This window comes from Panthera pardus, unplaced genomic scaffold, assembly GCF_024362965.1.
Source record: "Panthera pardus isolate Hobbes unplaced genomic scaffold, ASM2436296v1 HiC_scaffold_6, whole genome shotgun sequence".
NCBI lineage: Eukaryota > Metazoa > Chordata > Mammalia > Carnivora > Felidae > Panthera > Panthera pardus.
The window spans coordinates 76,012,638-76,156,816 of record NW_026526991.1 but is presented as its reverse complement, the minus strand read 5'-3'; the positions used below and the strand labels follow the sequence as shown (position 1 = coordinate 76,156,816).

Sequence of the window (144,179 nt, the reverse complement as noted above, 5' to 3'; positions counted from 1 at the left end):
TACCAGTTAACCATTTGTTTTCTTTCCTTTCCTTTGTTCTTGGGCAGCCTGAGGAATATCACACATATCCCTCCTGGGGGGCAGGCAGTACTAGCTTGTGCATTGTCCTCAGTCCACCCCATGCTCCCTCATCAAAATTATTATTATTATTATTATTATTATTACTATTATTTTACTTGTTTTCTTATCAAGAGTCTAGACTGGATATCAGATTGGGAGTTTCTTAAGGAAAGAAACTATATTTCATTTTGAAGAAATAGCAGAATAGTCTATTCTGTTTATTCTACATACATCTATTTGGCAGGAATAAAGGAGAAATATAATTGTTTTTAAGTCTTTCCATTTCCTTTTTACGTCTGTCTCCTCCTCAAATTCCTTCTCCTCTGTGCCCCAGGTTTCTAAGGAGGGAGAATGCCTTTTATCTTGGTCATCTACAAGTCTCTGTCATGCCTACAGAACCTAAAATTGCTGGGTGTAGGAGTAGGCGCTGGAGGAAATTGATAGGGTCTGATGATCACTGATACAGGAAATGGCAGAAAGAAATTTAGAGAAGAGCTTGGCCAAATAGGGAAAGGAGAAGTAGGAAGAATATCAAAGGCTTTGTTAAATTTTGCAAATAGGAATGATTTAAGAGATTTGAGTAACTGCTATTTAAAAGTGAAACTGAGGGGGAGTTTGGAAGGTTTTACTGTTTAATGTGGAAAGTAATTCCAATCCATTTCCAAGTGAACTGCAATAAAGCCTGGCAATGTCCTCAATGTTTTATGGAGCTGGACTTCTATGTCTTGTGAATGTAATAAGATACCCTAGTTTTATGTGTCCTATACCTATTAAGCACATACCAAATAGCAGGCATTCTACTTGGAGAGGTAATGTTGAATAAGGCATATGTAACAGAGGATGCTTGTTGAGTGAATGAACAATGAATGGGTGAGTAAATGTCTACATTTGGAAAACCAGAGGGTTTTTCTCTGAGCAATTTACAGGCAAGTTGTATGTGTTGTAGCCCTTTACTCCTAAATATTTTAATGTATATTCTGTTAAAATAGAAAATCTCAATGTTTTATTTACTCTCTTGATTGTGTGGGTTTTTAGAGAGGGTGTGGGAAGATGCAGAATCAGGCAGTTGCTATTGTTTCCCTGAGAGCTATTTATTAATCATGTCTTTTCTCCCACTGATATGCCCCCTGGTTATTATTCCAGGATGATACACTGAGCACACATCTGTGAGCCCCCTCCTTCCTGCTGCTACAATCCCCATGTGCAAGAGTGTACACCCTCATGTTCATCGTATTCTTTCAGATATGCTACTTGCAAGAGTGGACTTTGAAAATCGTTCACAAAACATTTTTCTAGTACAACATCAACAGTAACAATGGTTCCCTTCAAGTCTCAAGTCCTTCTAGCAGACATATAGTCTCATTTAGGTATTTGCAACAGTGATTACCACAGTATTCACTTCCTCACACCTACCGCTCCCTCCCGTTGGCACCCCTAGTGTATTCTCATGGGCCTGCTTTTCAGTTTCACGTGTAAGATCATTGTGTCAATGGGAATTCTCCTTCCACTTCCTTCTCCCTCTCCTACATGGGTCAGTGTGTTCTATCCTCCCTATCTTTCTCATGAATTAATTTCAGTAATATCTTTCTTTCTTCATATTATAATTATAGTGTTACATTTGATTGATTTCTGCTTCCCATGGTCTTGTTGCTTATTCCCCTCACATTATTTTTCATTTCAGTTCTAACTTTTATAAGCTTTTCTATGCTTATTTATTTTTTGAGAGAGGCAGAGCATGAGTAGGGGAGGGGCAGAGAGAGAGAGAGAGAAGGAGGGAGGGAATCCTAAGCAGGCTCCACACTGTCAGCACAAAGCCCAACCTGGGGCTCGATCTCACACCAAGAGATCATGACCTGAGCTGAAATCGAGTTGGATGCTTAACTGACTGAGCCACCCAGGCACCCCTCAGTTCTAATTTTGAGTTTCTTTCATTCTCTTTTATTTTTCCTTTTTTTAATGTTTATTTTGAGAGGAAGAGTGAGAGAAGAGAGGGGCAGAGAGGGAGAGAAGGAGAGAATCCCAAGCAGGCTCTGAACGATCAGCACGGAGCCTGATGCAGGGCTTGAACCCACTATCTGTGAGATCATGACCTGAACTAAAGTCAGATGCTTCACCAACTGAGCCACCTACATGCCTCTATTTTTCCTTTTTTTATGTTTACTGTAGTCTTCAAGAAAAATGCTTAATATTAACATTCCTGGGTTCACCAATATGTGTTTGCTGGATCTTCTGAGAAGTTTGTCTGAATTTTAGTAGACTCTGTTGGTGGTTCAGGAAACAGTAGGAGGTCTGGACAGATTTAAATTGGTGTGAGCTTCCAAAGGACCTAAAGGGAGAAATTGCAAACTCACTCCTGACAGGTCAGATATAAGTGGCAAGACTGCAATTTCCTTTTTCTTTTTAAATTTGTTCCATATAATGATTTAAACAATTTTTAATGAGTTATCAGAATTTTACAAAGAAATTTTGGCCTCTCTTTAAAATAAGGACAATTCTCTTTAAAATATGGATTTATAAGGCAATGGTCCATTGTAGCTGAGTAGCTGCTGACCTCGTTAGATGCAGTTTATGATTTGGACTTTACCAAGTGCCCACTGTACTCATTTCAATCCTTTATATTTCCTGCCTGACTGCTATAAGCGTTTGGGTTTCTGGCATCTATATGAAAGGCTTGGAAGCAGCCTGTTTCGGGAGGTGGAGAACAGGGCTGTGTCAAGGTGATAATTGCCCTCAAAGGACACATAGAACCCAGAGTGTTTCCACTGTGGCTCTTATACTTCGTTCCCTGCTGTGTGGTGATATTTTGCTGAAAAATGACTGATTGACTGACTGAATTTCTCAAGAATCATTGTGACACCTTAATTTTATAAACCTCTGAAAAGTCAGCAGTGCTAGTGTGAAATTTGCAATCCTTTCAGCCCTAGGGAGCAATGGCTGTGGCAGAGGAGGCAATTCTGTCACTTAGGCACAGTTCACACAAGAGGCTAGGGTCAAGGGCAGACTTTGGACCTTACAGTGTTTACTCAACTGGCAATGCTTCCATCTTCTCACTGCTATTGGATTGGTCATTTCCAAAGAACAGGACCATAGAGGCAAGGAAGAAACACAGAGTCCATTGTGACTCAAAAATATAAATGGCTTCCTGTCATGACCATTCTTTGGGTTCCTATTGAGTAATATCTAAACTCCTTCCTTATTAGGTGTTCTCACTTGCCCTTGCCCTTGCCCTCCCTCACTGTAGCTCCAGTATAATCTTCTATTTATCATGTTCACTTCGCTTCTGGCACACCCTATGCGCCTCCTTCAGGTTTTGGACATCCATATGAAAGGCTTGGAATATTAAAGGCAGCCCATTTCAGACCATTTCAAGGTAATAGTTTGCCCTGAGAGGACATAGAGCCCAGATCATGCCCTCAGGTTCCTCCTGCATATCCTCTTTGTTGCCCAGGGGATTGGCATTTGCTGGATGTCTGCTTTGTCTTGGCTCTTCTCTTGACTTGTTCTTTTCTCATCTTTTAGGTTTCAGCTTAAATGTGCCACCTTCTACAAGGTCTTCTTTGATTATCTGTGAGTAGGTTCACTCATGTACTCTTCATTATGTTACCAATAAGGTTTTTATGTTAACATTTATTACAGTCTAGCAGTATCTTTTTATTCATTTATTTTTATTGCCCATCTCTCTACCTTAGATATGTGTCTGAACTCTACCACCACAACAACGCTGTGTGTCTTTTTACTGATACATTCCTAGCACCCAAGCAGTGTCTGGCTCAAAGATAATAGAATAAATAATAAATGTGTACCATATGTTAATTCTCTTTTGTTAGTTATTTCTGCCTCCAGTGTCTGGAATCAAATTATATTATTGAAACACATTATATTAATTATTTTATACACACACAAACACACACACACACACACTAAGCTGAGAGTACCAAAGTTTGAAGAAAGAGTACAATTCACTCTAATTAAATATTTATTTAATTTTCTTAAAATATAAAGCATCAGTGATATACACTCCTATTTCTAATAGGAGTCTTCTTCTGTGGTTCCTTTTGAAGATGATAAGTTTGATAACCTGAGGGTAAACTTTGTGGATAAGATTGTGTCAAGGCAATTTAATTTGAAGCATATTTATTTGAGAAGGGTGATTACTGTCTTACTGAACAATATGATTATCAAATGGTTTTAACATACAACTTATTTTAACTTTGAGATTATACTGGTATTTTTTATTCTACAATTCTCAAGCATCAAATTTATTTTGTTAAAAAACCTAGCCAACTTGACTTTCAGATGATTTAATAGCTCTTGGAACTCTCACCTTTACATTTCTCTAAGCACTGAATCTGAGACTATTTAACCTTCTCTGTGAATGTAGGCATATTCCATATGGAAGTGTAGTCAGAGCCGAAGGCAAAAGAAACTTAGGAATCTATGCCAGCTGTGTATCCACTCAGTATTGAGTCAAGTGAGATCTCCAACTGTAATAGCGAGATTTGCTGCCCTAAGGTCATGGAACCCAACAAACACAGGCAGGCAGGCCCCTTCTTGGCTCTGTCTTTTTAGACCCTTCATCAATTGTGTTCCTCATCACTGTTCTAGATCTTTGTTTTTACTTTAATTTGTATCCCTGTTTGGACATGCAGCCAGGTATATAAGAAAGACTGGTTTTCTATATTGGTCCACTTTTATTGTGATTCACATGTTTTAAGTCACTATATCATGTGTTGAATTTCTCTTACAAATAACTCCAGATGAGAAATACTAGATGTCATTATGTTTATATAATTCACTTTGAATTTTGAGTCTCATTTAGAAATCAAGCATTGAAGTTTTCAAGTATCCTTATTTTGATAATGGTTCTTTTGGTGATTTATACTATAGTTATCTCACCTCCTATTAACTTAGCCCTCTTGGTTCTAATTTTCTTAGGTCCACAGAAATGTCAGTACTATACTTATTTATACTCACAGTATTGTACAATACAAGTTCCATAGGGGATCTCATCTAAAATCAGACCAAACACCAGTGGTGTCTTATATCAAACTACCTACTTTCACTTCATTACTGGTTACTTTTGATTTCTAGTTTTAGCAAATCTGTATTCCCTATGAAAGTGCTGACATCAAGCTGAGAGGGTTATTTCTGTGATTAAAATTTCATGGTTTCTTACATCTAAATTTTTTGCTAGAGAGAACATTGAATATTCTCTGGAGGAAAAAAAATAAACAGCATAACATTTTTTGTTGTTGCTGAAATTTACCATTATAAATTCAAGGGAATGTCCTTTCATTAGCTCTCTCCAGGAGAAATAGAGTAATGGTAGTAAGCTACAGAGCAAGAATCCAGTTTGACAATTCATATTTATAATAATAAAATTAATATCTTGGATACATACAGGATGATATTTTTGTCTGGATTTTTATTTTCAAGACTAAATAGAAAATACAACGATTCAGACAGTTAAAAGAAGAATAAATTATATGGTGTATTGATTGTGCTAATACGATCATGTTCCTCTGCATGTTTTTTTTTAAATTTTTTAATAAGCCAAGGATTGTTTGTGTAATTAAGAAATCAGAGGGGTATTCTTAATTGAATTACAAATTGACCATACCAAATCAAAGCGAAAAGCATTTCTTAAGATCCTGTTATGTGCCTAGTTCTATGTTATGCACTGTAAAGGAATACATGGCTTTTGTTGCTACAAATTTTATAATTTTGATGAGGAAAGAAGTAGAAGGAGAAATGCAATAGTTATGTTAATCAATTTCTAGTTTTATAGCATGAAAGCTGAGAGGCTAAAAAAAAATCTGCATGTTGGGATCTTAAGAAGATACTAATTGAAGGGTGTGGAATTTTGATTGCTGTTAAACAGAGTGTAAGAATTAAATTCATGGATGGGTGCGGAGGAAAGAGGTCAGTTTCCATCAAAGGATGTGTAATCTTGCTGCAGGGCACTAAATTTTTGTCTAACCTCAAATTTCATTCGACTAAGTGTCTGTAGTATGTGCAGTGTTTTCTTTAGGACTGCAGGATTTCCAGATTTCTAGCTGTTCACAGAGATGGATGGGCTTGTTGAAGTAGTTTACACCAAGTGAATTAGAACAAGTTCAGTGTTGTTCAGTTTTGCCACATGTGTTTAGAGACAGCCATTGCTCTGAAAATTATTTAGATTTTATTTTAATAACAAGAGGTTAACTGATAAGGTCACTTTGTGATTCAGAAGAGAAAGACAAAATGTTCTGAACCAGATAATAAAATACAGTTGGACATGTGACCAAGATTGTTCTCAGTTACTGGAATCTGGAACATATTTTTATGTTGGAGAAAAACAACAAAATAATTTGATGAAAGATGTCACAGACAATAATTAACATGTGTTACTGATGTTATCTGCATATGACAGGCATCAGACTTCAAGTAGCTGCAAAGAGGAGGAGATCCTTAATATTGAGTGGAAATATTAAAAATTCAGTAACTTCAAGGCAGTTAGGAAAACTGATTTCAGACTTTATGCAACTTGGAATTTGTTCTCTTTTTACCAAAATTCAGGAGATATAGATCCTTTCCAGGGTTAGAGTGCAGATGTGAAATAAATGGAAAAACAGAAATGGAGAAGTACAAAGAGAATACTGCGATAGAGAGAGACAGAGACAGAGAAACCGAGAGATAATAAGGCCAAAAGACAAGGACTAGATAATGAATAGAACATGGGTTATCAGCTCCCTCCTTTAACCTAATATTCAGTGTTATAAACTGAACCGAGTCCCTCCAAAATTCTTATGTTGAAGCCCTAATTCTCAGTATACCTGTATTTGGAGATAGGGCCTTTATGGAGGTAATTAAGGTTAAGTGAGGTCATAGCAAGGGACCCTAATCCAAGAGGACTGGTGTCCTTATAAGGAAGAGACACCAGAAATCTCTCTTTCTCTGTCTCAGTGCCTGCACAAAGGCTGTGTTGGGATACCCTGAGAAAGTGGTCTTCCATCTTCAAACCAGGAAGAGATCCTAACCGGAAACCAACCCCGCTGGCATCTTAATCTTAGACTTCCAGCCTCCAGAACTATGAGAAAATAAATGTTTACTGTTTAAACATTTTATTATGGTATTTTATTATGGTAGCCTGAGCAGACTAATACACTCAGTATGCCAATAGAGAAGCAGTGTGCTAAGTAGAACTGGAAGCAGTGTCCATAATGAGAAACAATACCTATGAGGGGCACAAAGGGGACAGACATTAGTTAGGAGGAGAGGATGGGGGCATAGCCTGGAGATTGGCAGCTGTACCCCTTTTTTGTTCTCTATATAATTCTCAGCAGGTACACCTCAGAATTTCAGTCTGGGGAGCAAAACCCAGAAACAGCTGGAGGTGTCTCCTCTATTACATGTGTATACTTTTGCTTCTGTCGCTGGATGAACATAAAAATTTGAATATAAAACATGACCAATTGCCTCTCTTCTCAAAAGAAAACCCCCAAACCAAAAACTCTGCATGAACATGCACACATAATTTTGAATCCCAGGTTACCTGGGTCTACCCTGTCTGAGTCATGGGGCTGGACAACCCAGAGAATAATTTACTAATCTGAGATCTGGACAGCATCAGCATCTAGCTGGGGTGGGGCACTAGGCAGCATTGGGCCAGCAGCCAGACTTGCTAACTTCCAACTGTTGATATATCCTATAAAAATCTTGTTTGTTTTCCTTAAAAAATTTTTTTTTTAATGTTTATTTAGTTTTGAGACAGAGAGACAGAGTGCAAATGGGGGAGGGGCAGAGAGAGAGGGAGACACAGAATCTGAAGTAGGCTCCAGGCTCCCAGCTGTCAGCACAGAGCCTGGGTGGGGCTCGAACTCACCAACCGTAAGATCATGACCTGAGCCAAAGTTGGACACCTAACTGACCGAGCCACCCAGTCACCCCTTGTTTGTTTTCCTTAATGTGATACTATCATTGCATCAGACAGATCAGTATGACTGAGACTTAGAAGAATTTTAAAATCTCAAACATATTATTAGTAAAAAGTTACCCCAATATATATTAATTCCAATCTTCTGTTACACCCATGTAATCCAGTTGCCCAATGTAATGCTTATGGGGTTGGTTTCAGGATCTCTTTATGTGGTTATCCGCAGTGGCTCACTCATCATATGTCCCATGTGTTCTGACATGGAGTCTTTGAGGACCCAGAGAGGCACCCATACTGATGTGTCCAGGGTGGGTCTCTAATGGCAAAGTTACATCAAAACAAGTTCCATGTGGCGCAGGACTTCTAATCTTGTGCTTTTTTTCGAATGTCAAAAAAATTCTTAAAGATGAAGACTAGGAAACAGGAGGGGCAGGGAGAGTGAAGGAGAGTGAAGGGGAGTGAAGGGCAATCTGGACCAAGTGGGACAAACAGCACTCTCTGCCCATAACCAGTCTGTTGTCCTTTAATTTTTTTTTAACATTTATTTATTTTTGAGAGACAGAGAGAGACAGAGCACAAGTGGGGGGGGGGCAGAGATAGAAGGAAACACAGAATCTGATGCAGGCTTCAGGCTCCAAGCTGTCAGCACAGAGCCTGATGCAGGGCTTGAACTCACCAACTGCGAGATCATGACCTGAGCCAAAGTCGGAGGCTGAACCGATTGAGCCACCCAGGCGCTCCACCAGTCTGTTGTCCTTTAAAAGACAGTGGACCAGTGGTCAATTTTGTACAGGCTTCCACATTCAGGGAGGTCTCCACAAAGTACCCACAGCTATAGAAATAAGCTGACTCATCTGCTGTCAATATTGATGTGCTTCCTGAGCCAAACTAAATAATAAATACAAAATTAAAACAAAAACCCAATTAGTACTTCTTCCCATTCATACCCCTTTCCTTCTCATACCAAATGAACAAACGAAGAAACAAACAAACTTTTGTCCTTGAATAGCCACACCATCTCTCTGCTATAAAGAGAAACGAGGTGACATCTTTGTTTTTATCTGAGTTTGAGGTGATGCCGCACTTGAGTTGGCTCCAGTTCTGCTAGCATAATGGATATGTATTAGGCCATACATCAGCTCAGGAAGATCTTGAGCTGCAACCCCACCCGAAAACAATTACAGTGACTTTTCCTAAATCCAATTCTACAACAAATCAAATTTCTACCCCTTCTTCCATACTGAGACATTGCCAACAGATCCAAGTGAGTCAGTGGTAGTTGGAATTTATCAGAAAGTGTCCAAAGCATTATCGCATAGGTAGACATCACCCCCTGCTAGGTGGCATTCAGATTGGAGGGGACTGTGCTCCAAGGGAAGGCCCTCACCGGTAGGAAGCTTAACCACTGGGTATGCGTGATGAGCAGTACTCCCTCCAGTGGAACTGAGCAAGGTCAGCTTTCCCCCAGACACCAGGTCCTTGAATTAAATGCTACCTCAGAGTGATCCTTTGCTTTAAAATCCTTCATTCCTGTCCCTGTGATTCGCTCAGGTTGGGCCTTCTCATCCTGGCTCAGCTTCCCACCACCCAGTCCGTAGAAACTTGTTCTAGTCTCATAAGAGTTGAAGTGGAGGAAAACTCTGCCTCAGTGTGACTAAGTCTTCTCCATGCTCCAATGAGGCTTTTGACACAAAAAAGCCAGGAAGAAACTCTTTTTCCCCCCTTTATCATATTTCTCCCCTGAGAAGGACTGTGGAAAGCAGAAGAAAGATGTGGAAAGAAGCTCCAAGGAGGAAAAAATAAAAAGTAACAACAGTGGTAAATACCTAAAGATATTATCCTGCTGTGCTTGTTATGCTCTATGCACATATGCATATAAACTGCTGTGAGTCCCTCACTCCCTAGGGCCTTAAGAAGGAATTCAGGGAATCAATGACCAATAGGAATGAGTTGAGAAATGTCACAGAGACTAATACCATGGAGAAAGAAAGAATATTATTAGATCAGTTGTTTTCAATAGGATTGACACTGCTCCCAGGGAGGTGTTTTTGGGTGTCACCATTCTGTCTCATTTAATGAGGCTGGAAGTCCTGTGATATTCAGGACAGCCTTCCAAAAGAAAGAATTGTCTAGCATCTTACGTGACTTTTTATTGGTCTGCACAGAACATCCAGGTAGATGAAAATCTACCCATAATTATCTGAACCTAAACTTACCTCTGTTTTACATGCAAACAGACAGTATTTTTTGCATAGTGTTGAAATATATTTAATCTTCCAGGAATAGTGCTATTGAGGGAATGTTATATTTTGGGAATTTACCAAGAGTTTTTAACCATTTGGAAAAATTGTGCCTCCAAAGATACATGCTGCCAGTTGGTTTTAGACCTAAGTTCAAGCATCCGACATTGCATATTATAGTCATGTGCAAACAATTTCATATTTAAATACCTATTGTTTTATTGCAAATAATTTTCCTTCCATGTATTCTTTTATATTACAGTAACTGTATGCATAGGGCAGCACTGGAAGTGATCAGGTATAAGCTCTCTGTTGTCTTCTCCCGGGGAGTCATGTGGACAATGCTTCATTCTCCCAGCAACGATATGTGACAGCATGTATAAAGTATTGCCAACTAGGAAAGTTTACTTAGGCCATGTTGTCAGGGTTTTAATTAGGGGGGAAGTCATGTAACTGTGGAGTGCCTACATGGCTGACCTTACTCTGTCTCTAGTTCCTCTGAAATCAGATTGATACTTTTTGGCCCAAAGCCCCGACCATAAGTTACTTTATTAGCATAAACTACTTGTTGTGGCCCCAAACCCCAGGTACACAAAGGCACTCTTTTCAGGCAAGGTATTTTAAAAGCTTAGAGATTACCTTCCAGAAGCTGGTCAAGGGCCAAATTTTTGAATAAACAGGGTTTGGACAACCCAAGCCAATTCAGTTAATTCTTCATTTCATGCTATGAATTTTATTCCAGAACATGAAGGAAGTATTACAAAACTTTTGTTAAAAAAGAAACATTGGATCTGCTAGGGTTTAGAATCACTGTATTGAACATAGAGATTGAGAGGTGACAGAATAAACTCTTAACACTCTGGATGGAAAGGTAGCTGACTGCCCTTTCCATCTACCCCCCTCTCAGCCTCATTAAGGTGGAAGAGTACAATTTTTGAGATAAAAGTCTTTGAGTTAAGCTTCTTGAATAAAAACCTGGCCCTATTACTTACAAATTGTGTGGTTCAGGGGAGGCTATTGAAAGTTTCCATGACTCTGTTTCTTCATTTGTCAGTAAAGTAGAGCTGTGGGGCACCTGGCTGGCTCAGTTGGTTAAGCACCAGACTTCAGCTCAGGTCATGATCTCATGGTTCGTGGGTTTGAGCCCCACGTTGGGCTCTGTGCTGACAGCTCAGAGCCTGGAGTCTGCTTTGGATTCTGTTGTCTCCCTCTCTCTCTGCCCCTTTTCAGCTTATGCTCTGTGTCTCTCTCTCAAAAATAAACATAAAAAAAAAATTAGAGTTGTAATTGTACCTACCAAGAACATAACCAGTTACTGATAAATGGTTCTGAGTAAACACTCAATGTCTTTTAGAATTATTAATAATAGGGGCACCTGGGTGGGTCAGTCAGTTAAGCATCCAACTTTGGCCTAGGTCATGTTCTTGTGATTTGTGAGTTCGAGCCCCGCGTCAGGCTCTGTGCTGACAACTCGGAGCCTGGAGCCTGCTTCGGATTCTGTGTCTCCCTCCCTCTCTGCCCCTCCCCTGCTCATGCTCTGTCCCTCAAAAATAAATAAATGTTAAAAAAATAAGAAAAAAAGGAATCCCTAAATTAATAGCTTTCCTAAGAACAGAAATGGGACTACCAAATTCAGAGAGCAAAGGAAGATTCATGGTCATTTGAAATTTTAGACGTGGTACCTTTTGGTGGGCTCTTGCTCTCAGTCTTTCTCTCAATGAAGGGAATACTTGCTATTTGAGAAGAGTTGAAGTCTAGGGAATCAGAAACAATGATAGAGAAGTATCATTTATCTCTGTTACTTTTGATTTAAAACAAGACAGCTTAAAGCAAACCTCTTTTTTATTCCTAAATTGTCCTTAACTACTCACTAAGGTACTAATGAGGCAGAGATTCAAGATAGCAGCCTAAATGATAAACATTTGATTGAAACTTTCTTTTGGTGCTGCTTCCCTTGAGTAGCTCGGCATAGAGCCTATGTAGGGCACCCTCCACACACATGGCAGTTAGTGAGCAGCCTGAACTCATAAAACTTTTCTTACCCAGAGAGAACAAATCACATTATGTAAAGAGATTTTGAAGTGCTTTAGTCATTGCTTTCATGATATAGATGCAATTTATAAGAGTACGCGAATGATTCATTTAGCCAAAATGGGTTGCGTAAGTTGACTTTTGTCAAAAACAACTTAGAATAAGAGAATCAGCTAATTGAAGACTGTGATACCTCAGCTGCAGAGTCTCCATTTATGGTAGAAATACAGACCACTTCATCCAAAGCCAGGTGCCATCAAACAGCAGAAGATGAGAATACATACTTTACATTAGAGAGCTTGCTTTCTAGATCAGCCCACAGGGCATGGGGGTGGTCCTTGGGGACTGAGTGACTCATACTCCCAACCTAAAAGCTATTAATCTTTCTTCTTTTTGGGAAAACTGTTAACTTTTTCAGAAAATTAAAATAAATTTGAGCTATTGAATAATGCAATTTAGTAAAAGAAACATTCTCTAGGAGCTGTTACCCAAAGAGATCAAGAGAGCTTGCTCTCCACCCCATCACAAGACAAGGGGCATCTTTTCCAGATTTCAGCAGCCCTGGGAAACAGAGCATCCAGCATTCTCCGGGGACTGCTGAAGTGAAATCTGCTGTTTGGCATTCCTGCTGCCCTCAGACACTCTGATCATCCCACTACTCCCAAGTTCAAATTCTCCTAATGCTTCTGAGGTCCCTCTCCATTGATCTGGTCTCTCATCTCTTTAGATTCCTCTATGCCTTCTAACTGCACCATTTGCCATTCCTGATCCATGATGTGCAAACTCTTAGATATCTCAGTGTCTTTCACATGTTTGCCTTAACCTAACTTCCTCCTGCAGCATTTCTCAAGCAGCAGTTGTTCATGTGCTCACACCCCACTCATCTCTGGGTCAGACCATCTGACTATTAATACCTTGTCCACCTGCCTGATATGATGTTTTCCCAACCTTCTGAGATTCTATGTGTGCATCCTGTACCTCTGGCTACCCCAAACTGCCCCACTTACAGTCACCAATTCAGACATCCCACTCTAAGGCCACAACCTCTTATACCCTTGTCAGTTTATATAACCTTTGGCTTAACTGAGGTTATTTCCTGCTTAATTAAGATATAAATGACATACAACATTGTGTAAATTTAAGGTGTACAATGTGATGATTTGATATATGTATATATTGCAAAATGGTTATCACAATAAGGTTAGTTAACACATCATTTACCTCACTTAATTATCATTTTGTTGTTATGTTGAGAACACTGAAGCTCTACTCTTTTTTAGTTTATTAATTTTATTTATTTATTTTGAGAGAGAGAGAGTATGAGCTTGCACCAGGGAGGGGGAGAGAGAAGCGGAGAGAAAGAATCCTAAGCAGGCTCCGCATTGTCAACATGGAGCCTGATGTGGGGCTCAAACTCACGAACTGTGAGATTATGACCTGAGCCGAAATCAATAGTTGGACACTTAACTGACTGAGCCACCCAGGCACCCCTAAAGCTCTACTCTTATAGCAAATTTCAAGTATACAGTATAGTACTATTAACTCTAGTCACCATGCTGCACATTAGATCCCTGGAAATTAGTCATCTTATCACTGGAAATTTGTACATTTTGACCTACATCTCCCCATCTTCCCCAGCCCTCTGCCCCTGGCAACCACCAATCTACTATCTGTTCTGTGAGTTCATTGTTTTTACATCCTACATATAAGTGAGATCATACAGTATTTGTCTTTCTCTGTCTGATTTATTTCACTTAGCATAATGCCCTCAAGGTATTTTGTGGCATAATTGTTTTATTTTGATGCTTCAGCCCTTCAGCATCAACATTAACTCATGTAGCTTTCTCTTGCTGTTCAGTAACTCTTTCAGAATTTTCCTCTCTATCCTTAAAGACCTTGCTTCCTTCTTACCCTCAGCAAATGATTGGGATTACTTGACATAGACATTTAGACATTTCAGTCGCCTCAAGTTCAGTGTGTGGAAAAATATTTTTGAATCCTCCTACTCCATCAGAAATGCCCTGCCTTCAGTGTTCTTTATCTTTATTTCACTCTTGCACACCTCCAATTTATTCTTTCAATATTAAAAAGAAACGTAAACCCGAAACTTTACTATCTATGGGCAACCATTCCACTATTAGAAAGTTCAGATGAATAGTAGTCATACTACTGCATGGGCTGGCTCCTACCTAGTGTCTCCTTGTACTGCTCCTCACTCTGCCAGTATGTGTTCCACCCATAATCAGCATCTTTCATTTCTTCTAATGTATTAAGGATCTTGGCATAGGCAGTTTTCTCTGTTTTCCATCACACTCACAACTGTCCATTCTTCATGTCACCACTGAAGTATCCCTTCTTCCGGTGAAGTTTCCATCAACCACAAGTTCTCTAATAGACTAGGCTAGGTCTTCTTGCTACACAGTATATAAGAGTTGCTTGTCTTAATTAGAATTATTGATTAATACATCTTTCCTACCCTCAAATTAAGCTCCATTAAGGTAGGGGCTTGGTCCATTTTGTTCACTCATAGAGATTCTCAGTAACAGCCCTGCAAAAATGTGAATAAATGACTTTAAATCAATCTATTTACTATATTTTTAGTAAGTATTTGTTGTGACTTACAGTGGTAAGATTTTCTTTCCTTATAGGAGACAAATAACTACACAGTTCCATGCACTCTTTTCTTGTATCACTATCTTCTATCTTTCCAGCTCATTCTCTCAATTATTCCTATTCCACCAAAAATTTTTGCCTATATCCCTGAAACTTAACATGACTGGAAAAAAACGTGTGACTACATTGACCACTCCTACCTCAAATTCAGGGCCATGAACCTGAAAGTAGACCCTTAATTCTGCTCTGCAATCATAGTACATTTCCCTGGGCTGCTTTCCCTCTGCTCTCCTATAAGATTTTCTTTCCTCTTCCTCTCTCAGACTTTGAGTATATGTCCCCACCCTTTCAGCGGACACCCTTGCTTCCTTCTCCAAGAGAGCCCTGAAGTATTCACAGGAAAACTTCCTTAGATCCTTGCATCACATTGACCAACCTACCAACACCAGCAGCTAAAAGCTCTGGCAGCAATTGATACTTGAACTGCCTGTGCACCTGATTTAAGCCAATCCTTTCATGGCTGCATTGGACCTCAGCTCTTCTCACAGAAAGAAATTGCTCCAGAGATTCTGCTTCCCTCTCTTGTGTTATTATGTTTTCCTTGTTTATATCACTATTCCTAACAGTATACAAGCATGATATTATTTCTCCATCTTAAAAAAAATAAAACTTTTCTTGACCCTATTGTCTCCACCAAATACAGTCCGATTCTTCTGTTTCTCTTTGCAGCCGTCCTGTTCACTATTTCAAATTCTTCTCTTCCAGTTGTGTCTTAACCCCTTGCTCTCCTTCTCCCAGCCAGACTCTGGCCTCATTCTTCCATTGGAACAGTGTGTATTAAGGTCCTAAGTCACACGTCTATTGGCCCCTTCTCAGCCCTCATCGTACTTGATCTTTTTGAAACATTTGACTCAGTTGATTACATCCTTCTCTTTAATACACTTTCTTTGCCTGACTTGCAGAAATCTGCACACTCCTGACTTTCCTCCAACACCTCTGCTGTGCCTTCTTAGTCTACTTTACTGCTTCCTATACTGGATCCATGCCTCCGTGTGGGAATCAATGCCCTGGGGCTCAGTCCTTTTGTTTCTTTTATGCCTATATTCACTCTTGATGACACTGTGGCTTTAAATTCCAAGTATATACAGTTTACTTTCAAATTCATGTCATCAGTCTGGACTTCTCTCATACATACAACTGCCCACTCCCTGGCTACACAGTTTCAAACCTAAACTTCTCCAAAATGAAGCTTCTGTTCTGCTTCCAAATCTACTCTTTCTCTATGTGTTTCCATTTCACTTGAGGGAAGCTTAGTCCTTCTAGCTGTTTATGCCAACAGACTTTTAGTCATTTTTTAATCTGCCAGGAAATCTTGATTCAAACATTAAAAATATTAAAAACGAATCAATTCTCTCCATTTTTAACTATGATTACGCTGCTGAGTGGCCATTTATATTTCACCTAGATTGTTGCTGTAGTGTTTTCATTGGTCTCTCTGCCTCCCAATAATACAGTTAGAACCTACCTGACATACTAGCTAGGCTGATTTTTGGTGAAACAATTGGATTTTGTCACTCATCCTCTGAAATCCCTGTAATGGCTTCCTAAGTTAGAAGAAAGCCAAATTCCTTACAATAGCCCCCAAAGTCCTACATGTTCTACATGCACTTATACTCTGACTTATTCATCTCTGACTATTCTGTTCCTCACTTCCTGCATTGCTGCCTAGTGGCCAGCTTGCTTTTCTTTGAATTTCTAAGGATTGTCTATTTTAGGGTCTTTCACTGGCTATTCCCTTTGCCTGGGACATTCTTCTTTCCAGAGAGCTTTATGTTTAATGCTTTCCTTGCTTCAAGTCTTTGCTTAAAGGAAAGACCTCCCAAAGGCTTACCCTATTTATTTATTTTATTCTACCACCCTGTTTAAAATGACAACCTACCCTTCCTAGCACCAGTGATTCCTCTTAATCTGTTCTCTTTATTTAATACCATTATCCAATTCTGCCATACATATATCATCAATTTACTATGTATACTTTATGGTCTGACTCTCTGAGTGGAATTTAATCACCATCAGATCATGGAATTAGATTATTTTGTATTTTTGATCACTGATGAATTTTAAGTCTCCAGAAGAATGGCTGACATAGAATAGCTGCGCAATAGATACTGACTGAATGAACTGTAATGTCGAAAGGATTCTTTTCAATGTTAGAAAATCATTGGCATTTATAGTAAAATGTGTTCCCTTTATTTGAAATATATTACAATATATATAAGGGAAAAAAAACAATCACAGCAAAATGCATTGTCCTGAAACAGTCACAGTTTTATTTACTTTTTAAAAAAATGTTTAATTTTTAAGAGAGAGCACACACGTGCGAGTGAGGGAGGGGCAGAGATGAGGAGACAGAGGATCCAGAGGGTGCTCCACACTGATAGCAGAGAGCCCGATGCAGAGCTCAAACCCATGAACTGTGAGATCATGACCTGAGCCAAAGTCAGAGGACCAATAGACTGAGCCCCCCAGGAGCCCCTGTTTTATTCTTTCTGTGCATCCAGATGTAACTGAGATGGCAGCCAGGAGCACACTACCCCTGCTCCCCTGGGCTGCTATGTGCTTTCTTTCTCCTCGTTCTCACATCGCTCTGGCACGCAACTCAGCACCTGTACAAACCCACTCAAACATCTGCTCACACAGATGTCAGTGTGAACAATGAGGGCTTTACAGATGGAGTAATGTTAAGGGGGTCATAGCAGAACCTTAAAATCTCGTTAGACATGTCTGTTCTCTGATGCTCCTTCTAGGCCTTGCTATCACCAGAAGTTTCTCTATGACACTTTCCTATAGTTCCCAGTCTTGTTGGCTCCAATCTATCACTTGCCTCTGGTTAAATTCAAATTCTTCTTTCCTTAATCTTGTGAAAACAGTTTAGCTCTGTCTCATTCTTTATGTTGAAATTAATGTATCAAAATCGAGGAAAAGATTAGCAAAAGACACTTTCATTAAAATGAAAAAACAATCATAGCAAAAAACAGTGTCCTGAAAGAGTCACAACTCATCTACTTTTTCTATTTTTTGGTTTTTTTAAATGTTTATTTTTAAGAGAGAGAGAGAGAGAGAGAGTGCAAGCGGAGGAGGCAGAGAGAGAGTGAGACACAGAATCCAAAGCAGGCTCCAGGCTCTGAGCTGTTGGCACAGAGCCCAATGCGGGGCTCAAATCTATAGGCCACAAGATCATGACCTGAGCCAAAGATCGCCATTTAACCGAATGAGCCACCCAGGCACCCCACAATTGATCTACTTTTAAACTTCTTTCTATGCATCCAATGTAACAGATGGTGGCTAAGAGTACCTCCCAGCCATCTTCTCCTGTACTGCTATGTGTTATTCTCTTCAGAAGCCACTGGTTTTGTGTATGAAATCTTTTGCTTGCAATTTCTCTTTAAAATTTATAAAAATAATTTTCTGATATCAAGTATTCTTCTGAAGTGTGATTTTTTGTAAGAAAGTTATTTTTTTAAGTTCATTTATTTTGAGAGAGCACGAGAGAGCAGGGGAGGGGCAGAGAGAGGGAGAGACAGAATCCCAAACAGGCTCCATGTTGTCAGCGAGGAGCCCGAATGGGGCTCAAACCATGAACCTTGAGATCATGACCTAAGCCAAGACCAAGAGCCTGATGCTTAAATGAGCCACCCACGCACCCCTGGAGTGTGATATTTCTTTTTTTCTTTTTTTTTTTTTTTAAATTTTTTTTTCAACGTTTTTTATTTATTTTTGGGACAGAAAGAGACAGAGCATGAACGGGGGACGGGCAGAGAGAGAGGGAGACACAGAATCGGAAACAGGCTCCAGGCTCCGAGCCATCAGCCCAGAGCCTGATGCGGGGCTCGAACTCACGGACCGCGAGATCATGACCTGGCTGAAGTCGGACGCTTAACCGACTGCGCCACCCAGGCGCCCCTAGAGTGTGATATTTCTTAATGCAGTATGTGATAGAATTTATTTTGCCGAAGTCCTATTGTTGCGACATATATACTATTTACTTAATCTGACAGTGTTTGATACAAATAGGTGAGGTTTCCTATTGGCTTTATCTCAACTAATATTTGACCTTATGTTATCTTGTCATAAAATTTATTGTTTTTAATGGTTTCTGATTGTTTTCCTTCTTCTTTTGCTATATTGACTACTCTGTTTTCTTCTCTCAATATGAAGGCATATACTTTGTTTTTATTTTGGGAACATCTGTTTTTAGATACTATAATATAATGGTTATTTTCCTTGAATATTTGCATCTAAGCATGTATTAAAAACCTCCATATATTATAATAAATTCAACTTGGCTTTCTTCTTCCATCCTTTCCTCATTCTAACTTTTGTTCATTAAACTGAATTTTAAGTCTGCCATTAATTCATATTTTTTATATCATGTCTTCTTTTTCAAGACATTTTTATAGTATATTAAGTTTTATAATGATTTAATATTATGTTTTATTTACATAGTTTTACTTCTTACAGACAATTCCTTTATACTGTGATTTCTCTGTTCTTAAGATTTTTGTTCTTTTCTCATTTTGTTGGATTCTTCAAATATTTTGTATTAAGGATGTGTGTATACTATACTTTCTGGTTGCTAGAACATCTAGAAATGCCTTTTCTTGTCCTTGTAATTGAATGCAAATTTCATCTTGTACAGATGATGTTATCACTTTTTTTCTCTGCAAAACTCAGAGAATATTGATCTACTTTCTGATCTCAAGAATAAGTTCAATGATATTTGGGAATACATATGTCCTGTATCACACCCACAATTTAAAGGGGAAGAATGTGCCACTGTTAAAATGTGGTAAAATGTTCAAAAGTGTAGGTAAAAGGTAACGTAGAAGATAAATCATGTTTCTGTCTGCTGTGTGCCAAAGTGAACACTGGAGTATTTTCAGACAGAAAGCAAATGGAAATAACACAACTGATTGTGGTATTTCTATCTCACCATCTCTGTCCTGCTTATGTCCTGCCTACATGCCTGTTTAAGTATACTTGCTTGTTTTTGAAGATACTGTGCAATGTTTTCATGTATGACACATAAAATTCTCTAAATCTCGGCTGTGGTTGGGTAAAATTCTTTCTTGATACCTTTTAAGGACTTTTAAACAATGCAAAAGCCTATACTAACATTTTCATAACAATTTCTATGCACTCAGGTACTAAGTTAAGATGTGAAGCGAATATTATAAAGAAGTTTCCATATGGTGCCAATATAATGAGAATAGATTGAGGTTCTAATATAAGGTTGAAAACAAAGGAGAAATAGTATCAACCAAGTTATCATTAAAGCAGGGAAAGTTTAAATCAAGATTTGAAATCTTAAAACATCTTGGTTCAGATTTTTCTCACCATTTTATATATAGGAGATTGAATTCCCTTGAATGTGTCATTTGTTTTAACAATAAAAATGGACCCATGAAAAATAGCTATTTATGATACAAAAGATTCTAATTTAACAACACAAGGACAATGACAACAATGAAAAACAGCATTGAAAAATTTCAGAAAATAATGCAGTAGAGGACTGCCAATTTCATGGTAAAACTGTTGCTGAGAATTATAATTATGTAATTATAATTAAATTACCTAATCACTCCCAACAGGTTAAACAACTAGAGTGCACAACTAGCTAGTATATTTACTTGGACAACTATGCCTATATTTAAGAAAGATAGTCTATTTCATTGTGGATATAATCTATAGAAGGAGAATTATTCTAATGTTGTAGTTCATAAGATAATATTCCTACAAAATTGTGCAAATTTAAAATAGAATCATAAGGACTGGAAAGCTGTATGACATTGGTAGCTAGATTCTTTTGGGCTTAGTCATTTCTGATGGAAATATTGATATACAAATAAATGACAGCTGTCAGTTCATGTAAGATAGCTGGCTTCAATATAAAAATTTGTTTAAAAAGAGATTATTATTGAAGAGACAGCTGGAAAAACTGGAAGATGTTATTTTAATGAATGTTAAATAAGTCAAAGTTAATTTAAATAAGATCAGTGCTAATATTTTTTTTATCTGTTAACAATCACTTTTTTTATTAATATATGAAATTTATTGTCAAATTGGTTTCCATACAACACCCAGTGCTCATCCCAAAAGGTGCCCTCCTCAATACCTATCACCCACCCTCCCCTCCCTTCCACCCCCCATCAACCCTCAGTTTGTTCTCAGTTTTTAACAGTCTCTTATGCTTTGGCAGTGCTAATATTTATAGTATCTACATAAATTTGAATTTCAGTGATGTAGAAAATTTTACCTTTTAGATTGAACAATGATGAGGCTTTGTATAGAATAAAAGAATTCCAAAGTGCTCTGAATTAACAAAAACATTCATATGACACTATGTATCTCAAATATGCAACATTTCATATTCATATGAAATATGAAATTTCCAAAAATTTGTATGAAGAATGCAAAGGGGTAGCATGTAATAAATGATATTGTTTGTTGAGAACACACTGAATTGTATCTCATCATGGGTTACATGAAACAATAATTCAAAAATGTAACTTGGCTAATAATTGGAGGGATTTGCTGAAACTGGCTGCCAGATTCACATTTTTAAAAAAATTTTTTTTAACATTTATTTATTTTTGAGACAGAGAGAGACAGAGCATGAATGGGGGAGGGGCAAAGAGAGAGAGAGAGGGAGACACAGAATCGGAAGCAGGCTACAGGCTCTGAACCATCAGCCCAGAGCCCGACGCGGGGCTCGAACTCGTGGACCGGGAGATCGTGACCCGAGCTGAAGTCGGACGCTTAACTGACTGAGCCACCCAGGTGCCCCCAGATTCACATTTGATGTTTTCCTCTAACCTGTCTCACATGTTTAGAGCTGGGGCTTTTGCTCTAAGGGTGCCAAGTAAGAGAACAGCTATTCCCAGCTTCCTTTTCAAAAGCAGAAGCATTAAAGAGAAACATAACCCTGGAGGAGGCTAATAAAGAATTATGCAAAAGCAAAAATCCCCAAATCAAGCAAACAAAAAAGCAAACATCAAAATTGGTATTTCACAGTTGTGAATAAGAAGACACGCATTTTTAGATTGCACATGTTTTGAGACTACTTAGAAACCACATTTTATACTGTAAGAGCACTCTGCTCCAGCCCTACTACATTGTCAGTTTCATATGTCGGCCCTTCTACCAACACTGCTACTATCTATACTCTTGCTTTCACTTCTTTGTAGTCTGTAAAATGACTGAGACTGTGGTGGTAAATAGAATGAAACAAATTTATTCCAAAGGGAGTATCAGCATGAGGGAAATGGGGACCATGGGGGAATGAACAGATGTTAATTATTGATCCTGGTAGAAGAGAGATTGAAAGAGATCAGTGCCTGTTCATTCTGGCATTTATTATGTTAGGTTATAAAATTACATTTTTATCTCTGTGTAACAGATTCAAGCAATCACATTTGATCCACTAATCCAGTTTTCTGAACTGGGGATATGATTTATAGAATATAGCAGGATAAATGTTAATAAATTAATTTTTAAATGGACCTTAGTTGCACAGAATGCTGTTAATCATAGTGCTTCGTTTGTAGACAAATTATCTTCATTGGTCCATGCAAAGCCGTCTTTTATTTTATGGTTGTAGGTATGGTGCATATGTGTATTATTCACATAAAGAGCATCCATGAACTCTCAATCAAGACTTAGACTCTTTCTAGTTATTTATACCTATACATTTATTTGTCCTTAATCTATTCCTCTAGCTCCCACTTCCAAATAAACACTATCCTGGATTTTTTTTTGTCATTCACTCTCCCTTTCTTTCTTTTTATAGCAACAGCTCTATTGGGATATAATTCATATACCAAATCCATCATTTAAAGTGTATAATTCATTTTTTTAGTGTATTCACCTAGTGGCGCGTTCATCAGTACAATCAATTTTAGAACATTTTCATCTTCCTCAAAGTAACCCTGCTCCCTTTTGCCGTCTTCCCTGCCTCCACATCCACTGCAGCCTCAGGCATCCATTAATCTAATTTCTGCCTCTGTGTATTTGCCTATGCTAGACATTTCATTTAAATGGAATCATCGTACCGATTGGTATCTTTCGTGACTGGCTTCTTTCGCTTAGCATAACGTTCCAAGGTTCACTATGTTGTAGTGTGTACTGGTGTTTCATTCTTATTTATTGCCAAATAATATTCCATGAGGTGGATACACCACATTTTATCTTTCTGTTCATCAGTTGGTGGGCATCTGGATTGTTTCCTCTTTTTTGTGCTAATATGAGTGATATTGCTCTGAACATCCAGGTGCAGGTTTTTTTTTGCAGACATATGTTTTTATATTTCTTAGAGATATATTTAGGAGTAGAATTTCTGGGTCACGTGATAACTTTTTGTGTACAAGTTTGAGGAACTGCCAGACAGTTTTCCAAAGTGGCTGCACCATTTTGTATTTCTATTAATCATCAGTTAGGGTTCCATTTAATTTTTTATAATTTTTGCAATACTTGTTAGTATTTATCCTGTTTTTAATTTTTTAATGTTTTTCTATTTATTTTTCAGAGAGAGAGAGCGCGTGAGCATGCGCGAGTGGGGGGAGGGGCAGAGAGAGAGGGAGACACAGAATCTGAAGCAGGCTCCAGGCTCTGAGCTGTCAGCACAGAGCCTGATGTGGGGCCTGAAATTACGAACCGTGAGATCATGACCTGAGCTGAAGTCGGATGCTCAACTGACTGAGCCACCCAGGTGCCCCAGTTATTGTCTGTCTTTTAAATTATAGGCATTTTAGGGGCACCTGGGTGGTTCAGTTGGTTAAGTGTTCGACTTTTGATTTTGACTCAGGTCAGGATCTCACAGTTTATGAGATTCTCTCTCTCCCTCTCTCTCTGCCCCTCCTCCTACTCGCGCATGCTCTCTCTCTCTCTCTCTGTTCACACTCTTTTTCTCTCAAAATAAATAAATAAACTTTAAGCTAGAGACATTTTAATGGGTGTGCAGTGGTCTCTCATTGTGGTTTTGATTTCCATTTCCCTGATAACTGATGATGCTGAACCTCTTTTTCAGTGCTTATTAGCCATATGTATATCTTTTTGGAGAAATTCTTTTAAGGTCCCTTGCCCATTTTAAAATTGAGTTCTTTATCTTTTTATTATTGAGTTATAAGAGTTCTTTATATATCTAGACACAAGGCTTTTATAAGATATATAAGTTGCATATATTTTCTCCCATTCAGTAGTCTGTCTTTTCACTTTCTTGATGGTATCCTTTGAAGCATAAAAGTTTTTAATCTTGATGAAGTTCAATTTACTTATTTCTTTAATTGCTAGTGCTTTTGTTTTCACACTTGAGAAACTGTTGCTAATTCCAAGGTCATAGAAATTTATGTCTATGTTTTCTTTTAAGAATTTTATCATTTTTGCTCTTACATGTAGGTATTTGGTCCACTTTGAGTTAGTTTTTGTATATTGCATGAGGGAGGGGCCCAACTTTGTTTGGATGTGGATATCAAATTGTCCCAGCACTATTTGTTAAGAAAACTGTTGTTTTCTCTTTGAATTATTTTGGCAAAATTGTCAAAAATTGGCTGATCATAAATATGAGGGCTCATTTCTAAACTCTAAATTCTATGCCATTGGTATATAGTATATTCTTATTCAATTATCAGTTTTTATTCTATTGCTCTAAGTTTGTGCATAGTTTCTGTTTGTAATGATACAATATACTTTAGAGATTAAAAATATATATAATATTGTATATGTAAATTCTTCAGAGGCTTAGTGTTTTTAGTCAGTGTTTTATTACTAAAATGTATCCATGTTGTAGGTAGAAATAATTCAGTTATTTCACTGGTATGTCATAATTTGTTGTTGAATATGCCATACTTTCTTTATCTAGCACCCTTTCTATAGGCATGTGGGTCATTTCCTGCTTTTATGACCCCTGTTTTGTACAGTGTTTCTATAAAGATTCTTGTCCTATTTACTAAATGCACATGAAGGAAGGTTTCTCTGGGTGTATACTCAAGGGTGGGATTGCTCCATCCTTGGTAGGTAGGTGTTTCATAGATATTTCCAAACAGTTTTCTTACTATTAGTCTCCTATCAGAAATATATTAGGAATCCCATTAGTCACCACCTCTTCACAGTTGGTGTTGTTAGACTTTGTGAGTTTGTCAATTAATACTATATATCACTATCTCATTACAGGATTGATTTGTATTTCCTTGACTAATAAGGTGGAGGATCTTTTTATATGTTCATTGCCCATATGCATTTATTCCTCATTAAAACACCTTTCATGGTTTTCATGTTTCTGCCCAGTTTAAATTAGATTATTTAAGCTCTTATTGATTTAAGATTTTTTTTTTATAAACATTTTTTTTTTAACGTTTATTTATTTTTGAGACAGAGAGAGACAGAGCATGAACGGGGGAGGGTCAGAGAGAGGGAGACACAGAATCTGAAACAGGCTCCAGGCTCTGAGCTGTCAGCACAGAGCCCGACGCGGGGTTCGAACTCACAAACCGCGAGATCATGACCTGAGCCGAAGTCGGCCGCTTAAGCGACTGAGCCATCCAGGCACCCCAAGATTTTTTAAAATATAACTTAATGCTAACCGTTTGCTAGTCATATGTGTTATAAATATCTTATCCCCAATTTGAGCTTCCTTTTCACTTCTGGAAGTTGTTTTTTTTTTTTTTTTTTTTTGATGATGACACGTTATTTAAGTTTTGAGGTATAATTGACATACATTATATTAGTTTTAGGTGTGCAACATGACTTGATATTTGTAAGATAATCATCACACTACGTCTGGTTAACATCTTTCACCATACATTGTTACAGCATGTTTTGTTCTTGTGATGAAAACTTTTAAGATCTACTCTCTTAAGAACTTTCAAATACTCAATACAATATTATTAATTATAGTTGCTATGTTGTACATTACATTCTCATGATTTATTTATTTTATAACTAGAAGTTTGTACCTTTTGCCTTTATTCAACAATTTCACCTTCCCTACCCTCATCCCATCGCCTCTGGCAGCCACCCATCTCTTCTCTGTATCTATGAACTTAGTGTGTGTGTGTGTGTGTGTGTGTGTGTGTGTGTGTGTGTATAATGATACAATATGCTTAATGATATATATGTATATATATAAGATTCCACATATAATGAGATCATATGGTATTTGTCTTGTTCTGTCTTATTTCACTTCACATAATGCCCTCAAGGTCCATTCATGTTGTTATAAATGGGAAGTTTTCATTTTTTTAATGACTGAGTACTATTGCATTGCATATATATTTTACATGTTCTTTATCCATTCATCTGTTGATGACAGACATTTAGGTTGTTTTCATATCTTGGCTATTGTAAATAATGCTGAAATGAACATGGCAGGAGGTGGGTACAGATACCTTTGCAAGTTAGTGTTTTCCTTTTGTTTGGATAAATTCCCAGAAATGCAAATGCTGGATCATATGGTAATTCTATTTTTAATTTTTGAGGAAACTCCACACTGTTTTCCATATTTGCTGTGCCAATTTACATTCCCACCAATGGTGCTGGAGAGTTCCCTTTTCTCCATATGCTTACCAATACCTGTTAATTCTTATCTTTTTATAATAGCCATTCTAACAATGTGAGGTGATATCTCATTATGGTTTTGATTTGCAATTCCCTGATGATTAGTGATGTTGACCATCTTTTCAGGTACCTATTGGTTATTTTGATGTCCTCTTTGGAAAAATGTCTGTTCAGTTCATCTGCCCATTTTTTAATTGGGTTGTTTACCAATTAATTGGGTTGACTGGCTTTACTGCTATTGAGTCAGATGAATTCTTTATATATTTTGGGTATGAACCCCTTATTAGATTTATGATCTGCAAATATTTTCTCCCATTCAGTAGGTTGCCTTTTCATTTTGTTGATGGCTTCTCTTTTTTTTTTTTTTAATTTTTTTTTTTTAACGTTTATTTCTTTTTGAGACAGAGAGAGACAGAGCATGAACAGGGGAGGTGTAGAGAGAGAGGGAGACACAGAATCTGAAACAGGCTCCAGGCTCTGAGCTGTCAGCACAGAGCCCGACGCGGGGCTCGAACTCACGGACTGCGAGATCATGACCTGAGCCGAAGTCGGACACTTTAACCGACTGAGCCACCCAGGCGCCCCTGTTCATGGCTTCTCTTGCTGTGCAGAAGCTTTTAGTTAGTGTAGTCCTACTTGTTTAGTCTTTTGTTGCTTTTGTTTTTGGTGCTAAATTATTTGATGTAATAGAATTCATTGGTCTTTTAAAAAATACCAAGCATATTTTATGCTCTGTCATTCTCTGTCTCTAAAAAATTTATACTCTACAATAGAATTTTGGAAGTTTTTGACATTTAATGCTACTGGAAGTTGAATTTAGTATGTGGACTGTATTTTTCCCTATGAATAACCATTCTTCCAAGTGCAATTATTAATAAATAGTTCCATTTTTCCACGATCTAGTATGTCCTCTCTGTCACACATCTAATTTCCATATCTGTTTGACAAGTTTTTGCTCCATTTGTTTTGTTTATTTGTCTAACCTTGCACTAGTGTCACACTGCTTTAATCACTATAGCTTCAGAATAAGCCATGATATTTTCAGAGTAAGTCTCACCTCTTCCTCTTCCTTCTTCTATTTCAGCAGTCTGGCTGTTCATAGACCTTTACTTTTCTATACACATTTAGGAATCACCTCATCATGTTCTATTAAAACAAAATTAAAAAAAAAAACTCATTTGGGTTCTGATTAGACTGGCTTTGAAACTTTGAGTTGCTTTAGATCAATTTGGAGGAAATTTAAATCTTTCCATTTTAAGATTTTCTCTAATTGCCTTGGGCTATTTCTGAGAAACTGGAAAGTCTTAGCCAGGGGTGCCTACCCCAAGGTCATAAAGATATCCTGCTTGGTCTTTCAGAAGCTGTATAGGCTTAAGGTTTACAATTAGGTGTGACATGTCTGAAATTACTTTTTATGTAGGATATGAAGTAGGTTTTCAAATTATTCTTTTTAAAATGAATTTCTAGTTGTTCCGAAACCATTCTTTTCCCCTTTAAGATTCATTTAAGGTTTTGTGTAAGGATATGGGATGTACAGAGTTGCGTTTTCTAGAGGTGGACCTAATAGCAGTGGGTAGTAGAGAATGGTTTGGTGAGAATCTGAAAGTTTTTAAACCAATTAGCAAGATTTGCAGAATTCAAATAACAGGTTTCATGGCCTGAACTAAAATAGTGGCAATGGAAAAATAGTTTAGAAATGAGATAAGAATAGCAAGACTCTAGGACATGAGCCTATGTATCATGCTCCTTCTCTTACCTTCTTTGCCCTTTTTTGCAAGGTCAGGGTCAATTTGGTATCTACTCCCTCCTTTTTAGCAACTTGATCTGCGCATACACCCAGCTTACGGCTCTTAGAAATATTTGTCCAATCCATAGGTATTAGGCATTAATGATAGGAATGGTACTGGTGACAAAAACTAGTACCTACTGTTTGCATAGTGGTTTACATATTATAAAAATGACACATACATTAACTAATTGGTAGATCGGACAGACACAACTCATCTCAGTTTATAGATGAGTAAAGTAAAAGTCAATGAAGTTTATACATCTTTCATCTTGGTGATTTATCTACAGAGGCAAAAACCCAATAAGTACTCTTTTGTTTCATAGCATGTTTAGTGTTGTGTTCTGCTGAAAAAGCATCAGGTAATAAATTGTGCATGAAGTTTGAGGGCCAAAGACCTAGATTTGTGGCCCAGTCCCACCACCTACTATGTGAACTTGAGCTTTCATTTAACCTCTCTCAATCAGGCACCATCTCTGTAAAATGGGAGTGATAAAACCCACACGCCTTGTGGTAATGATCAAGAAACAGCATAAGTGAAAAAAAAAAAGAAAAGAAACAGCGTATGTTAAACATTTTTTAATTTGCATAAATGTTAGTTTTTATATTTCATGACACATAGAGAATAAAAGCCCAGACTTCGGAATGATTTAACCATGTGTTCATAGCTGTAGTTCTACCATTCAATGTATGTATGTCTACATAATTGATGTGAACCTCAATTTCTCCATTCAAAAATGGTCACAGTAATACTTCATAGGGATTTTGTGTAGATTAGGGCTAAGATAGAGCACACTGCTTGGTGCATTATACATGAGCTGTATGTTTTAGGCAATATGCCCAATTTAAAACAAGACAAAACCAAAAAACTCTCTCTTAATCCTTGACCCTCGCTTTCAATTACAGTTTCTGGTTGAAGTAACTCTATAGCTTTTAGCACTGCTTCTCCATTGCTGTTCACTGAGTTGGTTAGATTTTTGTACTCCTAGAGGCACCACTTCCATAGACTACGGTATGATCAATGCCCTCAGGAGCTGTGCAATTGGGTGGCTTGTTTGTGTTTTGTGTTCTCGGTATGATTTTTATGTATTAGTTCCTTTACTTTCTGGTTTGATTTCCTGCCGCTCACTCAGGCATAGCTTCCCATTTAGGATAAAATTTTCTGTCATATTTGTCCTGAAATTTAAAAAAAAAAATTGCTCATGAAAGTGCATACAAGCTGACAATTAGATTCACTAAGTGCATTCACAGTGGGAACTGATTCTGTTCACATAATTTATACTCCTATTTGGAACTTTTGGTGATTTTTCCATTTGGAGGAAAAGTGGGTTAAAAAACCAGAAACTGTCAGGTGTCCTATTTGTGGTTACTGTTCAGATATTTGGCTTTATTCTCTGTAGATATTGATGGGTATATAGTCCTGTTGTATATTTTCTGAGAGTGGATAGAATCAAAACTGCTCAAATCTAGCACATAAATGAATTTTTAATTGCTTATTAATGAATTGAATGCTTTTAAATTCTTTCAGATACACAGGTGGTGACAGCCCAAATTGTCAAATAACAACTCATGCTTTTCAGAGAGGATAGCTTTTGATTGCACTTTGCTTTATGTTTCTCACATATATTTTTTAATGTATATTATTTTTAATCATATATATTATATAAATTGCTTTTCTGATTATAACCTAATTATTATACCTTGTGGTTAGCAGAATGGAGGTATGTTTAACATGTGATCAAATGAAAAATTTGTCTGCATTTAAAAAAATGGGATAATAGGGATAATAGCCACCTGGGTGGCTCAGTCAGTTAAGTGCCCGACTTCGGCTCGGGTCACGATGTCATGGTTCATGAGTTTGAGCCTCGCATTGGGTGAGCTCCAGCCCCTCTTCTGGCTCCACGCTGACAGTGCAGAGCCTGCGTGGGATTCTCTCTCCCTCTCTCTCTTCCCCTTGCTCACTCATACCCTCTCTCTCTCTCACAAATAAATAAAATTAAAATTTTTAAAAATGGGATAACAATATCTGAAAATCAATAAGGAAGAGTATGGGGAAAATCTTAATGAAATCCAGATTTTCAAATAATACCTATGAAAAGTGATCAATACCACTAGAAAAAAAAGAAATAAGAAAACATTGAAGAGATATCATTTTTGTCATGTTCAAATTGGCAAAGATTAAAAAAAATTGGCAAAGATTCTAATAACACCACAAGTACTGACTAGAGTACTTAGAAACTATCGTATATTGTTAGTGGAAATTAAATTTTAAATCAATGTGAATAGAAATCTAAACATTTGTTGGGGAGATATTTGGAAATACTAACAAAGAAAAAGCCATTTGTTCTTTTCAGAAGCAACTTAGATTTCATTTGGGCTCCACACACTTTTGGGTGTAGAAACTTAAGCAAGGCCAGACAGGTCACATCACTAACTCTTTATCCTACATTCTATCCAGAGGCATAGATTGATTTACTTGCTGCTTCTTATGAGCTGGTTCTTTTTTTGAACAATGATTCTAGTATAGAACATCCAGTTTATCATTGATCATGATTTCCTTTTGAGTCAAGTGCTCTGTTGACCACCTAAAACTAGATGCAACACCTATGTTGTTCCTTATGAAAATATTTTTGAAAATCTGAGGAAAAACAAAATGAACAAATGAACAAAATAATAGGTATACTCCAGCAGCTAGATCACTTTCTATTTATGGGGATTTTTTTTTTTTTTTTTTTTGCATGTGAAACAAACGTAGCTAATATGTGTTAGTATTTACCTCTTTAACACTCAGGTAATGATTATTTCCTTACTCCTCAATGGAAATAATCTAGGACTGTACATTACTAGTTTTGTGAAAGAAAAATTTGTGTGTATTGAGATTTTTAAGGTATATTCAGTTGCTTGAGTTAGTGAATTATTGATAAATAAATTACACTGCTTTCTTTGGAGTGCCAAAAATAATGACTGCTAAAGAAAATTTTATCAAAGGAAAGGTCTCACAATGAAATCTGAAAAAGGTATTTTCTTTGAGGACAAACAAAAATAATTTATAATCACTTTATTTATTTTTCAAAATACATAGGAAACAGTAAAATTATATTTCAAGTGCTTTTCCATTTTCTTTTACAAAAGTAATCATAAACTGTACACTTCATAACAGCTTGAGGTTTCATTGTTACATAATTCATCTGAACCTGACAAATATTCACACATTCTAAAGAAGACATTGTAAAAATACTGAAATGTGTAACATCTTTTAAAGGTGGTTGCAAAATATTTGTTCTAAGTAATACAATTATATGCAGTCAAGTTTCACAATTGGCTGGTTACCATGTACAAAAACCCGAAACACGAATTTCAAAAGATTTTAAAATTTCTGTTCTATAATGCAGAAGTCAAAGATATTGATTTGAACAATGGCTACGTATTACATCACAAACTTCAGTTAAAAAGTCACCTTATGAACAATGACTGAAGGATACCAAAAAAAGATCAAATATGATGGATCTAAATTATTCAATATCATGTGTGCATTGAAAAAAATTATGTTTTCTGGCAGTTGAGAATAATTGGCAAATATCTTGGACTATTCATTAGTGGAGTCATCACATTTAAAATGTGAGTTGGTTCTTTTCTATTTTGACCTCTCAATTCTTCATTCTGAAAGACAGTCTCACTCACTGTGTTCCATAACTTACCCATATTTTGCAGATGAACCCCATCACTTCTCTCAGGTGGAAGGGTCAGTAAAAAGTTGATGCAAATGACATGAACTGTGTTGGACTTTTTGTTTATAAAAAAACTATAAATGCAAATGTGTTGTATATTCAAGTTGGCTTATCTGCTTCTTTCTTATATAGGGATAGAATTAATGAAGCTATTCCTAATGGAGATTCCTGTGTCTTTTAAATGGGCAGCTTAAGGGGTGGGTGGGGAGGGTGGGTTAAATGGGCGACAGGCCTTAAGGATGGTACTTTTCGGGATGAGCATTGGGTGTTAGGTAAGAGATGAATTGCTGAGTTTTACTCCTTTTTTTAAAATACCTTTTTTTTTAATGTTTATTTATTTTTGGGAGAGAGAGAGGGGGAGGGAGGGGTAGAGAGAGAGGGAGACACAAAATCCAAAGCAGGTTTCAGGCTCCGAGCTGTCAGCAGAGAGCCTGACGCAGGGCTTGAACTCACGGACCAGACTGCGAGATCATGACCTACGCCAAAGTTGGATGCTTAACCCACTGAACCACCCAGGTGCCCCACTGGGTTCTACCCTGAAGCTAAGACTACACTGTATGTTAACTAACTTGAATATAAATCTAAAAAAGTAAGTGGAAGGCTTAAAATGTCTTTTTAAGGAAAAGAATAAACCCACAAAATGATCTATATAGATACAAATAGAATAAATCATTCAATTTTTATAAAGAACGATTCTTTAGCTAGCCTTGGTGATTATAGTGTTCTGTTGTTTTTGGTTCACAAATTTTATTCTATAGCAAAATCATAGCCAAACTCTGTATTGATGTTTGGACTGGGAAAATAAAAAAAATAAAAAAAATTTTTTTGAAATATATAACAAAAACAAAAATCTGCATTAACCTTCCAACATTGAGACTTACTTCTCTAAGAATTTTTCATTCATTTTTATAATATGCCTCATTATCCATTAAATTGTTTTTGAGGGAACAAAAATATGAAGTTGAATAATTAAAATCCACCACCCTGTACAGTAAATAGGGATTCTGTGCACAGTTGATGTAAATCACAACAAAATTGCTAAAGAAAATGACATATTTTTTTATGCTTTCATAAGATCAGGCATAGTTTGTTCTTCGGAGAGAGTTCTTATACCCAGGTGAGCTTAGAAGCAATTATTGTCAGTTGGAGATGAAAACAATTCCACATCAAGTGCCATCTGTATCTATCAATAGATAGATACTGTATCTATCAATAGATCTATCAATAGTTAGTCATTTCCAGTATTTCAATATAGATAAAAATAGAATTACTCTAATCAATTCCTCCTTGTAGGAGTGTATTTAAATCATCTCAAGCATAAAGAAGCCTATCTTTTCTCTTAAACACCTACTTATTTTTTCAAACACCATTTCTGGTATTCAAAATGTTTGCATGCAATAACTTAAGCCTCATTGCAGTCCTTAATTTAGTTCTTTCTTTTTGAAGTTTCTATACCATGGTATTGTCATGCCATCAAATCAAACCCTGGTTACCCACCTTCATGATGAGCAGGGTGAAAATGAAAAAAACACCTTTTTACTCTGATGAGAAAACACTTGAGCTGAATATTACTTTACTGCCACTGTTCAAATACACATCTTTTTGGTTAACTGTTAATGGTGGATGACAAGTATTATCAATGCGTCTTTTATTAAATTATTATTCACTGTAATTAACATAAAATTGAGTTAATATAGGAAAAGCATTTTAATGAAATAGAAAATTCTTACGTTAAAGAGCATCACTAAGTAATACATTGGAAACAGAATTTAGTTTAATCAGCTCTGTTTCCTATGTAAAGTATAAACTCACTATTTTCTTTTGAAGAATGGGTCTTAGTAGGTTCAGATGAATCATATCCTGAGCCATGTCACTGAGGAACTATTAAAATTCTGTGTCATGAATTTTTTTGGACAGTATTAGAAGATTTGTATTCCACCAAAAGTTAAAAGTACAAAGAAGATTTTGATTTTGCATTCAAAATCTTTATTTCCATGTGCTTTAACATCTGTGTTTAACTACCATTTAGTTACATAGATTTTAACTTAAAACTTTTTTTTAACATTTATTTATTTTTGAGAGACAGAGGAGTGGGAGAAGGGCAGAAAGAGAGGGAGACAAAGAATCCGAAGCAGGCACCAGGCTCTGAGCTGTCAGCACAGAGCCCAACACGGGGCTTGAACCCACAAACCACGAGATCATGACCTGAGCTGAAGTCAGATGCTTAACTGACTGAGCCACCCAGGTGCCCCATGTAGATTTTAACTTTAAATTACTTTACTTTGCATACTTCTGCATCATCTCTTATTGGCAGCAATAAATTCTTAGCCTAAAATCTATGAAAGTTTAGATCAACTGAAGTACATCAGGATAACCAGAGCTGCTGCAAGAACAAGTTGTGACTAAAACAGATCTCTACATTGTCTTTAGATTTAGTGGAGGCTGAATGACTTTCTGAAATCCTTATCAAGTCTATTTTGTTTTTTGTCTTAATTCTCAGGTAGTCAAGTTACCTGGTAATAATCACAATTAAGGTGGCAAAAATGGAATGCCATTCCATGAAACTATACGTACTGCACTTAGATGACATCAAGTGCTCCTTAAAGAGGTAAAGAAATGACTATGTGTTCAAAGTTAAGATTTTGTATCCCTTTGTTTGCAATAGCCTTCAGCTCTTTGGATAACCCATTCTGAAATAAGTTATATTTTGTTTTATGGACAGCAGAAGTTGAGAAGGGAGTGAAAATTTAGCTTTTTTCATTTTTAAAGGAACTCATCATTAAGGTAAAGTCTTACGAGATTGTTCTTTATTGAGTCTGCAAAATCTTAAAATAATAAAAATTATAGGAGAATAAACAAGGTGGAAATGACAAGTATCATAACCAAATAGGTTCAAATATATTTGCTTTTATCTAAAACCTGAGTCAGTTTTGATCAACTGTGATCTCCCTGCAGTAACTAGAACACACGCACATTCGCCAAAACTGCATGAGAAAGTGGATGCTTGGCTCTGCGTTCCGTCTCTAGTTCCCTGACATAGTCGTAATGATAGTTTTTACTGAACTGTGAATGCATTCGTATCATGAGTTTTTACATGTAAAACAAAGTATCAGAAACAGGGCTAGCCTTACAAAGAAGATTAAAATTGTCATGAAAAATATTAAGAAACTAGTGTAAAAAGAATTGTCCGTTCAGATTTTGGTGAGAAGACTGTAGACTCCACAAACATTAATGTTCTTTCATATTCAATTTCCTCATTCCCCTGATTATTTAGAGAATCAGGTAAAATACACAAGTAAATAAAATAAAATAAAATAAATTAAATTAAATTAAAAACCAAAAAGAAAATCAGTGTTACAAAATGAATCAACACTTGCTCCCTTTTCCTAGACTTATGTTGGACAAGTCCCTGAATAAGTCCCTGAAATTAGGTGTTCATTATATACCCAAATTGCAACTTCATAATGGGTCAGTGTTGTCATTAAAATGTTAATTTTAAATACTGAAATTCAAAACATTCCATCTTCAATTACAAGCAGAAGGAGGATCAGTTTGAATCGGTGTGTGGCTGTGTAGAATGAGGGTGTGTTGTGTTGAAAGTGGTAGGATTATGTTTTTGCAACAAGACGTATTATTTTCAATGATCACGCTTTATGAATAGGAGGGTAAACGTCCCTCATGCGTTGCATGAAAGATGAGCTGTGGTAAAGTTTCTTTTCATCTGTCTCACAGGATTAACAAATACTTGGCATGATGGGTTTATTCTAATCCCTAGGAAACAGTTTTTAAAAACTACCCTAAAAACAGATTTTATCTATAATCCCCATAGTAAAGTCTCCTGTTTGGCAGGTTTGTGTTGTTTTCATCACAAGCATTGGCTTTTTCTCCATAGGAGGCAAAGAAAAGCAGGAGCTCCTAAGAATGCATAAAAAGTCCCTTAAAATATGTTTTCAGATGAAAATAATTATTATAGGAGATATAAGGAAATACAGTCGCTAATTACTTATAGGCTGCAGCTATATCTACTAATAAAACATCTGTCAGCAAAAATGTTATTTTATTGAGTATCGCTTGTCTTCCCATTTGACAATTTTTATTTCCTAGTGAAACAAAGATTTCCAAAATTGAAGGATCATCTTCAGTCATTCTGTGTATAGCAAATGGTTCTTCTAAACTTCATAAGGTAGACAATTATTTTCAAACAAGTTCCTTCTGTTATTTTTTATCAGCTAATATTAGCTAGAAATAATTTCTTTTGTTAGGAAGATACAGGCATTTCTGAAAAGTTTTAGGGAATTGTGTTTGCCTTTAAAATGTTAATGTGTAAAATATTTACATCTTGATTAACAGTAATGCCATCAGATGAGAGATGCCATGATCAAAATTTCACAGCTTAAATTTTTTTTTAACATGTAGAAATAAGGGATTCTACTAAAATCAAAATTTTATAACTACTGATAAAATTTTCTCATTCTGATAATGTGTTTTTACATTCTAAATACAGATTTTTCTTGCCTTTTTTGTTCTTTTAACCTCCTATCTTGAGATAGCTTTGAAATATGCACTATCCATTGCATATATCTCAAAAATACGGTTGAGGTCATTCAATATGGATACCTTCAGATAGGGTCCAGAAATGAGACAATAAAAAGTTGACCTGATTTAAAAGAAAGTTCTGTCATGTAAAAACATTTGCATAGTTTTTACAACTCCTGGCCTGATCCTTGATCCTTATGAAGGCAAATACCTTTCATGAAAGGATTGTGGGTCTGGGCCTTTAGAATTATTTTTATTTCTATTAAATGTGGAAGTTATGTTATTTATGGTATATGTATAGAATTTTCTGAAAAATAAGTCATCCATTCTTTAGGAAAATACCCAGTTCTAGTGATTAGTTTCTGATTGGGTTTAAAAGTCACCATTACTATGTACAATCTAATTGACAATAAGCACAGACATTTTATTGTACCTTTGGTGTAGTATGTTCTATCAGAAATACAGGATCTGTGTAATACCTTTATGTCATAAAATATACAGGTCACAGTACTTGAGAACTTTACAAACACTTAAAAAATAAATGACTTCTCATTCTATTGACTTAGGAATACTAACGCTACATTTGAGATAAAGATTATTAGAATTTTGAAAATATCAGTTAAACAGTTCAACAGATGTTTGAACCACTGTAACATTAAGACAGTATAAAATGGTAGCCCAAATGGCTCAACCTCCATTTTCCAGCTACTAAATATTACTCCTTAAGTTTAATTCAAAATTGTTCTTTAAATTACAGCTTTACGTGTATGCTTCAAAGAATGAGCTTGAGAGACAAAGTTTTGAGTTTAGCTGAGCCAAACCTCACTAAGGACCTAATTTTCTGAGATTGAAAGAATATATGATCAGATAAGTAACATTAATTTGATTGTTTAAGGATTTAATGCTGTTTAAGCTCAAAATTTCCATTAAAGTCTATATGGAACCATCTGTGGGACTAGAGATAAACATTGTAACAAAATCAAAACCATACATAAGTGACATGTGCTACTTTATACAATAGCAGCATAAACTATATTTAATTTTAGATAAGTATGGATTCTTTTAAAAGAATGTATTTCTTATGCAAAGAATTGCAACTTATTAAAACACCTTTGTGCTAATAGGTATATGAAATGAAGAATAAAATGCCTTATGAAAGTAAGGACTGTTTGTATTCAAGTAAAACATATTAAGATGTCCAAAGTCAAAGAAGGGACAAAAAAAAAAGCAAATGAAAAATTGTACATCAAGTTTGTTCATTATCAGGATATATTTTAAATGAGGAAATCAAACCTTCCACTCTTTTTCTGATCTGATGAGCACATGGTCCTGGGTCCTTATTAAAATGGTCTTTATTCTGGAGGCATTATGGTGTGGAAGGTGGTTTGGGAGATGGACAGGATCCTTGACTATCAAAACTGGTTGCCCGGCCAGGTAACTGAAAGACAATAATTTCATAATGCATGATCTAGTGCAAAAAAATAACAGAGTGGGTAGTTGTTGCTGTCTCTTAAAAAAATGTATATTTATTTTTTGAGTGAGAGAAAGCATGAGCAGGGAGGGGCCAGAGAGAGAGGGAGACAGAGAATCCCAAACAGGCTCTGCACTGTCAGCACAGAACCTGATGCAAGGCTCAAACCCACGAACTGTGAGATCATGACCTGAGCTGAAACCAAGAATCAGATGCTCAACCAACTGAGCCACCAGGGTGCCCCTGTTGTTACCTTTAATAGTGAATATTCACCCATGATATGCAGTCTCTGAGGAGAAGATATACATAAATACCCCCACCCTCCAGAACTCACCTTCTCAGGCAGCACGATGGGGCACAGACATCTCACGGAGATGTAGACACAGCATGGTACAAAATGGCATGCAGACCAACACTGTACACACAATTATTCATGACTAGAGATTCATTTCACATTCTATGAATGTTCTCACTGCAAAATAATTAATGGTTTGTGATAGTGGAGGACACTTGCTAGGTAAGCGCAAGAAGGCTCAAGGCACAAGAGACCGCATTGCACTTGTTCTAAGGCAGGAGGTGATTTTTATCAGGGTCATTAACGAAACAACAGGGACTGACTTTGGCAAATGGGAGCCATGGGGGTTGAAGAATAATTTCTCATGGTTCTTAAATATTACATGTATTTAAAAAGTTCAATTACAACAGGATAAACTTTTGATTATTTAGGTAGAAGTAGCCAGATTTTCTAAATGATGCTTTAGTCTCTGTCCCGCCAACTTACCCTGTTTTCGAGTAATTGTTCCTTTATTATTTTAATCCCTCCTCTGGCAACAAAAGACATAGTTATACACTCACCACTTTCCCAAAATGCAAAATCCAGCCAGTTCTTAGGTCTCTAGTCCATATGTTCTGTTTGACCAATGAATGTAGGTGCAGGAGTTGGAAAAAAGGAGCTACTTGCTGGAGAAAGTATATTTACATAGTCTTTAGTCCCATTTGTCCTCTGATACTCAGCTGCTAGAAAAATATCAGGGATCTTCTTCTGATGCCCAGATTGTAGCTTGTTCTTCCTGTATGTCCTACAATGACTGAAAAGTGTTCACATGTCCTGAGACACAAACAGATGCCTATTCCATAGCTCCCCTTCACCAGATAAATGTAGAGCTGCTTATTAAACACTTACAAGTAATTATAATATACCTTGGGTCACACAAACCCTATCCTGTTATTAGTGAAAAGTTTTTGCTCATACTATCTCTTTTCTCCTTACATAATTCTTGTGAAGTCTGGAGGGGCATGCATTTCTATTTTCATTAAATATGCAGGAATGCGGCTGTAGATAGAATAAGTGATTTGCTCAGGATTAGACAGCCAGAGAAGCAAGGATTAGAACCCACATCACTTTCCAGTGTGGTTCTCTGCCCAGCAAACTTTACTTTCATGTCTAGATTCTTAGAATTAATATTCACTTTTCAAATTTTAAGTAAAAACAAGATGAGAAGCAGGAAAATGGATAGTGATCAAATAATAAAAAGTATAGTATACTTTAGACAGTACACACTGTTGACATGAAACACAACTTTCCCAAGACTTGCTGAATTAGAATGCACATGTCTGTACTTTGAGGGAAAGTGCTGCATGAATGTGCATTTTTGTTTGTATATGTGTATCTTTTATGATTTATATGAAATGAAATGAGGTAAAGATTAAGAGCATTAATATATATAAGCAGATATCTATGATAACAGTTCACTTCTGTTGCCTGAACATGCACTGTTCATATAGGGTTCATCAGATTTTCCCTATAATGTCCTGAGTAACAGCCAAGGTCACAGTTTTGTGACTAAGATGAAAGGAACCTGGACCCTCTGACATTTAGTTAATTACACTGTGCTGCCTTTCTCATTCAACCCAGGGCTTAGTGCCAGATAAGAAGCAGAATCTTACTGGTGAACATAGGGCAGAGTATTTTTCATTTACTATGTGGCTGTCGTAACTATTTTTATCAAATTGCATAAATTCCATCATCTACCACACAACGTTTTGTCAACCTGCATTATCTCTCAGGTCACATAAAAGACTTACTTTGTGACTCTTCAAGAGGCTCCAGCAATCATCTTTGAGAAAGAAAGTCATTTCATCTAGCAACATTCAGTGTATCAAGTACTGACAAGTAACTTAAAGCCTAAAAATCCTGATAGAAACTGGTATTGATACTTCTGGTTAATATAACTATTAATGTTAGTTGTAATCAGAGCTAACATTATGTCAGACTGCTAAGCACTTACTATTTGGCATTTTATTTAGTTTTACTCTTTGAGTTTACTACTGTTACAGAGTAACAGCAGAAATGTAGAGAGGTTACAGTAACATGTCCAAAGTTCTCTAATAGACAGTCAAAAAGCAGAGCCAGGCTTTGAACTCAGGCATGCTGATGTCTCAACATTCTAAATACTTGTGAGCACTTTCACTTCCTGACCAGAGTATTGGGAGATATACCTGTCCCTTTACACAGATGTATTAGAAGATAGTACTTCTATTTAAGGATTCTTGGGATGTTTAGGTGAGGTAGCTGTTGTCACAAAAGAGAAGCAGCAAAATTCGGTTTCCAGTTAGCAATAAATTTACTTGCTTGCTCTATTACTCATTGATAGAAGTTTCCAGGCTATGTAAAGATAATGACAGTCTTGCAATTTTCATGAGCTTACTGTCCAAAGGAATATCAAACGCAGAAAGTTTAGTGGTTTCTAAAATACAACAAGGCACACAAAACTCTGAATACTGGATGATAGAATATGTGGGACAGAAGTAAGAGCAGTCTCTGTTTAAAAAAATAGATGAATATATAAAATTTCAGACAAATGTTGGCAGATAAATAATATTTAAGCAAAAGAGATTAAAAGAGAGAGAGAGAGAGAGAGAGAGAGAGAAGATGTCGGGGAATCACAGCATACCTCCAGCAAGGGGTGCCAATGTGTTATTGGTTTTCGGTGATAGGCCAGCATTTCATTCCAGTGGTCTCGCCCAAGACCCTCAGCGTCCAGTCCTGTTCTACACACTCCTATGACCTCATTGTGTCCTACCCTACAATTCGGAGGATATCACACTTTCATTCCAACATTCAAAGATAAATGGAGTTTCATACATCTTAGCAGAATTTCAAGCATATGATTTAAACACTGGATTTTGTAACGGGCTCTAAATGATTCTGCAGATTAAACTACTTTAGGTCAAATTAAAAATCTTAAGTACACAAAATTTACTACACAAGATCAGCATTCAAATATGAATTTGTAAAAGGAGCACACATAAACCATTTTAGTTCTCTGTAACTTGAGCACATGTCACAATAAACTAGAATGAGAAACACTGCTCCTTACCTGTACTGTTGAATTTGGAAGCAGTACTATCAACTTTAAGTGACATAAATCAGCTCTCATTTTTTCTCCACAAGGCTTAATGTTTTATAATGATGCTTAGATTTCTTATCAAAAGGTCAGTACCCACTTTCTTGTATAAATGACCATATTTAATTGACTCTAAGTGATATGTCAGCGTATGTTACTGCTTATACTACAATTAAACAGGGCAGGGCTACTACAGCATTTGATTTATTATTGCATGGCACCAGAGCACACTGCACAACATTCCTATTTTCTATTCCTGTCCTGTTTTCACAGCAACAAATCAAAATAACAATGATAGTTAATATGTCTGAGAGCTTATTATGTGCCAGACACTGTTGTAAGTAATTTAAATGTACTAACTCACTTAATTCTCACACCATGACCATGAGTATCATTATCGTCATCTCATTTTACAGATAAAGAAAGTAAACACCCAGAGAAGTTAAGGGACCCACCCCTACTCACTTAGTAAGAGGCAGAGGCAGGGTATGAATCAAGACAGTTGACTCAAGTGTGCATGTGCTAAGTTGCGCAAGAATGAAATGTTATTTATTTATTATTTATTTATTTATTTATTTACGCGCTCACTTATTTGAGGGGGTGGGCAGAGAGGATGGGACAGAGAGGATCCCAAGCAGGTTCTGCACTGTCAGCACAGACCCCGATGCAGGGCTCAAACCCACTAACTGTGAGATCATGACCTGAGCCCAAATCAAGAGTGAGATGCTTAACCAACTGAGCCACCCAGGTGCTCCTAGAATGGAATGTAATTTAAGGGCATTTCTATAGGGTTATTTTGACAGACATCTCTAAGGAGACTTTTGAGATAATTTTAAGATCTTTTCATTACTTTCTTCCTGTCATTGATGTAGATATGAATGCTTAGTATCGTGGTTCTTTCATATAAAGTTTCGCAAACAAGCGTATTTTTAGGAATAATTTTTCAAATCTTTCTGTTTTCTATACTGTTAGCATCCATTTCCCTAAAACTGTCTGCATGACAAACACTCACTTGTATCTACCTGCAGTCACTGCTGTGCTAAATCAATAGGAGTAATTTTTTGGTAAAACAGAACAAGGGCTTCTAATGAAAACACTGCAACATTTTTAGAGTTTGAAATTTTAACCAATTCAAGATTTCTCTCTCTATAAATAGTAAATTTTTTCCCCATAAGCTGTGATATAAACTAATTGCAGATAGATGGTATAAAACATTTTATTTTTTTAGTGCTTCATTTCCTCTGAGCCAGAGGATAGCATATCAATTTCTCTAGGTTACAGGGTTCTGGTTACTACTATTTTCATCATACCATAAAATGGAGCACTCTTTTTGAATATATTAGAACAAAATAAATGTAGTAAGACACTGTCTGTGTGCTGATAATTTTGTAAGACACTGTCTGTGTGCTACTGTCTTTTCTAAAAGGGGTGTGTGTGTGTGTGTGTGTGTGTGTGAAGCTGTGAAGCATGGGTGGGATGGGGTACATAGAGCTAGGTAACATTTCAGACCAGGCAAGAATGGGAGAATAAAGTAGGAGCTAAAGCAGGAAGAAACTTCAGACGTGCACTTGGGAGTTTGCCATTGATTTTGTGAAAGAAGTGACTCAAAGTGTGTGAGCTGGAAGAATTATCCACAAAGCATGTTTTAAGAGTGACGTGAAGGTATCAAGGCTGTCTTCCTACGGCCGTTATTCACCTTCCACTCTTAATACTCACTGTTAATGGTCCTGTAATATGCTAATGGCTTTCAAATGGGAAAAGTGAATCCCAAAGAGATTACATAATTTGCCCTTTCACACAGCCAGTTAATGATAGAGGCTGGTTAAGAATTACTAAATTCAGGGGCGCCTGGGTGGCTTGGTCGGTTGGGCGTCCGACTTTGGCTCAGGTCATGATCTCACGGTCTGTGGATTCGAGCCCCGCGTCAGGCTCTGTGCTGACCGCTCAGAGCCTGGAGCCTGTTTCAGATTCTGTGTCTCCCTCTCTCTCTGCCCCTCCCCTGTTTATGCTCTGTCTCTCTTTGTCTCAAAAATAAATAAACGTTAAAAAAAAAAATTAAAAAAAAAAAGAATTACTAAATTCATATTCCAGCCCCGTTGGGAAAACAAACTTGATTGGTTGTAATTTCTGTTGTTACTGTAAAAGGACATCACAATAGTGTTTTGTGTAATGGGTTCCATACTACTTCTGCACCACCCTTACACCAGCCCCAGGTGTCCTGTCTTTCAACTTAAGAATGACTTCTTTTGGAAAAGAAAAAAGAAATATTATAACATGGGAAAAATAAATTTTGAATGAATAAATTTTCCCTCTTCCAGTTTAAATTAAAACCGTTGTTGTAGCAGTAAATAACCAGAAAAACTATTTGCTCTACATATGACCACACAGGGCTGTTCTTCAGTGAGAGAAATACACATACCTATCATAATCCATGACTGCAATGGAGAGGCTGACCTGGTCCACATTCTCTGGAGGGATATCGAAAATAATAGCCTCATTGTACACAGGGTTTAGAGTGTTTTTCTTCGTCGTTGTTTTCCTCTTTTTTAATCTCCGACCTTCACACATCAGAGACACTTTGACATAAGGATCTAGGAGTAGTGAGGTAATTTCATTAAAATGAAAGTAATAGTACAAGACATAAATCAAACTGTAGGTAACTGTAACTAAATAAGGAAAGTAGTATAGTAAGCCTTGTAGTATTATGTTTTAAATTCGAATGACTTATTTTGGGCAATAGACTAAGACTTCTTATTTAAAAATTTTTTTTAATGTTTTATTTATTTTTGAGACAGAGAGAGACAGAGCATAAGCAGTGGAGGGGCAGAGAGAGAGGGAGACACAGAATCCGGAGCAGGCTCCAGGCTCTGAGCTGTCAGCACAGAGCCCAATGCGGGGCTCGAACCCACGAACTGTGAGATCATGACCTGAGCGGAAGTCGGACACTCAACCGACTGAGCCACCCAGGCGCCCCATGACTTCTTACTTTAAATGTAAGAATTTATCCTGAAAGAATCAGAAAAGAATTAATTTCATTTTTAATACAACAGAGAAAACCTACTAGTTTATCAAGAGCCAGTCCAGAACTATAATGTGTCTTTTAGTCACAGCTATTTGAGGACATATTTTGTTAAAAGTGATTTCTAGGGAATATAATCCTAACAAGTAAGAATAATTGCATTAAAGTTAATTTCCTTCAAATGATTTAGGATAAGAGTAAAATTTGTGAAGAGCAATATTGTATCATATATGTGTATATATATATGTATATATATGATACCATAAGTAGAAATTAGAAAGCAAAAACTACATTAGTTAGAATTTCCTCAATTGTTGGAAAGGTACTAAAATTAGAAGTTTAATTTTACAGTCAGCATGTTGGTGCTTGATTAAGGAGCTCAGATTGAAGAAGAGATCACTACAAATACATTAAATACATTGTATTTATATTTATTTACATTGTATTTGGTATTATACAATAGTATACAATAAAAAAAAGGCAATATTTGGTTTAAAGATGTTCTTAAGGAAACCTATTGATATGACATTGCCTATGTGATGCCGACTTGGAAGAGAAAAATTTAGTTGGAGTATATTTTTATAGGCCAAAGGGGTCAAATAAATGTTAACAAGTTCTGCCCCCACTGACTCATCTCCAGTCTTACTTCTGCCACCTTAAGTAGAAAAACTGGTCCAGTATTATAGAAAATTATGCAGAATCATATGAAAGTTTCTGTAAAAGCCTTACTTTTGTACCTTTTTATGAGAAGCAGGTGTGGTTTTGGGAGGGGGTGTTGGCCTTGGGGTGAGAATGCTATCTGGTGAAAATCCGTGACTGCTCTACATTCATTCTTGTTTTTTCTCCTTTCCATCTATGGAGTAACACGTCTCATTTCCTTAGAATAAGCCAAAATCATGGCAGTATAAATTTATTTGAGCAAATGAACACCTTTTAAGCGCTAGAAAAATGTACGTGTATATTTCATAAGCATTTCCATCAAGGGGCAAAATATATGTTCTGACTAGAAATAGACTATGCAAAGGAAAACAAAGTAAAATGGTAATGTTCAGTGACTGCTTCCCATTTATTTTTCAGTTTTTTAATAGGAAGTATGTTCTAAGGAAGAAACTCACTTCTCTGATACTCTTTGGTCTATGAGCCCCCAGGCCTAGGCCTCTCATTAACAATGGGAACAAGGCATGATTTATCCTCCACCACCCCCATCATGTCTCTGACCACATTTCTCTACTAGTGACAAGGATAATTTACTGGCTCCTTAGTTGATTCACAAGCCTCCTGTGAGAATTAATGAGGTGGTGTTCTCCGAGCATGCACTCCTCTGATGAAAAGCTTCATATAAACAAAAAGTACTCTTGTAGTTAATTATAACTTTGATGCTGTCTGCTTGTCTCAAAATTTGATCTCTTTTGATACATGGTGGAAAGAGTAGAATAAACAATAATTTGCAGTTCTTCAACATTTACTGTCCCAAGACTTTTTCACCAAAACAAATGTGAAATTTACTTACTTTATTTCTACCTTTATATATCAATTATGTGTTGCAAATTAAAAAAGATGAAAACATAATTCACAAAATAGTTTAAAAGTGAAGATGATAGAGAAAAATTTACAATTGGAAGTCTCCCTCCCATCTGTTCCCATACCTCTCTCTCCACCGTTTAGTTTTTGTGTATCACTTTGGTATTTCTTTTGCAAATATTAACAACATAAATATATATTGTAGTGTTCCCCATTCTTACACAGAAAGGAACATGATTTTTGTATTTATTTTTGCACCTCACTTTTTATTTTTATTATTATTATTATTATTATTCACTTAGTATATCCTGGAGCTCTATCCCTTAAGCTTGTTGCAAATTTAGTTTATTTTTTTTGTTCTGTAGAACCATAAAGTTATAGATTCGTTTCCTTAGGTCATCCTTTCCTGTATCTCCACTACCATTTTTTATTTGTTTAATTCAACACATGCTTACTGACCTCCCTCTTCTATCCTTACCATTTTTCCCTTCATAGACCTGTGCCAGAGTTCACATATTTAGTTAACATATAACCCTCCAGACTGTTGTGATTTAAACAAAGGGATAGGGGCGCTTGGGTGGCTCAGTCGGTTGAGCATCTGGCTTTGGCTCAGGTCATGATCTCACGGTTTGTGAGTTCGAGCCCTGCGTTGGGCTCTGAGCTGACAGCTCAGAGCCTGGAGCCTGTTTCAGATTCTGTGTCTCTGTCTCTCTCTGCTCCTCCCCTGCTCATGCTCTGTCTCTCTCTTTCAAAAATAAAAAAACTGGGGCGCCTGGGTGGCGCAGTCGGTTAAGCGTCCGACTTCAGCCAGGTCACGATCTCGCAGTCCGTGAGTTCGAGCCCTGCGTCAGGCTCTGGGCTGATGGCTCGGAGCCTGGAGCCTGTTTCAGATTCTGTGTCTCCCTCTCTCTCTGCCCCTCCCCCGTTCATGCTCTGTCTCTCTCTGTCCCAAAAATAAATAAAAAACGTTGAGAAAAAAATAAAATAAAAAAAAATAAAAAAAACTTAAAAAAAAATATATATAAATAAACAAAGGGATAAAAGAGAATGGTGTGGCTTTACCTCTTTATCAAAATTAGCATAAGAGAAATTTCCTCCAAGAACATCCTTAAGAAACTTCAAGAAGCATTTCGTTACTTTATTATTTCTTTCAGTCCCTACTGTTGCCCCAATTCTTATTTAGAAAGGTGGTAAGAATAAATGCACATGATGGTCTTGGAAACTTGTTATTTCTCTATAGATCAGGTGAGGGAGATAAATTAAGTCTAAATGTGTTTTCATACTTGTAGGGTAATGCAAGCTTGAAGTCCAAGAATCTTCTTTTATAAGCCAACTGACTGGTTAGAAGTAGGGCAGTGATTGGTAAATTATGAATTTTTTTTTTTAAATTTTTTTAACATTTATTCATTTTTGAAAGGCAGAGAGAGACAGAGCGTGAATGGGGGAGGGGCAGCGAGAGGGAGACACAGAAACAGAAGCAGGCTCCAGGCTCCGAGCCATCAGCACAGAGCCATCAGCACAGAGCCCAACGCGGGGCTCGAACTCACGGACCGCGAGATCATGACCTGAGCCGAAGTCGGCCACTTAACCGACTGAGCCACCCAGGTGCCCCGGTAAATTATGAATTTTTGAGAAAGAACTAGATCAGCAGAGAAAGAAAAAATAAAAATCCAAGTTCATAGTCAATCTATTTGATAACATCTTTTAAAAATTGTGAAATGATAATATAAATAAAACAGGTGATTTGGAGTACTTTGTCCAAATGAACTATAGACAAATGAACTCAATAATTCAATAGCCATATAGTTCTGTATATATGAAATATTTTATTTGGAATTTGAGAATGTACCCTTGACCTAGTGGCCAATTGTGTACATACCTGATGACCCAGTGATATCCATAGCCTTCAGATTTCTGCACTTGATGACTGTCAATGTCATACGTCCAGCAGTTGGCAAATAACAAAGGGAGAACATGATTTCACCCAGATCTATACTTTCCTAGAAAGGCAATTGGTAATGTTAGTAATTTCAAGCACCAGATAGTGAAAACCAAATATAATTGAAGATGTTGAGTAAAAAATCACTTTCATAGAATATCTGAGTGTCATTCTAAATTGTTTTATTAAGGATACATATGACATTGCCAAAAGCTGTTCTAAACAGAGTAAAAAAAGGGAGTATAGTCCAGTCGCTCCTTTGACATCTCCACTTGTGTTTTTAACAGGAATCTCAAACTTATTATAGTCAAAACCAGACTGCTGATTCCATTCATTGCCATCCACTTTCTGAAACCAATTCCTCTGTCAGTCTTCCCCAAATCAGCACATGATGTCATAATTCAACCAGAGGCTGGAGCCAAAAGCCCAGCAGTCACTTTTCTTCCTTCTTTCCCTTGCCCTTACACATCCAATCCATGTCTTGTCAACAAAGTCTACAAAGTATATCCAAATTAGTGACTTTCTTTTTAGCTCTAGGAGTATCAGGCAAGTATCAGGATTACTTTATCAGTCTCTAAAATTGATCAATCTCAGAAGGAGCCAAAATGATCACTTATGAAATGCAAATCAAATTATTTTACTCTTCTGATTAAAACCATCTAAGGGTTCACAACTATACTGGAAACTTCAAACTCCTGGTATATAAGTGGGGTAACTATAAATCTTGGTATATCTGGGAAATTCTGGGTTTGTACCTACTTTCCTGGTGTAATTATTAAGAATATCCCCTTCGGGGGCGCCTGGGTGGCTCAGTCGGTTAAGCGTCCGACTTCAGCTCAGGTTGTGATCTCACAGTCTGTGAGTTCAAGCCCAGCGTTGGGCTCTGTGCTGACAGCTCAGAGCCTGGAGCCTGCTTAAGATTCTGTGTCTCACTGTCCCTCTGCCCCTCCCATGCTCATGCTCTGTCTCTCTCTGTCTCAAAAATAAATAAAAACATTAAAAATTAAAAAAAAAAAGAACATCCCCTTTAATTTTTTTCCCCTTTTTTAATTTCAGAGAGAGCGCACATGCGCACATGAACTGGGGGAGGGGCAGAGAGAGGGAGAGACAGAATCACAAGCAGGCTCTGCGCCACCAGAGCAGAGCCTGACACGGGGCTTGAACTCCCAAACTGTGAGATCATGACCTGAGCTGAGATCGAGTCCACTTACCTGACTGAGCCACCCAGGAGCCCCTTTCATCCCTTTCAATTACTAAATATGTCTTTGGGGGCGCCTGGGTGGCGCAGTCGGTTAAGCGTCCGACTTCAGCCAGGTCACAATCTCGCGGTCCGTGAGTTCGAGCCCTGCGTCAGGCTCTGGGCTGATGGCTCGGAGCCTGGAGCCTGTTTCCGATTCTGTGTCTCCCTCTCTCTCTGCCCCTCCCCCGTTCATGCTCTGTCTCTCTCTGTCCCAAAAATAAATTAAAAAAAAAAAAAAACGTTGAGAAAAATTAAAAAAAAAATAAATATGTCTTTGGTTTGGACAATGCATTACAAGGTGACACATATAAGGCCCTGGGTGATAGGGATCCTACCTATCTTTCTAATTTTATTTCTTGCCTCTCTTCTCAGCTTACTCTGATGCAGACTCAAAAGCCTTTTTTCTTTTCTGTTATTCAAACAAATGAAGTTTGTTCCTGCTTTTGCCAATTGCATTTTCTTTTTTTCTCTTATGTCTTTTTTGTGGATGACTCCTTCTCACCATGCAGGACTCGGCTCAAATAGCATCTCCTTACATCTTCTTATCCTATGCTCAACTATTCACAGACCCTTTACATTTTTTCACAGCACTTATCATCAGAAATAATCTTTTAAATTCATTTTTTGTTTCTCTGATTCCCATATTTAAGGTTAGGACATCAGAGTTCTTGTCTGTCTTATTGCTACTTCCTTCTGAGGTACATGGTACATAGCTGGCTCTCAGTGCATTTTTTGGAAGGAATGAAAAGATTATTAGTTAATATGGACAAAAATTGATCTGCTTTGTATCAAATATGAATTTGAACTGTGTCCAGTACCCTGATATAGATATATTTCCTCTCCATGGCTGCGTAGATGGTGGACAAATGAAAATGAGTGTGAACAATGCACATTTAAGATGCTTCCAAAAGAGCTGTTTACAGGATTTGATCAAATCATCCCTGGTGAGACAATATATGGTAGATTTAATTTGGTGGGAAATAAGTTGCTTATGTACCCAGGCCCATAGAAACAGGTTCCAAAAAATTCTTCATGACAAACTATTCACATTTACTGGACTTATTCTTCCAGCTTAGGTTCTGACTTCTATAATTCTGATTTCTTTATCCAGGCTCTAGAAGTAGTGGAGCTTGGTAGTTAAGAGCATAAACTTTACAGCCAGTTAACCTTGTGTTTCACTCCTGTTTTCTACTTCCTAGCTGTGAGATCCAGGAAATTTAATTCAACTTTGAATCTCTGAAGCTTCATTTTTAAATTGGGAAAAATACCCACTCAACAGTGGTGTTAATCATTAAATGAGATAATGTAAATAGAGTCCGGAGTATTCAACATAGTGTCTGGCATATGATAAAAGATGCTGTTTTGTTCATGGCTGTATTGCTATCACATGGAGCAGTGCCTTACACATACGAGAAGCTCAGTAAGTACTAGATAAATGAAAAAAAAATTACTGAAGGAAAGAAGCTATTATTTTTTAAGAACATTAGTAAAAAATATGTGTTTGAAAACAAAGATATATCCAACTGGGTCTCCTCTGGGCTGTTGGATTGCTACAGACCCCAAATAGTGAGTAAGATCCAATAGGAGAGGCCTGATGAAAAACAGGAAGAATATAATCTCTTACAAAGGATTCATTCTTTTCACCACCAAGCAGTTAGTGAATATTATTTGCTAGGTGCACTGGTAGGTGCCGTAGATGCCAAGTAGATGTGGCATGATTCTGTCCTTGGAGATGTCAGTTGAAAAGGAAAACAGTAGGCTCTGAAAGGCTGAGAAATTAAGTCTGATCCTATTCTATCTGATTATTTTCTTCCTGTTTCTCTTTCTGTCTCTTTTTCCAAGTATTTCTTTTCCTTCCTTCCTTCCTTCCTTCCTTCCTTCCTTCCTTCCTTCCTCTCTTCCTTCCTTCCTTCCTTCCTTCCTTCCTTCCTTCCTTCCTTCCTTCCTTCCTTCCTAAATAGGCTTCATGCCCAGCATGTAACCCAACATGGGTCTTGAACTCACAACCCTGAGATCAAGACCTGAGTGAGCTGAGATCAAGAGTCAGGAGCTTAGTTGACTGAGCCACCCAGGAGCACTGCCCCCCCCCCCCCCCACCTGCCTGAGTTGGTAGAGTTTTCTCTAAAGTTTTCTACCTGACAGCCAACCCCCTTTCTCTCACTGTGTATATCTCCTTCCAGGAATTATCAGTTGGGGATGGTGATGGAGAAGCTGGAAGGTAACAGGAGACATGATCTCCTAGATGAAATGCTTAGAGTCCAATAGGGAATGTACCACAAACAGACAAAGGTACACAAACAGAGAAATCAAAGGGATTAACGAAACACTTTCATGTGTGGTGATTGATATGGTTTTCCTTTTACACATTAAACAATCTGTGGAAGTAATTTGTCTACTTTTCTAGATATATCACATGCTTACTGGTTGGAACAAAGAAAGTTTTACCATATTTGGTCCCATCTCTCAAAGGTCCTTTCTATGGATCCAGCTGCAACATAATTTTGACTATCTGTTATTAACGGGTATTGGTAAACATAGAGGTTAAACTGAGGAGTTGACCAAAGTACTAGCCTAAATCAACTGAAAGCAAAGAGCATGATTAAAGAACATCTCCAGGCAGCTCTGTACAACAAGCTAGCAGGCTTTTTGCCTACTGTAGTAGTAAGAAATCTCCTGAAGCATTTAAACTCCATGAGGTCAGGGGTTTTAAGGAAACTGGAATGGACTGGGTGGTAATGCTTAATGTATAATATGCATGCATAACAAGTGCACAAAAGTTAGTCTTCATTAGACTAGATTTTTCCTTCAGGAAGTATGAGTGTAAAAGAACTGAAACTGCTCATATACTGTAAAGGGCAGAATACTCTCTAAGATAAATACCAATATTCTAGAACTTTTTACATCTGGAAATGATCTAAGAGATAAGTATGAAAAATGAACTTAATGAAGGTAAATGGCCATATAACCTTTAAAAAGTTCCTCTAACAAATGTAACAGCAGAACTCCGGATTTTGGCTATAGTCCTGTGAAGTAGCATGCACTAATGCTCAGTACCCTGACAGAGTTTGTCCCCGTGTTGATGGCCTCACTCCAGGGAGCTGAGTGTATTTTAATTCCTGCCTCTTCTCTGCCCCAGATCACTGCAGTTTATAAGGCCACACTCAGCCCCAACAATCTGAACCCTTCAGTGTCCAGCAAAGAATCAGGAAATAAGTTGAAAGGTCTCTGAACATATGGCATAAATATAACACAGTTATCTGATGAAATTCTCTTAAATAAGGATTCTACTTCATTTTTTATTCAACACCCATTTACTATTATTTTAGACAAAATTCTAACAATGTTTACTTGGCATATCAATCAATAGCAGGTCAAAACTCACACGTGAAATGTGGAGATGGGGAAACAGAGTTGATCTGGGAAAGGCAGCAATAAATGATGGCTAGAGAGACAATATTCATACAAGAAAGAAGGAAACATTCTAAAAACGATAACAATCTGGAATCATCTTGTATCAAGGGGAACTAACACTAATAATGTCTTAGAAACTTAAAAACAGCATTTTATTATAAACTTCAACAATAATTAGTATTCAAAATGATGACTCTTGAGTCATTAAGCTAAGAAAAAAATATTCCATATGTTCTGTTTAAGAAGGTAGAGAAGTATATACTAATTTTTAGAGTTATCTTTATCGAAATTCCTTAAAATGTTTGAAGTGGTAATTTGGGGTTTTAGTTTCTTAAAATGAGAAAGGCTTTTAGTTTCTGAAAATTTTATTTATGGGTAACCTCATTTATTCCAATTCTACATAAGCATGAACTTCCCATATTAATCTTTGAGAAACTATTGTATCTTTGGGCAAATAATCATTTGAAAACCTGCTTTAAGTCTAGGATAGTGTTCCATAAAATTTCTTACGGGTAAGAAGACCATTCTCATACACACTAATGTAGTTGGTGGAACATTCACAGTGACAATCTTTTAACTGTATACTTGGGAGAAGGGCTTACGAAAAAGTCTGACACTGAGGCTGAGTCAGGGACCGTATGTTTGATTTCTTTATCCTGGTCCCACAGACATAGGGCTGGGTAGATAAAGATCATTTTCTAATAATTGGCTGTAGTTAACCTCATAAACATAGTCACAGTTATAAAGTTTCTTTCCACGTACCACTCTCCAAGATAAAAATAAAAGTCATTGGCAATCCTATTCCAGGACTGAGCTAATAGTAAGGTCAAACTGTAGCAACTGAGTACAGAGATGGAGAGGAGGCAGATTCAAGGCTTGGTAACTACAGTATGTCATAACCAAGGGAAGCACTCCTGGAGGGAGGTGAACATCATGTTGGGGTTTGAGAGTCTAAAGAGGTGGGATTTGACAGAGAACAAGAGGAATAGTGTTGTATGTGAGTACTATGATTGATATTTACAAATAAGAATGAGCAGCTTATGTTGAGAAATAAGGAATTTGGTAACATGTTGGAGGTCATGTAAGGCTATAGGTAGCTTATTCTGTGGCTCCTATGGTACCGGTAACAAGAAAGAGTGGGAGCTTGGCAGAATGAAAAGGGCGTATAAGTTTCCAGATTAGAAAAACCAGAGTTAAAATCCTACATCTTCCATGTACTAATTCCTACGTGTCAAAAATACATGACCTCCTTGAACTTTGGATCAATCACAACATGGGGATAATAACATCTGCCTCACAAGGTAGGTATCATGCATGTAAAGTGCCTGGCATAAACAGACACTCAAAAAATAAGGACAGTGGGCGCCTGGGTGGCGCAGTCGGTTAAGCGTCCGACTTCAGCCAGGTCACGATCTCGCGGTCCGTGAGTTCGAGCCCCGCGTCAGGCTCTGGGCTGATGGCTCGGAGCCTGGAGCCTGTTTCCGATTCTGTGTCTCCCTCTCTCTCTGCCCCTCCCCCGTTCGTGCTCTGTCTCTATCTGTCCCAAAAATAAATAAATAAAAAACGTTGAAAAAAAAAAAAAAAAATAAGGACAGTAATGTAAATAATATTTGAAAAACATTTCTTTGTTGTGAGTAGACTAGGTTAGGATGAAAAAAAGAGAGGGGCCATTGAAGTAAACAGGTGTGTGAAGGTGTTGGCTGAAGAAAGGTCTGGATTCAGAGATCTATTAGGAAGTAAGAATCATTAGGACTTATTGAAAAGAAAATTTTAAACAAACATTTGGTTGCCATGGTGACAGCAGTCCTCACATCCACTTAACACCCTAAATGCAGCCTGCCTTTCACATTTCCTGGTTGGTAAGAAAACGGATGGTTTTCCTCACACTGTTAAACGATGTGTTACTAGATCAAAATGAGCTTCTTCATTAAATTACCAGTGTTTCATCCACCTGCTCACAAAATGAAGCTACGGTGCAGTGCAGACCCAGAGTGGGTCTGCTGCATTCAAACTACTATAAAATCTTTATTTCTTTCTGACCCACACAATCCATGCACCTGAGAAAATCATGGAATCCAACCTTGGGCAATCCACTTAAGCTCACTTAACCTCAGTTTCTTCGGTATAGCATGAGGGTGTTCCAAGAGATAAACTAGTTTATTTTCCAGCTCTAAAATTTTGTAACTTTAAGCACTGGTAAAATGAGGGCTAAATAGAATATATAATTCAGGCATGTTGAGGAATGTATGAATAGGCCCTTTTAGCCCTTGTGTGCTACAGACCCAACAGAACCTCATTAGAAAGACCACAAAGGATCAGCTAGTGCTACCAGCTCCATTTCAAGCTCAAGAACAAGATCAGGGCTGATCTGGTTGGGGATTCATGAGGAAAGACCATACTGGATAATGAATGTATCTGACTCTTCTCATGAGAATTAGGAGAACTTCAGAGGTAGGTGACTTTTGATCTGAATTTTGAAGAATGACCAAAGGTAAAGAGAATTAAAAACAGAGGGAGCAGCACAAAAAGAGGCCATGAGGTGAGAAGTGAAGTGTCCAGCCATGACCAAAGGTGAACAGAGACCACTGGCTCTGGCAAGGCCACAGGATAATTTAAATGGCAACACACTGGCCTTATTCTAAATGACCTCTCCTCAGCAATACTTAGATCAACCCTGATTTTTTTCTGCAGTCAAGATGAGATCCATTGTCATGGCTAATAACAATTACCTGGAAGGGTTGCATTCAAATTTTAAAGGGATATATTATGGGTCCAGTTTGTAGTCTGACACATAGTAGATGTTGGAAAAAAATACCATTTCTTTTCTTGTTTATAACAATGTTTCTGGGGTCAGTGACTGGAATAAGGTTGATGCTCAGTAAAAAAATTATTGAATGAATAAATCATAAGAGCATCAGGCTGGGTCATGACTTCAGTGATAGTAGGGACACCTACCATTTGAAGGAGTGAAGGCTACTCCATAATCAGAGAACAAGTGAGCAAAGACACAGTTTATGGGTGTTGTGGACTCTGTGCGTGGGGCCCCCAGGAACTGTAGGGTATGTTCATACGGTGGCCCTGGAGGTACAATAAATAGTCCTAATAGTTTTGAGCCATCTAAAGATACACTAAGGGCTTGGGGAGCTAAAGCTAGAGGATACTTATCTATTGGTTTTATTGAACTTTATTTCTTGGGGCGCTTGAGTGGTTTAGTCGGTTAAGCATCTGACTTTGGCTCAGGGCATCATCTCATGGTTTGTGAGTTTGAGCCCTGCATTGGGCTCTCTACTGTCAGCCGAGCCTGCTTCAGATCCTCTATCCCCCATCCCTCTCTGCCCCTCCCCTGCTTGCGCTCTCTCTCTTTAAAATAAATAAAAACATTTTCAAAAAAGAACTTTATTTCTTCAAAGATCCTTCTACTCTGGAGTGATCTGGGATTATGTTTGCTATAATTCTATCATGCATTGGAATTTGAGAATCAAATGTATCTTTAAGGTGTATAAATTGTGTTTTTTCCTTGCACATCTGGCCATCTCCTCCAACCTGCCAGCACAAGCAGTCTCGTGACTCTGGGAGGCAAAGGAGGAGGAGGAAGCTGTTTGATAGAATACAATTAGGAAATGTAATTAACATTGTAAATCTTCTCCAGTTTCTATTCCACTTCTCTCCTTTTCTTTCAAAGAACCACAATTTTCACACACTTCCTTCCTGCCCTGCCTCCTTTTCCCAGTGATGTGATTAAACCAAATTTCACCATGTTGAATGAGGGTGAAGGAAGGAACAGGCAAAGGAAGGTTCTGCCACAGCACCTGGTTGAACTCCTGGATTTTTACATACATTTTCATTATTGATTATTTTCCACCATCTCCACTGGAAGACAGAGAAAATGCTTACCAGGTGCCCTTTAGCAGGACCTGCTCATATTTCTGCAGGAAGGAAGGAATACACTTTTCAATAATATATTTTCAGTAATACAATATCATATTAAGCATTGTGCTTGGCCATAGCACAAAGTCCAGGTGAAACTTTGCTGAAGTCAGGGCAGAAAGGGGCAGAGAACATGGCAGTGTTAGAGATGGAATGATTACAAACCCCAATGAGCATTAGTGATCAATAGTCACCATGCAGAGCTACTATTGCCAGGGATGCGATTTAATAGTGCCATGTTTCTACTCAGTGGGGAACCACTGTCAGCTCCCAATCTGGGTGGGAAGTAACTCTGCCTGCCAAAATGGTTTAGCTTTTATCCTATCCAACACAACCTTGGATTTAGCTACTAGAAGCCACAAAGTGCTCAGGTTGTAGAAAAGAGCTGAGACCTTAAAACAGCCTTTCCTGGATTTAACAAATCAAATTTCATATCTACGGGTATAATAAGCTGCCTGAAACAAAGAGGGGATAGTCCGTTGTAGACACTGGGACAAGAGCAACCTGGGGCATAAGAAGAGAATACAAATCTAATAAGAACTCTTCCCTTCATAATACTGGTTAAGAGATACCTTAAACTTTTTGCTGAGAGGAACTGGTGACTTATTCTCAAACCTTGATGACTGTTTATAGATAGTGGCATAGAAACTTGTGTAATAAACTATGCAGCTCTCCTTAGAGTGTTTGAAGCTTTTAAATACCTTCCTAAAATTCCTAATTAAGGACATCCCTCTCAGTATCATTGTACATAGACACTTGGACTGGAGGAACTTGGCTTCTCTATTTAAGAAACTACCTTACTTTACATGGTTTCACCCCCCGTTGTGTATTGACTTGTTGTGATTTCAAACCAATGTTTTGAAAGCTTGTTTTTGTTTTGTTTTTTTTTTTTAAGTAGGCTACATGCCCAGCGTGGAGCCCAATGTGGGGTTTGAAATCACCAGCCTGAGGTCAAGACCTGAGTTGAGATCAAGAGTTGGACATTCAACCAAACCACCCAGGCACCCCTGAAAGCTTGTTTTGGACAGCACTGTTTGTAGTTTGAATTTGTTTTGAATAACTTGTTTCAACGAAATTGTTCTGCAGTTAGATATTAAGACTTTCTTGCCAAACTCTTGCACATGGAGTAGAGAACCATTATATCACTGATAGTGGAGTAATGGCAAGGGTGTCCCATCACGTGATGGACTTTCAAACTTTAAAAACCAAGGTTTGACCAGTAACTCGAGAGTGTTGGGTTTGGGCTACTCTTGGCTAATCTAAATAGCTGTCTGTAGATTTTGAGACACCTCCTCCTGCCATGGCCAGGCTACTCTTGGTTGGCAGTGCCATTAAACTGTGCAGCAGTGTCAGGAAGGGACAGGTGTTTCTGACTTGGCAAGGCTACTTGTCATAGGCAGTGGTATAAGCTGTGTCCCTTGAGTAATAACCTTCGTAGAAGCCCATCTTGTCTGTAATATTGGTGCTGCCTCCTGCTAGCTACATGGTCCTAGCTCCTACTAGGCCAGCAACTGATACCCAGATTTTAGTTGGAAGGGTTGAATACCAAGAACAAACTCGTAGAAAGGAATACCTCAGCTAAATGTGGATTTTATTTCATTCATCTCCTCTTTGCCTGGAGCAATATTGTAATTATTCTATCATTGACTTGGTATCTCTTTATTGGCATATTAAAAGATGTTATCTGGTATGCTATTGGTTTGTGAACTATTATTGTAAATTATAATTCCCACAGTGAACCTATGTTAAGCAAATTACTGGCAAAGACAATCTTAGTCTCTCAGCATAATCCGCTATAAACAAAACAACCTTAGCTCCCCCATGTCTGTTCTTCATATAGTAGTCAGAAATCTTACTGAGGCTAAGTGACACCATAGCTCACTTCTGACCAAAAGCCATCAATGGTTTCACAGGTCAATCCGAGTAAAAGTAAAAGCTCTTTCCATGGCCTGAGGGCTCTAGAAGATCCGGCCCTCATCTTCTAACACTCTCATCAGAGAGGCCCTTTCTGACCACCCTTGTACAGCAACTCTGCCCCACTGCCACTTACTGTCCTTTATTCTGCCTCTGTTTCACAAAGCATTTCATTCATTGGACATATTACATATTTCCATTATTACCTGCCTCCCTTTTCTACAAAGTAGCCCTATATGGTGGGGACAGATTATGCTCTAAAACATCCAGAAGAGTGCCTGGTAAAAAGGAGAATTCAATAGAGTTAGATGAAATGGTGGATTTAAGATTCCTGTTCTATGAGTGGATGGGGTAGGTAACGACTTCCATCACAAAATGTTCTTTTATTCATTATTTTTCTCTGGATGTGCAATATATCATACATACCTGCTACTCTGTAGATAGACTATAAGTTAAACATCTGACCTGCTCTGACAAAAGCCTGACTGGGCATAATTTTCTGCTTCTGATTATAGACTCTTTTGTAGATTGGTATTTGATAAGTGCCTGTACTTGTAAAGCATCCTTTACTTACCATGGGGTGTGGGACTGTGCATAGAGTATTTAAAAATTTAAAGGCACTCTAAAGACATGAGTAAAACTGATACTCAGTAAAATCTCTGGTTTAGTGAATTAAATTTATAGAAAGACTGAATTTGACATATGCCATGGTATAGTCTTTTATGATACTATCCTATTTTATTCAAGTTCAAGATTGAAGAAAAGAGTAAAGGAAAACTATCTCATTCATTTTTTTAAAAAAAACATGAAGGTGATTCACTTAGGAAATTTAATTATTAGGGTAAGAAATTTAAAACATGGAAGAAACTGGGTTCTTAGCAATCAAGTGGATAACAAACAGCTGTTTGTGTGCAAGATTACAGCATGCTGGGATAAATGACACTTGGCAACTTTAAATTGTACAAGAAGTTCACATTTATTATCTCATTTCATTTTCAAAATATTCCTGTTGGGTTGATATTATTATACACCTTTTTTTATATGGACAAAGAAACGAGTTCAGAAATGTTAAGAAAGTTACCCAAAGTAATGGAGCCAGAAGGCAGCAGAGCCAGGCTTCTAATGAAACTACACTCACTTAAGTTCCTGTAGACTTTTCTTTCCCTCTTAATCTTCCCCAGCAGAAACAATGCTTCAAATTTTACTAGCCAGGACAAAAAATTTTAAATTGTTTTCATGGCCTTAGATTTCAAAGCCAAGAGATGAGTAACTATATTTCCTTGAAAAATTTTTTTAGAAATTAGGAAATCAGTTACCTGATTTATAGGAAACTGTTTAATGCAGTCTACTATAGTGAAGGAGGAGAATATTTTAAACATTCACATTTAAAAGTCAACTGCATATTCTCTTCACTATATAAGAGCATGTTAATAATAATTAAATTAGTAAAGTGCAAAAAGGAACACATTTAACTCAATGGTACCTTTAGAACTATAATGAATTCCTAAAACTTACAACAGATGCAGGTATATTGCTAGAATGTCATGGGGCTGAAAACCTTCTCCTTTTTTATTCATTTTTTAAAATTTTTTTTGAGGGGAGGGGCAGAGAGAGGGAGAAAGATAATCCTGAGCAGGCTCCAGGCTCTGAACTGTCAGCACAGAGCCTAATGCGGGGCTTAAACTCAGGAACTATGAGATTATGACCTGAGCTGAAATCCAGAGTTGGAAGCTCAACTGACCAAGCCACCCAGAAGCTCCCTGAAAAGTTTCTCCTTATCTTTTGCAACTTCCAAACATTAAAATACAGTAAGACACAAGTGGTAAAATTCAATTATACCCCAAATATGGATTTTTTTTCACTAGTTCCATCTAAGAGGAGAAAAATGGCCTAGAAATTTCCTGAAATAACATTGATTGCAACTGTTCCTTTTGAATAAGGCCAAGAGAGTCATTGTTTAGCTCTCCATGCATTTTAATAAAAGTTGTTAACAAGACAGATTTGACAAGATTATAAATTTTAAAAGCCTTAAGCATATTTTTGTCATAAGTATCATATTAAAAATTTCTTTAATTCAACTATGTAAATATTTTGAGATTTCAACTCTGTAAGCCAAAAGTTGAACTCCCATATTGAAAAGAAATTCTCTTTATTTCTTTTTAGTATATTCCAAGAACAGTAACACTCCAACATAATTCAAGACAAGGAACACTGGACTAAGAGTTGATTAAAGATTTAAAATATAGTTCTGGATCTCCTATTAACCAGCTGGATGGACATAAGTGATTTTTTTTTAACATTCCTTGGCCTTCATTTTCTAGATGATAAAATTAAAGGATTAAATTGAACTTTCTAGCAATTCTAAAATATGATCACATGATCTAGACATGAGTGTTCTCAAAATTCTACTCCAAACACACACCAGAATTTTTAAGTTAATATGAAAAGTCTTCTGACCTATTGTAAGTTCAAGTATTTTACTCTGAGAAAAAGATCTCAGGTCATTATTTAGGACATTGATTTTATTTGTACACAATTCTCTCAGTGTAAATATTCTTTTAGAAACCTAAAAGCAACAAATTGGAAAGGTAAGGAATGCAGGAAGCATGTGTACTTATAATGGAAGAGTAATGGACAGAAATAAAAATTTGCTTTTTAAATTTATTATAACAACTGATGGTCATAAAGATCACCACTATTAAGAAAAGGTTAAATTATTCAGTAGATTTTACTTAAAAAACCAGGGACATGCATAATATTTGATAAGTGTTTCTATTTAAAATTTTTTAAGTAGGAAATTAGGCACATAAATATGTTTTGAAACTTATTAACATAGAGTTTTTTTCAGACTATTCTTTTTTTATTTTGATTTTTTTTTTAACGTTTATTTATTTTTGAGACAGAGAGAGACAGAGCATGAATGGGGGAGGGTCAGAGAGAGGGAGACACAGAATCCGAAACAGGCGCCAGGCTCTGAGCTGTCAGCACAGAGCCCGACGCGGGGCTTGAACTCACGGACTGTGAGATCATGACCTGAGCTGAAGTCGGCCGCTTAACCGACTGAGCCACCCAGGTGCCCCATTCAGACTATTCTTAATAAATAATGTGTTATTTGTCTGAAATCTTGATTTTTAAGAAGCAGAAATTCTGACTTTCTCAATTGTGATGAAATGTGAAATTCCATTTTAAGGAGCTCCTTTGCAATTCTCTGTGTATAAAAATGAGAGGATGTTAGCATGGCCATGGTTCTTTCTCACTTTCTGCAGTTGAAGGCCTTGTCTAACTATCAAGCTTGTGAAGGACTAAAGGCAATGAACACACAGAATAGCTCAGACACAAGGCAAAGTCCAAGGTTACAAGAAATTAACCTGTTTGTAATCAGGAATCTTTTTTTTTTTTCTTTAGGTTATCAGTCAGGGATCCAGGAGGAAACAGGTGGCACACACAAATTAGACTATTTCCAGAGGGCTTACTGAATAGACTATCTACAGAGATGTGAGCAGGGGTAGAAAACCACCAGAGATGGTACTGCACCTGGCTGCTGGGAAGAGGGGAGGCCATGATGACCTACTTCTAAGTCTGAAAGGACAAGGGAGGGAGAACCATTACCTGGACTTGGAAGGAAAAAATGGTGAAAAGCAAAGGCTGCTTTGAGAGAAATTGTGCCCTCAGGTGAAGGACACGGCCAGCCTGAGGCATCCTCTCAAGAGAAAGATGAGAGAATACACATCCAAATGACATTCTCCTCCTGCCCTAATGTCTCTTGCCAGAACTCCGAGAACAGTGTCAACAGTGTCGGTAGCCCTAATAGGCCAGCCCCCTGAGGTACCAGACAGGGTGGAGAATAGTAGAGAGTGAACCTAAAGGGACACATGGACTACATGTAGCATCTTTAGCTCCTGAAGTTTTACAAGATGCACTTTTTTTTTTTTTTTAATTTTTTTTTTCAACGTTTTTTATTTATTTTTGGGACAGAGAGAGACAGAGCATGAATGGGGGAGGGGCAGAGAGAGAGGGAGACACAGAATCGGAAACAGGCTCCAGGCTCCGAGCCATCAGCCCAGAGCCTGACGCGGGGCTCGAACTCACGGACCGCGAGATCGTGACCTGGCTGAAGTCGGACGCTTAACCGACTGCGCCACCCAGGCGCCCCACAAGATGCACTTTTTAATAAGCACATGTACAGGTTGGTGAAGGAACAAAGAGGAGAAGTGCCCAGTGTAAAAGGAAGAATCAAGTCAGGGTGCAGATGAGAGGTGTGTGATGTAACATTATAAGTGTATACTTCATTTAAAAATCATATACTCACTGAATCACACCATACAGTAACTAAAAAGATTTAAATTAACTCTTACACAAAACTTTCCACCCTAAATAGAAAAGCGTACCACCTAAAACTATCTCCAACCATAATATTAAGACATAACCATTTTTTGCACCAAGATCTCTATTCCTATTTGATATGTAAGTGACATCAACAACCAAAACCATATCCTGTATCATTCTGTAATAACTTTTTGGCAGCTAACATACAGTGAGCATTTACAAATGCCTGACTCTGTGCTAAGCACTTATTTTATTTATTCAACAAACTGTGGTTTGCCTTCTCATAATTCCCATTTTATAAATAAGGTAATTAAGGCTTAGAGAGACTTTGTAACTTGCTCAAAGCCATATATTCATTCAAAGTCATAAGTGACACAGCAGGGATGCACAGGTTGTTAGTTTGTCCCAGAGCCTAAATTCTTCAGTGATTGGGCTACTCTCCTTCCAATAACAGCCAGAGAGGGTGAGGGAAAGAAGGGGGTGGGGTGGGAAGGGGAGGCCAGGAAAAGGGGAAGAGGAGGGGAATGGGGGAGAGGGAGAGGAAGAGAGCCAAGGATGATAGAGAAGTTAGATAGCATTATAATCTTTACAAGTTGAGCAAGGTAGGAATTTAAATTGGAAATTATGTGGATGCAATGAATTTAGGCAAAAAAAAATTATCTTGCCTTTTGAGCAACCCCAAATGTTATGACTAAAATATGGTCAGCTTTGGCTACCAATCTGTGATATTCTTTTAATTACTCAAAATGTCTTACTGTGCTCACCCAACAATGCTGTATTTATTTAGAAAGTGTGGGTTCAGTTTTGAATTAAGACTAAAACTGGTGGCATAAATTTAAGTATTGGATATGCATTAACTTTTTTTGCTGTGTGAAACAAAATACTATAATCAATATTACAGGAATCTACTGCTTAAACTGATAATAAAAGGCTAATATAATTGTTATGAGCTATTTTAAGGCCAATTTGCCTGAGGTATTTTATGTAAAATGCAAAGGTAGTCAAAACAGACCAAACACTAAAGCCTTGCTCTCTAAATGTACACAGATGTGACTTAACTGTCAAAGTAATATAAACAACTATGGTGATTTATTGAACTCCAAATATTCATGAGACAAACTTCCTTATTTTTATTTCCTTTTCCTCCATTTTGCCCATCTCTCCACTCTCTTCCCCTGTGGCAACCACCAGTTTGTTGTGTTTTTATGGGTCTGTTCCTGCTTTGTTTGTTTCCTTGATTGCGTTAGAGTCCTTTAACAATCTTTTGGAGTTGAGCAGGTGTTAAGGCCAAGAAGAGCCAAGGTTTGGGAACTCACAGAATCTTTTGACAGTCTATGATAGACTCTATTATTTTGAATTTAATTTTAATTTGATTTTCTATTGCAGCAAAGATACTTCCTATATATTCTTGCAAAATGATCTGATATCAGACTAAAAGATCTGATAGGTTTATAGGATTTATTTGCATCATGTAAGTTAATAATAAATTAACGGTGGCCCATTAACAGATGTGGTATCTGTGACACTCCAGAGATGAAATAGAAAATTAGGAATGCTTAAGGAGGAGCAGATATGGGTTCACTGTCCCAGTCTGCAGGCCTATGACTATAATCCTGCCTGCTGCACTCCGGAGATGTAGCGGGACAGCCCCTGACCAAAAAGGTCTTCTCTCTCCCACCTTGCCTTTCACCACAGTTTTTTCTTTAGAAGAAGGTTGGAATTTTGCCATTCTTTAAAATGTTACTGGCTAACCCATTATTCCATAGTTAGCAAACTTTAAAAGGGAATTGATAGCTAAATGCAAACAAAGCAAAACAAAACAAAAACCAGCATTATTTTGATCCTGGGATAGACCCAGGATGCTCAGAAAAATTAAAAATATATCACTAGAAATAAGAAAACAAATTAAAAACAATTTTTTAAACATTTAAAGAAATTTTAGTCACGGACATTAAAATACATTACTTCAAACTCAAGCTCAGCTAGTACATTTAGTACTCTGGTTGGTACAATGAACATAACAGTTTCTTTCAAACTTGACAGATCCTTAGTTAAAAGATAATAGATTCAAGTACTTTATAGCTGTAAACTAGGTCAGTGTGGTTATGTGCATATACCCTTTTTTCCTGTGAGAATTCTTGTCTAGAACATCGTTGGTGCTGAAAAAAAATGTTCATTGAATAGATGAGTAAATAAATATGTAAGATAAAGTTAGTTCTAGTAAAAAAATAAAGACAAGCTTTTCTTTAGCTATACTTTCAGTGGCTTCTTGAGTGTGCATGAGATCACTATATTTAAATATTCAAAATACATCAGTCTTTATACTGATTGACTTTTTGAAAATAAGTGAATTAAAAATTTGAAAAATACACTTTTACATAGCTTAAAAAGTAAATGTGTATAAAGCCTACATTGCAAACGTATTCTACCATTTTTGCCAACTTTCTATTAGTGCAAGAGATGACTGGCTTGCCATATTTCTGATATGTAGTAGGATGATCCCTAAAGTGAAAATTAATTTTTTGTAAAGAATTAAGGCATACCTTTTTTTTTATTTCCTTTGCCATTCAATCTTAAATTTTAAAAAACTCTGATTCCTGATAAAAATGTTAATTCTTGTATAGACATAATTAGTAATTAAATTGTGAGTACAAAATATGTTTCAACCTGATGGAGTTTTGACAATAAAATATTCCTGCTTTATTTTACATAAGAATTTATGCCACAAAGTTTTTCATTTTTTCTTACAGAAGGTAGTTGATGTTAACAAATAGAACTAAGAAAATATTTATTAATTTGTGATCAATAGGGTACAATACTGCATTGTTTTTTCCCTCTGGTAGTGGCAGATTTATACTTACAAACATTCTCACACTTGACCTTGTGTGAAAATTTGCTATGTTAATTTATTCAACAGGTATTTATCGACTAATCACTAAGTGCTCATATATGCTGAGAAGAATATAAGAGGTATACAAGGTGATTTCTGTCTTCCAGCTCAGAGGGAAGGGGAAGACATGAGACATCTACTCAGACAAGGTATAAATATGTGCTACAGACAGCGCTTCCATCGGCAGATATTAGCTTCTTTCCATTTCCATGGCTACCAGCCTACTCCAGTCTCTATTTCATTTAATCTAGACTCCTACCTGGACCCCTCCATTTCATGATCCTTTACTCCTACCCACTGTACACACTGAAGCCATATAGGATGATAGCTCCACTAGTTTTATTCTCCTGATAAAAACAAATGTAAATTCCCACAGCATTAAAGGGCTTACTGATTGTAGTTTAAACAGAACATTCTACTTTTGGTTCCCTTTAGTCCCTCTTCATCTCATATTCCACACAAGTCTACTATTTTCCCCCTGAAAACGTGCTAGTCTTGTTTATTTCCTTTTCCTCATGCTGTTTCCTTGTCAAGGAACATCCCTTTCCTTTATTCAGAATTCTATCATCCTCATATGGTGGTCTTATAAACCATTTTCATATTAGACATAGTCTGCATGAGAGGAGAGAGAGAGAGAGAGAGAGAGAGAGAGAGAGAGAATGTATGTGTGAACAAGACCGTATTTGTGGAGGTTTTCAGGAAAATGTTATATAGTATTATTTATACATTAACATATACTTTATTTCTTTGTTTCTTCTATTAAAGTTCTTGATCAAATACAAATTTATTAAATTTTATTAAATTTGTATTTTACTAAAGTATAAACTTTGTACATAGGTGATATTCAGTGAATTCTTATGTAATCAAATTGCAGTTGTTTGAATCTAATGCCACAGGAAAAAAGTCAATTTCATTTAATGAACTGGCCTAGGAAGATTTTTTTGAACAGGGCCTTGGACAGGCATCTGGATATATGGAAAAAAAATTGTGACAGATACTCTAAGATGAAAATTTTTTGGAATAAGACACATAAAATAATTAAAAACAACAATCACAAAAAAGCAGCAACTCTTATTTCCATAGAGTTCTATATTAATAATTATGTCATTGGCCTGAAGAAGAAAAAAGAGGTCCATGGCATTTACATCAATTGATGTTAGTAAAGCAGGAGATTCATTAAACATTAAAGATATATCAACTATTTCAAGTTGGTGACAAAAATTTTTTTTACTAAATTTTAGAATTTTTAACTTGGACGTTTGTAGTATATAAAGGCACTCTCTAAAATACACATGATTGGGGCACCTGGGTGGCTCAGTCGGTTAAGTGTCCGACTTCGGCTCAGGTCATGATCTCACGGCTTGTGAGTTTGAGCCCTGTGTTGGGCTATCTGCTGACAGCTCAGAGCCTAGAGCTTCTTCAGATTCTGTGTCTTTCTGTCTCTCTCTGCCCCTCCCGCGCTCACACTCTCTCTCTTTCAAAAAAAAAAAAAAAAAAAAAAAAGAAAAAAAAATACACATGATTATCTCAGTATGAGAACCTTAAATTATAAGAATGGTTTTTCTAGATCTGTGTTTACTTAACTAGGTATTTATCTATATTTATCATTAGTGTCTCATAATATAAAGATAGCTAATATTTTAATTCAAATATATGTTTTATCTGTTACTTAAATTCTTTTATATCTCTGTTCACATAGTTGGATCACCTTTGCAGGTTTCTACAAAACTTGGGTGAGTGAGGGCATATGACTACATTTCTTTCTATCTCTTTCCTTTTTTCTCCTTCTTTGTAGGAAGCTCTGTATTTCTGTATGAAATTACTTGAAGTTAAAAGTGTGTAAGAAAAGATAGTCACTTAAGCAATTTCAACCCATATTGTTTTCATTAATCTGAAATATAAAATTGCTTAATGATTTTTCAAAAGCTGACGAGAAGCTTTAATTAAACACTATGCTACGCATAAAGATGATACTAGCATATATTGTGAACTTGGGTCCCATAGTCAAGAAATGTAGGTTTCATTATGATCTTCCTAAAAGAAAACCCGTAAATGTATCTAGAACAATATGTACCTCAATGTTCCAGTTACAGAGAAATGTCATTTGGCTAGAATAATTTAATAATATATTTTATTATTACCCACTTATTTTTGTATCCAGAATATTGAAGCGAAAATGTGTATAGATGTGGTAATCAGAATAAAGGTACCCCCAGAGATGGCCACATCCTAATTTCTGGGACCTATGAATATGTTACCTACATGGCAAAAGGACTTTGCAGATATGATTAAGATTATGAATCTTGAGATGGGGAAATTATCCTAGATTTTCCATATGGGCCCAAGAACATGCTTTAAAACAATTTTTTGCATCCTTAAATATTTAGAACATGCTAAACCCATACTAGGCACTTAGCAAATATTTATTGAATGAATAAAAAAGAAGGGATAGTTTAAGATTGGGGCATCAAGAAAGAAATAACCTAACAATTAACTATTATCTGCATTTGCAGATTTTCCACTATAGGAATGTAAGTAATAAAGTAAAAAACAACATGAAATTAAAAGAGCTCCAATGTATCTTTGAAATATGATCCGGTTTCAAAATTTCTTCTTTGTTCCCTAATAAATTTCACAGTGGAAACCAAGAAATAAAGACCCAACAAGTGAGAATGTTATGATGATGCAATTCAACAAACTGGAAGTATAAAATTTTAAATGATCTTATCTATATCATTCTTAGTGAAAATATAATGACCCCAAATTCTGGTTTTCATTAGTAAAACATTGATGGTGGAAAAAGTAAAAGGAGTACTCTTGGGGCACCTAAGTGGCTCAGTCAGTTGAGCATCCGACTCTGGATTTCAGCTCAGGTCATGATCCCAGGGTAGTAGGATTGAGCCCCGAGTTGGGCTTCGCACTGAGCATGGAGCATGCTTAAGATTCTTTCCTTCTCTTTCTCTCCCTTTGCCCTTTCCCCTGTTGACATACTCTCTCTAAAAAATTAAAAAACAGGAGCTACTCTGTATTAAAATATAATTTCCTATTTTTATTTTTTAATATATTTTTAAAAAAATTATCTTATTTTTAAAATTATCCCTTATCTCTAGTAAGGACTTCTACATTTTAAGCTTATAAATTTTGGTAAAATTTCGACAAAAGATGGTAAATACTTAAAGACAACCTGGTGGTAAAAAATTAAATGTACCCATTTAAAAACCAACAAATCAATACAATTCTGCAATCTAACCTAAGTGACCAGTTTTCTAATTCCAATTCCATAATTCTATCCTAGATACATAAGCTTAAATAAAACAGATTTGTGTAAATAAGAACATAACAATTTTTAGTATACCAAAATTTATGCCTAACTCAAATGTCCAACAGTAAGAGAATGGTTAGGTAAATAGATCATATATTTAAACATTATACAATAAAACAAATGTAACATAAAAGAAAATCAGTGGGAAAAAATTTAAACGTGGTTTGAACTATTTATTTATTTATTTATTTATTTATTTATTTATTTATTTAGAGAGTGGAGGGACAGAGAGAGAGAGAAAGAGAGAGAGAAAATCCCAAGGAGGTTCAGTGCCATCAGCACAGAACCCAACACATGGCTCGAATCCACAAACCATGAGATCATGACCTGAGCCTAAATCAAGAGTTGGATGCTTAACCAAGTGGGCCACCCAGGTACCCTGAAACTTAGTTTGAACAATAATTTCAAAACATGTATGGAAAAAATTTACAAAGCAATATACCATTATATTATATGTAATTGGTAGCATTATGGAGTATTTTATTTTGTATTATGTTTTTTACTGTTTTCCAAATTTTCAATATTAAAGTTATTATTTTATATTAAGAGAAAGAGTTTTGTATTGTAAAACAAAAATTCTAATATAAACAATCACTTCTGCTCATTCAACATTTCAAATTCTGTAATTGTGTCTATTCCATGAAACCTTCTGAAGAAATGGGCTGTTTTAGACTAAACCAAGGGCTTTTCCAAATATCATCAAAGTACATTTTAGGTTTGATCTGAGGAACAATATCTGAAATAATGAAAGTCACTCAATATTAACTATGAGGAAACTGAGTGCTGGGAATAGGTTATAAAATAAACATTTTACAAAAGAAAAGAACTACTATTTTTGTTAACTTACAAGAGCTGGGTTTTTTTATTTACATAGTCACTAATATCATGTAAGTGCCTAAATTATTATTACATACGTAATCAAATCCTACCTTTGCACGTTCTTAATACATAAATTCCGTAACTTTGTAAACTCATTCCAATAAGTTGAATGATAATTAGTTTTATATACTACTACAGGTGAAAAAAAATAGTTTGGTGGAATTATTACTTACTGTGGTAGCACAATGAATATCTTTCCACACTGTGGCTTCCCTGGAGAGATCAGAGACTTCAAACAAATTATCAAGAATCACTTCCCCAATCATGTCATGTCTAGAAAATCTGTCAAAATCATATACACTGAAATGTAGTTTTCGGTTGCTTAGTTGATCATATGCTACAGGAAACTGAAAAGTTTCATCAAATAGAGGATTTAAAGTCTTTCTGTGCACACGGGTCTGAAATTTCTTTTTCCTATCTGGAAGAAGATACATCTTCACATAAGGGTCAGAAGTGCCTGTGAAGTCTTTAGCAGGGAGATCTAAGGCTTTGATAATTTTAACAATCAGAAGTTCATTTTCATAGTCATACTGGAGGGTGAAGTTAAGTTTCCCACAGGTTTTGACATCTTCTTCCCTGTTGCCCTCAGAGTCAACGGATTTCTGTTTGTAGAGCTCTGGTTTTATCCTCCCAATGCTGGTTGTTGTTTCTCCTCTTTGTAAAACTGGTTCTGTGCCCATGCTAAAATCAACACTGGAAACCTGCATTTGCCTTGGTAGGTGTCTCCTGAAGGAATTGTGGCTGTATATACACACATGTACACACAAGATAATTTAGGTAGATCATTTTGACGACAACATTATACAGTGGCATATAAACTCTCCCCCACCCCAGGATAATGAAAGCATTGCATTTGTATAAATAGAAAAACGGATGGACCCACATGCATGCACGCACACGCGCGCGCGCACACACACACACACACACACACACACACACACACACACACAGAGCTACTTTCGAAAAACCAGAAATGCAATAGTCAAAGGAAAAGACTTCTAAAATTATAGAAACATCTGAAACACTCAAATGTACATTTTTATGAACTTTTGGAATTTTTACTCTCAATCATAAGGACATAATTAAAAACAATTGTGAAGAAACACAGTTACAAAGTTTAGTATTCCACAAAATACCACAAATCATAAATCATCTGGTTATATCTTGTAATTTTTGTGTAGACAAATCATGTTGATGACTGGTTTCTTTATATCTAGATTTTTTGCATCTCATGAATTTTGTGTTTTCAGTGACTGCCCCATTACAATAAAAAACATAAGTCCACCTATTCTAATACTATTTAATTATTCCTAATACTTAAGGAATTATTCCTAATACTTAGGATAACTAAATGAATATTTACTTGTGAAAAGAATATATAGTGGTGACAGCCAAAATTAGTACATTTTCCTTTTTTCAACATGGAGTGGGCTTCAGAAATTCTAAGGATTAAAAATATACACTTTTAATCTCACGGTCCGTGAGTTCGAGCCCCGTGTCAGGCTCTGGGCTGATGGCTCGGAGCCTGGATAAAAAAAAAAAAAAAAAAAAAAAAAAAAAATATACACTTTTAGAATTTGGGTCCAACCTAATAGAGTTTTTTAGAATTCAAACTGACTTTCCTTTATCACTGTTACTATTCATCTAGTCAACATTTCTGAAACATTAGCTATATCAACTTACCATTGTCTTGTAAATGTGACTTGCATTAAAATCTGCTTCTCTTCTACTTCATCTGTGATTTCTGGTATGAGCCGTGTCAACTTATGTGTCTCCTCAAGGCTTAGTCCCAGGTCTTTAGTTCTTTATTCTCCTTAGTCTCTCCAGTAGACTAATCATCAATTCTTGAACTGTAACTGTCATCTTAAATCTGGTGTTTCCCTGCATATATCTTAGATATGTAAACTTCTAGTCCCATATTTACACATCTCTAAGGGAGATTTCTAAATGGATATCTTAATTTTTCCCCAAACTCAAGCAAAATCATTTTCTGCCTTTTGCTCTCAAACTAGTTCTCCCTTCCACAATCTCAGACAATAGCTCTAACATATTTATCAGCCACTTGTGCTTGGGAATCTGCAGTATGCTCTGAATCACATTTCCTTCATTCATGAGATTTACTCAATTTTCGAAATCCAGTTGATATTTGCTTTGAAACATTCCATATACTCGTCCATTCTGTTCCATTTCTATTGCTACTCAGTCCAGATCCTCATCAACTTCTGTTTTGCTTTCTATACTAGTCTTTGCCTGACTCTCCTTTCAGCTCTCTCTTACACTTAATATCTATCTAGCACTTACTTTAAAATCCTGTATTCACTTCTGTTGTCTGTTACATCAGATCTACATTTTTTACAGTAAACACTAAGTAATACTGAGGACATTGGTTTAACTAATACTTGATTCATTGATGCACACATAAGGACTGATTTAAGAGGGATAAAAAAAAATGAGTGAATATCCAGAAGTAAGATACCTAGCCATGTTACCATTTGAGCAGTAATTTGAGGAGCTGAGGATGTTGAACCTAGAAAGGAGAGGAATCTGTCTTCTAATTTCTAAAGGGCTGTCATGGCAGAATTAATAAGAATCTATGGAAGTTACAGGTAAAGATGGACTTTGGCTTAATATAAGGGAGCATTTAAAAATATCTACAGTTGTCCAGGGGTGCCTGGGTGGCTCAGTTGGTTGAGCGTCCGACTTCAGCTCAGGTCACGATCTCGCGGCCCGTGAGTTCGAGCCCCGCGTCAGGCTTTGGGCTGATGGCTCAGAGCCTGGAGCCTGCTTCCGATTCTGTGTCTCCCTCTCTCTCTGCCCCTCCCCCGTTCGTGCTCTGTCTCAAAAATAAATAAACGTTAAAAAAATTTTTTAAAAATAAAAAAAATAAATAAAATAAAAATATCTACAGCTGTCCAAAATGGTGTACATGAAGTATAGAAACCAAAGTTAGATGTTGAAGAAAAAGGTTTATGCCTCAGGTTGAGATGTTAGACTTCTGTTTTCTAACACAATTTCTACGATTCTCTATCATTCTATGATTCTTTAATAATTTTATTCATGATATCATTATGAATATTAATAAAATGGAATTTTATTATGTTAATTATGTTATGTAAAATCAGAATTATAATCTGAGGTGTTCCAAATTTACTCTCTTACGTTTAATTAGCTTATTTTCTATTCTCAGGACGGAAATATTAAACAACTATTTAAATACCATAAAAATGGTATAGCTAATCCCATTCTAATTCTTGATATTCTTTAGTGCTAACCTGGTATTGGAATATCATTTTTTCCTTAAGCTTCTATATCTATTCCTTATATAGAATCAGGGGCTTAAATTGGGGTCAGGCCACCATTGGAGAGTATTTGTGAAAATAAGAATAATTTTAAAAAGAATACAAGTAGTATATGTTCTGAATTATTAAAGGGGTCTAATATAATTTAGTTATATATTCAGTGTTCTTAAGCAATTTAGAATATATTGTTGAATAAATATTTCTGCCTAAATCACTTTCCCTTATGTAATGATTTTCATTTTTAAAATATTTATTTACTTATTTATTTATTTATTTATTTATTTTTAACGTTTATTTATTTTTGAGACAGAGAGAGAGAGCATGAACAGGGGAGGAGCAGAGAGAGAGGGAGACACAGAATTGGAAGCAGGCTCCAGGCTCCGAGCTGTCAGCACAGAGCCCGACGCGGGGCTCGAACTCACGGACCATGAGATCGTGACCTGAGCCGAAGTCGGACGCTTAACCGACCGAGCCACCCAGGCGCCCCTTTACTTATTTATTTGTAGAGCATGTGCATGAACGGGGGGGAGGAGCAGAGGGAGAGAGAGAGAGAATTCTAAGTAGGCCCTGTGCTGCTAGCATGTAGCCTGATGCAGGGCTCCATCTCATGAACCATGAGATCATGACCTTCACCAAAATCAAGAGCCAGAGGCTCAATCAACTGAGCCACCGAGGAGCCCCTGTAGTGATATTTAAAGAAAATTTTTGTAAGCAAAATTCCCCCAAAAGTTAATTCCTTATTTCTTATAAATTGATTCCATAATTTTACCCTCATGCTTTTTGATATAACAAAATTTTAATCTTCTAACCTCTCCCTAAAAATCAGCACTTTCTTTATGTCTGTGAATATAATTGTACAGCTGTAAAGCCCCTCTGGCAAGAATCAAAGATTAGTAATGTTCTTGTTCTAGTAAGCCAGTGCCCTAATTATAGGGTAAATAGTGCATATTCTAAGTCATAGTTTAGCTAGTCAGTTAAGAGAAGCTTTAATTATTACAATGTTAAACTATTGCCATAATAAAACAGACCTTTTTCTTTTTGCTTCCCCTCCCCCCCCCCTTTCCTTTTTCTCTTTTGGAATGATATGATAAGTGGCTAGTCTCACAAATATCCAGCCAATCAAAGTATAGGACATTTTACTATTACTGAGCCCATTCTTACCCTTCAAACCTAGGATGGCACCACCCAACTATTTCTCCAATAGAGAAGGAAAAACTTTCCCTACCTTGCCTAGAATATCTGACAGCAGCTAGATAGATCAAACTTAACTTAATGCCATAGGAATAGCATGCATTACCATGGTGATTTTCAAATATTTATTACCAACAGATCCCTTCCTTCAACGAAATCAGAAGCCAGAAGTTGAATATGTAAAGATAGCACTGCTCTGGTTGACGTGTGGGTAGAGTCCTGGAATTTCACTGGAAACCAAGCCAACTTTTCCCTACTACCCAGAAGAAAGTGCTTGAAGATCCTAACACTGAGATGAGGTAGGCAAAGTGCTGGACTAGAATCAGACAGTTTGCTCCCAGCTTCCCTATAAAATAAGAGCAACTTTGGGCAAGTCACTTAACTTGTTTGGGCTTTCCGCTCCTTACCTATAAAAGAGTCCTTTCACATTGTGAAGACCCAGTGAGATATTAGATGACTGAAAACTGTAATTTTTCATCTGATAGTATCATTACAATTCAGGATACAAGGAGCTAAGGTGCAAATGCCATACTGAACTCTCTGGTTCTGATAATCTCAAGTCTAGGGTTGCTGTTTGGGGGTGCACAGATGGCACAAAGTCATTCCTGTGGGAGTATGTCCTGCAGCCACTGCCCTGGACAACACAGACTCTCTGATTAACTCACTTCTCAGCACCTACCAGTTCTCTTCTCCTTAAGTGGGAAACCTTTATCCTCCTACTCTTAACTGTAGTGCCTTTACCATCTGTTCAGTTTACCTTAGATATTGCTTGAGAAATCAGAGAGGAACAACAAAAATATATTTAGCAGCACTTTATTGATTTATTTTAATATGTTTATATGGAATTCATCTTTCCTTGTTTTTTGTTGGTATCAAAGTTTGTATCAGAGACTGTCAGCATATATTAAAGGTTATAGCCCCATTTCATAGTTAAGAAGTCTTGAAAAGTAAGACTAAATCAAGTTTCTGGTAAAGTAAGTTTTCATCTTTATTTGTTTCCTATTCTATTCAATTCGAAACAAGGATTCACTCAATACAGGCACAAAAATAACAGGCAGAGCACCACATATACGAAGGCAGACTAAGTTGTATAATATGTCACAATGAATTTTTAAAATAAAAATTGGAAGGGAGCCTGGGTGGCTCAGTCCACCAGCATCCAAGTTTTGATTTCGCGTCAGGTCATGATCTTGTGGTTTGTGACTTCGAGCCCTGCGTTGGGCTCTGCACTGACAGTGTGGAGCCTGCTTGGGATTCCCTCTGTCCCCCGCTCTCTCTGCCCCTCCCCTGCTCACATACTGTCTCTCAAAATAAATGAATAAAACTTAAGTAAATAAATAAAAATTGGACATCAGCAAAATCCTCTATATCCTTAATCTCTTCTTTGAATGTTCTCACATTATTGCTCAGTAGAAACATGACTTTTCTCCAAGGACATGTTTCCTGTGTGCCCCTCTCATGTGGTGGCTGATGTTTTCCCTGCAATCCTGTTCCACTGGCCTGGAGGCCAGGCAGTCGTATATTCCTCTTGTTCTCCATTACCTCTTTGACACCATTCTCCCTTCATCCACCTCTCCCAGTGCTGGTGCTCAAGTCAGCAAGTCATATCCCCATTACTACTTATTGTTAGTAGTCTGTTGATTACTACATCACTCTCATTTAAGTCGTCATTATTTCATTTCCTGCTCCACTAAAATACTGCCTTTGACAATGTTTTTGTTCTAACTGCTAGCAATGCACATGTCTCTTCCCACCTTGTGGCCTCTAGGTTCCCTGAACTCCCCTTCTACCATGATGCTCTTTACTTACTCAAGCTACTACCATGTACATAGATTTTGTCATCATTAGCTGCAAACTCTCCAGAATCCCAGTGTCACGCATGCCTCTCTCTGATCAACACCCATTATCCTTCTAGCTCAGACCCTCTTACACTCCAACTCAGACAACCTTTCCAATTCACCAGAACCTCCAATCCATTGTCTATACCACCATTTCATAATCCCTACTTCCCTGATGTCATTTCCCTCTCTTTACCCAGTTTTAATTTCATGGCTAATCAGTAGTCACTCTCATTAACACATCCCCTATTCCCTGTTGCTCCCTACCTTCTTAGTAGCAGGACAAAACTGTGGCTCTGGTTGAATTCAAGTCTCCATCATTTCTACACCTGCACAAGTGCAAGTGAATGCAATTGGAGAAATACATAAAACAACTCTCACTGGTCTACTTTATTTTTTATTTAGAGAGAGAGAAAGAGAGCACACGTGTGTGAATGCATGCACTTGAGTGGAGGAGGGGCAGAGAGCGAGGGGAAGAGAGAATCCCCAACAGGCTCCATGCTATCAGCATGGAGCCTGTCATGGGGTTTGATCTCACGAGAGATCAAGAGTTGGATGCTTAACCACCTGAGCCACCCAGGTGCCCCTCACTGCTCCACTTTAAATTTGTGACCACATTCCTCATGCAAACTCTAATGTAGCATAGCAATCCCTTCTCCCTCTCAACCTCCTGGATTCACAAGACGACTATTTCATACCTTCTCATTTTTCTACAAACCTCCATCACCACCTTCTTCATTCTTAGTCTACATTAAGGACCAAGCTTTCCATTGCACTCAGAAAAAATTGAAGCAAAGAGCAGAAACCTTCCGCAGACTCCCACTATCATCAACCCTCTTATCAGCATTTGTACCTGTATGTTTTGCCTTGAAGCCAGTCCCTCCACTTATATACTAAATCCCATTTTTTCTCATGTTACCTTGAAGACTATTCCCTCTGCTTAATGCATTAATCCTCCCTCTCTGTTGAATCACTGCCTATCAGTATAAAAGCACACTATTGTTTCTCCCAACTTAAAGGAAACTTCTTTACACCACTTCCTCTCTCTGTACTACACTGTTTCTCTGTCACATTTGTAGCAAAACTCCTTGAAAGAGTTGAGGACAGTCTGTTTACTGTCTAATTGATTTCCTTCTATTTAAACATATTCTAATTAGCTTTACATATGCCCAACTCCACCATAACCACTCTTAGAAATGTGAACAATGTCTTCCCCACTTTGCTAAGCTCCCAGGGCAATTCACGGTCTTCATCCCAACTGACCTTATTAGGGTCACTTAACAATTAATCATTCCTGGTTATTTACATACTCTGTTCACTTGGCTTCCAAGTTATACCTCTTGGCTTTTCGCCTGCTTTACAAGTCTCCATTTCTCAGTCTGTTATGCTCTTCCTGACGTCTGCAAACAGTGTATTGAAATTATGTTTCGACATCTGTCTTCCATTCCTCAACCCGTGTGCTAGACTGTAGTCTTCATAACAGCAGAGACTAAGTATTATTCACCTTTTCATGAATTTCATAATAACATATGCTGAGACTCAGGAAATGTTAATTGGAGTTTGTATTAAAACAATTTACCCTAGGGGCGCCTGGGTGGCTCAGTCAGTTAAGCATCCGACTTCGGCTCAGGTCATGATCTCGCAGTTTGTGAGTTCGAGTCCTGCGTCAGGCTCTGTGTTGACAGCTCGGAGCCTGGAGCCTGCTTTGGATTCTGTGTCTCCTCCCCTCTCTTCCCCTCCCCTGCTCATGCTCTGTCTCTGTCTCTCAATAATAAATAAACGTTAAAAAAATTTTAAAACAATTTACCCTAATATTCCTGTGACTCATGAAATCAAACTTCCCAAGAATATTCTGTATTATAAAGAAGAGTCCAATCGATTCATAATTAGTGCTTATAAAGAGGAGATGGTATTTGTCAGTGCCAGAAAACAAACTCTCCAAGTTTGAATTTATTTTATAAGGTTTTGTCTTTGACCTTGGTTCAAAGAGCCATCCCACTTCAGAAAAGAAGTTAGTGTATTTATCAAATACATGTTTCATGAAAAGGGTTATTTAACCATTTCATGGTTAAATGGTTAAACCATGAAATGGTTTCATGTACAGCATGTTTCATGAAATTTTATTTCAAAGAGATAGTTCTCAGTTCTCTCAGTTTTGGGTAAATACTGCTTCTTGACATCCTAGCTAGGTTTATATCTTTTATACTCTCCCTTTGTATAACATCTTGCTTTCCATTACTTACAGTGCCCTGGAATGGATAATTGCAATTTCTGCTTTTAGGAGGAATTTAATTGAAAAAAAAAATCTCTTAAAGAAAACTATACAATCCAGTTTTATGTATTTTTATATAATTCTTTCATTTCTCTTATATAATGATTTTAAAAATTACTTTTGTAAGCAACCATACATAGCTGATTGTAAGTCCATGAACACATATAAGACAATTTCTTCCTATGCACATTTTCCTGCTTTTGTTAATGTTCAGTTGGCTCTGCCATTAGGTTTCCCAATTATTTTTCAGTAGGTATTTAGAATCCTAACAGTGGCTAACCTATATAATTCCTCATCCTCAACAAATTACTTTCCACTTACTATTCGCCTCTTCTCTATACCATTAATGAATGCACAGAAAATTGGCCCTCAAACTCATCCCTGGGAGTATACCATCATTAACTTCTTTCTAATATGGGCAGTTTATCTCACCACCTGATGCTGTTGTTAAAAGAGCACAGAGAAGTGGAGACGACCCCAATCAGAAGCATCACTTGACACTTATTCTCTATCTACACAGTGATAGAAATTAGGAGCGCATAAAAGTAGGCTACACAGCCTTGTTCTCCTGAGAACTTAGCATCGAGTTTGGCAAATAGCTAGAGCTAAATATTAGGACAATAGATAATTGCTAGATTGTAACTATGGCTTCAAATGATAAAGGGTAATAGCTCATAATTGGGCAGAGAAGGTAGACTCTGAGATGCATTTTCCTTAAACATCTTACAGTAGATAAAAAAGAGGTCACCATCCCAGATGAAGGAAGCACAAAAGCCAAAATGCAGATGCAGAGAGGTGGGGACAGTCAAAAGATCAAGCACTCCTCTGGTGGACAATCATGAAGTATCCATTTGGATCAATAGGATGAGGTCATCAAATTCATTTAATGATTTTTTTTTTAGACCAACAAATATAACCTGAGTTCCTACAGTACTTTGTCTAGGTGTCAAGAGCAATACACAAGTGAATTTGGCATTTTCTGCCTAAGAAAGCAGCATAGAGCTCTATGTGTGGGGGAATATGGAACCATAATGCTTGAATGGTAGCTTGGTATCATCAAATTGTAATTGTTTGAATGGCAGGCTTTTATTTATTTATTTATTTTTTAAATGTTTATTTATTTTTGAGACAGAGAGAGAGAGAGAGAGAGAGACAGAGTGCGAGTGGGGGAGGGGCAGAGAGAGAGGGAGACACAGAATCTGAAGCAGTCTCCAGGCTCTGAGCAAGCAGTCAGCACAGAGCCTGATATGGGGCTCAAACCCACGAATGGCAAGATCATGACCTGAGCCAAAGTCGGACGCTCAACCGATTGAACCACCTAGGCGCCCCTGAATGGCAGGCTTTTAAAAGGTATAGGCTACACTCATAATGACTAAAATGTCACAGTGTTTTTTATAAGGGATCTTAGATTCTTCCTTTACAACTTCCTTCAGGTTTTTGTCTTTCGGTTATTGTTTGCTATTTCTTGATTTTTATCATGCCTGAACTACTATATTAGTTTCCAAATAGATGTCTTTTTCTTTAGTCTGTCCTATAAGCTGTTGCCAAATTAATTTTCCTAGAACACAGCTCTTTATCCAAGGGACTCTTCTGCTGCAAATATTTTTGACAGGGCAGACCTTGAGTATCCTGCCCATGGTTTCAAGGCCTCCTTATATAGTTTGAGTCCAGCCAACTTTCTCTTCTATTTTACTCCTCCACTGAACTCTGTTTTCTGATCAAGTAAATTCCACTTTCATGGCAACATTTCCTATTCTAGGTCTTTTCACATAAAAGGTTTCCATCTGGGATGCAAACTTTCTCCCAATTGCCATTTATGTGAATTCTTCATTTCCTTTAGCCTTTGCCTATTGGCCCTTTTCCAAGCCTCATACTAGGAATAATTTTTCTGTTCTCAGAATTCTACATTCTCCACCACAGTCTATACTTGTAATTCCTGATACTGAAGTTGGTCTTTCATGTCTTATCTTTGCAATATGTTGTAAATTTTTTTCCTGCTCCCTTAAGTTTGCAGAGTGGACAGGGTGTGTATAAGACACTGATGATACCCATTAGTAAATATCTACTGAATGAGACTATTGAATGAATGAACAATCAATCAAGATACATGCTAGAATAATGTTAATAACTGAGAAATACAGAGATGCCTCCTGAGTCATTTGGCTGCTGGCAAGCTGATGTGGCCAAGTGTCTAGGCACTTGAAAAGGAAGATAAGAACTTGGAAAATGTTCCAGTTTCCAGCAATGCTGTTAATTTCTGAACCAATCAAAATGTTATTAAGATATAGAGACAAATAAGACTTGAAAGGGTAAGATGTTTGTCAGCTACTGTCTGAGCCGAGTAAAAGGGAGTCCCAATGGCAGACTGGAACTGGCATAGCCTAATAATGTGACAAAACCAATTCATTGTGTGCATGTGCATGTGTGTGTATGTGTGTGGTTTGAGTTTGCTACATTTCAGTGAAAAGTTAAGATTTGAGCAGAATAATCAGATTTATGATAATGTGCCCTCAATCTGTGTCCAAGTGGGCTGCATAATGAACTCAGCAATTTCCTCCTCCTTCCATATAAAGGTAATTTCTAGTATGATGAAGGAATTAATGTAGATGAGGGGTTTTGAGAACTAAGTATAATCAAGTTTTATGCAAGGAATTCATCTCAAGGCCAAAGAGATTAAAATCGTGACTCTAGTCATTCACAATAACCACGTACAATCTTAGATTTCTGAGTAGAATGAGAAGGAAGATGCCCTCATTCTTCAACCCCCAAACTCTCTGTCCTCAGCAGACTGTAACCAACATCTTTGATTGTAAAAAACTATATATCCCCTTGGCTTTAATGCTTAAAATGTGAAACCATCAATCTGGATAAATTTGAATTCTAACTTTCACCAGCTGCATGACTTTAGGCAAAATTATAAATTTCCCTGGGCCTTGAGTTAACTCACAAGTAATGGGAATAATTAATAACACTTACTTCATGCAGGTCGGCAGGATTAGCAGGAAGGGTGCCTGGCATAGTGACCAAATTGCAAGTGCTCAAAAATAAATCTTTCTTCCTTCCCCAGCCACTCATATAAACAAGGAAATTCAAAGAGGTAGATGAAATATCAAAGTTCTAGCAAAACTATGAATTTGTATTCTACTTTTTCTCTTAGAAAATACAATGTATGTGTAATTTAATCTTTATGTTTTTTTAAGATTGGGGGACAAAGTGCACTTATCAACTAAAAGAGCTTAATGATTCTGAGTGCTAAGCTGATTGATGTACATACTGCTGTCAATATTTAAAATATGTTTTATAAAAAATAAATAAAAATGTTTTGTAAATTAATTGAACATTTTTACTCTAAAACTTCTGAGTGTCTTTAAGGCTTTACTAAATACTGTATTTGGCCACCGTTGCCAGTGATGAGAGTAGTGATAATCAAGTAATCAGATAGTTTTAAAGCAGTTTTTCTTAAAAATATTTTTTTATTTTTAATTTTTCTTAACATTTATTTATTATTGAGAGATACAGACAGAGCATGAGCATGGGAGGGGCAGAGAGAGGGGGAGACATAGAATCTGAAGCAGGTACCAGGCTCCGAGCTGTCAGCACAGAGCCTGATGTGGGGCTTGAATTCACAAACCATGAGATTATGACCTGAGCCAAAGTCGGATGCTTAACTCACTGAGCCACCCAGGTGCCCCTCTTATAAATGTTTTTACAAGTGGCATAGGGGATAATTATTTCAGTTAAATAACCATAATAGATAAGTTTAAGTTAACATATATTCATATTACATAGAAATCATAAAAATTAAAAATGACCCTAAATGCCACTGCTCAGAAAAACTAACTATGAGACATACATTGGTTATAAATTTTAAAGAGCACAGAAAAGCATAACGTGGAAAAGACACCTCCATCCATCCTCCTTATTCCAAAGTTCCTTATCCCCAAAGTAACAGTTTTTCTTACTTGTTTGTCTGGAATGTATTTCAGAAAGAGGTGGATTTATTTATTGATACAATTCTCTTCTTTTCTTTTTAAAAAAATTTTTTTAATGTTTTTATTTTTGAGACAGAGAGAGACAGAGCACGAGCAGGGGAAGGGCAGAGAGCGAGGGAGACACAGAATCCGAAGCAGGCTCCAGGGTCTGAGCTGTAAGCATAGAGCCCGATGCAGGGCTCAGACCCACGGAGTGTGAGATCATGACCTGAGCCAAAGTCAGACACTTAATCGACGGAGCCACCCAGGCCCCTCTGATACAATTCTTTTCTATTTCACAAAAGATATACTGAATATTCTTTCAATCCTAGTGGCAAACATGATCCATGCACAGTGTTTCAATTTCACAGATTTTTAAACCTACAAAAGTATGTCATGTCAGAAAGCGTAGATGTTACTTAGATTTAGAGAGGTAGAAAGGGAAGATTAGGAAGTCAGTTACTTAGCAGGAAACCATACTTGCCTTTCCAAACCACTGATTTTCCTCTGCCCTCGGGTAAAACTAGTTGTTACTTCTGAGAAGCAGAGAAAAACCAGTACCACTACTTTGTCATTCATTTTAAGGACTGAAGACCATCCTTAATAGAAAAAAAATGACTCTTCACAAGAATGTGTTTTTCCTTGGGACGCCTGGGTGGCTCAGTTGGTTGGGCATCTGACTTTGGCTCAGGTCATGATCTCGCAGTTCCCGGGTTCGAGCCCCGCGTTGGGCTCTGTGCTGACAGCTCAGAGCCTGGAGCCCGTTTGGGATTCTGTGTCTCCTTCTCTCTCTGCCCCTCCCTGTTCATGCTCTGTCTCTTTAAATAAACATTAAAAAATTAAAAAAAAAAGAATCTATGTTTCCTTTACAGTTAACACAATTTGAAATACATTATAGCAAATTATTTTCATTCAAGCAATCTTTTACTAATTTTTCCAAGCAGAGTTAAAATATATCTCCATGAAGAGGCTCTCATTTCCCTCCTTTTGTATACACTCTTTTTTTTTTTTTTTTTTTAATTTTTTTTTAACGTTTTTTTTATTTTTGAGACAGAGAGAGACAGAGCATGAACGGGGGAGGGTCAGAGAGAGGGAGACACAGAATCCGAAACAGGCTCCAGGCTCTGAGCTGTCAGCACAGAGCCCGATGCGGGGCTCGAACTCACAGACCGCGAGATCATGACCTGAGCCGAAGTCGGCCGCTTAACCGACTGAGCCACCCAGGTGCCCCTGTATACACTCTTTAGTGTGCTCAGGATATTCACCAAAACTCCTGTGGCATTTACCACACTCTGCCCAATATGGCTTGGCCTATATGTGTTCAAATAGCATTTTCCAGTGGTTCCATGGGGACAATGCAGTTACTAAACAACTGGAGACTCAATATTAATCTCTGTTACTCAATTTTGATTGTGAACTTCCAGATGATTTCATGACAGACATTGCAAGTAGCTGTTTTCTTGATATTTATTGGTTGACTTAAACTACACTGAGACTGCAAGTAGCAACTATCAAGCAATGATCTTTCAAGGGAAAGAGTTAACAAATAATAGTCAGTAGTTATGTTATCTTACTGAGACCTTAAATTCTACTAAAACCCCTTCATGGTACTGCTCTCTGTCTGGCTCCTTTGTCCTCAGTTTCCCTCATCCTTACTTCCTCTGTCCTACCCTTTTCCTCTTTTTTTTTTAAGGTTTATTTATTTAATTTTGTAATGCTTCTTCATTTTGAAAGAGACAACATGTGTGCATGCGTGAATGGGGGAGAGGCAGAGAGGAAGGGAGAGAATCTCAAGCAGACTCTGTGCTGTCAGCATGAAGCCCGACTCAGGGCTTGATCTCAAGAACTGTGGGATCATTACCTGAGCAGAAATCAAGTTGGACCTTACCCGACTGAGCCACCCAGGTGCCCCTATTTATTTATTTTTGAGAGCCAGAGACAGCCAGAGAGCTAGCATGAGAAGAGGAGGGGCAGAGAGAGAGAGAGAGAGAGAGAGAGAGAGAGAAAGAGAGAGACAGAGAATCCCAAGCAAGCTCCATGTTGTCGGCTCAGAGCCTGATGTAGGCCTCGAACTCATGAACCACGAGATTATGACCTGAGTTGAAATCAAGAGTTGGATGCTTAACTGTCCTGCCCTTTTCCTCTTTATTCAATGCTCTGTTTCTTATGTCATTCTCATTTCTCCTGTTTTTCTTTTCTCCTTTCTCATCTCCATTTTTCTCCCCTTACAAAGTCACACACACACACACACACACACACACACACACACAAGCACACACATACACGCACACACAGTTTTATATATTTGATCTTTTCTTACCGGGATGAGGATGTAGGTTCAGTAATTTGTCTTTGCACACGTGCATGTTTAATTAAATGTTCTTTTAAAGCATTTTGGACTTCTGCTGGGATATCAGGGGAAGTGTGGCTGATTTTTATAGCAGGCTCAACAGCTTTTAGAGCTGGCTTTTCATTTTCTTTAACTTCTTTTTTCTCTTCGGCCTCAAAGACTTCAGTAGGAGCACTTGAAATGCTCTGTGGAAGGGTACTGACGTTGGAAGTCACAGGTTTGCTTTTCCAACAAGGCCAGCACAACTTCCAGAAGACAAAAAGTGAGACAACCAACAAGGCCAGGCCACAGAAGCTGACAACCACCGCTAACAAGCTGACCGAAATATCTGGAAAAAAATCACAATGTAAAGAAATATTAATCCACTGATAGTGTACATAAAAGAGCAGAAACAGTGAGATAATTTACATTATGGTTATTATCAACAGATTTCTTTTTTAGAGTTTCAAAATTTACTTTTAAGTTAGGGAGGAAAGATTAATAATTAAGCCTGGAAATTCTCAAAGGAGATATATGAAGAATCCCAATTGTGTATAGAAAAGGCATGATATATGCACATTATTTCAAAGAACAGTACAAGGGGTCCAAGAGTTTGCAAAATGAAAGGTGGCAACTTATAACCTGCCATGAAGTTATGAAACTTAAGAAACTCAGAAAATGCACACAATAAGAAGGCTTCTGTTTGTTTCATCTTTTATCTAAAGATGTAAACTTCTTACTTTCTAAGCAGGGAATCGTATCAAATATTTGTATAAACCACTTTCTATAGTCTAAATAAGAATAATACATTACTAACAGAGAAGAGGTACACTGGTAGTTATATTTTTAACCTCCCTAGGTCCTTTCTGATAACCTTGCATGTTCCTACTTTCTAACGTCCCAAATTAATGATGTAAGTATCTCTAAAATATCCTTATTTCAAAATAACCACAAAATTAATATATGCTCATTATGTAAAATGATCCAAAGAAATATAGTAAAAAAAAAAAGTTAGTAAGATTGAGTAAATAAATGAATGAGAGAAAAGAAACAAATCTCCTGTGCAGAAGAATTCCAAGCAATATACATAGATACTCTGTTCTAAAGAAGGTGGACCACAGCTCCCACTCCTCAAGTGTGGACATAGTGCACATACTGCACATAGTGACTTCCTTCCAGAGAAGACAGTATGGAAAGGGGCAAAAAAGGGTAACTATAGTTGGAGAGACCTCACCAGGCGATCAAGGTGACTGTTGGCAATAATGAATCATGTTGATAGTACACACCCTTAATATGATGTGATGAAAATGGCACTCTACCTTTGTGGTCTTCTTTCCCAAACCCATAACCCAAGACTAATCATTAGAAATCTATAAGACAAATTCCAGTAGGAGGGCATTCTACAAAATATCTTACCAGCACTCTTCAACACTGCCAAGGTTGTCAAATAAAAAGTCTGAAAAACTATCATAGCCAAGAGGAGATTATGGAGACAATGACAACCAAATGTAATGTGGTATCCTAGATGGGAGTCCTGAGATAGGAAAAGGATATTAGGTAAAAACTAAGGAAATGTGAATAAAGTATGGACTTTAAGTAACAGTGTATCAATACTGCTTCATTAATTACAACAAATAACCCATATTAATGTAAAATATTAATAACAGGAGAAACTGGGTGTGGGGTATATGGGAACTCTGTACTATCTTCCCAATTTTTATGTAAATCTAAAGCTGCTCTAAACAGTCAAGTCTGTTTTTTAAAAAGTTAAGGATATCCCCCTACCTACTTCCATTTTCACCTTCCTAGGATAACCAATGTTGGCAATCTGGTGTTACAGCACCCTTAAAAACTAAAAAGATTTCCTGTAAAGGGAAATTTGTCTAGATGTAAATAATCTTGTCATTTTCTTTTACAACTTTGCTTAGCCTCAATATAAATATGAATCCAATTTCTTTTGTTTAAAATAAAAATGTTAGGAATATGTTATAGGCTGGATTGTGTCTGTCCCTTAATCCTTTCCATTTTCTTATGTTGAAATCCTCACCCCCTAGTGCCTCAGAATGTGACTGTATTTGGAGATAGGGCCTTTAAATTAGTCATAAAGGCAAAATGAGGTCATTATGAATAGGCACTATTCCAGTATGACTGGTGTCCTTGTAAGAAGAGGAGATTAGGACAAAGGTGCTCACAGAGGAAAGACCATGTGAAAACAAAGGGAGAAGGTGGCCACCTATAAGCAAGGGGAGAGGACTCGGAAAAAAAATCAACCCTCCTGATACCTTGATCTCAGACATCAAGTCTTCACAACTGTGAGGAAATAAGTTTCTATTGTTTAAGCTACCAGTCTGTGGTACTTTGCTATGAAAGTCCTAAAAAACTAATAAAGAATAAATCTAATTTCCTTTAACCACTACTGGAAATTCAAGATTTCCTACCCCTCCCTAGAAGCAACCACTGATCCCAGTTTGGGGTATATCTGTCCAGCCCAAGCACTAATAAAGATACTTCTTAAAAACCCATACAAAACTTTTTAAAAAAACCTTAAATGGCTTACTGCATATTTATTTCTTCAATTTGCTTTACTTTTTAATTCAATGACCCCTTGGGGTCTAACTTCATCTCACATAGCATTCCATAATACTTCCCCATGATGGATATTATGGGATAGATTATACCCAGTGTTTTGCTATTGCCACATAGCTATAATGAGCACCTTTGCCCCTTCTTCTTGTACATATTTGTGAGTGTTTCTCTAAGGTAAATGTCTAGAAATAGAATTGCAAGGTCATAGGTTATGCACATATTTAATTTTATTAGCTATTTCCAAAAGAATCCCAGAGTGTCTATAACAAAAACATCCTAAGAGTATACTAGTTCCTGTAATCTCAGAGAAAAGCTGTTATACTTTAATTTTCACTGATATGATGGGAAAATGATACCTTGTTTTAATTTACATTTTCCTGATTAGTAAGATAAAATGGTTCTGTTGAAACTCCCAATTTGTACCTAATGGAAATCTATTCAGAAATTGAAATAATTCCAAATTTTTAATGCTACCTAATTATAAGATAAAAATTAATTTGACATACTGTGATACATAGATATTAATATTTTCCTTCATTTTCTACTTGCTTATTAAAGCAACCATTAAATATATTTCCCATTTATATTCAATTGGTGAAGAATGTGTGATCATATTTTATATTTTGTAATTTACTTTTACTTATTAATTTGTTCATTAGCCCCGTAACTTGAAAAAAAGAAAAACACATCAATATACTTCCTACTTTTTTTAATGTTTATTTTGAGAGAGAGAGAGAGAGAAAACATGTGCATGTGCACAAGTGGCGGAAGGGCAGAAAGAGAGAGGGAGACACAGAATCCAAAGCAGGGTCCGGGCTCTGAGCTGTCAGCACAGAGCCTGATGACGTGGAGCCCAAACCCATGAACTGATCATGACCTGAGCCAGTCAGATGCTTAACCGACTGAGCCACCCAGGTGCCCCTTGCTTCCTAATTATTTTAAATGGAGGCATAAATACTACAAATATGGATTCATAATATTTATGTATTTTCAGCTCCATTTATGTTATATTTTTCTGGGTATTTTAACTCAGTTAACTTCTTCAACTCAGCTGGAGCCAAAAGCCAAGATATAAGGAAACCGCAGGACAATGTGAGGTAGAAGAAAGGATGGAGTTTGTTTTCAGTCCACAACTGAAAATGCCTCCCTTCTTACTTATAGGCATTAGAAAACTTTTACTCACCCACAAAAATGTGATGACATTCTTTTATGCCATTTTTCCTACATGCTAGGTTTTGGCATTCATAAGGTTATTCTCATTTTAGGAAAAAGTCCTGTGGAAATCTCTGACCCTAATTCCATTTTCCCTACTACTGACAATTTTCTTTCTAAAATCATTATCTGGTTCTACCATTTAGGGGCCCATAAACTATTTCACCCAAACTAAATTACTTGTGAAAGTGAAAAATTGTGTTATCAATAATGCTTGGGTAGCAGGAAGAAACCGAGTCATGTCCTGGCAACTGAGATGTATGGTCACCTTACCTCTCTTAGCCTAACATTCTTCTATATCACCTCTTAGCCATCTGGGACAAATCCAAACTTTGTAAGGCATTCCACAGCACCTTTGTGATTTTACCCCTGGGAACTGGTCACCTTTATTCTTCTGTCACTTTCCTACCTGTACACCTTCCCCTGACCACTCATTACTCTCTCGTGATTTTGTTCAGGCTGTTGCGTGTAGTTCCACTGCATTTATCTTCCTCCATTTGGTTTCCTGGCAAATTTGTATTCAACAATCAGATCCAAATAGTACCTCTTTTTTGACACTCTCTTACCCAAAACTCCTGGGACACAATGTGTTTCAAAAATTATTTTCTTTTGAATATTAGAAAGGCAATATAGTACACATTATCTGGGATAACACTGAGTAACCAAACACATTGATACATCTAAAATGAAATGTATGAATTAGTCACACTGAGTGGGATCACTGAAGATTATAAGTAGCTTAATGCCAATTCAGATAGGGTGTTGATACCAAAATGCTACAATTTACAAAATAATTGTCAGTTTTCGGGATTTTGAGGTTTTGTGATTGTGGATAAGAGATTGCACATCTGTACTTATTTTGCTTCTCCAAATGCTCCCATCCTACACATAAACTCATTCCTTGATCCTTCAGAGCAGAAACCAAATTTATTCACCTATTGTAATGTCTGGTATTTATCAAATGGTCAAAAAATGTTTATGGAGCTATTGAATCCACATTTTGGGAATTACCTGAAAAAGAACTTAAAAGGCTGTAGATTTTGAGGTGGCTAGATGACTAAAAACTGAGTGATTTAGAAGGAATATGCAGAAATCCTTCTACCAGGAAGATAATATAATATAGCTTGTACCCTGGCACAGTTTAGATCTGGGTTCAAATGTCAGCTCCACCACAGGGACTTTGGGCAAGTTGTTTAGGTTTTAAGAGTCTCGTAAAAATAGAAGTATTTATATTTATTTCATAGGATGTTGTGAGGTTTAAATAAAGGTATATAAAGTATATAAAGGTATATAAAGTTAATTTGGATAGTAAGTGCAGTGATGGTTTGCTGTCATTATCAACTCTTTATTCTTCTTTAAACAAGAGTACTGAGGAGAAAAGAGGCATAGTTATGGATTGAGTATGGACTAAATGGTGATTCACAGATTAGTAACAAGAGGAGAGACTCATCTGATGACAACTGGTACTGAAAGGAGTGAATTTGTTTAAAATGAACACCAGCATTTCTAAGTAAATATTAATGTTTCAGGAAGCTAACAAGTAACATTCCATTTTCCTGTCCATATGTGCTCAAAACAACTGAGAGGCAAACACATGTTCAAACAGGCAGCAATTAAAATACAGGCAGCTATCAGCTTAGGTCTATCAGAAAGTGGATTTGCTAATCTGCCACCTTGAATTGAATTAGACTTGACCATACAGTCACAAGCCTGGCTGCACCACCACTGGTATTCCCCATGAGGACTGGACCCCATAAAATTTACTACATGGAGGAGTAGAGAATATTTGTTTCCTGAGGATATGAAGCTCATACATCAAAGAAGGGGAAAACTGGTAAGTCATTTCTCAGAGATGAGGGTGGGCCAAGATTCCTATCTTGCAGCTCCTTTCATTCAAAAGCATACAGCAAAGGGAAAAAGAGATTTCCTTCTTCTCAACAGCAAAAAGTGAAAGAAGTTGGGATAATTAGAATTTTATCCTGAAACAATAAAACTAAATTTATAAAAATAAGCTTATTGTATTTTATATATTTTGCATTGCTTGCTATTGTAATTATGGCTAACCAGTAAAGGTATTAAAAACAAAATGAACTGTTTAATACTTAGGTCTTTATGACATAAATTTTTTCAACAAAATTTGTTTAGCAAAATAAAAGTATCTGACTATCAAAAGAATAAGGAAGAATCTGGGAGAATTTATAAAGTCATCAAAATGTTTTAAATGATTTTTTTTATGATTGTGACTCACATTTAACCATGGTATGAAAAATGTTATGAGTCTGGACTTAGTTCAAAGAAAAATAAATAACCTCAGAAACATTTTTAAATAAAGATATTGAAATGGTCAGAAATGCATTTCAGAAATAACACTCTGGCTAAGGAGAAGATAAGAGTGGAGGTCAGACTAGAAGAAGAGAAACTAGTTAACATATGATAATAGTCATTCATTGAAGGATTATAGTGGTTCTGAATGAGGGCTGCTGAAATGAGGAGAAAAGCAGATTCAGGAGATAACTGGAAGTTAAAGTTCCAGTTAAGGAGTGTGAAGACTGAAGGATAAGAATGTGAGTTAGTGGGAGACAAACAGGATGATGAAGCAAGGAAGACCATGCCTTCAGCTTTGGTCATACTAAGTCTGAAGTACTTGTGCTCATGCAAGTAGAAATTTTGAGGAAGTTATTGGTAATGCATGACTGCAACTAAAGATGAAATTGAAGGACTTCCTTTAATAGTGGAATCTGAATCCAGGAAAGAGAAGACAAAATTTGATAGAAACCTGAGTACATCAATATTTAAAGAAAAAGAACTTAAAGGAACAAAGAGCCTGTGTGCATAGAAACCTGAGAAAGTATGAAAAAACAAACTCAGGTCAATGTGTTTTCATATATATATTTGAGAGAGAAGGGGCGAGCAAGAGAAAGCATAAGAAGGGGGGAGGGACAAAGGGACAGAGAATCTTAAGCAGCCTCTACGCTCAGCAAGGAGCCTGACTGGGGGCACCATCTTAAAACTGTCAGATCTTGACTTGAGCCAAAATCAAGAGTCAGACACTTAACTGACTCAGCTACCAAGACATCCCTGGAGGAGAATATCCTAAGAAGTAATCAACATAAAAATGTTAAAGTAAGTTCAATTAGAATAAGTAACTATTAACATTAACAAGTAGGTTTTAGTGAATTCAATGAGATTAGTGAAGGAGAGGCTATATTAAGTACATTAATGTGGTTAAATAAATGAATAGGAGTGAGGAAGTGGATTCTATGAGAGTAGACCATTCCTTCAGGAAACTGGATGTTGGAAAGGAGGAAAGAGAAAGGAGGAAAGAGTAGCACGTGGAGGTGATGGAGGTGTTTTATTAGGATGTGCAATACTCAAGCATGTTTTAAAACTTAAGGGAAGGAATCAGCACACAAGAAGACATAGAAAGTTAAGCAAATGAATAATTAAATGAAGTCCCATAAATGGTGAAAATGGATGGATGGGGTCCGAAGCAAAGGTGAAAGAATTGCCTCACTTTTTCCTTTACAAGTAAAAGAGGATGGTTCTGCAATCAGGGAAGTTTTTAGGTCTTGGGTAGAAAGTCAAGTGAATTCTTATTTATAAGTAGTATTTTCTCTCCAAAGTAGGAGTTGGGGTCAACTGCCAGTTACTTTGGGATATTTGGGAATAGCTTGGATGATGTAGATATAGTGGGGGGAAGTTTGAAAATAGGAATTGTAGAGAACAGGAGAAAATTGAATAGGAAAACACAGGATTTCTGTTCAGAATTGAGGGTTCTTTTGACATTGGATACTAGCTTGCCTGGTTTTAAAACCTCCTAAATAGTTGATTGCTCTGGTGTAGGGATAGAGAAGCAGATGAATTTATTCATGAATGAGGTCTCCCTTCCTCACAGCACTGGAAGATGTAATATATTTCAAAGGAGAAAGCGATTGCAATGATGAAATGATGCATCATTAAGTATGGTGCCATATCTATTGACAGAGAATTCACAGAGAAGTAGAAAGGTGAAAGGACTGGAGTTTCCAAGTGAGAAAGATGAAGGCATAGGAACTTGTGGTTGGGGACTGGGGAGGTTAGGTAGAGAAAAGAACACTGGAGGAAAAAGGTCAACCATGGGGAGGCCAGGGTGATGAATATAAATGGCTTTGCTTGCCTTCTCTGCAGGGCCTTTGAAGTTACCCTTGCAATAGGCAAACTTGATGAGTAGACCCTATCTCAAATTTTCAATGTCTCTGAATAGTTAAAAAGAATTCATTATATAACATTCATCTTATTATATTTTGGGAAGATTAAGAGTTAATTAAATTTACAGATATTAGATTAGGTGCCCAGATAATCAGGTTTAAAATTGCTCAAACCCTGGCTTGATTACATAAATATGCATAACCATTGCTTTACCACTGTCTACTTATCTGTCAAGATGTCTCTGACTCACTTTTGGTATAAAGATTTTATTCTTTCATTGTGTCTTAATAATTCAAAATAAAGTGACCCAGTTCTGAAAAACTCTCAGTAAGAGAAGATTAAGCCATGGGGCACCTGGGTGGCTCAGTCGGTTAAGCGTCCGACTTCGGCTCAGGTCATGATCTCACAGTTTGTGAGTTTGAGCCCCGTGTCGGGCTCTGTGCTGATAGTTTGGAACCTGGAGCCTGCTTTGAATTCTGTGTCTCCCTCTCTCTCTGCCCCTCCCCTGCTCATGCTCTGTCTCTTATAAATAAATGTTAAAGGAAAAAAAAAAAAAAGAGAGAGAAGAGTAAGCCAAAAAATGCTAATTCCTCAGAAACTTGTGTAAAGCAGAACTTTGCTAAAGTCTATGTAACCAGACCATAACATTTGCATGGTCCTATTCACTGAGGCTTTTAAAAAGGGTTAGATCTAATTGTCTACTACCTACACAGATGGATATGATCACACAGAAAAGCACAGACCAATTGGTGTGCTCTCCATTCCCATCACCACTGCGTTAATTGATATTCTTATCTGTGGTTCCTGTATCATTTTTTTTTAATTTTAAAGTTCTAGTTCTTTAATTTTCAAAATGTACAAAAATATGATTTCTTATAATTAATCAAAACTTATAATTTAGTTCATTGATATTTCAAGCCTTTTGTTCTTTGGTCTCTTCCCATTATTGCCTGAACATAGACCATATTTACGGCATCATTCCATAGAGAAAGAAGGGGAATAAAACCCAAATCACCAACTCTTTTTTTTTCTAATTTATTTTGAGAGAGAGAGAAAGCATGAGTAGAGGAGGAACAGAGTGGGGGTGGGAGGAGAGAGAGAGAGAGAGAATGAATCCCAAGCAGGCTCCACACAGCACAGAGCCCAATCCAGGGCTCAAACCCATGAACCATGAGACCATGACCTGAGCTGAAGTCGGATGCTTAACTGACTGAGCCACCCATGTGCCCCAAAATCAACAACTCTTACTCAAAGAAAGCTGAGGGAAACTGTTTCTAAGATAAAAATTTGGAATTATCTTTGAAGTTAACCTATTTATCCTATTCAGATGATGTTGTGGTTGACCCTTAAACAATGAGGGGGTTAGAGGCACCAAGTCCCACCCAGTTGAAAACTGCCATATAAGTTTTGACTCCCCTAAAACTATTGCCTACTGTTGACCAGAAGCCTTGCCAATAATATAAACACTTGATTAACATATATTTTATATGTTATATTATATACTGTATTCTTATAATAAAGTTAGAAAAAATAAAATGTTATTAAGTAAATTATAAAAAAGAGAAAATACATTTAGAGTACTGTACTAGAAAAAATCTGCATATAAGTAGATCCACACAGTTGGATCCTGTGTCGTTCAAGAGTCAACTCTAATATTATAATAGGGCATAATTCTGATTTCTATAACAAGAGGCTAAACTAACAGTGACTTAAACAAGGTAGAAGAAGTTTATTTCTCTCTCATGTAATTAACTATTCCAGCATAAGCAGGCCAGGGCATACACATCAGGTTCAAGGTGTCTAGAGTCCTAATTTTTTTTTTTTTATATTTGTGCTTTGCTATTCAAAGGTTTTTGCCTTCTCCTTAATGTCCAAGATGGCAAGCTACCATGCCCATGTTCCAGGCAGTTAGGTGGTAGAATACCATGGGGAAAGGGAAGGTGAGAGTCTGTCCGTTAATTCTAAGGGCACAGCCTGGAAGTAGTACACATCACTGCCACTAACATTCTGATGGTCAGATTTAGTCATGTGGCTGCAGCAAACCAGAAAGAAAGCTGAGAAAAGTTGTCATTTATAAATTAAAAAAAAATAAGTTATTTTAATGCTGCTATGTATCTAAATAAAAATAAAGGATTCTGATACTGTGAAATAAAAGGGGGGAAATGAATACTTGGAAATAACTAGCAGTCTCTTTTTCATCTATATATCCAATACATAATCAATCAACATATTATCCTTGCAACAATGCTTCTTATAATTTCCATTTTAACAGTACTGATTTGCCTTTTTCTTGAATTTCAATAAATGATAAAAACTTTGTATTAATACTATATTGAGTTGATTATAATATGCATATTTTAAAACATTTACATTTTCTGAAATCTGAATATATTTTAGTATCAATGGCTTATTACAATCACTAATAGCTAGGAAGTAAGTATGTCATAATTTTCTCTGTGTATGTGCAAAACAAAGGCATCAATATAAAAAGCCATAGAATGAGTCCAAGTGGCTTAAAAAAAAACAACAACCAAAAAAAAACCCAAAACAGTGGAGAAAACAGTAAAGCCTAGCACTAAACCTTACAAGACAAACTTTTGGGGGATAGGTGGAGAAGGCAGTGAGTCAGTGAGTTTGCCAACATTGCGAACATTGCACATAATTGTACAGGTAGCTTAGAGCACAACACCAAATGGCCTTTATATCTTTTATGAATTCTTTTAAGGGAAAAAATGCACCATTACCACTCTTGACAGCACTCTTGATGGCACAGAGCCTAATAATGAGTGGAAAAACAATGGTGTCACCAATTCTGAAATCAAAAAGCCATTCAGAAGAATCATGGTCAAATTTAAACTTATTTTAACCCATTTATGTCTTTTATTTTACTTTTTATGTTTGTACAAGAGTGATATATGATTTCAACAATTTATGCCTGTTTTAAAAGAAGTCTCGACATAAATGTGAAATAAAAACTCTATGTGATAACAAAGTATCAAGTTATAATTTATTTAGTGACATTTCTTTTTCTTTTTGGTACCATATAAAATAATGGTGCATCTTATAATCAATAGCATCTTAGATTCAATCAAATATGGTATTCAATATGATATAAAAGTATCCTAACTTATAAAAAAATCTTTACACATGTTCATAATGGAGTAAATAATTTATAATCTGTGATTATCTATTAATTCTACATTTACAATAACTTGAACTATGTACAGCATTTAATTAATGGTACAAGTACATTTTATTTTTTTTAAGTTTATTTATTTATTTTGAGAGAGAGAGGGCACACGTGTGCACATGCACCCAGCGGGGGAGAGGCAGAGAGAGAGGAACCCAAACAGGCTCTGCCCTACCAGTGCAAACCCTGATGGAGGAATCATGGTTCGTGAGATCATGACCTGAGCTGAAATCAAGGATGAGACACTTTACTGACTGAGCCACCCAGGCCGCCTAGTACAAGTACATTTTATGTCTGGCACAGTGGCTTTTACCTAAGTGTTCAATAAATATTTGTTGAATAAAAGCATAATGTTAAAACCACTTCTCAGATATAGTAACAATTCATATTGTAACATATTAGAAATGATAATAAGCTTAATACTGTTTTATCCATTATTCCTATAAATCTATGACTATTGAAACAGAATTAAGGGAATAATAAAGACTGTAAGCTATAGTCCTCATTGTTTGATTAAAATAATTCTGCAGTATGAACACATTGACATTTACAAGGTTTTTTAAATTGACTGTAATGTTCTCTATTCCATAACAGAATGTTAAATAGCAGATCGTAACACACTTCAGGATCCACCCGGATGAAAAAAAGGTAGTATCAGTCCCTCCCACCTTCATCATTCTACCCTTCTAGCTCTGAGGCATCACAGAACAATTTTATGATTTTATGTATACATATACAGTATTTCTGTGTGTGTGTGTATATATATCTATATATATAGATATATAGATATAGATATAGATATATAGATACAGCTTTATTTTCAGACAGTCTACCTAAGTCATGTTGATGTCAGCTTTTACAGTTTCAGTAGTCATTTAGGATATTTAAAATGATAAAGAAAGAGGCACCTGGGTGGCTCAGTCAGTTGAGTGTCCGACTTCAGCCTAGGTCATGATCTCACCAGTCCCGAGTTGGAGCTCCACGGTGGGCTCTGTGCTGACAGCTCAGAGGCTGGGGCCTGTTTCAGATACCGGGTCTCCCTCTCCCTCTCTGCCCCTCCCCCATTTGCACTCTGTCTCTGTCTCTGTCTCTGTCTCTGTCTCTCTCTCTCTCTCTCAAAAATAAACATTAAAAAATAAAATAAAATAAAATAAAATAAAATAAAATAAAATAAAATAAAATAAAATAAAATAAGGAAAAAGAAAACTATTATATAATAACAAGAAGTCATCGCTTCAGTCAGGGACTGTTTCTAAACTTTGCCAGTGCTGGATATTCCACCAACAGAGAAAATCAGTATTGTACAAATTACAAATAAACAACATAATTTATTGAACTTTAATAATAACACTTCCTATTAGGAGGCCTAGTTTTCTTTGATATCATAGCACTGAATTTTAATAATGACATATATAGATGGTTGACTACTAAACTTACATACCCAAAAAATGGTAGGAAAATAAAGCAAAAATTGATTTTAATGTATTATTTTTCTAATGACAAAGTAACAAAAATAATTTAACCAGAAATTTAATATCTGTTTTCATTATAGGCTTATTTATGGACATACAGAAGGAGCTATATTTATAATTATATGCATTCAAAGTTGTGCATTTCAAACACAGTAAAATCTTTTACATGACTTTACTGTTCAAATGAATCAATTATATTTAGCTAAGCATTCATGAATTAACTCTCATGTACACTTAATTATATGCATGCTTGTACTCAAGTAAGAAAAATAAAGAATGTTGTGTCTTACGCTTGTATGACAGTATATCTAACAAAAGGAAATTTTGGAATTTGGGTCATAATTACACACTGAGAAATCTTAATACCTTCCAATACATCACTAATTATAGCCAACGGTATAATGATAGGTAAGAGCCTATTTTTTACAAACATTTGTTCCAGTGCCCTGTGGCACCAAGGATGCCCCTAGGAAATCTTCCTATGCTTACTTTTTGTGGAACCTAAGGAACCCTGGGTTTTTATCCTTGCTGCTTCATTAACTAGCTTGATTTGAGGGGAAGTTGCTAACTTTCCCTGCCTTCGTTTTCAACATTGCAAAATAATGACTTCTAGTTGTAACTGGAATGACTAATAGGCATTTGAAAAAAGATGATTATCTTCCCCATGCTAGTTTCTACTTAAGCAAACAAGCTTTCTTTTACTATTATAAATTGATATTTTAAGTAGATATTCCCACTTTTCTAGAACTTGCATAAACTTAATACATTTATTACACAACACTTACAAATTTAGCCACTGGATCATAGCTCTACCTGAACACACTCTGTGGGAAGTCAACAGATACCCATATGATGTTCAGTTGCTTTTTTGTGAGTATTTTGCTCATATTCTAGGTTTTAAATACCTAAAATGCTCTAATTTCTGCTATTATCATAAACAAAATACGATTTCTTGTAATTAATCAAAACTCATAATTTAGTTCATTGATATTTCAAGCCTTTTGTTCTGTGGCTTCTTGAGGATGAATTTATTAATTCATTCATTCTTTCATTAATCCAACAAATATTTATTGAGACTAAGAGCCATAGATTTTTCTAGGCACTGAGAATAAGACAGTAGACAAACCACTGCTCTCAAAGAGCTTATGTTCTACTGACTTAATGTATACATCAGGAAGAACACAATTGTATTTTCAAAATATAGATAATTTTAATTGGCATTAGAGATTCCAATAAACATTTGTGATAATGTTTATCTTCTGCCAGAATCTTGTAAAAAAATCTTGTAAATGAATGTAGATGTATCCAAATAATAACTAATTTTTTCCATAAAACAAAATGATTAAGTTTTAAAGACAATGGGATTTGAATGAAATGGATAGCTATAGATCTTATATATAAAATCATTCTTGTAAGGATCTGATTTCAGAGATTCACAGCTCATTTAAGAGGAAATATAAGGGTGCCTAGGTGGCTCAGGTGGTTAAGCATCTGACTCTTGATTTTAGCTCAGGTCATGATCTCCTGGTTGGTGAGTTTGAGCCCTACATTGGGCTCTGTGCTGGTGGCGCTGAACCTGCTTGGGATTTTCTCTCCCTCTCTGCCCCTCCCTGCCTCTCTCTCAAAATAAATAAACTTAAAATTTTTTTTTAAAAAGAAGAAATATAGATCTTAATTTGTCTCAAGAAGAAAAAAGATGAAAGCAAAACAAATCCTGTCAATATTGTCAAAATACTGATATCTCAGAATTAAGAAAAGTAGGTGTTTGCGGACACTGGCTTGGCCTTTGAAAGCAGTTGTTCATTTCCCTTGGGAACAAATGATACCAAGCATAGTATGTATTGATGATCATGTAAAAATGAGACTTTCTTGATTGGAGTGGCATTCTTCATTGGAGTGACAATGTGGGAGAAGGAAAAAAATCCTTTCTTACATCCTTCTTCATATATGGGTGTATCTGAATTTATTATGGTTCAATTACTCTGTCTCATATTTACAAGTTTTGAGGAAAAATTTCCACTATATTTCTAAATTGTAACTCTTTATACAATCATTAGAATGTGTAAAACTCAGTGTGTAGTTGTACCAGAATTCTAGATTAAGTAATCATTTGCTTTGTGTCTGTAGAGAAAAACCTACGAAACACCCTTACTCATTTTAAGCCCTTATCATAGACTTAAAATGCCTCAATCTCAGAGAATCACAGTGTAATTTTAAAAATCTTACTTAGCAATCTCCTTTATTAGTCAAGTAACTTCAAAGAAATTCTTTGCCATATACCTACTGATCCCTACATCTACAAAATTCAGGAATACACATAGAAATTGAGAAAGAAATTGTTTAAACTTTTATTTTAGAATTTTTAGTCCCAAATTAAAAGTATTAAAATGCAAAATCAAAACAATGATGAATTAAATGTTTATTGAAAATATTTAAATTAAGGTTAGGTCTATACAATTGTGATGTGACTATGTGCTTCAGGGGGTTTGATTAGCTATGGTTTATGAGGCCTGCCTTTTAAGCAACATACTTTCCTAAAACCTCATAAGCATTTGGATATGGGGCAGCAATTAAAGACTGACCGGAAATGAACCCAAATGCAGTTCCAAAACTATTATGTGTATTAGTCATGGTATATCTGAAAAATAACATTTTTGGCTGATATATTGTTTTGTATGTTCCCTAAGTATTAAATCATATTGTGCACAAAGATGAATTTAGTTGGTGACATGTCTATTGGGGGTGGGGGTGGGGGTCAGAGGTAAAGAGAGGGCAAACATTTGATTTTCTAAAAATTACACATGATGAACTTTCCAGTGTGCTAGTAATGCTGACATCAATAATGTCTCTAATAAACTATTCCAAAAAAGTAAATTAATTGGTGTTGGCAGATGCAGTCTAATTCGTCACAAATCTTAAGAAAATATGGGATTAGTCAACTTGATTGGTAGATCCTTAATGCCAATAACACTGCTGATGCTTCTGCTACTGCTGTTACAGTAAAGAGGATGGTGGAGCCCGCTCTTTATTGGCACTTAAAACACTGGTAGGAGAATATATTATTTATATGTGTGATTCATAAGTTCTTTAATGTAGAATGACTTTAATTGGGATTACCAGAATTTCTCCCCCTCTACTCCTATGGGAAGGAATCTAAAAATATACACAATCTGGAAGCCTGTAATTGTCACTTCACCCTTTGAATAACTGACACCATATGGGCAGTGCTGATTAACATTCAAAGTAAATAACCACTGTGCCATTCAATGTAGATGCCCTCCTACCAATAATGTGTTTCCTATTCAACAAACAGTGAGTAGAAGGGTCACCTACTGGAAGTGTTTTTATTTAGAGACCTACTGCTCGCTTCGGCAGCACATATATTTAGAGACCTAGAATAAAGGGCACAAGTGCTAAGTTACAAGAAAATCGACTACAAAGAATAATGTGAAGCTGAGTGGCTAATATAAAGATTCAGTAGGTAATATGTGAATCCATTTTGCAGATATCTTTTGGTATTGGGAGTTTATTTATGGATTAAAGTATTTTATTTCTAATTGTACAGATTTACAAATGGAAAATGTAAAGTAATCTTGTGCATCTTTAGATCTCATACAACCTTACAGAATGTCTTCTTTAGTGGTAGCCACTAAAAATATATTCATATATTAAATCAAATACTCCATCTGAATAGCATATATTTTCTCTTTACAGAAGAAAAATATCCATGAAATTGTTTTAGACTCATTTTTCCCCAATTTTTCTTTCCAAGGGAAAGGCCAAAAGGAATGGGAACTACGACTACCTCTTGTGGGCTTAGGACACGCTCAACACCCTTTCTGCAATTCATATACTGTGTTTTACCTTAAGTTTATATGGTTGTATATTTAGAAAGATTTATAAGCTAGCAATTGGTTTCCGACTGCACAGTTTTCCTCATTAGCAGCCAATCTGAGAACCAGGAGACTACTTCTTGCTGTATGATCACAAACAGATGATCACAGCATCAACCGTTAAATGACCAAATTACAGGTATTTAAATTTAAATACTTTAATTTCTTCCACTATACCCCCTTCTCGGAGTCTTATCTTTAGAATGTCGATCGCTAAAGATGTTTCAGAAGAGTTTATCCAATATCAACACAGAGGACTTTTAAGGTCACACTATTTTGGGTATTTATCTCATGCTTAGCAACCATGCACGTGACACACATATACACTGTGTTCACCCAGTTCCTTCCACTAATAGTTGTTTGATACACTCGTTGGAATTCAACACCTACTGAACAAGTGAAAAAAGACTGTTTTATTTGTATATGCACAAAACGTCTAAGTGTCCAGCATGGGGACAGCACCAATAATGTACCCTTCCGCTCCAGGGTTCAAGTAGCAGCATCTCTCAGGTTCTGCCAACCGCAGACGGAAAAGAAGCCTCTCTTGGTTCCGGTTGCCACGATCAGAGAATTTGAAAACCCTGCAGATAGTCCATTTAAATACTGGTAGGGAAAAGCTAAACCACATCTATTCCCACCTCCCCTTCCTCTCCCTTTTCTTTGGTGGTGGTGGTGGTGGCTGGGAGAGATTCACTCAGTGCGCCCTCCTGGCCCCCTTCCCCAGTCCGCAGAGCTGTGGGCAGTCGCGCTCCGCTTGAGTTGAGCGGTCCAGCTCTCACCTGTTGCCCTGGCTGCCCTCAAGCCACGAAGCCCCGCCACGAGGACAAAAATGACAGAAAGCAAAGGGGAAGAAACAAGACCTACAGAAGAGATGGCGATCTTCCAGCCCGTTGCCGAAAATCCCGAAAGCAGTGCTTGTTGGTCGCCCAAAGCCACAAGCGACCGTCACAAGGGACTCTCGAAATCACGCGGCCCGCAACTCTGGAGTCCCTCTCGCTTGTGTGAACGGACAACAGGCTACACTAACCAAGCACTGCGCAGGTGGTTAAAACCCTTTCCCCAGGAGTGACCAAACACTAGTTCTGATACGGTTCCCCTCAACCCTCGGAGAAAAACCTGTCACCTGAGGCTTCTTTCCACTTCCAGATTTCTGTCGGTCGGTGTCCTTCTCCATCTCACCCCATTTCTTCCAAGTTTCGTGAAGGGAGAGGGAGGATGCCCGTGCGTTGGGGTGTGCATGACAGCATGTGTGTAGAAAGAATTTCTAATCTTTTCTCTTTCCTCCACTTTATATGTGACCCGAGCCTTGGTTGTCGCCTCAAAAAAGAATCCCTGTTTTGCCAACGCTGTCACGAAACCCTCCAAGATCACATTTAATAAGGGGTTCGGACACTGTCAAAAGCTCGACAGGTTGTAGCCGCGAGTTACACACACCCCCCCTCCCCCGCCCCCGGAGCCTTTCCGCTCCCGGAGGCCAAGGCAACCCTATTTGCAAGGCGGTTTTTCGCGTCCAAGCAGGGATTCTCCGGCCCGGCCCCTTCCCCAAGCTCGCGACCCGCGACACGAGAGACGGCAGCTGGAGTCCCGCCGGCGAGCGGCTCTCGCAGGCAGCGCTGGGTAACAGGCTGTGCGCCGCCGCCCTCGCTCGCCTCGCCTCGCCACCCCGGAAGGGAGCCCGCAGGCGTGGGAGAGCGGCGGCGAGCGAGGGACGGCGCGGCGGGTTCGGAGCACGCCGGCGAGGTGGAAGAAGCCGGGCAGGCGGAGTCGAGCCGACAAAACCCGAAGAACCCACGCTCCAGGTGTCCGGGAGCTGAGCGGAAAGAGGAGCGAGGTAGGAAGGCGCGGCGTCCCACAGGCGCCCTGGCGCTGCGCGGGGTCCCCGCAGAGCGCGCGGACACGAGGGGGGCCCTCCCCGGTTACCTGTGCTGCTTCCGCCCTGGCTGCCCCTGTCCCGGGGGAAGATGCCCGAGCACTTCTCCCACTCCACCTGGCCCGCGAAGCACAGCTCGGTGACGATGTGCAGCGCCTTCTGGCACAGGCTGCTCACTCCGTCCTCCTTGTGGAAACTCATGGTTGGCCTCTTTTTCCCCAGTCGGCCGGCCGAATTTCCCCTTCCCGGTACCTCTGGGCTGGCCCCTCTGGCGCCCTAAGCCATCGCCCGCTCGTGGGGAAATGGGCGGGAGAGCGCGCTGCTCCCAGCGGCAACTCTTAGGAGCCGCAGGTTGGCCCCATGGCGCGAGCGGGGGGCGCAGGGGAAGGCGGAGAGGCTGGGGCTGGAAGCGCGCGAGGCGGCGGCGGTTAGGTTTGCGCCAAGTCTCCTGCGGCGGGAGCCAGCCAGACGCGGCGAGCTGGAGAGAGAGACCCGGCATGGAGTGCGGAGAGGAAGGGTAGGGGGTGGGGGAGACGTGAAAAAGCCAAAGCCCTCGACTCGCTAGAACTCCCCCCGCCTCCTCCCAGCGCTTTAGTGTTTGGGCTGGTGGCTGGCGGCGGCGCGTCCAATCGCAGCCCGGCGCGGGCCGGCAGACCGGTTGAGGCACCCGCAGCGCCCCCTCCGCGCTCAGTCAGGGGCCCGAGGTGGCCTTGCAAGAGGCGCGACTCCTCGTCCCTGCCGGGACCCCAGCTTGGGCTGCAGGTGCACGATGCAGCGGGGAGGGGGATAGAGAAATCTTCGTTTTCTCCGTACTTTTTTCCCAGCCTCCGTCTGCCCCTCAGCTTCCTGTCTCTCCAACTTTACTGCATGTGTGTGGCTCTCCGTGGTCTGTCTAGTTTTACTTTTCTGAAAAGTCGTTACAACTGAAGACAAACTGAGAAAGTTAAATTTTAAAGACGAATAGGCGAATAATCAAGTCAGACGTCTACAGAGAAAGAGAAGTGTGCCTGGAAAGCACGTTTAAAATGATTTCTAACGATGATGATTTAGAGACAAAATTTAATTCCAGAGTTCTTTTTATTGCTATTACTGAAATTCACCGTAAGATACATTTCCTATCTATCCAATTCAGTTTTTCTTGATGCATAAATACTATGAATAAGCAGATTTTAATTTATTGCCTTTGACTTTGTTTTCTAATTCTCTTACGTATTTCACAAAACGAAATCTTATTTGTATTAATATTCACTGTCGATTAATCCGTAATTGGCAGTTAAGAATGCACAACTTGTCTTATCACTTCTGCACTGGAATACTGAAAACAACAACAAGACCTGGGTTTAAAGGGGAGAAGGGTTAAGTTCATATCTGTCACACACACCTGTGCTTAACCTTGAAGAAATTGCTTTTAGATCCTTCTTTCAATCTGTAAAATGAAGCCTTGGGACTCTTCTGTTGCAACACTTCTCTAAGGCGAACGGGCTTACTCATGGAGCTACAACTACAAAATAGTGTTAATAAGTATGGGCCACACGGTTATAGTAAATGGGTTCACATTTACTATAAATGGGTTTCATTGTTTTTAAATTGTTTTGGGGCAGAGTTTGATACTCGCTTATAACCTGAAGATTGATTTAACCTTTATTAGGTGAGGATTCTTTATTTTCGAAGTGGAATATCCTGACCTTGTGGGCATATTTATATAGACAGTTTATGATAAATCATTTCCTGTGTAAGGACACTGTGGTAAACTTACTATAAATACTAGGCATAGAATCACAGTAGATAAGCATTCACTAGTTGAATCATTTTGACCTGATTCATAGGACAATTGGTATAACTAGGAGTATTTTTATTGTGAATCAAGACAAACTAAAATCTGAAGGTTTCGTTTGCTTTTTGTTTTTATGCACATTGCTTTGGATGGTTTTTAGATAAAATTGACTATTTCAAAATAATTTCACTGTCAAAAAATATTGAATATCTACTGTATGTTTGGAGCAATGTAAACACACTTTAATAAGGCCCTTTCCAGCTGTCCTTGCCTCCCAGTCCTCCAGTCTAGACACCCTCCTGTAGAACAACCTGCAATGCAATGCTGTGCTTTCATATTTACTGTATGAGCAAACTGTTATGTGGGAGTCCAAATGAGTAATTTAGCTCTATACTACCTAGATTCTAATTGCTTAAGTGGAGTAATGCAGATCTCTCTCATGACCCTCTACTGTTTGATTTCAGTGCTCAATATTATTAGGTAAACAGATTCTGAAAATAACTTTCCCCGTATTTGTTTATCCTGTTCCTCGCCTCTTGCTTACTCTTCCCCGTGTTTCCACAATAAGTAGTTCACCTGTATGTTCATTTTTCTGAATTTATTTGTCTGAAATATTTTTGCTTTCATCTAAATCTCCTAAGGTTTTGCTTTTTTTCTTTGATCTTTAGACCATCTCTACAGCTCATTAGCAGATGAATCAAACCAGTTTTTCTTGTCACTTATTAACAGCTCCGGTAAGAGGTGTGGGGAATGTAGAAACTGCATTCAAGGTCATTATTTTCAATGCTGAAGGATGAGATGACAAGAATTTCAATTCACAATCTTTAAAAATTTTTTGCCAACTATTTGAACTAACAAGAGCCTACCCATCAAGTAAACCAAGCAATACAGATTTGCATTTACTTCCCCACCCACACTCCGAAGGAGTTGCTGAACAGTAAAGGAGGGGAGAGCAGGTGAGATTGATTTTACTAAGCACCAGTTGCTATACTAAGTGATATATGAGGCATTAATAGTCCAAAAATACAGGCAGGTCTCTGACACAGCTTCCTTCTGAATGATCCCTGCATTAAGACAAGGAGGAATTGGTGTAGAGGTGAACAGGCCCCCAGCGCTCCCATCTGTATAAGCTAAGCCATCCTCTTTCAGGGGTAATTCTGAAGGGTCAATACTGTGATTTCCCTGCTTATTCAATCCTTTTCCATTTCTTTCTTCTCCCCCTCCCTATGGCTCTTTCAAAATATGGAGGGGAGGGAGTTATCTTCTCAGGTAGAGATCTCCCTAAAGTAAGGGGAATCTGGGAATCATTCCTGTGACTAGAATTTCAAATACTACTTGATCTCCGTGACAGGCACTAAGAAGGTGGGTAAATGAGGAAATCTCAGAACAGCTGAGCTCAGTCTGAATGAAGGTGAGAGACGAGTAACTTATTTAAAGCTCCCCTACCTTACTTTTCTGTGTTCTACAGCTCAGATTCCTATGAGCCCAATTCTCATCGCCTGTACATACTTGGGCCTGCTCCTGTATTCCTTAAGTTGAAGAGTGGCATCACCACTCACTCTCAACTGGAAAGATGACTCCAAACTTCTCATTTGCATGGATGCATATTGCTACTGAGAAGTCTATTTCTGTTCTGACTCCAGATCCTTTGATTAGCCTGATTCATCTCTTCTCTGGAAGGTTTGGTGTCTTCTCTATCGGCTGTGCTCACTTTTGTTCATTCATCCTGATGGATACTCAGCACTTCAAACAGACTCACTTTTGAATCCTGCAATCTTGAGAAATTGTATTGATTTATTTCTTTTCTTCCTTCTGTTTTTCTGTGTAGTCCCTCTCTGGAACTCTTTTATGTTGAATTTTTGGCCGCTAAGATTGAATCTCTAATTTTCATTTCTCTTCAGTTTTGCATCTCTACCACCTCCTACTCCTTGTGCTCTAATTTTTGGGAGATTTCCTAGGCTTTCTCTTCTGAGCCTTCTATCAAATCACAATTTCAACTGTTGTAGTTTTAAGATATGCATAGTTTTTTGCTTAGTAGTTGTTCTTGTTTCTTATTTCATGCATACTATAATCTCTTCTTATCTTTCTGACCGTATTATATATTTTTTAACTCCCCCATCTGTGCTTCTGTCTTGTATCTTTTTTCTCTGAATAACTTGTTTTGTTGTTGTCATTTTTCATGTTGTAAGATTTCTCAGATGTTTGCTCATCCAAATAATCAAATATAAATACCAGTAAGATATGGAGTTGAAGCTCTAGGTATATTAGTAAGGCTTGAAAACAGGGTGTTCACTGCAGGGTGATTCAAGTTATTTTGAATTGGAGCACCCCCCAAATATCAGAGAGGGCTATCTAATCTTTTACTAGGGATGTGGGGCAATATTTAAAGGCTACCTACTTTTCTTTTCTTTTTTTTTAAATTTTTAATGTTTATTTATTTTTGAGAGAGAAACAGAGTGTGAATGTGGGAAGGGTAGAGAGAGAGGGAGACACAGAATCCGAAGCAGGCTCCAGGCTCTGCAGCTGTCAGCACAGAGCCTGATGTGGGGCTCAAACTCACAGACTGTGAGATCATGACCTGAGCCAAAGTTGGACCCTTAGCTAACTGAGCCACCCAGGTGCCCCAGCCTGCTTTTATTTTCCAATCTGGGGCCTCTCATGGTTCTGCCTTCTTATACTTCTGGTGCCTTAGGTCTGGAGACTTTCCTTTGCTATCTCCAGGGGAAAACTATTTGCAAGTTTGGGTAAGGGTAATCACCAGACCACAGGAGTTGTGTGGATGGAGACTTGAGCCTTGAGACATCTTAAGAGTGACACTCCTAGGGTACCTGGGTTGCTCAGTTCATTAAGCATCTGACTTCGGCTCAGGTCATGATCTCATGGTTCGTGGGTTTGAGCCCCACATCGGACTCTGTGCTGACAGCTCAGAGCCTGGAGCCTGCTTCGGATTCTGTGTCTACCTCTCTCTCTCTGACCCTCCCCTGCTTGTTCTCTCTCTTTCTCTCTCTGTCTCTCTCTCTCTCTCTCTCTGTGTGTCTCTCTCCATCAAAAATAAATAAATAAACATTAAAAAAAAAAAGAGTGACAGTTCTCCTTTTTTAGCCTTTCTCCCTAATGCCATCTTCTGTGGAATCAGTACAAGATAACTCCGTTTCTGAGTTTTTCTGAGACTCTGTGAGGTGAGAAGCCAGCTTCTCATTGCTATCTGCCTCTGGAGGTTTCAGCTCCCTCTGCTCAGTAAAGCAGTTACTACTCCTTCACTGCTTCCATCTGGTGAACCGTTTGACGTCTTCTGTCCTTGCGTCATCTCCTGTGTCCTTTCCTATTCCGTCTGTCCTTTTACACTTCTACCTTTTTATTGCTCTATTATCATTTCAGTGTCTTTTCAGGAGTGGCAGGAAACATGTACATTTTCAATCCATCATGTGTAACTGTTTGAAGGTTGTCTTCAGTCTTTTTTGTTTTTATGTTGAGAGAGAGAAAGAGAGAGAGAGGAAGGGCAGAGAGAGAGGGACAGAGAGAATCCCAAGCAGGTTCCATGCCATCAGCACAGAGCCCAGCACGGGATTCAATCCCACAAACTATGAGATTATTACCTGAGCTGCAATCAAGAGTCTGACACTTAACTGACTGAGCCACCCAGGCGTCTCCATCATGTATAACTGTTTAAAAAGGCAATTCTGATTTGTGTCCCTTCCAGTGTCCCTTCCCCTTGTGCTTTAGATACATCAAATACCTTGAATGTGGCCTATAGAGCTCTATGTGTCCTGGCCTCTGCCTAGTTTTTTTGTTCATTTCTGAATTCATTGACTTGTGCTTTCTTTTCATTCTTTATTTCTCCTTTGTGTCACATAACATAATGTAAATAATTAATTTGATATAAATTGGTAGGTAGAGAACCTGTCCTCCCTCATCACTGCCCTTTCCAAGAGCCTTCACTCTGTCAGCAGTAATAGTCAGTAACATTTGCTGAATAAATTAATGTATGTCTTTTGTTAACCCTCTTCCCTCTAGTTATCAGAAATAAAAGCCTTTATTTACTTGTTGAAGAAATACCAGGGTATAGTAGAAACTGATAAATTTCCATTTCCAAGGAAGTTGGGAGAAGAGGGAAGAGAAGGAAGAGTGGTAGTAGTCCTTTGAGAAGGAAGAAGATGGTCATTTGTACCTTAGGGACAAACAGTAACTCTTGAATACCTACTTTGTACAGGTCTGTTATATGTATTAAATATATGGTTTAATAATTACAGTGATAGTTTTTGTTTGATGTGTAACTTGTATAAAACTAAATACTTTGTAAGCTGATTGTTATAGTAACTCTTAGATTAATTCATTTAGAACAGTGATAGGTATAGTACTAAGCTTTGTAGATACATTAACTTATTAAATCCTACAACAAACTTATGAGATAGGTACAATTATGTTCTCATTTAATAGGTAAGAAAACTGAGCCATAGGGGTGCCTGGGTGTTTCAGTTGGTTAAGTGTCCGACTCTTGATTTCGGCTTAGGTCATGATCTAGAGGTTTGTGGGCTTGAGCCTTGCATTGGGCTCTGTGCTCACAGTACAGAGCCTGCTTGAGATTCTCTCCCTCTCTCATTGCCCTTCCCCTACTTGCACTCTCTCTCTTTCTCTCTAAGATAAATAAATAAACTTGAAAGAAAAAAAGAGCCACAGAGAGGTTAAGTAGCCTTTCTTAGGCTATATAGCTGTTGGTAGTAAAGCCCGATTTGGACTAAAGGCCTTAAGGTTGCAGAATTTAGCTTCTTCACTATTGTAGTATGTTGCTTCTTATCTATCATCATGACATGGTTGTAGGGTAGGCAGAATGTGATTAAAGGGCTATTCGTCCAGACAGCTCTCTAACTGATAAAAGCATATAATTATAAAATATGACCTTTATCTACTTCACATTAGCAATCAGTCCCTGTGCCAATAGTTATGCCATTTAAGAACTTACAATGCATTTTGTCATATTCTTCATCTCTCTCATATAATTAAATAAGCACATGGATGGACATGTGTATACATAGGTGCTGTTCTGTCATTGTCTATTTTCCAAAAAGGTGCAGTTTTTACCCAACTGTAATGACAGTCTCTCTAGTTCACTTGGGTAGCCTTAACTAATTATTTTAAATGGCTATAAATTATTCAATATATACCATAATTTATTCAACTATTTCCCAACTGATAGGAATTCACTTTACTTCTAGTTATTTACTACAGTGGATCTCTGTACAGAGATCTGTACTCTGTACAGAGTAGTATATACTACATGTTGCAGTAAACCTCCTTGTAATATTTACTTACATACCGAGGATTTTATTTATTTGATCTAGATTCCCAAGGAAGAGAATTCTGATGTATGAAATCACATTCCTACCAGAGATATATACGATATAATTTTTTGATCTCTTGCTTACAAAGATAGATGTTACAAATTCTTGCTACTATTTTGTGTGAAATTTTTCAGATTTCACTAAAAATCATGAAATTAAACCGTCATATTTTTATCAATACAATAATTTTATCTATGTATATAAATGAAGTTAAAATTAAAGTTTAAACATATTTACAGTAAAACCTTGGATTGCGAGTAATTTGTTCTATGAATGTTCCACAAGACAAGCAAACATTTGTAATAAATTTTAACTTGATAAATGAGTGATGTCTTACGAGTAGTACATGATGCCAAACATCACATGATCACAACTGAGCCTATGGTTCTTCTCTCTCTCTGTCTTTCTCTCTTTCTCTCTGTCTCTCTTGCTGTGGGATTGTGGGTGATTGTCTCCCATGCTTGGATGCTCCGTCTCGGCTGTGGTGTTTGGCAGAAATCAGTGATTTTTCAGAACTTTGGAAGGTGCCCACACTGGCACTAGTGTATTTTTTGTCACTTCAAAGCTCCTATGGACAGTCATTTGCTTTTCCATTCAAGAGTACGCTTAAGAATGCTTTGCTTCATTCTAAGTTATTGGATAGGTTCCTTGATAAAATTTCATGAAAAGAAAGAGATTTCATTAAGCCAATAGATAGCAGTGATTCTGTTAGTGATAGTGAAAGTCATCCTACACAATAACCCTCCTTTCTCTTGTCTCCTGACCAGCCATGAAAGTTTTCGAAGATAAGTGCAAGTTAATTTGTTTACATTTCTTTATATTTTGTGTTTTCTTTATTTTGTATTATATTACAGTATTATAATCATTTTGTATGAATATTTTTGGGTTGTGGAACAAATTATCTGTGGTTCTATTATTTCTTATGGGGAAATTTGCTTTGATATGGAAGTGCTTTGGATCACAAGCATGTTTCCAGAATGAATAATGCCTGCAACCAAAGTTTTACTGTATTGTCAATTAAAAAAAACCAAAAACCACAAGAATATGGGAATAGACGGTTTTTTGTTTGTTAAATTATTTTTGAGACAGACAGAACACAAGTGGGGGAGGGGCAGAGAGAGAGGGTGACACAGAATATGAAACAGGCTCCAGACTCTGAGCTGTCAGCACAGAGCCCAACTGCCTGGCTTGACCCACCAGCTGTGAGATCATGACCTGAGTGGAAGTCGGACACTCAACCAACTGAGCCTACCCAGGTGCCTTGGGGATAACCATTTCTTACCTTTTAATTTAGTAGTCTCAAACCATAGCATGTATTGGAATCATCTGGAAGGTTTGCTAAACCACAAATAGTTGGGCCCCACTCTCAGAGTTTCCAATTTGAGGTTTGAGAGGGGAGTCTGAGAATTTGCATTTCCATAAGTTCCCATGCAACAATGCTGCTTGTCCCTGGGATCACATACTGGGAATCATTGTTCTGGTGGCCTGTTTGAAATCAAGAAGTATTCCTAAAGATTTACACCAAAAGTAATTTCCCCAATAATCATACCTGATCAATTCAAAATAACCAATCTAAAATAACAAAAATTCAGAGTATTGCATTAGGTAGAAAACCTTAGTTCTAGTCTAAATTCCATCACTTGCCAACTGTGTGATATATAGTTTACTCAATCTCTTTGAACTTAGTTTTTCTTTTTAAACCTTAGAATAATACTGTGTTTTACTTTCATCAAAGGATTGTCCTGAGGCACATTAGAGGCAAGGAATGTGAAAATACGAAAAAAGCTATCAAACACTGTGCAAATACAGGTTATCATCATCATCCTTTGGATTCGGATTATTTGATATGTAAACAAGCCTTGTCAAGGCTTTTCTTAATGTGACATCTCATTCATAAGTAAAACAAGGAGACCCACAAAAGCCTTAAAAAGTGCACCTTTCTTAAGAGATAAGTGATGTTTTACCTCATAAGCACATCATTAACCTCCCTAAAAGTCCTCCTTAGACAATATTCTCCAATTTCTATGCATTGAGGAGGTTCCAGTTGTTACAAATCATATTATTCTATTATCTCTGTAGCAATAGCCCCTCTCTGAAATTATCTTGCTTATTTGTTTATAATCTATCTTCCACTCAGTAGAGTACACACTCTATGAGAACTAGATCTCTCTGACTTTTTCACCCACTACATCCCCAGAACTGAGCACAATGATAGGCAGAGTATCAATGAAATAATTTAGTTTTTAGGGACTGAATGAACTGTACAAAAGCCTATAAGTAGGTTTATGTGACTGACGAGTTTAAAATAGTCACTTAGAATGTGCTATGCCAGGGGCGCCTGGGTGGCGCAGTCGGTTAAGCATCTGACTTCAGCCAGGTCACGATCTCGCGGTCCGTGAGTTCGAGCCCCGCGTCAGGCTCTGGGCTGATGGCTCGGAGCCTGGAGCCTGTTTCCGATTCTGTGTCTCCCTCTCTCTCTGCCCCTCCCCCGTTCATGCTCTGTCTCTCTCTGTCCCATTCTGTGTCTCCCTCTCTCTCTGCCCCTCCCCCGTTCGTGCTCTATCTCTCTCTGTCCCAAAAATAAATAAAAAACGTTGAAAAAAAAATTAAAAAAAAAAAAGTGCTATGCCAATTCCTAAGCTTCAGAAAGTTGAAACATTATTTGTTATTTGGGGAAATTCCAGAGGGAGGATATAGTGATTCAATGTTTTGTAAATCACCATGATTACAATTTATTCATTCATTGAACAAATACTCATGCAATTTATAAATGATAAAATTAGCGGTTTGTAAGTTTTTAGCAATTTTTTTTTTTCCAAGACATATTCTTGGAAGAAAGCTTACCCAGAAAAAAAGCAATTCTAATCTGGTACACTAGAACCAATTGTCCTAATGTTAAGTATACTTTTCCCAGCTGAAGAAATGATAAAGTTATTGTAGGTCTACTCTTGGAAGCAGAACTAGGGTAAATGGGGTAAATTCCAGGAACACAACTTTGGCTGAATATTAGAAACAACTTTCTGATGATGATTATTCTCATAATATTTCAATTTTAACTTGTGGAATAAATTTTCTGCAGAAGCATTTGTACCATTCTTGGCTGTAAACATTAAAGAGTAAGTCCTAGAACATAGAATCTGCTTATAAAATAAGGAGTATACTGTTTTTCTGAATAGTTGTTTTTATAGGATTATCACTAATTTTCATAATGTTACATTTACTCACAATATTTTGGGATTACTTCTTTTTTTGAACTGACTTCAAAATCAATTCACATGCTACCAAGAAAACCAGAAAACTTTAGGATAATGCCATTTTTTAAACCTAAATTGTAGTTGTATAATTTGATTAAATGTTTTATTTATCAATGTTGAATGCTGGCTGTTTAATGTCAACTTAAAAACATTAGATCCAATATTCTTCCATGACAAAAACATTCAACAAACTAGGGATAGAAGAGGACTGCCAAAAGGTGATAAAAAGCTCTATGAAAAACCCCAGCTAAGGGTGAAAGTCTGAATGCTTTCCTCCTGAGATCAGCAAATGATAAGGATATCCACTCTTGACATATGTTATTCAATATTGTACTAGAGGTTCTAGCCAGGGATATTAGGCAAGAAAATGAAGTAGAAGGCATCCAGATTGAAAAGGGAGAAATAAAACTATATCTATTTGCAGAGGACATGGTCTTAAATATAGAAAATCCTAAGGAACCCATATCAAAACTATCACAGCTAATAAATGAATTCTTCACAGTTGCAGGATACAAGACCAATAATTTAAAAGATTGTGTTGCTATCCACTAGCAATGAACACTCTAAATAAACAGTTTCATTTATAATAGCATCAAAAAAATAAAATATATAAGAATAAAGTTAACAAAAGAAGTATAAGACTTGACTCCTGAAAATTACAAAACATTGCTATTCAAGAATTTAAAGACTTTAATAAATGAAAAATACCCTGTGTTTATGAGTCAAAAGATTTGACCTACAGATTTAATGTTATCCATATAAAAATCGCAGCTGCTTTTTTTGCAAAATTGATAGAATGATCTTAAAATTTATATGGAAATGTAATACACTCAGAATAACCACAAGAATCTTGAAAAAGAAGAAAATTAGGGGACCCACACTTCCAATTTTCAAAATTAACTAAAAGCTCTATAGCAATTCAGACAATGAGATGCTTGTATAGATTAATGGAATAGAACTGAAAGCCCCAGAAAGGAAAGAATAGTCTTTTCCATAAATGGGCTGGGATAAGTGGTATCCACATATGAAAGAATGAAGTTGGACCTCTTTCACACATCATACACAATAATTAACTCATAGTGGATCATAGGCCTAAATATATATTCTTCTTTTTAGAAGAAAATGTAGGAATAAATTTTTGTGTCCTTAGGTTAGACAATGATTTTTTTTTTTTTTTTTTTTTTTTTGAGAGAGAGAGAAAGAGAGACTGAGTGTGAGCTGGGTAGAGGCAGAGAAAGAGGGAGACACAGAATCTGAAGCAGGCTCCAGGCTCTGAGCTGTCAACACAGAACCCAACGCGAGGCTTGAACCCACAAACCATGAGATCATGACCTGAGCTGAAGTTGGGCGCTTAACCAACTGAGCCACCCAGGCGCCCTGACAATGATTTTTTTTAAATGACACCAAAAGCTCAATCAACAACTGAAAAAAAAAAATAGGTAAAGTGAACTTAATGAAAATTAAAACTTGTGCTTCAAAGGAAATTATCAAGAGAGTGAAAGGCAGCCGTCATGTTTGAAAATATTGTACAGCGTATATAAAGGGATTTTTATCCAGAGAATATAAAGAACTCTTACAAGTCAACAATCAAAAGATAACCCAATTAAAAAATAGGCAAAGGATTTGAATAGATATTTCTCCAGAGAAGATATACAAATTGTCAATAAGCCTATGAAAAGATGCACAACATCATTAGCCATTAGGGAAATGAAAATTAAAAGCACAATAATATACCACTTCAAATTAAGTAAGATAATTATTACCAAAAAGACAAACGTGCATTGGAGAGAATGGAGTAATAAGAACCCTCATACATTTCTGGTAGGAATATAATTTGTGCAGTCACTTGGGAAAACAGTTTGGAACTTCCTATTAGGTATCTACTAATTCACTACTCAGTATCTACTCAAGAGAATTAAAAACAAATGTTCACACAAAAACTTGTACTCTGCTGTTTAAGCAGCATTATTTCTAGTAGCCAGAAAATGGTAATGTCCATTAATTGATAAAGGTGGTATATTTATACAGTGGAATATTATTTGGCAGTAGAAAGGAATGCATTATTGATACGTTCTATAGCATGTATGAACCCTAAAAAGATTGTGTTAAAGAACCCTGTCATGAAAGAGAACATATATGATAACCACTCACATGAAAGTCTAGAATATAGATACATAGAATAAAAAGTACATTAGTGGTTTCTAGGGTGTGGGTGGGTGGAGACAACTAGGGAATGGAGAGTGGCTGCTAACAGAGATGGGATTTCTCCATTTTCACTTGAAAATGTTTTAAAATTATATAGTGGTAGTGTTTGCATGGTTCTATGAATATACTAAAACCCACCGAATTCTATTCTTTAAAGTATGACTATTCTGGTATGGGAATTAGATCTCACCAAAGCTGTTATGTTTTGTAAAAATGCTGATTTGTCACAATGGACCTAATTTGATTTTAAATATTTAAAATTCAAAAATAATAAAAAATGAAAATTTCTGTTACAGAATTTTATAATTCAAAATTGAACTATAAAAATTGAGACCATAACATACAGGGCAAAAGTATACTGAGAAAACACCATAAAAATTGAACTGAGGAAATTGTGTGTGGTATATATGCAAGAAAAAGGCTAATAACCGTAATAATGACATCTCAATAGAAAAAGATCTCTTATAAATCAGTTAAAACAAAAGTTTAATTTTAATGAAGTAGGAAATACGAATTTAAAAAACTACACATATGACAAATTAACATGTAAAATAACTTTATTAATAGTCAAATAACTGCAAAGCTTAACAATATGACAATCTTTATAAAAAATTATAAGGTCCAGTGTAGGCAAGATTTTGGAGGAAACTGGGTAATTGTGTCCATTGCTGGTAAGAAAACAAATTGATACCATATTTCTCTAAATTATTTAACAGCATTACAATGTTTTGTATACTTTATTTAGAAATTCCCTTCTAACAGTGTATCTTAAGGAAGATATCATAAATGTGTTAATTGAGTCAGCCACAAAAATATTTCTGAATATTTATTTATTTTGAGACAGAGAGAGAAAGCACAAGTGGAGGGAAGAAGCAGAGAGAGAGGAGAGAGAAAGAGAATCCCAAACAGGCTCCGTGCCATCAGTTCAGAGCCTGATGCGAGCTCAATCTCACCAACCATGAGATCATGACCTGAGGCGAAATCAAGAGTCAGATTCTTAACCAACTAAGCCACTCAGGTGCTGGTAGCCACAAAAATACTTACTGAAACACTGTAACATTGTAATATTAAAACACATTACATTGTTATAACAATCTACATTTTCAAAATGGAGCTTTTATTAGATTGTGTATATCCATAAAATTGAACACCATTCAGGTATTCAATTAAAAAAAATCAGATTATAGAGAAGTAGGTACAAATTTATTGATTTATAAATAGTAAGAAAAAGTAACAAAATGCTCACAGTGGTTACATCCAGTGTTAGGCTTAGTGGTTATGATGGCTGGCACCCAACATCTCTTCCAACCTTCCAAGCCTCAGAGGCTTTCTTTGTAAAGACAAGAAAGTTAGAAATTCCATTTCTTAAACTCCAATGTAGCTTGGGTTCTGTATCTTATTAATGTCCATGAAGACCATGTCATTGCAGGATATCTCAAAGTTATAGGTGAGGCAGAAGTTATAGTTCTACTACTCTTGGCATTTTCTAAGTAGAGTCAGAGAAGCATTTGATTTTTTTGCCGCAGCATCATCAAGGGTCCCACTGTTGGGCTACTTGTAATGTGATTGCTAAGAAGCTTTTCTTGGGACATCTATTTTGCTGTTGTGTAGTATAGCAGGTACCAAGATTGTGGAGCAGTACCTAGTCCTGGCAGGGACATCATGATTTTGCGTAATGACTACTAATCTTGAAGCATTAGTAGTGACCATAGTTACCTATGGTATGGCAGTAGGATTCATTTCTGAAAGCACAACCTAGAATTTGTTTCTGCCCACTTTACAATAATTCTGTAATCCATTTAAGAGTAAAATTTCTTTCGGTTTACACTGGCACAAAGGATTCTGTTCTCTATAGTTGGACTTTGAACACAGATACAATTGGATTATTTTCATGCATTTTTTTTTGAAAGAGAGGGGGCTCTGGGGGTCTGGGGGAAGGAGAGAGAGAGAGAGAGAGAGAGAGAGAGAGAGAGAGAGAGAGAAAATGAATCTTAAGTAGGCTCCTCACTTAGCATGGAGCCCGACATGGGGCTCGATCTCATGACCACAAGATTGTGACTGAGGTGAAATCAATAGTTGAATGCTCAACCAACTGAGTGCCCCTTATTTTCATTCTTTAGTTTATATGTATTATGCAACTTTTTAACAACTATATATTACTATTGTAATGTAAAAAAGATTTATATAACAATAATATTATTATTTAGGATAAATCTGAAGTTTTGTACAAAGGGGCTTAAGATTACAGTTTTTGGAAGAAAGTATATAGTTTAGTAGTTAAAAGTTTGGGCTCTGGAGACATCATAGGCTTAAATCCCAGCTTCTTCCTTTAGCATTCTTAAGCAATAACACTTCTAAGACCTCAGAATTATTCTCTATAAACTGAGGATTAGAACACTTTATTTATGGTGTAAAGATTAAATAAGATAATGTATGTAAAGCTGAGATCCCAATGCTGAATATTTTATAGAAATTCGATAAATGGTAGCCTGTAGTCTCCTGTAAACTTTCATAGAGTTCACATTTTCCATCTTGATCATAAGAACATCCATGCATATCTTCCTTAAATGCTTTGCTTTGAACTGCATTTCACTATATTCATTATACTACCTCAAGATAAATTTAGATAAATGTCCTAATCATATTTAAATTAGATGAAAGTAACATCATGAAAATATTAAATGAAACTTGTTTCTCCATGTGAGATTATACGTTACTTGACATTACTTAAGAAAATAAATTGTACTTTATATTTAAGTGATTTTAATATTTAAGTATGTTGATTGTTTCAAATGGAAACAAGTGCCAGCCTGGTGTTCAAAATACAGCAACACATCAATGTCTAATAATTAAGGAGTCTATGCTTCGTGGATCTACATGCATAACTCCTTGTACAGTTAATAGCAAAATGAGGGCACACAATGAACTTACTAGGAATTTAAAATAAGAACATACTTCTGATTTGTTTTAACTTAAGTATCCACAGTACACAGGGTATATATTACCCTTGAATATTGAATACTTACACCTGAATCTTGTGTGATTACAGCTAGGTCTCTTAAAACTGTCAACAAACTGAAAGCACCTTTTTAATAAAGCTAATGTTTTCTGCTGATGTAGTTGCATTCAACATATTCTTTGGCAATGTTAAGCTGCCAAGGGAAAGGAATGCGATATGTGGCCAGGACCTAAACAAATAGAAAACCACCGTTTATGGGGTTCAAACTTATCAACTTGGTTTTATTGGCATATATACCAACCAACTGAGCTGATTTGCTGTTTTAATTATGAATAAATCATGTCATATATCTATAAATTACTTTGAATGTGTAATTCCTATATTCTTGAGAAAAATAATGTTCAGGAGGATTAATCCTTGAGACAATGTGCTCCTGAGTTGTAGGTAACTATCTGAGATTCCCTTCTGCCTTAACTAATAACAATGAGATTAGGAATGCCTGTTTACAACTTCTTTTAAATAAGTGATTGGCACTAATTTGTTATAGTGAGAACTTGTGAATAAGTAGGAAAACTATGTTCATTCATTCATTCATTCATTCATTCAATATATATAGGTATGAGACCTGCTAGGCAATCTTAAGTGCTGGAGATACAGCAATGAACAAAATAAGTAAGGAATGTAAATGGTACAGCCATTTTGGAAAACAGTTTGGAAGTTTCTCAAAATGTTCAACATAGGGTTTACCAATATGACCAGAAATTCCACTCCTAGGAATCAATCCAAAACAACTGAAAACATGTTCACCCACAAAAATTTGTACATTAATATTCATAGCATCATTATTTCTAATAGCCAAAAACTGGTAACATCTATCAACTCATGAATGGATAAACTCACGTGGTATATCCTTGTACTGGAATATATTGGGCAATAAAAATGAATGAATTATTGGAACATAACACAATATGGATGAACTTTGTAATATTACGCTAAGTGAAAGAAGCTAGTCACAAAAAGCCACATATTGTATGATTCCATTTATATGAAAGGTTCAGAGTACACAAACCCATAGAGACAGAAAGTAGATTACTGACTCTCAGAGTCTTGTAAGAGACAAAAATGAGGGAATGGGAAAGGATTGTTAATGGATATGGGGTTTCTTTTTGGTGTGATTAAAAATGTTCTAAAATTATTTAGTGGTGACATTTGCACAACTATGTGATTATACTCAAAAACACTGAATTATCACCTTTAAAAGGGTGAATATTATGGTGTGTGAATTATTTCTCATAAAGCTGTTATATTTAAAAAACTGAAAAATTAATTGTGCATCTTCTTTATGCCAGGTAATATCTCAGGATTTGGTGATACTGTAGGTATCAAAAAGAATAAATCTGCATTCACAGAGTTAACCACTTTTTTAATACATGCTTATTGAAATTGGAAGATAATGCTCTATGTTTGAAAATGTTTAAATGAAATTACTACTGGATGTTATAGTTAGTATATTATTATGTAGAAGTAGGATTCTTCTTCCTATAATATTATGTGAAGAATTGTAGCATGGCACAAGGTGTCACTAAAGAGATGGAATATACTTCTTACATTTAGGATGAATCTTAACATAATGTAAGAACTTGTAGAAGCATATTTTCCTATAATTTTACATCAGAATTTCATTGAAGAGTATTTTGGAAAGTGACAAAAATTACTATCACTCTGTGCCTATCCTTATTGAAATATCGATATACCTGCTGATGACATTTTCCCTAGGTTTTTTTTTTATTTTATAAAATATAACTATGGAAACAAAGATACAAATATTAATTACACATAGATGTAACATAAAAGATGATTTCAACAGAATGATAATTATGTGCAACAAATTACATAATATTACATTGTAAGGAAGATATGAGCTTCATGAAGACATTCTGGTTGATTTATGGTTTACCCAGAAGTTGCTATTGTCATTTCCAAGGAGAGGATTCTGTTATGGTTAGTTTTACATGTCAACATGACTAGGCTGTAGTACTCAGGTTTAAATTAAATTAATTATTTTGTATTTAATTTAATTAATTAATTTAGACTTGCTAGTCCCCACAATTATGTAAGCTAATTCTTTGAAACAAATCTTTTTGTCTTCTCCCTTCTTAATTTATCTATATCTATCTATCTATCATCATCTATCTACCTACCTATCTATCTATCTTACAAGTACTATTTGTCTGTTGGAATCCTGATTAATACAGATTTTGGTACCAAGAATGGTTCTAGAAAAAGAGAATTTTAGGGTGAATTTTTAAAATTGGTTCTGAGTGTTCTGGAATTGACTCTGTAATCTCATTAGATTTGAAGGCATTAATGACTGTGTCTTGAGAAGTAAAGAGAACCGTGATAGCCCTTGGCACTCAGTGGCTATAGAAATGCAAAATATTGCCATTGAATACTCCAAATGCTTACCCAGCTAGGACCTAGTGGGGCTAGAATTTAAATGTAGTTTATTCAGATGCTAAAATCTGTGAAGTTTCCACTCCAGGAACAAAAGTTCAGTCTTCTAAGAGCGATAGATGCTTGTAACATCTCCTTGGAAATCTGTTCTTGGGTGGGAAAGCCTAAGACTTATGGTCACAATGTACTAAGAGAGACTGGCTTCACTATCACCCTACTATCCTTTCAGACCTAGAATTAAGGTCGCCCTATTATATCCACAGTGGCTACACTCAAGCTGTTAACAGAGTCAAAACTCAATTTTTTCATCACATTTATAATCTTATTTGTTATAAGAAGAAGCAAAAATCCTGGTGCTTGTGATGACATTGTACTAAGTGGCCATAACAGGCCATGAGAGGGGACATAGACATTTCGTTTTTTGTTTTTTTTTTAATGTTTATTTATTTTTGAGATAGAGAGAGACAGACAGACACAGAGACAGAGAGAGACAAATACAGAATCCAAAGCAGGCTTCAGGCTCTGAGCCCTCAGCACTGAGCCTGAGGCGGGGCTCAAACTCAAGAACCACGAGATCATGAGCTAAGCTAAAGTCGGACACCCAGCCAACTGAGCCACCTGGGCACCCCAGGACACAGACATTTCTGCTTACATGTCAGACACAATAGGAAACGAATTAAATATACATTAGGTTTTATTTGACTTTCTAGGCAAAGACTCTGAGGTTAGGGCAAACTTGGTAGTTTACATTGAGTAGTTACTGAATTTTAGGGCTTGAAGAGATGCAATTACTCTTCTGTAAGGCTATAAAATATCTACCGGTTCCTAGTTTTTATTTGATCATTGAGTAAAATTTAAGTAGCCCACAAAATAAATTTACTTAACATGCATATATTACCATTATGGAGTCTCAAAGAGTAGAGACTAGAATTTTGCCTAATAAAATGGGCACAGATATATAAAAGTAAAGCTATTAAATATATATTTTTTTCATTAAACATATAGAGGATGAATTAGCAATATGCACCTCTGGGTATTCATCAGAGTTCCCTGCAAGGCTTCCTAAAATACTTATGCCTGGATTATACCACAGACTCATGAATAAAATTCTCAGAGGGGGATTCCAGAAACCTGAATTTTTACAAAGTGCTACAGGTGGCTTTGATCCATGGCCAGTGTTGAAGAATATAGAAGTCACAAAAGAGAAGCTTTAAAATTTGCATCTTTTAACTAAGTCAACTGATTTTCTACCCTGCTCCCACTTTATGTGCCCAACTTCTCATTCTACACACACATTCCTTTTTTCTTAATGTTTATTTATTTTTAAGAGAGAGAGAGAGAGAGAGAGAGAGCGCGAGCACATGGGAGCAGTGAGGGGCAAAGAGAAAGGGGGACAGAGGATCTGAAGTGGACTCCCGTGCTGACAGCAGAGAGCCTGATGCATGACTCAAACCCACAAACTGTGAGATTATGACCTAAACTGAAGTTGGAGGCTTAACCAGTTAAGCCACCCTCAAGTGTCCCTACACATACATTCCTATTCAGTTTTATTAGGTTCACTTTGCCACCAATTTAATTTTGGACTTTCTATATAACTCGACTCTTCCAGGCTGACACGAATATTTTCTTTGATTCTTAAAGGATTGCTTTGCTTCAGGACTTTGTAAAGCCCTGGCATATATCAGTTCTGGTTTGGTGATATATTTTTATTTTTTAAATTGACTTTTCATTCTACACACACACACACACACACACACACACACACACACACTCAAATGTGTTAGTATCTAGATTTTTTTTTCCTTGAGTTAATTTGCTTGCTTTCTTGGAGGGGAAAAAAACAAGCAAACAGTGTTTTGAGAACAAATACAAATGGCTTATTTTTCATTAGCTGAATTTTGGAAGAGCATTGACAAATCAGCTGTGCAGAATAAAATTCAAGAATACACCCATTCTAATATTCTCATTTTATACATGTATATAATTACTTTTGCATTGCCTTTTTATTTTTTTGTGTATAATACATTCAAACATATCTCTCTTTTTTTAAATTTGTAATGTGAATGTTGGTAAATGGACAAAATTGTGTTTACTATATATGTGCAATTTTCTAATTAATAATTGAATAGCGGTATAAACTAAAATGGAATTAAGATGTTAAAAATTTATTATAAAATGAATTCTCTTTTTGAGCTTATTTCTCATTTGAAGTCAAATGAAGTGTAGAGGGGAAAAAAATTTGGTATATTAGTCTTAGCAGTGTGACATTATTATTCTTTAGGTGGATTTCTCATATCTGGGATGCAGTATGATTCTTTAGGGGAGAATTTAGGTGTTTACAATCACTTACAGCTCCCAATTTTAAGATATTTGGTCTTGGTCATACCAGGTAAAATTTTATATTCATCATTATATTAAAAGCATAGAAAATGGTAACCTCCTTTAAAATATTCTTGCAATTTTTTGCAATTTTTATATAATTATAATTTTTTAAATGTTATGTAATACTGTATCCTTGAATTCTGATAATATGTACAACAATACTTGGAATAAGATCTCTTTAAAATACACCTGCTCAAGAAATGTTACTACTTTTAAACTCTACTAAAAAGATCTTCAGAAACATAATGGCTACTGTTAATAGGGTAAGCATAGAAAAATAACTTGATTCACATTATAGGATTCAAAGATTTAACAAAGCTTGTCAATTATCTAGGAATATGTTCATAAATAAGTTATAAATTCAAGTATGATAGTCATTTCTATTTGTAATTCATGAATTCTATCTTAATAGTTTGTCATTTTTTGGGTAAAACATTTAAAAATATGCTTTAATAAAAGTGACAGTATGGAAAAGAGTAGGGAGCTCACTCCACTGAAACTCATTAAGTTGGCAAAAACAGAATAAACTTTTTAGAAACCTAGAAACTTATGAAAAATTTACAGCAACCAGGGAAGTGCTTGATGAAGAAAAATGATGCTAAATTTAAGCATTTAAAGAAATCTCTGTCAGGTCACTGGCTAAGTCTTGAGATAATGGAACAGAGAATGAGTGGCTACATACAACAAAGAAAACAATTTTTGTTAAAATAGTTTGGAAAAGTCATTAAGTGAATGGATAGGTGTAGCCCCCAACAAGCAACAACAGCAAACCTTCGGGGCCGGGGGAGGCAGAAAGGAGAAAAATCTGATTTCTGGAGTTCACACATTAGAATATGCAAAATGTCAACTTTTCAGCAAACAAAATTAAAAGCAAACAAAGAAATAGGAGAGTATGGCCTTCCTGGAATAAAGGGGAGGGGGGGACAAAAACCATAACTGAACAAGCCTAAACATTGGACTTATAAGACAGTACTTTAAGTCAACTGTCTTAATTTTCTCAAAGAGCTAAAAGAAGCCATTAAAGAATTAAATGAACCCCGGAGGCTGATGTCTCATGATATAGATAATATCAATAGGGACATACAAATTATAAGAAAGAGATCAGATAGAAATTTTGGAGCTGAAGAAATTACAATATCTGAAATAAAAGATTCACTAAAGGGAAAAAATAATATATTTGAGTAGGCAGAAGAAAAAAATCATTAAACTCAAATATAGGACAATTGAAATTATCCACTCTGAGGAATAAAAGAGAAAAAAAAAAGTAAAATGAACAGGGCCTAAGGAATCTTTTGGGCACTATCAAGTGTACTGGCACAGCATTATGGGAGCCCCAGGAAAAGAGAGAGTTAGAGAGAATGTATAAAGAAACAATGGCTGAAAACCTCACAAATTTGATGAAAGAAGTGAATCTACAAATCCAACAAGTTCATCAAACTTCAATAGAATGAACTCAGAGGTTAACAGTGAGACACATTATAATAAAACTATAAAAAATCAAAAACAAAGAATCTTGTAAGCAGCAAGAGAGACATGACTCATCATCTACAAGTGATCCTGAATATGATTAATAACTGAATTACCATTAGAAATCATACAGACCAGCAGATAGTGGATGACATATCTAAGTTACTAAAAGGAAAAAAAAAACCAACCCTGTCAACCAAGAAGTTCATATCTGGGCAAACTATCTTACAGAGAAAAAAAGTATTAATAGAGGAACAAAAGCTGTAGACTTGCCCTACAAGTAATGTCAAAGGAGTCCTTTATGGTGAAATGAAAAGATAGTAGAAAATAACTTAAAGGCATACACAGAAATAAAGTGCTCCAGTAAAAGTAACTACACAGGTTAATATAAAGTAGGTATTATGGTATTCTTAGTTTGTAACGCTTCTTTCTTTTCATATATGATTTGAAAGGTAAATGCATAAAACAATCATTGTAATCATTAGCAGAGACACACAATGTACAAAGATGTAACTTTTGACAGTAATAACATAAAGGGGGCATGGAGCTAAGAAACAGAGTTTGTGAATGCTATTGAAGCTAAGTTAGTATTAATTCAGAATAGACTCTTCTAATTTATGTTGCTAATAGTAATTCCCAAGGAAAACATTAAGAAAATTACTAAAAGTATACAGAAAAGAAAATGAGGACGAAATCAAAATGATACACCAGAAATCATCAAACAGAAAAAACCAGTATTAGATAAATTGTAAAACAATAAAAGTTAAGACATACAGAAAACATATTTCAAAATAGAGAAGTTCTAATCAGTAATCACTTTAAATGGATTAAACTCACCAATTCAAGATAGACATTGACAGAATAGATCTAAAAAAACTAAAAGGCAACCGACAGAATGGGAGAAGATATTTGCAAACGACATATCAGATAAAGGGTTAGTATCCAAAATCTATAAAGAACTTATAAAACTCAACACCCAAAAAACAAATAATCCAGTGAAGAAATGGGCAGAAGACATGAATAGACATTTCTCCAAAGAAGACATCCAGATGGCCAACCGACACATGAAAAAATGCTCAACATCACTTGTCATCAGGGAAACGCAAATCAAAACCACAATGAGATACCACCTCACCCCTGTCAGAATGGCTAACCTTAACAACTCAGGCAAAAACAGATGTTGGCGAGGATGCGGAGAAAGAGGATTTCTTTTGCATTGCTGGTGGGAATGCAAGCTGGTGCAGCCATTCTGGAAAACAATATGGAGGTTCCTCAATACACTAAAAATAGAACTACCCTATGACCCAGAAATTGCACTACTAGGTACTTATCCAAGGGATACAGGTGTACTGTTTCGAAGGGACACATGCACCCCAATGTTTATAGCAGCACTATCAACAATAGCCAAAGTATGGAAAGAGCCCAAATGTCCATTGATGGATGAATGGATAAAGAAGATGTGGTATATATATATACAACGGAGTATTACTCAGCAATCAAAAAGAATGAAATCTTGCCATTTGCAACTACACGGATGGAACTGGAGGGTATTATGCTAAGTGAAATCAGTCAGTCAGAGAAAGACAAATATCATATGACTTCACTCATATGAGGACTTTAAGAGACAAAACAGATGAACATAAGATAAGGGAAACAAAAATAATATAAAAATAGGGAGGGGGACAAAGCATAAGAGACTCATAAATATGGAGAACAAACAGAGGGTTACTGGAGGGGTTGTGGGAGGGCGGATGGGCTAAATGGGTAAGGGTCATTAAGGAATCTATTCCTGAAATCATTGTTGCACCATATGCTAACTAATTTGGATATAAATTAAAAAAAAATTAAAAAAATAAATGAAAACAATCTCTAAATAAATAAATACGAACACACAATGCAGGAAACTCACTTTAGCTTCAAAGATACAAATAAGTTCACAGTGAAGGGATGGGAAAAAAGGATGCAAATGGGAACAAGAGAGCCAAGGTAGCTATTATGAAAAGGAAAGTTTACATCAACATCAATAAAGACGATATAAAATTTATAAACATATCCAAACAACAGAGCCTTAAAATATATGCAGCAAACACTGGCAGAATTGAAGGGAAAAATAGATAGAGAGTGGTACAATAATTATTGGAAATTTCAAAACCCCTGTTTTAGTAATGGATAGAACATTTGGATGGAAGAATAATAAGAAAGTTGAGGACTTAAAACGCACTATAAAACAACTAGCCTTAACAGACATATATAGAACACTTTAAAAACATCAGAATACACATTCTTCTCAAATGTAGAAGAACATTGTCTAGGAAACATGATATAAAAGACTACCAAACAAGTTTTAATACATTTAAAAGATTGAAATCATGTAAAGTATCTTCTCTGACCATATGGAATGAAACTAGAAACCAATAATAGAAGAAAAACTAGAAAATTTGTAAATATCTGGAAACACACTCTTCACTAATTAGTCAAAGAAGAAATCATGAGAAAAACTAGAAAATAATTAAAGATGAATGAAAGCAAAAACACAGTATACAAAAGCTTATAGCATTCAGTGAAAGCTGTGTTCTGTAGAAAATTTATACATTTAAATGAGGACATTGAAAAAGAATAAAAATCTCAAATCTTTAACCCAATTTTACACCATAAGGCATTAGAAAAAGAAGAGCAAATTAAATGGAAAGGACAAAAATTAAAGTTGAAGTCAACAAAACAGAAAAAAAAACAATAGAATCAATGAAACACAAAATAAGTTCTTTGAAAAAGATTCACAAGACTGACAAAACTTTAGCTAGATTGATTACAGGGGGAAAAAAACAACAGAGAACCTGCAAGTAACTAAAATCAGAAATGAAAGAGTGGACATTACTACCGACCTTACAGAAATTAAAAGGATTATAAGAATACTATAAACAACTGTACATCAACAAATTAGACAAGATGAAATTGACAAATTCCCAGAAACATACAAATTATCAAAGCTGACTGAGAAAGCAGTAACAAATCTGAACAGATCCAGGACAAATATCAAGTGATTCAATCAGTAGTCAAAACCTCCCTGCAAAAAAAAAAAAAAAAAAAAAAAAAAAAAAAAAAAAAAATTGCCAGGACCAGATGCCTTTACTGGTGAATTCTGCCAAACGTTTAAAGAGGAGTTAATACCAACCCTTCTCAACTGCTTCCAAAAACTACAAGAGAGAGGAATATTTCATAACCTATGTGGCCAGCATTACCTTATTATCAAAGCCAAAGACACCACAAGAAGAGAAAACCACAGATTAATATCCCTTATGAATAAATATACAAAAACACCAACAGAATACTAGTAAAGCAAATCCAAAAGCACGTGAAAAAGGACAATACACTATGACCAAGTGGAGTTAATCCCAGGAATGCAAGGGTGGTTCAACATGAGAAAATCAAAATGAAAAACCACATTAATAGAACAAAAAGAAAAAAGAAACATGATTATCTCAGTTGGCTCAGAGAAAGCATATGACAAAATTCAACACCCTTCTATAGTAAAAACACTCAGTAAACTAAGATTAGAAGGTAACTTCCTCAACATAATAAAAGGCATTTGTGAAAAGCCTATAACTGACATCATACTCAGTGGTGACAGTCTGAAAGCTTTCCCCCTAAGATCAGAAATAAGACCAGTATGTCTGCTTTCAATACTGCAACTCAACATTGTACCGGATGTTCATGTCAGGACAAATAGTCAAAAATAAATAAAAGGAATCCAAATTAGAAAAGAGGTAAAACTATCTCTATTTATAGATGACATAATCCTATATATAGAAAATCCCCCATAACTAATAGAATTGGCAAATGAATTTAGCAAAATTGCAGGGGAACATACCAACACACAAAATCAGTTGTGTTTCCATACAAGAGCAATTAACAATCTGAAAAGAAATTTATGAAAATGATCCTATTTTTAATATTACCCAATGAATAAAATATCTACACAAAAAGCTAACCAATGAGGTAAGAGACTTATATAACAGCAATTATAAAATGTTGCTGAAAGAAATTATGGAACACCTAAATAAAAGGAAAGGCACTCTGGGTTCATGGGTTGGAGGACGTTATTATGAAGTATTATGAAGTATTACCCAAAGTGATCTACAGATTGAAGGCAATCCCTAGAAAAACTCTGACATCTTTTTTTGCAGAATTTAGAAATGCCAGTTGTCAAATTCATCTGGAATTGCAAAGAGTTCTGACTAGCCCAAACAATAATGAAAAAGGAAAAAAAATTGGAGCTCACACTTTCTGATTTCAAAACTTAGTATACAGCTGCAGTTAATCAAAACAGTGTGGTACCAGTATTAGAATAGACAGATAGATGGAATACAATTGAAAGTCCTGAATTAAACCCATACATTTGTGTGCAGTTGATTTTTTAAAGTAAGCTCTATGCCCAACGTGAGGCTTGAACTCATGTGCCTGATATCAACAGTTGCAGACTGTACCAACTGAGCTAACCAGGCTCCCCTGTGTGCAACTGATTTTTGACAAGGATGGCAAATCCATTCAATGAGGAAGTAGTCTTTCAACAAATGGTGCTGGCACAACTGGTTATCCACATACAAAAGAATGAAGTTAATGCTGACTTCACACAGTGCACAAAAAGTTAACTCAAACTGGGTCAGTTATGTAAATATAAAAGCTAATGCTATAAGACTCTTACAAGAAAACATAAGGAAAAATCATGACATTGGATATGGCAATGTATTCTTCAATATGACACTGAAGCATGAGCAACACAAGAAAAACTAGATAAACTGGACTACATAAGAATTTAAAACTTGTGTGCATCAAAGGACATTATCAAGAAAGTAAGAAGAAAACCTACATAATAGGAGAAAATATTGTAAATCATTTATCTTATAAAAGTCTATTATCCAGAATATAAAAAGAAATCTTCCAACCGACTTAAAAATGAGCAAAAGACTTGAATAGAGATTTCTCCAGAGCAGATATATAATGGCCAAGAAACACAAAAGATGATCAACATCATTAGAGAAATCCAAATTGGAGCCACGAGATACTCTTTTACACCCACTAAGATGGCTATAAATAAAAAAAAATAAAAATAAAAAAATTGGTGCCTGGGTCTGACTTCAGCTCAGGTCATTATGTCAAGGTTCCTGAGTCTGAGTCCCGTGTTGGACTCTGTGCTGATAACTCAGAGCCTGGAGCCTACTTTGGATTCTTTGTCTCCTTCGCTCTCTACCCCTCCCCCACTCATGCTCTGTCTCTGTCTCTGTCTCTTTCTGTCTCTCTCTCAAAAATAAATAAACGTGAAAAAATTTAAAAATAAATGAAAAATAGCAAATGGCAAAAATGTGGAGAAACTGAAACCATTGTACATTGCTGGTGGGAATATAAAATGGTGTAGCCACAATGGAAAACAGTTTGGTGATTCATCAAAAAGTTTAAATAGAGGATAACTGTATGGTTAATATTTATACTTGTAGGTATATATCCCAAAGAATTAAAAACAGAGACTCATACCAATTCTTGCATATTAAAATTCATAGCAGCACTATTTACAATAACTAAAAGGTACAACTAACTCAAATGTCTTTCAATAGATGTATGGATAAGCAAATGTGTACACATAGAATGAAATGTTACCTTGAAAAGGAATGAAATACTGATACATGTCTCTATGTGGCTGAAGCTTGAAAACATTATGTGAATGAAGCTAGACACAAAAGGTCACGTATATTCCATTTATATGAAATAATCAACATAGGTAAACCTATATAACAACAGAAAGCAGATTGGTGATTTCTAGGAAGGAGGCAAAGGGAAAATGGAGAGTGACCACTTAATGAGAAAAGGTTTTCTTTTGGGGTGATAAAAATATCTTGGAACTAGATAGAGGTATGTGGTGTTTGAGCAACATTGAGAATGTATTAAATGCACTGAATGACATATTTTTAAATGGTTAATTTCATATTAAATAAATTGTACCTCAATAAGAAAATAAAAAATCCACTATATTCTGGTACATTCTTTTTTTTTTAAATGATGGGATAAAACTGAAAGTTGTGCTAGTTAGGGTCCAGTCAAAAAGATAGAAACTATATAGTAATTTTAGCAAGGAAGGTTTAATGTAAAGAATTATAATGGACTACCTACTAATAGGAAAGGAGAACTCTGAAGAATAGAAGAGCAGTCATAAGGAGGAGCCCCTACCTTTTTGGCCGAGACAGCCCTGAAAGAAGGAACAAATATGGAAGAACCTTCTTCCCAAGGCTGAGCCCTTTACTTTGTTGGAGAGGGTGTAGCAGTAGCTCATACAATGGTGAAAATGTTCTCTGAGGGTCCTGGGCCATGGAACTTACTGGTAATCCTCCTGCAAGGATGTGAATTGGAAAACTGCCTGCTGGGGGACACTGCCCAAGAAGTGCTGTTGGCTGTTGTGCACTGCAGTAGTTTACCAAGAGGAGCATTCTGAAACCAAGAAAAGACCCTTACTCCTGCTGGGTCCCTGCAGCACTCTGCACTAACAAAGCCTAATATGTGCCAACTGGCAAAGGAAAGTGTTTACAAGGTTACATTATTGTTTTCACTATTGCATGAGAGGAAGTTATTAAAAAGGGTTTTCAGCTGAGAAAAAATAAATTGTTAATTGGCACAAAATTATTTTAACAAAGTAAGTTTAGATCAAATAATTTACACAGAGTTCTCTAAGTTTGGCAATAGCTTCTGATATTAATTCATGAGTCATATAATAATTCATACATGATTACTTAGTTGTCATTTGAGGTTGTGATATTACTTCCAATCATATGAGAACTGGAAAGATATATTCCTTAGAAAAAAATGTAGGTTAGTTAAAAAATAGGCATATTAAACTATAATATTCAACTGAAGGTATTAAATAAAAATGTAACAGTGAATTTAAAAACATTATCAGTACAGCATGCTTATTGATAATAAATTAGTACATTATTTTTTACTTAGACCCTCAGGTGTAAATCATTTTTTTCAAGTAAAGCTTATACAGGCTAACTGTGTAAGATGTAAAGTAGTTGTGCTGGGAAATACACTGAAATAAACACTTCTAAATTGTTAAAAATAAAAATGCCAGATTTTGAATAACCATAACATTGAATATAATAACAAATAACTGTCAGGACACAATTATAGCATCCCTATTATAAAATAATTACTTTTTCTAGCATTTTTAGAGCAAGGTATAATGTATCCAAAATAAATTATTGCAATAAAACATTGTTTAAAGGTTATTATTTTATGAGATAAAAATTCCTGTCTCAACTTTGACATTTGTTTTTGAAAAATTGGCTCCACTTCAACATTTATATAGCAGCAGGAGGCCATTATCTTGTGACAACACTTCATTGCATTGACATTATCTGTTAATTATCTTTGTCACCACTAATTTCAAGCCTGGTGTGCTATATATGCTGGCTCTTACCAGTGGTATGATTGCTCTTTCTTTCTTTGTTGATGAGTCTGAAAAATATACAAAGCTTAATTAAAAGTGAAACTCAGACAAAGGCTATACTTTGCACAATCATAAGATACAGAAAATGAAAAACAGTAAGCGTAATAATTAATTTTTTATTTAATAGGGGCTATGTTCTATTTCTAATATAAAGTGCTCTTATGAGTTGCATGGATATTTTAAATTTGAAGACCAAGTAAAGGAGAACATTTAATTATTGAGATATAAAAACATTTAGAAAAGAGAAAAATTTTATAAGTACTGTAATAAAACAAACAGATGAGTAGTGTGAAGGGAGATTTACTTTTGTAGGCAAGTAGATCAATAAAATTCTGGCTAGAAGCCCATCAGTTACTGTTGTTATTAAATTGCCCTTTTATCAGTATGCTCATTACTTGGAAACACTTTTAAAGATAAAATTGTTAGTTCTGTGTGTTTGTGTATGTTTGTGTACGTGTGTGCACTGTTTTTTTTTTTTTTAAAGAAGAAAAGCTGCCTATTGAATGCTTGCTTTTTCCCCTTATCGATTCACATGCCTTTAGTATAGTATTACAGGACTTAGGGTTTGTTTGTTTTAACTTACACAGGCTTCTCTTCTCCTCAGGGAAACTCACTGAAAAGGGTATTACTAATAAATTTATAATACCAAAAAGCAACTCAGAAAACAAATTGATATTACTGTGTTCTTTTAAAGATGAGGAAATTGGGGCAGAGATAAAACCAAATAACCTACCGAAGTGTACACACTTACTGAGGTCATCCGTGTATAATGCATAGTTTAATGTCTGATGTATGGCAGATAATCAACAGATCATGGGTACTATTGAATATAACCCAATACATACAAATCTGAATATTTGACCACAAATGTGACATATTTTCTGATATTTAACTGAAATACAAATAGATCCTCTTTTGCTTTTTTGAGATATTTTTAATGGTGTTTTTATGCGTGTCTTACTCTATGTGTATGCATTTGTGTCAGTGCCTGATAAATATTCTTTGGTTCAATACCAAGATGGAGGATACAAGAGTCTGACATTTGAGGATATAATATTTATAGTGGGAAAATAATCTCTTTTCTACTCTTAAATAAAACATAGTCATAGTCTCCCCTAATCAGGCTTTATACAAGGCTTGACCTGGTGAATAGGTGAGAATAAGTTAGTACTACTTAATATTCGGTGTTTTTAAACACTAAAATTATATTTGTATCGCTATGTCAATATAAAATATGTTTTATAGCAAAGACTGTTAAGGAAAGGTCAGACTATAATTTCAACAGGTTCAGGCCTCCCTGAACATAATTTACTTCTGAACATTAAGATTATAATAGCATAATCTCAGGTTATATGAGAAAAAATTCAAATAACTATGAACATTGGTGTGCTAATTAACCATCATCATGTGAGATTTCAACATACCTATCTAATTGATGAAACAAGCACACATTAATAAGGATATGGAACAAAATTAATAAGCTTGATAAAGTAGATATAATGTAATTAAAATTTGAACAGCTCATATCCTTCTTAAGTATTCATGAAATATTTACCAAATTGAATGATTAATATGCCATAAATGAAGCCTCAAATTTTCAAAAACTGGTAACCATGCAGATGTAATTCAACTATAAATCAGTTAATTGAAACTTCCGATGTTAAAGATAATATATATCCAAATGCCTTACATTGCAAAGAATTTCTAATGCACATGATAACATATTCAGAAGAATATTGAAATGATCATATGGTTCTTTCCCTTTCTTTTATTAATGTGGTGTATCACATTGATTGATTTGCAGATATTGAACCACACCTGAAACCCAGGAATAAATCCCACTTCATCATGGTGAATGATTTTTTAAATGTATTATTGGATTTGTCCATTGGTTGATGAATGGATAAAGATGTGTACATATACAATGGAATATTACTCAGCCTCAAAAAGAATGAAATCTTGCCATTTGCAACAATGCTAAATAAGTGAAATAAGTCAGAGAAAGACAAATATCATATGATTTCACTCATATGTGGAATTTAAAAAACAACAAGAGAACATGGGGTGGGGGGAAGAGAGAGGCAAACCAAGAAACAGGCTCTTAACTATAGGGAACAAACTTATGGTTACCAGAGGGGTGGTGGTTGGGGGATGGGTTAAATAGGTGAAGGGGATTAAGGAGTGCACTTGTGATGAGCACCAGGTGTTGTATGGAAGTGTCAAACCACTTAATATTGTACACCTGAAGCTAATATTATACTGTATGCTAACTAACTGGAAATTAAAAAAATACTTAAAAAATAGTTTCTGTTATGTATTGGCAAAACAAAAAGTATATTGAAAATACCACTTATTGAAATGCTTGTATGTAGCCAAAATAGTACAACAAAGGAAATACTTAATCTCAAATGCATATGAAAAATAGGAAAAATTACTCAAAACCTATAAGATGGGTATCTACCAAAAGAAAAAAAGAAAACACAACAAATACAGTGAATAGAAGAAAGAAGAAAATAGAAGAATAAAAATGCAGTGAAACAGAGAATTTCTACTTCTGGCATGTTGGAGTAAATGCTACTAGATTTGTCTTCCTATTGGAAAAAAAGGAAAAACTAGAAAATCACACAAAATATATGAAATAACTGTTTTCAGATATTGGGCAATAGGCATCAAAAGACCATTCTTCCTGAAAGAAGGGAAACAAGAGATGAGCCCTGCGAAATACCCTATGTTTCTGTCTGAAGGTGCATTTTGAACCTTGGCCTTCATAGGGTCAAATATTTATAGTAGTGATAAACTGGCCCAATACTAAAGGCAGCTATTTTCGCCCTTCCTAGCAATGCTAAAAAACTAATCTTGAAAGGATCACACTTAACTTAAAACACCTTCTCCTTTTTGGTAGATTGCCTTTTCGTTAACTGCCTGATTAAGAAAGTTTAATATTGTTAAAGGAAGATCTAAAAATCCAGAAACTCAAAATACACCATGTAATCCAAAAATTTCTATAAATTCCACGGAATTTAAAAAGTAGAAGCTCTCTCATATTTATTTTACAAGCCCAGTATTACCTTGCTACACAACTATATACAACGAGCATGAGAATTAAGAATTGTAGTCCACAATTAATCATTCACATAGGTCCCATTATGCAAGAGAATATATAAGCAAATCAGCAGTAAGTAAAAATGGAAACTCGACAGGTCCAAATTGAATTTATCTTAGTAATTCAAGAATGGTTTAACGTTAGGAAAAACAATATAGCAATGTAATTCCCACATTAATAGATTAAAGAAAAAAAGCAGTGTAATTTTTACTAGTAAAGGAAGAAATGCTATTTGAAAAACTTTGGTAGAGATTTAACCCTATCAGAATTCTGGAAGACAAAAATTTATAGCAATCCAGTTAATGCTTAACCAGAAGGGACACTTAAGGTGGGATAAATTTTTGTATTTTAACTTACTTTCTTCCCTACAGCAGTGGCCGTCTTGAAAATGGCAGCAGGATGCCTGGGTGGCTCAGTTGGTTAAACATCTGACTCTTGATTTTGGCTCAGTCACGAACTTGCAGTTTTTGAGTTTGAGCCCAGCAGTGGGCTCTGTGCTGACAAAGCAGAGCCTATGTGGGATTCTCTCTCTGTCCCTCCTCTACTTGCATGATCTCTTTCTCTCTTTCAAAATAAATAAACATTGGAAAAAATGGCAGTTCACATTCTCAGTGTAGGTATTTCATCCTTGAAGAAGCAGAGCAAACATTATACCCAAAGGATTATGTTTGTCTGTTTTGCCTGTCTGTGGGTTCCCTGAAGGACCTGCATAACCTTCCTTTGTTTTTTACTAACTTGGAACTTTTTCAGGGGCAAATAGATAGAATGACTACACAGATGTTCCCTGGAAACATTGGAAGTCAAATGAATAAGCTGCTGTCATGTGGGCAAAAAATAAGGAACATGGAAAGCTATAGAAAAATTGGGGGAGTGAGAATCTTTAAGGACTAAGGGTTTTCTCAATATACCAGGGAAATTAGAAAGCCATACATATGTCCAGGGTAGGATGCATGCTTTAAAAAGACCACAGACTGACTGCTGGCTTCTTTTTAGTTTCAGCACATGTGGGAAGTGAAGCCTAAGACAGAGTTGCAAATGCTTGGCCAAGTGTTAAAAGAGTGCCCCCAACCCAGAGCCAATCTGCAATGACCTATGGATTATCTTTTTAAATTAAATTCGTTCTTTGTACATGATAATATTTAAATGCCCATTTTTTTCAACCAAACGTGCTTTTTTTTAAGTTTGCAAAGAAAAAATAACATATGGCACATCATCAGAAAAAAGTAACAGAAATCGTCCCAGAGGAAGCATGGACATTGCATTTATTAGACAAATACTTTAAACCAACTGTCTTAAATTTGCTAAGAAAGCTAAAAAACCATGGGAAAAGAACTAAATGAAATCAGGATAATGATGTCTCACCAATAAAGAATATCAATAAAGACATAGAAATTATATTAAAAAAAGAATCAGAAATTCTGGAGTTGAAAAAATACAACAGCTGAAATAAAAATTCACTAGTGGGGTCAATAACAGATAAGAACAGATAGAAGAAAGGTAGAAGAAGTGAATTTGAAGATAGGTCAAATGAAATTATCCAATCTGGTTGTAGAAAAAGAAAAGAATTAAGAAAATTGAACAGAGCATAAGAGACTGTGGGATAGCATTAACATGCCAACATGTGTACAATGAGAGTTGCAGGACCGGAGAGAAAGGCATCATCTCATGATAAGTGATGTTGAGCCATTTTTCATGTGCCTAATTGACTTTCTGTATATTTTCTTTGCAAAAATGTTTATTCAGCTTCTTTTCAGTTTTTAATCAGATTTTTTCTTTTGCTATTGAGTTGTGTGAGTTTTTAAAATATATTTTGGACATTAGCCACTTATATGTGATTTGCAATATTTTCTTCTCATTCAGTAGGTGACTTTCTCATTTTGTTGATGGTTTCCTTTTCTGTATAGAAGTTTTTTAATTAGATGTGTTCCTACTTGTTTGTTTTTATATTGGTTGCTTTTGCTTTTGGAATAAAAAAAAATCATTGCCAAGGCTGATGTCAAGGTCCTGACCCCCTGTTTTATTCTAGGAATTTTATGGTCTTAGATTCAATCTAATTCATTTTGAGTTAGTTTTTGTTTATGGTGTAAGATAGTGATATAGCATGTAGGCTTTCCAGTTTTCCAAATACTACCAATTTTTCCCAAGGAAGAGAATAACCTTTCCTCAGTGTATACTCTTGCCTCCTTTGTCACAAATTAATTGAATATATATGTATGGGTTTCTTTATGGGCTCTCTGTTCTATTGATCTATGTGGCTGTTTCTGTGCCAGTAGTATACTATTTTGATTACTAGAGCTTTGTAATATAGTTTGAAATAAGGGATCATGGTGTCTTCGGATTTTTTTCTTTCTTAAGATTGCTTTGGCTATTCAGGGTCTTTTGTGATTTCATACAAATTTTGGGATTGTTCAATCTTTTTCTGTGAAAAATGCCATTGACATCTTGATAGGGATTGCATTGAATCTGTATATTGTTTTGAGTAATATGGAAATTACAGAATTATTAATTCCTCCACTTCATAAGCATGGAATATTGTTTGATTTATTTGTGTCTTCTTCAATTTCTTTTGTCAGTGTCTTACGGTTTTCAGTGTACAGGTCTTTCACCTCCTTGGTAAAATTTATTTCTAGGTATTTCTTGCCTGGTTTTGGTATCAGGGTAATGCTGGCCTCATAAAATGAATTTGGAAGCATTTCCTTCTCTTCAGTTTTTTAGAAGAGTTTGAGAAGGATAGGAATTAATTTTTCTTTATATGTTTGAATTCTATATATGTGAATTTCTATATATGTAGAATTCATCAGTGAAGCCATTTGATCCTGAAATTTCTTTGTTGGAAGATTTTGAAGGATTCAGTCTCCTTACTATTAATTGATCGATCTATTCAAATTTCTTATTTTTTCAGGATTTAATCTTAGAAGGTGTCTTTTTCTGGGAATTTGTCCATTTCTTGCTTGTCCGGTTTGTTGGTGTGTAATTGTTCCTAGTAGTCTCTTATGATCCTTTGTATATCTGTGATATCAGTTGTAACATCTCCTTCATTTTTAATTTTATTTATTTCAGCCTTTCCCCTTCCTTTTCTTGGTGAGTCTAGCTAAAAATTTGTCAATTTTGTTTATTTTTTCAAAGAACCCACTCTTAGTTTCATTGATCCTTTCTATTTTTCATCTCTATTTTGTTTAGTTCTGTTCTGATCTTATTCTTTCTGCTAACTCTGGGCTTTGTTTATTGTTGTTGTTTTTCCTACTTCATTTAGGTGTGTAGGTGAATAGTTTATTTGATATTTTTCTTGTTTCTTGAGGTACACCTGTAATGTTATGAACTTCCTTCTTAAAATCACTTTTGCTGCATTCTGTGTAGTTTGAAACATATTTCCATTTTAATTTGTCTCTAAAAATACTTTTTGAATAAACAAAAAAAATCAATAAAACCTAATGATTAAAAACAGAATTTTAGCAAACTAGGAATAGAAATGAATTTTCATGGAAAAATTAAACTTACATTTAAAATGAGACAAAGAAGTCTGCACTCCCCACTTTTATTTAACCTTGTAGTAGAGGTGCTAGGCAATATCATAAGACAAGAAAATACAAACAGAAGGTATGAAGAGCAAAAGAAAAATATGTTATGAATATATAATATAATTGTCTGAAAGAAAACCCAGAAGAGACTAACAAATTATTAGAGTCAATAAGGAGTTCACTGAAATTACTTATTCTGAGTGAAAGACAACACAAGTGTAATCGTGGCTTTGGGAAGATTATTTAAATTCTCTGTGTTAGTTTTGTAATAAAAAAAAAAAAGTAGATAAGGGCACCTGGCTGGCTCAGTCAGTAGTGCATGCAATTCTTGATTTTGGGGTCATGAGTTCAAGCTTCATGTTGGGCATAGAGCTTACTTTTTAAAAAAGGTAGATAATAATTATATAAATGTTACTAAGACTTAAATGATTTAATTTGAGTAAAGAATCTAAAATTGTGCCTTCATGTGGTTGGTTTTATATAAATGTTAGCTATTTTTATTATTATAGAAACAGTGTAAAAGATTCATGGCATTGCTACATAAAACAAGTAAAGAACCAAAAATGTATAATTTTAAGTATACCATTAATAATAAGAATGGAAAATATATTTAGGAATAACCCTAACAAAATTTGTAAAACATTTATTTTTTTTAATGTTTTTATTTATTTTTGAGACAGAGAGAGACAGACCATGAGCAGGGGAGGGGCAGAGAGAGAGAGGGAGATACAGAATCCGAAGCAGGCTCCAGGCTCTGAGCTGTCAGCACAGAGCCCAACGCAGGGCTCGAACTCACAGACCATGAGATCATGACCTGAGCCGAAGTCAGACGCTTAACCGACTGAGCCACCCAGGCGCCCCCAAAATTTGTAAAACATTTAATGAGTTAATCTTAAAATGAAGATAATCAAGGAGACTTAATTAAATGTAAGAACATACCATGTTTGTGGACTTGGAGCCCATTAAAATATCAAATTTGCCCGAAAGGAACTAAAAATTTAACCAATTTCATATAAAATTCATTCAAGTGTGTGTGTGTGTGTGTGTGTGTGTGTGTGTGTGTGTGTGTGTGCGCGCATGTGGTCAAATTTCTAATGGGTTATTCTAATGCTGATTCTAGTAGAAGAATAGAGAACAAGATAGAGAGTCAGAGAAAATGGGATTTGTTCCAAAGATTTCAGACTTGTTTTAAACATATAGGAGTGTTATTCATACAGTTACAGATGATCCAATAACACAGGATAGCTTGGAAAAAGACCTATGAAGATGTGGAAATGTAATATGTAACAGAGGTAGCATTGCACATGGTACAAAAAAGTTGAATATTACTATAAATAGCACTGGGATACTATTTGTGAAAAAAAATCAGTGCTTGGGATGCCTGGGTGGCTCAGTTGGTTAAGCATCTGACTTCATCTCAGGTCATGATCTCATTGTGAGTCTGAGCCCTGCATTGGGCTCTCTGCTGTCAGAACAGAGCCCACTGCAGATCCTCTGTACCCCCCTCCCCATTCCCATTCTTTCTCTCTCTCTCAAAAATAAATAAACATTAAATAAGTCAGTGCTTAATGGATTAAAGTTTAAATGTGACAGAGCTTTTTGACTTGTGTAAGAAAATATAAGAAATTATCTTCCTGGCCTTGGAATGGGGAAAGGACATCACACAAAGGCACAATACCTTAAATAAATATTTGATAACTCTTATTAGATTAAAAAACAGATTCATTGGGGTATCTGGATGGCTCAGTCATCTGGGTGTCATACTCTTGATTTTGGCTCAGGTCATGATTTCAGGGTCATGGGACTGAACCCCGTGTTGGTCTCTGTGCTGAGTATGGAGCCTGCTTAAGATTCTCTCTTTCTCTCTCTCTCTCTCTCTCTCTCTCTCTCTCTGCCCCCCTCACCCACTTATGCTCTCTCGGTCTCTCTAAAATAAAAATTAAAAACCCCCACATTCATCAAAAGACATTCTTAAGAAGTAGACAAATAACTATACTGGAAAGCAAATTGTTTTCAACACAAAAATATGACAAATATTTTTATACATTATATATAATATTACAATATTAAAATATTAAAATATAACTATTAAACAGATGTCACTAAAGAAAATACATAAATTGCCATAAAATATGAAAAAATGACCTACACCATCCTAATCAGAGAAGTGCAAATTTAAACCACAATAATTCACATTTCAGACTCATTAGGTTAGCTATAGTTTAAAAAGTCTGTCAATATAAGTGGTGGTGAAAACGTGGAGCAACAAAAAATTTTTATACACTCCTGGTATAAATTTGAACTCTAAATTTGGAAAAGACTAATAAATTTGAAGGCTCATATACCCTTTGACATGGGAAGAACTGTCTTTGACATATACCACAGACTCTAGTACTATTCAAATCGATATTTTTAAGAATGTTTAAAGTATCAGTGTTTGTAATCTCAACAAATGGAAATAAAATAAATGCCTACCAGATGAGCAAAACAAATATGTTGCAATATGGTTAACTGAATATTAAAATACATTGCAGAGGAATGAACCGTATCACTAATATATAGAGAGTAAAAAAAAAAAAAAGCCAGTTGAAGATTACATACAATGATATAATTTATGTAATAGTAACATTCAGTCAAACATTACAATAAATTCTTAAGTATATTTGCATTGTAGTAAGATCATAAAGTAATACAAGGTTATGAGAAAAATTAAGAAGTTCCATATATATTGAGAAGGAGAAAATATGAGATCAGAGTAGAATATACAAGGCTTCAATTTATTTGTAATCCTTTTTATTTTAAGATAATGTAATGAGTTCATGTAATTTATTACATTATTTCTTATATTTCTTTGCATATTTTAAAAATCACACAAAGAGTGTTAATGAAAAATAAAGTTATCCACTTAAAATGGTTAAAATGATAAATTTCAAGTTATATATATGTGTGTGTGTGTGTTTGTGTGTGTGTTTGTATACAATATGTTTTAATCACAATTCAAACAAAAACAAAGTGATCACCTTTTATAGATACTGTTTCTTAATGAAAAAACTCTGAATGGTAGCATTCCCAAAAGCATATGGCCACACTTTGATTTATGTATCTGTGTGTATTAATTGGCCAGATAGGTATAATTTTTTAATAAACAAAATAAATATTTGGATATAAGACCATATCCTTAGCCACTATTGCTTTAATCTTCTTAGCAGATTCCAAAATCACTTGTTAAATAGAACAATACTGGTATTAAAGTGAGTGACCACAGGATAAGTAGCAAAGCTAGCTAAGATGAGGCATGTGTCTACATCTCATCAGTATTGAATACTGCCTATAACTATCACATTCATCTTTGCTTTTAATACCCTGCATAAGACTAACTGAATAACTCAAAACATTTTGCAAATCTTAGGTAAGTTTAGAGAATATGCTTTTTTCCAGAATGTAGCTATAATGAACCTGTGAATCATACATGTATTGCCTGTTTTTACAAGATTATGATACTATAAAAAATAAAAATAATATAAAATTCTGTCTGTAAGGTTATTAAATTTAATGTACACTTAAGTAACTTCTCTATTCAAAAATTATGATATTTCTTTTATAAGCTAAATCTAACTTATAAATTAATTTCTCTGAATATCGTTCTAATAAGGTATACATCTTCTAGGAGAGATACTTAATGAACCAGTAGACAGAACGATGGAGTTTGTTGAGTTTAGCCAGTATTTATTGCAAGTTACCCTGTATCTGGCATTATGGGCACATGAACATAGAGGCCACAGTGGAAAAGGTAGAGATTATGTATGAATTCAACAGCATAGGTTCTCATTTGCCAAGGCCAATCAACCTCTAAATGTTCAACCTGAGGGCTGTCTTTGATAGAGCACTATACCTTGAGAAGTTGAACCAAGCACTCGGAGCAAATTGGCTATATGGGACCCTTCTATCTTAGAAAGGTGAGCAGTTTGTCATTTCAGGGATAGATGCATAGGCCAGGTATGACTTTTGCTCTTACACAAAGCCTTAGCCAACACTGTTAGCCAGGGTGTATGGAATGCTTAATCTATGAGTATGTAATCCCATAGAGTACACCACTCAACCAGGGGACCCACTTCATACTGAAGGAGGTGTAAGAGTGGATCCATGACCATGGGCTCCATTGGTCATTATCGCATACCATACTATTCAGAAGTAGCTGACCTCATAGAATTCTGGAAAAGCCTTTTAAAGGCACACCTAAAGGACCACCTGAAGGCTACACTCTTAGAGAATGGGATGCTATCCTTTAGAAGGTGGTACATGAATTGAATCAGAGGCTTCTAATATGATCCTATGGTCTCAATAAATAGGGCTACAAAACAAGGGGTGGAAGACTGGCCCTACTTAACAACACTCTCAAAGATAAGAGTGGCCAGGCCCCTTTTGTTTTTCATCCTTGCAACTCTGGGCTCTTGAGGGTTGAACGTACTGGTTCCTAAAGAGGACACTGCCCAGAAAGAGCAAGTAACCATTTAGCCACAAGCTATGGCTTCCCAGGGAACTTTGTACTTTTATTATCTATTGAACAGTAGACAAGAAGAGGCACCATTCTGATTTGAGTAATTGATCAACAGAGGTTGGTAGGATTGTTTTTATACAATGTGGGCAGGGAGGAATCCATGTGCATTTACTTGCATGATCTACTTGAGTGCCTTTTGGTACTATCTTGACCCACTGTCATTGTGACCAAACACATGTAACTAGACCAGGGAAGCATGTGATTACAAGGGTTCAGACCCTGCAGGAATGAAGGCTTGCTTTATACCTCCGGATAAGTCAACTGAAACTGCTAACGTAATAATTAAGGGGAGGAAGATTTAGAATGGCAGTGGGGGAAAGGGTGTGTGTGAACTGTATCTCCAGAAGTAACTCCAATAATCAAAGTTCATTCTTAAAACCTCCCTCTTCTAAGTTTTCTATTAGGGTGAAAGCTGCATAGGAACATGAAGGATTAGGGAGTTTTATCTTACCTCACCAAAGTCACAGTATTTTCTATTTTCCGAATTATTTGGAATCTTCTTTATGGGAGAATACTTCCATATGGAAGATTTGTCTTTTCTCTTCTGTTTACCTATTTAATCTTTTATTTATATC

The 144,179-nt window shown here is 36.4% G+C and overlaps 1 protein-coding gene across 3 annotated transcripts; it reads right to left on the bottom strand.

The window, feature by feature from the left end:
• Window positions 1-35,777: 35,777 nt before the first annotated feature.
• SYT10 (synaptotagmin 10) lies at window positions 35,778-103,649 on the bottom strand. 3 transcript variants are annotated; one of them, XR_002080804.2, is made up of 8 exons: window positions 103,147-103,648; window positions 84,677-85,034; window positions 69,959-70,526; window positions 47,817-47,937; window positions 43,817-43,988; window positions 40,945-41,074; window positions 38,325-39,078; window positions 37,848-37,957 (listed from the first exon to the last, which is right to left on the bottom strand). XR_002080804.2 is itself a non-coding variant. In XM_019452431.2 (7 exons), the coding sequence occupies exons 1-7, from the start codon at window positions 103,295-103,297 to the stop codon at window positions 37,886-37,888; spliced, it is 1,572 nt and encodes a 523-aa protein (XP_019307976.1). In that variant the 5' UTR covers window positions 103,298-103,647; the 3' UTR covers window positions 35,778-37,885. The 3 variants fall into 3 exon arrangements, 2 of the variants coding, with proteins under 2 accessions (XP_019307976.1, XP_019307977.1); XM_019452431.2 differs by lacking the exon at window positions 38,325-39,078 and having other exon boundaries at window positions 35,778-37,957; window positions 103,147-103,647; XM_019452432.2 differs by lacking the exons at window positions 38,325-39,078; window positions 40,945-41,074 and having other exon boundaries at window positions 35,778-37,957; window positions 103,147-103,649.
• Window positions 103,650-144,179: the final 40,530 nt, after the last annotated feature.

Excerpts from the sequence above, each read along its gene's own strand:
- SYT10 (XM_019452431.2), bottom strand. The coding sequence starts at position 103,297 with ATGAGTTTCCACAAGGAGGACGGAGTGAGCAGCCTGTGCCAGAAGGCG. Across the intron at positions 70,527-84,676 it reads GAACCTACATCCTCATCCCG|CCACAATTCCTTCAGGAGAC; the intron begins GTAAGAAAAGAT and ends GTGTATATACAG. Across the intron at positions 43,989-47,816 it reads GGATATCACTGGGTCATCAG|ATCCTTATGTCAAAGTGTCT; the intron begins GTATGTACACAA and ends CACTACTCCTAG.